Consider the following 101921-nt stretch of genomic DNA (forward strand, 5'->3'; position numbering starts at 1 on the left):
GGTTGTGTAAACAATTCTTTATTCTTCCTTTTGAGTCGCTGTGAAGTATATCTTCAGAAGATTTGGACTGATCTAGGCTTTATGGACTGTTAGAGCCTTAATTATTCCCATGACCCCCCAGTCATTTTCCTCTTTTTCTGTCCTTTGCTGGAATCCATGCTTCATCCAGGAGTGTTTGGGTACCTTTCCAGAGGGGAGACATCTAAAGGAAACACAAACCTTTGTGTTGACTTATAGCATCATTATATGTTTTAAAAATCTCTGTAGCCATAAAACTAGTCAAAGGGCAAGAAAGTGAAAAGTAAGAAGGAGCTAAGAAGGAAAAAAAAAACTGTTTTCTCCTACAGGTATTATCATGCTCTCATGTTGAGATACTGGAAATAATATCTGTCAAATAATATCTGGACTACTAAAAATAGTATAAATGAGCCAGGGATAAGGAACTTAATATTCGCAGATTCTCCTCTCTTTCTTGTGCAGAAAGAAAAGCCTGTCTTTGGTCAGAGCCTTCAGCTTACTTCTGCTCAGGGGGGACTTGGAGAAATAAAAGACTGTAGGCCTGATCTGTGCTAGGAAGCAAAGTGGCTAATTGGAATGGAATGGGGAGGAAAACTGTGAAAGACTGCATTTGAGAGAGTTTGGGGTAGTTTTAAGAAAGAAATTGAGAGGTGGGAACAACTGTTGTACAATGCAATATGAGAAAGGGAGAGGAGAAAGCCAGAGTGGAAAAGATCATTTGAAAACCTTTTAGGGAATGTAACGAAAATACGTGCCGTTTGGCCATTTTCCAGAAAAGATCCTAATTGATTTGCAGTTACTTCCTAGTAATCCTTGCTGACATGAACCCTGAGGAGCCACTTTAACCAAGTCTATAAATACTTACAATGAAGTACTCTCCTCTGGAGTCCGGATCGTCTCCCTTGAAGCTGCAATACTGTACTGACAATGTTATGGCAAACCACGCAGTAAGTTGGTCCTGCGTGTGTTTATCTCACCTGCCAGCTTATAAACACGCCGCCTGAAAGCGAAGATTGTGTCTTAACCTTCTTTGTGTTTGGTCCCAGGTCCAGCTTAGGTCACCTAGGTAGTGAAAATTGTACAAAGTAGATGATTGAAAATTATTGTGAAATGAATGTATGGGTGTCAGATGAATGAAATTGAATTTATAGGTCGATTTCGTTAGCAACATCTATGACAGCGCTGTCTTTCTCCCCCAGCAGCTGATGGACTCTGTGAGCGACCAACCTGTCCTCACTTTATCCCCAACACTTGCACAATGTCAACCACACAATAAGAGCTGGACTAATTTTTACATCTCCTAGAATGAGTATTTCAACTCATCAAGAATGGAAGAAAGCAAAACAATCCAAGTCCAAACAGAAACGAGCTGCCTGGGGAAGGCGGCCATACAGAAGCACAGTGTCCGTCCCACCCCGGCTGGGTGATAAGAACTGGAGTCCCCCCAGCGGACCCCTGGGAAATCGCCTGCGCCTGCGTATCCTCCGCGACCGTAGGGGGCGCTGTGGCCAGCGGCAGCTGTGGGTCCGCGCGGCGCCGCTCTTCGGACAGGGAGGGAAGCCGTCCGAAGGACCCGTGGAGGGCCTGCTTCGGCAGCTTCGCTGGCCGGGTCTTTCACGGCGTCTTCACTGTGCGCTCGGTTCGGCACAATGGGGAAGCGGGATAATCGAGTGGTGAGTACTCGGCGGGGAAAACAATGAGGTGACGGGGAGCCTGACGGCAGGAAAGCGGGACCTCTTGCCCTTCCCGGCTCGGCGGCAGGGCTAGCGGCCGCGCTCGGAGCTGAGGCCGCGAGACCCAGCACCCTCCGCCATCCCAGACGCGCGTGCGCCAGGCACACAGTTGGCGCCTTCGGGTCCCCAATTCTCTCCCCGGCCCTCCCCTTTGTCCCCCCCCCCGCCGCTCCCTCTGACACTGCTCCCTAGCTCCCTTCGCTCCCTCTTCCGCAGTCCCCACTTTTTACAGACCCAGGGGAAAATCTGCCCTTTCCTGTATGTAATTCCGAACTCAGAGGCTCGTGGAGGCTCCGGGACTCGCCCGCTCCTCTGGGTCGCGCAGCCCAGCACGGCACCTAGGCCTGGGAGGTGACCCTGCACCGGGGGCCAGCAGCGCGCCAGGCTTTAGCTACCGGGAAGCTAGGCATTTGAGAACTGGGATCGCAGTACTGTCTGGCGCCTGCAAAAGGGATGAGTGGCGCGGAAGTAGTTGTCTGTGGAGTTCCGAACAGAGTTGAATGCCTTTTGGCCCTTCGGAAATTAGGTGATCTAAGACAGGTTATTTCTCTTCCCTGAGCCTGTTTTGTTTTTTATAAAAGGGGATCATTGTTACCCACAACCTTGCAGAATAATTAGGACCACAAAAGGCAAGATGCTCAAGAGAGTGTTTGGCATGGAGATAACTACTCTACTAAATGAGAAAACAAATAAGTAATTCATAGCAGGAAGAGTAACAAATGGTACCTGATAGATGTTTGAGGTTCTGAGAGCATTCCAAAGCGAAGGTACTTTAGACAAAGTCGGAAGGAAGGCATTCGAATCTCTGGGGGTGCAGGGAGGACTGGGGATTGGTTTCAAAAGCCCAGGTTATGAATCAGGTTGGATGAGCAGTAAACCTGAGGGAATAGTGACTAAGAATGGGTTGTATCCTGGTAGTTCTTGGGCTTGTCTATGGCAGAATTTTAATTACTGAGTAGCAAAATGAGGAGAATACACTTAAAGCTCATGTACTACATTCTAGCTTTTTTTTTTTTTTTTTTTGTCTGTTTGTTAACGGTTATTTGCGGGAGTGTTTGTGTATGTGCTAAAAGTTATGAAGTGATGGCATTTCCTGTCTTAGAAGCGTTTGTTTTAGTGTTATATGGTCTTTGTAATTGAAAATGCCTGGAAACCACTGTGATAGTGAGCCTTGATTATAAAGTTGAATTTGTTGTTGTATCTTGACGACCAGAGTTGAAATGGTGTTTTGCCAGGGAAACAAAACTTAGGTTTGAGGTGTTGGAATATTTGGTCTTTCTTAATGTTCTTGGTCCTTGAATACCTAGAAATCACCTGACTTTGGGTGCAGTTTCTTATGGAGACTTAAAAGTGTTTCATTCCACTGGGAAGAAAATTTTGGTTTACACCTCCTTTTAAGGCATTTGAAAAACTTCACCAAATTAGCTTCATTTACTAGAGCATTTGATAACAACCATACTTTTTTGTATGCTATCATGGCACAGAGCGTTCTGGTAACATTTTGTTTATACTTCAAAGATTATGAGAACAAAAACATGAAATTAAGAGATAGAAGACACAGATGGTCTAATTCAGTCAACTTATTGCATAGAGGAAGGAGGGGACTGGTTAAACTTGGGTCATGTGACCTGTTTTTGTTTTAAGACTTTTATCTTTTTTTTTAACATTTTTAAATTCACAGCAAAATTGCAGGGAAGGTACAGAGACATCCCATATACTCCCTGCTTACACACTTATATAAGTCTCCATTATCAAACCCCATCCATTCCATCCATTTGTTCTGATTGATGAATCTTCACTGATAAATCATTGTCACCCAAAGTCAGTAGTTTGCATTAGGGTTCACTGTTGGTGTTGTACATTCAGTTATCTCAAAACCTATTCAGATTAATTCTTTCTTTGATGATAATATCATAGTTTTATAGACAACAGGGTTATTTTCCACAAAAAACCATTAAATTTCAGGTTGGAACAGTTTTTTTAAAAAAATAGACTATATTTTAGAGCAATTATAGGTTCATGCAAAATTGAACAGAAAGTACAAAGAGTTCCCTTATACTCCTACACATGCACAATCTCCCCCATTATCAACATCTGACACCAGAGTACATTTGTTAAAATTGATGAACCTATGTTAACATATCATAATCACTCAAGAGTCCAGAGTTTACATTAGGGTTCTCTTGGTATACATTCTTGAACAGTGTTTTAAAAGTGAACATTTTAGTTCTTGGGATCTTTAAAGGGCTCTTAAGTTCATGCTGGCCACCCACCTTTTATGCCTTTTGTTTTCTGAAAGTTTCCTTCTTTTTTTTTTTTTCTGTTAGTTTGTGCCCTCAAAAATAGATGTATCTTATATTGTGTCTTTAGTGGTTATACCAGATTGGTCTTTTCAAGTACCTGCCCAAGTAAAATATCCCTTGAGCCCAATTTGCCCTCCTGGGTTTCAATAACAAATTGTTTTGTTTCTCAAACTCATGCAGCACTTTGAAGCCAGATACAATTGTAATCATATGAATAAGAATGTTTAATTTACAGGGTTACAGTATTAAAAATGATTACATTATGAGGTGTTTAAAGAAACTGCACAATTTCTATATTTTAACTAAAAACTTAATTACTCCACTCCTTCAGTGGAAGCATTAGTTTTTACACCTTTGTGAAATAGTTACTTTTTTGTTTTAAAAACTTTCTGGGGTGCATAGTAAAAAGAAGGATTGTTGCTTGGTGATTTAAAGAACAAAGTATTAAGGTGTTTTGCATGGAACTACCACATAAGATGTACTTAATAAATATTTCTATTATAATCGAAATAAATAATTGAGGTATTTGGAGTATACTTAAGCAGACTGAGGATAATATTTATGGTCAAAAGCTTAAATGTAAGCCTAACTACTTCAGTAGTAGCTCACGTAATTGCACTTTTTAATTGCCTATAATAAGTAGCATATGAGTATACTACTTTATTATTTTCCTCTGAACTAAAAAATAGGTTGGTATAGATTTTAGGAAAGCATCTTGACAGTTGACGTTAAGACATAAAAATGTCAATGTGCTTTTAAGATATGTTAAAATTTTGAAGATTATGATACATGGTGGGTATTGTATTATGTTTATAATGAAAATGAGAAATTGCCACTGTACCATTTGTGAATTTTTACAGTTCATCTCTCTCAGTTGGAGTGACAGTATTGTGGTTGAATTTTTCTCATTTTGACTACCTTTATCATTAGTATAAGAATGTTTGGATATATAGTTTTCTCTTTTATAAGGTAATGAGTTACATGAAGTGGCGAAAGGGGAAGTCTCCCTTCACATTTTGGTGCATCCAGATTTTTAAGTATTTGTAGTTATTTATTAAAGTGGTATCTATTTTGGGGCAACTTGCTTTTGCTGCTGAGAAATCTTGGAGACATCTTGCCATATCAGGAACTATAGACCTACCTAATTTTTTTTTAGTAGCTATGTAGTATTTCATCTGGGGATATACTTCAGTATATTTAATGAATCCCGGTTGAATGGTGGTTTGGGTGTTCTTAGTTTTTGCTGTTGTAGTAATTTAGTGAATATCCTTCTGTATATTTATCCTCTTGAGAAATAAACAAGTTTTGCAGTTTTAAACTTAAAATATTTTGTCATTAGGTACTACTAAAATTGTGACATGAAAGAAATAAGGTGATGGATGTAAATAATATTCCTGTTTTATTAACAATGAATTTAACTTTCATGTTGTACTGCTTTTTGGGATTCAGTGTTGTAATTTGGGCTGATAATTCCTCTCTTTCAGCCTCCATTGTTTGTCAGTTTCACATCAACTAAAATGCTCAGCAAAGGTTGAATGAAATATTTGAGGATTATATTTTTTAAAAAACTTATATGTCTCTAACATTGCATTTGATATTTTTGATATTCACATCCTTCCCTGATTCTCTAAATATCTCTGACATTGGGAGCGCCTAGCATTCCTTCCTACTTGTACGAAAATCATGTCAAGGTTTGTTTTTTCATCCCAAGTAATTAGGCTCTGTCAATTGAATGGAAGTAGTTCTGAATGGTGGTTTTATATTGTTCACTGTGCCAAAGAAATCTGAAAGTGTATTTATATTTGTTATAAAGGTGGAAATATTTGTCATTTTTATAGATTTTGATAATTGAAATGCTACAGATTCAATGTTTCCTTTTTTAATTTCTCTTAGAATGTTAGGTATTAGTAGTAAGATCTGAAAATCAACCTTAATAGTAGTCACTCTGAACCAAAATTCTTTTTATTTAAAAAGTAGAATTTTATAAATGTTTGACTTTGAATAAATTTGGACAAACTATATGATGATCAAGAAGAGTTTGAAGGGGCTGGGGAGATAGCTCAGTCAGTAGAGTGCTTGCCTTGCAAGCACAAGGCTCTGGGTTCGATCCCCAGCACCGCCAAAAAACAAAAAAAAGAAGAGTTTGAGACTGAACTTAAATTCGATTTTATGTGTGCAGCAAATTGAATTTTAATAAAACAACATCTGATAGACGCCCTCATTCACAAAGAAACCTTTTGCTTTACTTTGTCTTGATTTTTTTTTATTAAAATATTTTTTTTTATTTTTACAGACACATTTTGATTCATTGCACACAAAATGGGGTACAACTTTTCTATGGTTGTATACAATGTAGACTCACATCATTCATGCAATCATATATATATATATATAGGGTAATACTGTCTGTTTCATTTTATTCTCTATCCCCACCCCCTCCCACCCCTTTTTCCTCTACACCATCCAAAGTTCCTTCATTCTTCTCTTCCCTCCATCATACCCCATCGTTAATATATTGTCATGCACTTATCAGAGAAAACATTCGGCCTTTGGTTTTTTGGGCTTGGCCTATTTTACTTAGCATGATGTTTTTGAAAAAAATAGTGTTATTCTGCTACAGTAAGTATAATACACAAAGCGCAATTGAATTTTTGTGGTTTTTTTAAAATATATTTTTAGCTGTAGATGGATACAATATTTTTCTTTATTTTTTTATGTGATGTTGAGAATCGAACCCAGTGCCTCACACATGCTAGGCAAGTGCTCTACCACTGAGCCACAACCCCAGTCCTTTTGTAGGGTTTTTACTGAGCCAAAATATACATGAAATTTACCATTTAACCATTTTTAAGTGTATAGTTCCGTGGCATTAAGTACATTCACACTGCTGTACAACCATCAGTCACCACTATCCATTTCCAGAACTTTGATCATCCCAGACAGGAAGCTAAGTATCAAATAATCACTCTACTGGGCATGGTGATGCTCACCTGTAATCCCAGCCACTTGGGAGGCAGGAGGATGACAGATTTGAGGCCAGTTTGGGCAATTTAGTGAGACCCTGTCTCAGAATTTAAAAAGTGCTAGTGGTGTAGTTCATTGATAGGGCACCCCTGGCTTCAATCCCTAGTACTTCAAGAAAACAACAAAACAAAAACTCCCAAGCTTGTCTCAACCCAGCCCCTGATAACCTCTATTCTACTTTGTCTTTATAAATTTATTTTATAACCTCATATAAATGAAGTCATGTATGTAACCTTTTGCATTTGTCTGATTTCACTTAGCTTAAGTTTTCAAGTCTCATCCAGGTTATAGTATGTATCAGAACTCATCCCTTTTTAAAGCTAAATGGTATATATGTACACCACATTTTGTTTGTCCCCTCATCTCTAGATAGCCATTTGCATGGTTTCACCTTTTGACTATTATAAATAATGCTGTTATGAACAGTTGTGTTACACTTGTCTGTTTTGAGTCCTTACTTTCAATTCTTTGGGAGTAAGTATAATACCTAGAAGTGGAATTGATGAATCAGACAGTAGTTCTAGGTTTAACTTTTTGAGGAGCCACCAAATTGTTTTCCACAGCATTGACACCACTTCCTGTTCCATCAGCATGCACAACAGTGCCAGTTCCTCCACATTTTCTTCCCTTATGACTTTGTTTGAAACAGAAATTCTAATGCATGTGAGATAGCATGTTTTAGTGATTTTTATTTGTATTTTGCTAAAGACTAATGATGTTAAACATTTTGTCATGTGTTTACTATTGACTCTATGCCTGAAGAGGATAATCAAGTCCTATTCAAATCCTTTGCTCATTTTTGAATTGCATTAAGTTTTTATTGTTAACTTATAGCAGCTCTTTATACATTTTGGATATTCATATCATTATATTTGCAAGTGTGTTCTCCCATTCTGTGAATTGTCTTTTTTCCTCTTTTGAAATATTCTTTGATGCATGAACACTTTTTTATTTCTTTGCAGTTCTGGGGATTTGAACCCAAGTGCACACTACCACTGAGCTAAATCCCCAGACCTTTTTTTATTTTGAAAAAGGGTCTCACTAAATTGTCTGGTCTGACCTGGAATCTGCAATCCTCCTACCTCAGCCTCCAGAGTTGCTGGGATTACAGGCATGCACCACCACACCCAATGCACATTTTTAATTTTCATGAGGTCCTATTTTTTTGTTGTTGTTATCTGGGTACAAGTTAATTTTTAATATTAGCATTTTGCAAATAAAATTTCCATCAGTATAACACAGTATTTCCTGTAATAGTAGAATGGACAGTAAATTTAGACTTAGACTTAGATCTTCTTTTAGCTTTTTATTTTTTTAAACTGAGGATTAAACCTGGGGGCCTTCACCACTGTGCTTTAAACCCCAGCCCCCCCCCCCTTTTTTTAATTGAGATAGGGTCTTGCCAAGTGACTGGGCTGGCCTTAACTTTGGAATCCTGCCTCAGCCTACCACATAGTTAGGACTACAGGCATGTGCCACTACACCTAACTTGGAATTGAGTTTCTTAGTTTATTAGTGAGCATAGTTTTATCACCTTCACTGGGTTATTGGGCCTTAGAAGGAAATAATATAAAGCCTACAGTAGGTAAGAGGTATCATTATTTCATCAACTCCCTGGTAAAACAACACATTTTCCATGAAATATTACCTACTTTATAAACTTTCAAAGCTTAATGGAAGATTGATTTTTATAGTTAGAAGTTGGTTAGATTGCTTAGTTGGATAGTATGCGTTTATAATAAAGGTTACTTGATGTAAGTGAGCTTTTACATTTTGAGTGGTTATTTTAAGGAAACTAATTTGTGTTCTTTCCTTAAGGCTTACATGAATCCAATAGCAATGGCCAGATCAAGGGGTCCAATCCAGTCTTCAGGGCCAACAATCCAGGATTATCTGAATCGACCAAGGCCTACCTGGTATTGTGCAACAGTTTACCTTTTTATAAGCTTTTGATAAATTTCAAAATTTTATTCTTACAGCTTTACTTGATTGCCAAGTGATTGCCAGAAAAGTGTTTTTTAAAGTAATATTTGACATGTGCCTTCTTTTGAATGTTTGAAACACATGCACAACTGTAAAACAGTGTTTGAGATTCCACCACCCATTATAACTAAAGCACTGCCATACCACCTTTTCATATCATTCTTTTCTCTGTCCCTTAAAAGACTGTTTAACCTTGTAGTGCTCTAAGTTAAAAATAGTGGATTTGAATAATCATGCCAGGTTATACGAAGAATAATGTTCAGCCTTATTTCTAGTTTCATATGCTGGCTTTTTGGTAGGTTAAAAAACACTCATTGAAAAAATAACAGAATGAATTAAACAACATTACTCTATGTAAATTTATGATTACACAAATGGTATGCCTTTATGCCATGTACAGAGAAACAACATGTATCCCATTTGTTTACAATTAAAAAAATGAAAAAAAAAACTCATTGAGAAGCTCTGATTTTTTTTCTTTAATAATTAAAGCATCATACCACAGACTTTACTATTTTTTAGTTATGTCTTCCGTTATTATTAATACCATACTCTTGAAGTAACACGTGACAAGTTTCAGAGCCATTAGCTTCAGAATCTTTCAGAATTTAGAGTGCCCTGAAAGCTAGGCAGCTGTGGTTGAAAGGTATGCTTTAGGTAGTAGGGAATACTTTTGAGTTACATAGAAAATAAGGCTTATTTACCTCCTACTATGTACATGAATATAAACAGAATACATTTTACCTTTAAAATGAAAGGAAATGAATTTCAAGGGGGAAATGCTCAAGCTAGTGTATTACCTGTGGTCTGAGGTCTTTAAGACAACCTTTAAGTTGAGTCATTGGTAGGAGGACTCGCAGCAGAATGGTCATCTTAGGATAAGATTTATTACACTGAAAGGAAACAAGACAAAGTCCAAGAAAAATCAGATACAAACTTCCAAGGGTCCTTGCCTAATGGAACCATATAAGATGCACTTAATTTTTTTTACAAGGAGCGTGAGAACACGTGTGAGATGTTGCTAACCAGGGAGACTCATTAGTGTCCTGGGTTTTTATTGTGGGCTGGTCAGGCTTTGCCTGTCATGTTCCAAAATTCCAGCCTGACTCTGCCTGTCATTTTCCAAAATTCCAGATTCCCAAAAGGAAAGCAGATACTCTGTCTAAACTATGTTGCTTATATAAACAGTTTAGGCAGAGTAAGCTACTTGTAATCAGGGAATGGTAAAAACCCTCCAGAATCCAAGTTCTTATGTGTTCACTTCTGGTCAACCCTATAAGCTGGCCTTTCTTAGAGTAAGCAATCAGTCATACTGTATTAACTCTTCTCTGTAAATAAGTCAGGCACATTATAAGTTGGGAGATGTATTAATAGGATATAATAGTTTAGTCATAAAGACCTAAACCTCCCTCTGACACTGAAGCTATCAGCTTTCTGACCTTAGGTAAGTTTTTTACCTTCTCCAAGCTTTAGTTTCTTTTTCTGTAAGTGGGAGTACATACTATTTTCTCTCATGGAGTTGTGAGGATTGAATGAAAACAATTCTTATTGTATGTGAGTGCTTAGCGGTTTGGTGTATTGGTTCTTATAATCCATGTTTAGAAGAGGAATGATTAGTATTAACTGATAGGTTTTATTATGATTCTTTACATGGATATGAACAAAGAAGTCTGACATTTAACAGTATTGGAATAGAGGTCTATTAAAATTTTATTTGAATTTTTATTGTCTTTTTTATAAGCCTCCATCTAACTTGAAGTGCTTGAAATTTTATTTGTGCTTTTTAAAATTTTTTTAAGGGAAGAAGTGAAAGAGCAACTAGAAAAGAAAAAGAAAGGCTCCAAGGCTTTGGCTGAATTTGAGGAAAAAATGAATGAGGTTTGTAAATGGTACCTTTTAAAGAAATAGACTAATTTTTTTTTTCTTATAACAAAAATGAAATCACTGGGGCTGAGGATGTAGCTCAGTTGGTAAAGCGCATGCCCCGCATGCACAAGGCCCTGGGTTCAATCCCCAGCACCACAAAAAAAAAAAAAAGAAGAAGAAGAAGAAAAAGAAATGATTTTTGCTTCTTTTTTTAATCAAGGGTTTGAGAAGTTATCTGAATGTTAGGTTCTTCCCTCCCTCTGTGCTCTTCCCATCTTAACCTAGAGTTTTTATAATGATGTTTGCTTGCTTTGATTACAAACATATATGTAGTATTTCAACCATAGTATAGATTAATTCAGCTTTTACAGTAGCCATCCTTGTTGAAACCAAGCCTCAGTATCAGTAACAGTATCTGTTCTTCCTTTCAGTATTCTGTGGAAACTCCCACCCCTTAATATTCTCTTCAAAATGAGCTAAGGAGCTCTCTTGGTAATAGGGTCAAGGATTGGCATGTGAACTTTTTCTTTTTTTTTTTTTTTGGAAGGGGTGGGGTCCTGCTATGTTTCCCTACTGCCCTTAAACTCCTGGTATCAAGTGATCCTCCTGCATCAGTCTCCCAAGTAGGTGGAACTACAGACATTCATCACCAGACCTACCTTGTATAATTAGAAGTTGAGGTGGGTGAGAGGTATTAGGGAGGATGGAGGGAAGGTAGTAATGGTTGTCTCTCTATATTAAGTACATTGGAAGGGGATTGATAGCCTCATGTGGTGTTTATAACCTTCTTGCAGAATTGGAAGAAAGAACTAGAAAAACACAGGGAGAAATTATTAAGTGGAAATGAGAGCTCATCAAAAAAAAGACAGGTAGTACCATTTTTAGTTTATCGCTATTCTTAATCTTGGTTCAATTTTCACGGTAATGCTGTATACTGCTTTTAATAGATGCATTTGAAAACTCAAGCAACTTATTTAGACCTCTATCTGTTTCCATTTAGAGAAAGAAAAAAGAAAAGAAGAAATCTGGTAGGGTGAGCAAAACTTTTCCATTTTTCTAAATGTTATAAATAAAGAATCTGCAAAAAAGTAAGAATAATATATTTAAACCTGTATACTAAAGGTAACTTAGACTCCAGATGAGTCAAGCAACCTAGAGGTCATTTGGTTGCCTTGATTGGAAGTGTTCTGTCAGTACCATGAAAGAATGATGCCAGTCTCCTTATAACCTACTTAACGCTTAATGCCTTTGTTGCTATTTAAAGAGGACAGTTGAAGACATAGTGTCACTTTTTGAAGGTTTTTTTTTTGGGGGGGTGACTTTTTTACATTTTAATATTTAAATCTTATGAATATGGCATCTGTTTCTCAGACACTAGATTGATTTCACTAAGTACTACTTAGTAAAGGAAAAACAATTCCTGCATCTCACAAGCTTTAATTGTTTTGTGCTTGGTCAAGTATTCATCTTCTTCTTCATCAAGCTCTGATTCTTCCAGCAGTTCTTCAGATTCTGAAGATGAGGTAAGGATTGCTTGTAATAGTTCATCAAATAATATCTCTAATTTTTTTACTTCAAGAGGAAATCTATTGAAATATCTGTTAGAAATGTTTATTAATACATTTTGATTCATGATAAGGTAGAGCATAACAATAAATTAAATAAGATATTTAAATATTAGTATTTTTTAAATTTTTAAAAATGTTTTGTTTATATAAAAATATCAGTAGAAGAAAAAGATTTGAAAAATCCAAAATCCTGTTTGACTAAATGTTAGGGATTACATGTGTGACTCAAATCACTTGACTTTGAAAAACAGGAAAGGGATGTTACATTATGAATATTAATTAAACAAAAATATATTTACAAGCCAGTCTTCTCATTTAAGTTTTGTTCATTAAGAAAATTTTGGTATTAGTAAAATGCATACATTATATTTCTAAAACAAAGCAAATGTTTTCTATAGGATAAGAAACAAACAAAACGGAGAAAGAAAAAGAAGAACCGTTCTCATAAATCTTCTGAAAGCTCCTTGTCAGAAACTGAATCAGACAGTAAGGTAAACATATTTAAATTATTAACATTTTTGTAGTAGAGATAGTTTTTCTTTTAGTTCTTCCTGTCTTAAATTGCTCTTAAGAAATGGGATACCGTTTGACCCTATGCCATTTAACTGATGTACTTAATATCACATGTAGCATTTAATAATTCTCCAAGTACTTTTATGTGTTTCCATGTTTTTACAGCTCTATAAGGTTATTTCCCTATATTCATAAATTAATTGTAGTTCAGTGTGGGGAAAGGTCTTGCTTAAATCACATAGCTAGTGTTGGAATTAGAAGTTGAATCAGTATCTTCTAATAATTGTTCCAGTGTCCTTTCTACTCTATTATACCTAAGTTTGTTCTGTATTAACCAGAATTGTCAGGCACAGTTGGCTCTCAGACTTTGGAGATCATTTTTTAAAAGGCATGAGGTTTTCTAAAAAAAAATTGATTCTAGGGACTGGGGGCATAGGTTTGGTGTAAAGCTTTTCCTCAGTATGCATGAGTCTCTGTTCAATTCTCAGCACCAAAAGAAAATTGATTCCTAGGTTCTATCTCCAGAGATTGATTTAGTAAATTAATATTTGTAACAGATGCCTTATGTGATTTTGATGTCCATGAACCACAGTTTGACAAACAGTATACTAGGATCTCAGGAAACTGAAGCAACAGTTTGAATTTTATAGACAGTAGCTCTTTACCCCAGTGAGTTTTCTTCTGGCAAAAAAATCTAATGTCTAGAAAATACTCAGTGGTGGTTTTATATTTGTCTTTTAAAGCAACAGTCTCTTATTAGTGATTACATGCTCACTATGTTAAACACTCTTATAAGCATTTGACTTTTACTGCCTTTAGTCTCAATCGTAGAGAGTAGTTATTTGTTAATCAACTTCATAATTAAGGAAACTGAGGCTTAGGGAGGCTAATAAATAGAACTAAGGGATTAAAAATAGAAATTCTTATCTCCACTCCTGATGAAGAAAGTGGGCAAATCAGGTTGATGGATGTGTGAGCACAGGGTGAATTAGAACTACAACAAATGTGACCACTGTAGACAAAGATTATTTCAGACAATTTTAAGTGTACATATATTTGATATATAGCCAGATAAATGAAGCATCCTGTTCTACTTACAAGCAAATATCTATATAATGGAGATTTTTCTTTTATTTTCAGGATAATATGCTGATTTTGGAGTAAACATTTTTCACTTATAGAGCAAACCTTTTTTTTTTTTGGTCCTTATTCTATAATGTTGTATAAATTGAGTATATTTACACATGTATATTTATTTGTTTAGGATAGTTTGAAAAAGAAAAAGAAGTCAAAGGATGCAACTGAAAAAGAAAAGGTAACTTAATTTTTACATTACCTTCAGACACACTGTTGTGCCAGACCCTTACCTTCAAGAAATCAACAATAGCTGGGTGTGGTGGCACACGCCTATAATCCCAGCAGCTTGGGAGGATGAAGCAGGAGGATCACAAGTTCAAAGCCAGCCTCAGCAGCTTATTGAGACCCTAAGCAACTTAGTGGAGACCCTGTCTCAAAATAAAAAATAAGAAGGGCTGAGGATGTGGCTCAGTGATTAAGCACCAAAAGAAAATAAAAGGAAATGAACGATAATGTTAAAAATAGTGTTAGTTAACAACAGGAAATTTAGTTAATAAATCAGGATATTTATTTTGCTTTTATGGTATTTCATGTTGATATAAAGAAATATTTTAATTTGGATCCATTATTATAGGACCAACAGAAGAATATTCCTAAAGAGTTTGAATTTGAATAGATTAATGGATTATCTCTCAGATTTAAAATATAAATTAATGGAAAGTTAACATTTTCTTTGTTTCCTCAGGACATTTTAAAGGCCATTTAAATTTTACAAAAAGGACTTTTCTTTCAGATTGAATATACTGTGGGTAAATACTGAAAAACTTTTATTAGAAGATATTTTCTCTTCATATGTGACTTACCTACAATGTTACCTATGTTGACTCTAAACTCCTATACTCAAGTGATCCTCCTGCCTCAGCCTCCTGATTAGTGGGTCATAGGGGACATACACCCAGCATGACTTATCTGTAATTAATGGTAATTTAGCATATTAACTGGTCAAAGGAAAGAAAACAGATAACATACTATGTAGTTTTTCAAAATGATGTCATTGTTTCCTTTTGAAACTTGCTCTTTAAATAAGCATTACTGTTGATATTTGTCCTTGTTGATACTTTCAAGTTTATTTCTTTTGTTTCTATTCCATTATTCACCACAATTTATTTCTCCATTCTCCTGTGTGTGAACATCTAGCTTGTTTTCATTTTTCAGTAATACAAATAGTGCTGCTGTTTATATTATTCAGTTCTCCTTTTCCACAATTTATTAATTCTCTAAGGTACACCTGGGAACTATAATTTCTAGGTTCCAGGATGTACATACATTTAACATGTCTACATTTTGCTCAGTAACAGTGCTTGTTATTAACTTGCATTCCTACTAGTAGTGTATGAAAATACTCTTATTAATACTGTGATTAATACTTAATACTTGTTAATATTGTGAGACTTCATTTTTGCCACTGTAAGGTATACAGATGGTCAAGCCTCTTCATTTGTTTAAATGATATTTAAATGTCATTTTCTCTGCATTGCCTGTTCAGTCTTTTTTTTTTTTTTTTTTTTTTTTTTAAATAGTGCTGGGTTTTAAATCCAGGACTTCATATATGCTAGGCAAGTATTCTACCACTGAGTTATAACTGTAGTCTCCTTTCTTTCCTGAGTTGAAAGACATATATTTTAGGTACCAACCTTTCATATGTGTAGTTGACAGTTTGCTTTAAAATTCTTTTTTGTGTAATTTAAGGAAATAAGGAAGATACTTCATCTAAATGGATATGTAATTCTTTTCAAGTTATTTAATAAAAGCATTTCTCTGTTGGAATTAAAGATTTACATCCTGGTATCATCATTTTTAGACATTTCTAAATTGAAAAGTGGATGATTTTCTGATAAATGGAAGAATTTCTAATTAGAACTTAGAAACCATAAAATTTGTTTGGCATAGTATTTTTTTTTTTTTAAATTAAGATGCTTGTTATTTACTTTTCATAGGATATTAAAGGACTCAGTAAAAAAAGAAAGATGTATCCTGACGACAAACCTTTATCATCTGAGTCCTTGTCAGAATCAGATTATATTGAGGAGGTGAGTAAGAGAAATGAAAGTTATTCCATTTCAGAATACATTTTGCATGGGCTGGGATTTCGACTCAGTGGTATAGTGCTTGCCTAGCATGTGTGAGGCACTGGGTTCAATTCTCAGCACCACATCAAAAAATAAATAAAAGATATCATATGCATCTACAACTAAAAATATTTTAAAAAGGAATACATTTTACATTTTTCCAGAGGATAATTATATATGACTGGTATTTTGATAATTAATCATATTTCCACACATCTTTTCAATCTGAGAGATTTCATTTTTATTCTTCTAATATTATCTTCTTAATGTGCTACATTCTGATTACATGAAAGAGACTATATAATGTACAGCAGAAACCCAGCATTTGCTTACGTATTTAAAATAGGATATTACACATACTAACTTCTTTTTGTTTTGAGTTACTATTTGGGGAGTAGGAAGGTGCAGAAAAAATGTTGGCATGACCTCAGTTTTCTCGTCTTTGAAGTGAGAGAGGAGAATTGGGTGATCTACAGTCCCTTTCAGCTCTAACAATTCCTATCTGAGATTTTGTACTCTCTTAGGATTAGAATACCATTTTTAGTTCCTTTCAGGTCAACCAGTTATTGTCTTTAAAATGTTTCTCTCTTGACCTTGGTTTCCTCATCTATGAATTAGAGGCCTATTACTTAAATTGTGACAACTAAATGAAACAATAAATTATGAAAGGCCTTACATAATACTTGGGACAGAGTAAAGGTGGCTAAAGTTTACATAACTCTTGGTAGAACTGTAAAATCTCACACAGGGTTTTACAAGCTGCAACTTTCCATAGAGACCAACTTATTGACCTCTCAACAGTATAACAAAAAGTTGAGGGTCTTGCCCCTGGTTCAAGCACACTCACACAGGGGCTGATTTTCTTGATTCCTTCTTTACTATATTGGCTTCCTGCATCTGCCCTGGCCAGCTCTGTCGCTCTCTACCCTGTTTCTCATTGATCCTCTCCTTGAGTCTTGCCTTTTTGTTTATGTCTTGTCTCTTTTCTGATTTCATTGTCTTTGATTTGTAATAGGGACCCTCAGTCCTGTTAGACCTATTGTCCCTGTGTTGTAGCAATATTTCATAATGCTCCCCGAAATAAAATTCATAGCCTAAATTATCTACACTGTTTTTTTTACATTACTATCTCCTAACAAATACAAAGAAGTGAAAGTAACTATGTATAGTTTTTTGAAATTATCTTTTAATATGTAAAGATTGAGTGTGACAAACCAGAGATATAAATCCTAAGACAAAACAAAATGAAGGCTGTAGCTGGGGTATGCATTATATCTTAAAATCCAGAACAAAATACTCTGTGTTCATATTTACAGCCAGTTTTTCTGTATCATAAACAGATTCATTACATGAATTATTAGTAGACTATTCAGTATCACATAGCATGTACAAAGCTGTCCTGGACATTGTAAGAGAGTATCCCTTGCCTCTATCTGGCTATATCAGATGTAATACAACTATTACCAGCCCCAGTCATTTTAAGAACAAGAGTAATAACAAAAAACAGTAATTTCCTAATTGTTCTCTAGAGAGAGCTGCCACTTTCTTGCAAGCTAAAGGCCTCTAATGCTTGTGGCCTCTACCTTTAGTTCTTATGCTTGCTTATGTTGTTAATTACATTTTTATGTATTTGTGTTATATATTAATATATGTTTATCTTGCAGGTATACCAGACAATTTCAAAATTTAGGCATTTTTATACTCTGATATTACATTAATCACTTCTGTTTGCCTACATGATAATAAGTAAAGCTTAATATTAAATATCTTACATTTGGACTTAACATTTAATACACATAAGTTATAGCAATTTTTAATTTAATTTAAATCCAGTGTACCACTTTTTAAAAGATGTAAATAAGGGTTGGGGTTGTGGCTCAGTGGTAGAACATTTGCCTAGCATGTGTGAGGCACTGGGTTTGATCCTCAGCACCACATAAAAAAAAATAAAGGTCCATCAATAACTGAAATATATATATATATATATATAATATATATGATGTAAATAAAATATAAATGAGATAGTAAATGTTTGTTACTTCAAAGAATTTTAATCATTTCATTTATACAGAGTATGTATAGTTAGTTACCTTTTGTTGATACCATAGAGTGAGACAAATACCTGCTATATTCCAGATATTGCCCCTTGAAAGTAAATATTTCCTCCCTTTTATAGATGATGAAACTGAGGGATTCAGATCCTGGTCTGTGTTGTTTGAGAGCTGATTTTTTCCCACAGTACCACATTGTTTTAGGTGCTGAAAATATGTAAGAGAAGCCTCCCCAGAGATTTAAAAATCTTAATTTTTGGCCAGGTGCAGTGGTGCACAGCTGTAATCCCAGCCACTCAGGAGGGTGAGGCAGGAGGATCAAGAGTTTAAAACCAGCCTCAGCAAATGTGAGGCACTAAGCAACTCGATGAGACCTGTCTCTAAGTAAAATACAAAATAGGGCTAGATGTGGCTCAGTGGTCAAGTGCCCCTGAGTTCAATCCCTGGCACCAGAAAAAAAGAAATCTTAATTTTCTTTTATATATTTTTCATTGAACCTCATTGATATATAACAGGGGTTATTTAAAATGTGATTTAATTGTTAAAATGTTTTTATATGTAACTTGAAGATGTATTAGGGAACAAAAGAAAAATGCATTGAGTACAAATTACAGTTTGTCTTCACAAAAATTTTGACTTTCTAGGTACGCGCAAAAAAGAAGAAAAGCAGCGAGGAACGAGATAAAGCAACAGCAAGTATCTCTTATGTTTTTACATGATAACAGAAGAGCTCTGTTGGGTTTAATATAAAATGAGTTGTGCTAAAACAAGACTGGATTTACTGGAACCAAATAAATTATCGGGAAAGAAGTGGTATTCAGCAGCTTCACTTAATGGGGAGGAGAAAATTATACTGACTTAGTAAAAAAAGGGAGAACACTCTGGTGGCAAATATCTCCTGTTTTCATTCCAGTATCTTACTGTCAGAAATATAAGCTCAAACTCTTGTTTGACTTTCTTAAGCTTTAGTAGATATGGTGATTTTTGTCTTCCAGAGTAATACTTCAGATCTGACAAACCTGAAATAAAAGAAAAAGCCTCTCTAAGCACTAACTGCAATGAAAAATAAACAGGAAAGTGACAACAGAGATGACTCAGTAATACCAAAGATGTTTTTGATGGTTTTCAAAACAAGCTCTGCCATTATAGAATTTGAGAAATAGGAAAGGAGAAAGAGGGCCAAATGAGAAGCAGATCAACAAAGAGAAAATAGCGAATAGAGACTTTTTCAAAGAGTAATACAGACCATATAGCAAAGTAATATGGGAAAGGTGAAAAAAATGAGGACAGTTTCATTTGTAGGTCTGCAACAAGTTCTTCCCAGAATTTCTCTAGGTTTTAAAATGAGGGAGCTTCCTTGGTATGAAGGTTCACCTGGTAATGTATAATTCAAAAATAACATTTGACATGCTTCAAAGACAAAGTGAAAAGAGAGACTCCCCCCCCCCCCGTGGGAAAATAATTTGGGTACACATTGCTTTGGTCTGTGGTTCAGATGGGTTAAACATAGTGCCAAGTGGGTACATGCCTGTGAGTATGTACTTAATTATGTATGTACTAAAAAGAAAATCATCAAAGTTAATGTTAGTCATAGAGGTCTTAGAAAATTGCTTTTCCTGTCCCTAATATGTCTCTTCTTTTTTGCTTTTGTTTTCTTGAACATCAGTACTAGCAATAGTCTTTTTGTTTTTTTTGGTACCTGGGGCATTTTATAGCACTTTTTATTTATTATATTGAAACAGGGTCTCACTAAGTTGCTTAGAGCCTCAGCCTCCCAAGCTGCTGGGATTAGCCCAGCAAGTCTTTTCTTTTGGTGTCACCTTCCCAAGTATCTTTTTTTCCAGAAGTTCTGCCTTCACTTCTTCAGCAAAGGTTGTGCAGAGGAGCTGAAAATCAGCAGAACTCCAGCTCGCTTTTATCTACTCAGAATTTGACTACTTTTCCTAGCTTCAATGGCATTTCATTCTAAAGATTAAGCATCTGTTTTAGAAGCACAATAGCCAGACATGGTGACACTTGCTATTTTAAACCTAGCAACTCAGGAGACTGAGGCAGAAGGACCACAAGTTTGAGACCTGTCTCAGCAACTTAGCAAGACCACATCTCAAATTTAAAAAAAAAAAAAATTTGTTAAAGAACTGGGGATGTAGCTCAGTGATACAGTGCTGCTGGATTCACTCCCCAGTACCTTAAAACAAAACCAAAAAAACACAACATAATAGTTTTCAACTGTACATCAGTATTTTGTATTAATGAGTTGGTGTTAATTTAATAAAGTAGTGCTTCCAGTCCGAGCTGTGCATAGTATGTGTCCCTATTTAAAAATAACAGATTTTAAATTACTATACTCTCTGAAAACTGTCATTTTATCAAAACAAATGTTTTACCTCTTTGCAGTAGCTGCAATTACTTTTCCTTTAGAAGTTATAAAACATGAAATATAACAATTGATCATGTGATTTGATTGAATTTATTATCTACAGGAAATTTCGTTAGAAGCTTTGGTAACGTGCTAATGACTTAAAAGAGTTTCTTACTATCTTTTTGAAAATCAACAACTCCTAGTCCTCAAATGATACTGGTAGTTGGGACTTTTGGAGAAATGTTTCAAGTAGTTTACCTTGTGTGGATTGCTTATAGTAGCTTAGGAGTACAATCATAAAGATGTTCTTATTTGCATATTTTCATGTCTAACATAGAATTGTCTTTACAGGAAAAAAACAAAAAGAAAAAGAAGCATAAGAAACACAGTAAAAAGAAGAAAAAGAAGACTGCTAGTTCAAGTCCTGACTCGCCGTAACATTAAGAAAAACCAGGAATCCCTTATAAAGAAAGTGCAATGTCAAAGGAAATTTCAACTGTGAAAATTATGACATATTTACTAAAATGCATGAATTTTCTTGTTTTTAGAATTATTCCTGGACTATTATAGCCACTCAGAGGCCGTTGTGTGGAAGGGACGTGATTGCTGCCTGCTGCTTGAACATCTGTTTTTTTCTCTTCCAGTGCTTGATAACTGGAAGATAATACACTGCAGTCATACTAGTGGTTAAGATATTTGGGAATAAAGCTAATATTTTTAACTAGAAGTACCTAGTGATAAATCAAAAGAAATTGAATCTGGATACATCTTTAAGATGTAATCAGAAATGACCAGATGATTCTAGTTAAAATTTTTAAAGTAGGGATCACATTAATATTTCAAAATCCTTACTCTGTAGATAAAGTGTATTTTAATTTCCCCCCCTTATATGCTTTAATTTACCTGGGGAAGGAGCTTTTAGAATGGAGGGGGTTGATTTGCTATCTCTTTAGCTAGCAGAATAGTGTGCCTTTGATCCTCACACATCTTACTTTTGTGGACACAGTAGCCATGTTTCCTGGGGAGGTCAGAGCTGGGTACCAACAGTCTTACTCTTTACTGAGCTTAATGACATCTGTGGACTTTGTCACATGCTGCTTTGAGTGAACCAGAAAAACAACCCTTTGCAGCATGAGAAAGTCCCCAAAGCTCTGGGATTTATCTCCATGACAATAATAATTGAATGTTTTTTAGCTTTAGAATGTGTTATGTCATTTGAATTAATTTTGACTACACTTTGACTTTGGAGATAAAATATTTCAAATAGACACTGGTACTTTTTGGATTTGATAGCTGAAGATTCTAAAATGCATGTTTTATACTGTTAAGTTTTAAATGGTCAGGAAAATTTTATGTAACCAGCAATAGTTACTTTATTTTTTGTATGAATTTTGTTTAGGCTGCAATGTTTAGCTTTTGTTAACTCCTTACTCTTGCTGTCTTAAGTTCCTTGCTATGTTTAGTGGCTTACTTGCCAAGATATTTAGCATGTATAAAGCAGGGTTTTGATTTTTTTTTTTTTTTTTTTTAAACAGCTTCATATTGAAGCTGAGACTTATATAACCAAGTTGAATGGCAGGCCTGGTATGCTGTATCTTGTTACATAAAGCTGTTGCCAGAATCTTAGTAAATATAATGTTTTAAAAGCTTGTTGTCTTTGTATGTTAATAACAAATTATAACAAGTTAAATTTAAGTGAGAGTTTTATCACTGCTCTTTCTGTGTCATATTTTACTAAGATTTTGTGCCTCTATCTCCTGCTGAATTATTAGGAATGTTAAAAGGAATTGATAAATCACTTTCATTTTACATTTTTATATAATCAAGTAATATGAAATATAAGTTGATGTACAATTTTGCCTGTTACAGAGGGTATGCTGATTACAGTGGCATATGCACAGAACATTTTGGCATGACGAGAGGCTGAATAAATAGCTATTTTACTTAAAAAATAGCTGTCTTCTTATCTCCCTTTGGGCCCCAGGTAGTTATAATAAAGATAAATACCACTTAGTAGATAGATAAAATATATCTACAAGTTTTTGTTTGTTTGTTTGTTTGCGGTACTGGGGATTGAACCCAGGGCTTTGTGCTTACGAGGCAAGCACTCTACCAACTGAGCAATATCCCCAGCCCCTACAAGTTTTTAACTATGAAAGTAACACATTTCTTGGAAAGTTTCTTTAGATTTTATGCTTAAGACTGTATGCTGTTTCCTAATAGAATACACCTGTGATCAAGTACACAGAGATTTCGAGGGACATTTTATATTCCAAAAGAAAATTGTTTATGAAAATGCCAAAAAAGTTTATTAGGTCATTTTTTGGTTAGTTTTGCTATGAATGTAGAAGCATAGCTTTATAGACTGGTCCAGAATACGATAGTCCTATCTCACTAGAAGCAACTGTTTATTAGGCTGGGGAAAAGAGAACAGTGTGATTTGACAAAAACCTATACTTTTCAGATTGTTGACTATCTAGAATATACCTGTTTTCATTGTTTCTCTGGTAATCTTAACAGTCTTCCAATAAGGTATAGAAAGTATTTAACAGAGTAATGCTGTCATTTATGTTTATTCCGTTGTTAACTACACTGTACAGGATAATATCTCTTCCTCCTTCCACCAAACCACCCTTTGTCTTTCTTGAGCAACTGAACACCAATTTTAAAAATACAAGGCATGTTGTTTGGATAATGGTACTGGGATAACTGCCAGAAATTGATGAGTGTCTGTAGAAAAATTGACTCTATACTAGTGCTACTTATTTCGGTCACTTTGAATTTCCTTGGTTGTCCTCAGTATATTTAGGTATTTGAAGTACCATAAAAGTATCTTTATTTTTACTCAGAATACAGGTTCATATTTTTTTCATTTAAGATGTGCTAAAAATTAATTTTCTGTCTTTTCATTATGAACAATAGACTAACCTCAGGGAAACCAAGTGAGAAATGCCATCAGAACTTTTTAAATTTAAAACCTATGCGCATGTATCTAGTATTTTTGCAAGGAAGGTTTTGAGAGAACATCTTACCCCACTCCCTACCCCCCACCCCCATTATTTGCCTTGTTTTAAACTTTTGTTTTTATGCCAGGGATTGAACCTAGGGGTGTTTAACCACTGAAACATGTCCCCAGCCCTCTTTTATTTTTATTTTGAGGTAGGACCTCACTAAGATGCTGAGACTGGCTTTGAACTTGTAATCCTCCCAGGTAGCTGGGATCACAGGCATCACACCTGGCTTAAAACTAATTGTTATGTTAAAAATTTAGTCAGGGGGTGAGGGTATAGCTTAGTGGTAACACATGAGATCCTGGGTTTAATCCCCAAGACCCATCCCATCCAAATTGGTAAGAATATTGAATCTTAGGGCTGGGGATGTAGCTCAGTGGTAAGAATGTTTGTCTAAGCATTCATTGAGGCCCTGGGTTCAATCCCTAGTACCAAAGACTATTCCATCCAAAATTCTAGATATCATTTTAGTATATTTTCTTGCCTTACCACAGTGAAGGCCAGCAGACTAGAAGATGCTTGACTAGAGATCCTTGTTCTCTCTGCTGGGATTTTACAATAGACATGAGTTAGTTCAGCTTTGGCATGGTCCTACCATGTTTTCCTGCTAGTCAGGTCTAAATTGGAGCTATGAAAGTGGGTTTGTACATCCTAGAAGCTCCCAGGTTGAAGCCTCTTGTTTGGGTCTCATAAGGGTGCTTGGTTAGAGTTTAGAGAAGGTTATAGTTACAACCTTTAAAGGAAATGTTAATACCCTGAAAAATAAAAGAGGAAAAATATTTTCAAGTTGTGCTGAGAGTATAAATGGCAATAATATGAAATATTTTGCCCAAAAGAAAAGATGTTAGAATTACTATAATGTTTCAGATCAAAATAACCTTAGTGAAATTCCTGCATATATCCCAAGTGGTAACAACCATTGTTGCATATTTTTTTCAACTGCTTGAAAAGCTTTTGTTTGGTTGCTGGGTAGTTGCCGTGGTCACATTCTATGCTGGGATTGGAGTAGTGGACTGTGTTATTAGTGTAGCTCAAGACACCTAGACTTGGAGCTTGACTATCTAGGGAGCGTTGTCGTGTGCTGCAGCCACGATCAACATGAACCAGAGGGGTGTGAAGAAACTGGTGGAACCCATCAGTAAAACAGTCAAGGGCTGTAAGTACTGACCAGACTTCCAATACTGCCTGAATATTGGTTCAATCGAATTGAAAAATTGGTAGACATATTAGTTGGACATTAACAAGGGCTTTATAAACCTAAAATAGATTCTCTCTACTTCTGTCTATTTTGGCTATTTTAAAAATAAATGTTTAATTATGCTATACTTAACACAAAATATTTTAACCATTGGGTGTCCTAAAATGTATTTGGCTATATGAGAGTAATAACTTGAGGATTTACATGACATCATATAAGGGTTATCTGACAACTAAGGACTGATTATATTTTAGTCATACTGAAATTTAGTAAAAAAATTTAAAGTATAAAGATTTTCTTTGTACAGTCCCCTGTATTTTCTGGCAGAAAACTCAATGGATTGCTCTACTTCAGAATTAATAGAGATACATAGCTACTTGAAATACTTAAAAAACAGCAGGGTGCTTTGCACACACAAAATATTTGCTTATTAAAGCTAGTTCAATGTGACACTTTTTAATCCTTGCCATGAATCAATCATAACAAGGAATCTTATGAGTTTTGTTTCTCAGACATGACTCAAAGTCCTGACTGACAATTCTCAATCTGTTAGACATTCATGAAGTTACTTTCATTGTGGAAATCTTATATGTCACTTTGTGTGACCTCAGAATAATACCACCTAAGACTTCCACTGAAGCCTTAACTCGGTTTTCTTTTATTCCATTTGGGTTTTAAATGATCAAAGTTCCTCAGGCACTTCTAAGGATCTGTTTACCAATCCTGCTTATATATAACCCTTAAAATCTGTCCTGTAGATTTAGCCAGTGCTGAATCTAATAAACACTATCATTTTCCTGCTTTTTTAAAAAAAAATTTTAGTTGTTAAAGGACATTTATTTAATTTATATGTGGTGCTGAGAATTGAACCCAGTGCCTCACATATGCTAGGCAAGTGCTCCACCACTGAGCCACAGCCACAGCCCTCCTGCTTTCTTAATGGAGCCTGTTTTATAACATCCAAAAGAAAATTTTTCATACTTTTAAAATCCAACTCACCCATCCTAATCAAGTTATTTTTAGCAGTGTCTGCTAGCCATGTGTTTAATACTATATATTATTTGAAAGCAACTCCCTGAGATCTATTGATAGGAATATGTAATACTTGATCAGAACCATGTCTCATACAGTCTACAAAAAAGATTCTGTGAAAAAAGGAATATGTTGCATCCATTTTCTCAAAGTTTTGACACTAATTCCTGTGCAAAAACTCAAGCCCTGAATGAATGGTTAATAAAGGACAACTGTTTAACACTCTGATCACAAATAGCTTATGTTTACTGAGCTCTTCCTTAATGAGACACTACTAAATGGTTTATATTCATCTTTAAACTCTAAGGACAAACCCAGTGAAGTAGATGATATTTTTCCCAGTTTTCAGATATAGAAACCAAGTCTAAGATCTTTTTATCAAAAGTCACACAACTAGTGGACTTTTCTGGTTTAGGCAAAGTTGATGTTCAGTCTAATACTATAGACTGCACTCAAATATTATCTTTAGTTCTCAAATTATTCCTACTGATAAGCATTACAGAAAGTCCTTGTGCTCTTTCCATGTAGCTCTCTCACATAGTACACGATAAAAACTTCCTAAATTTAGCTCAGTTCTTGAGTCATTGCAGTTGAGACCAGGATAGATGCTGATCTGGCCACACTGAACCATCCACGGCTCTCAGAATATGCCCCTAAGCCTTTAAGCTGCCTCTAGTAAATGCCTGCTTCTTTGAGAGAACTCCACCCAAGACATGTCTCTTTCTTAGGACCCTTCTAAATCTCTCACAGAGATTAATCCCCCCAGTTGACTACCCCTTCCTTTGGGTCATAATCACAGGGGCTAGATTACTTTATCATAATTAAATCTTGACCAGATTGTAACAGCCTTGAAGACAGGAACACCTCCTTCCCTGGTTCACAGGAAGTCCTTAATGCTTATTGGATAACTAAAAATAACCTTTACATCCTATTTCAGGGCTTCACTGTCATAGTGTGAAATTACATTAAGAAGCCAGAGAATCTAATTCGGTTCATAAAATAGTACTGAGGCATCTACATAATCGCTTATTCTTTCAGTTATCAATCAGTGCCTGGAGAACCAAGTCATTTTTTCTGACTATATAGAAACCCTCTTGTAAACTGAATATTTGCTATATATTGTCACTGATGGCACTTGGGTAGCCTAAAATCATCTCAAAGTCTGCAACTAAAATTATTCTTTCTCCTCACTTTCCCCTGATAAAAAGGAAGGAGGGGCCAGGAAGGAAGGGATGAAAAGGAGGGAAGAAGGAAAAGGAGAAAAGCAAAAAACAGTAACTAGCTTTCAATCCTAATTCTTCTAGTTCTCTCAAGTCATCTTTGATTCATAGAATTTGTCTTTTAGAGACTGAGGAATCTCAGAGATTACCAGGATTATACCCAGTTTTTACAGATGAGGACACTAAAATATAAAGTAACTATATGATATGTCAGAGTCTCTTAGCAACTTAGGATCAGGAACACAGTGGAAATCAGATACTTAACAACTCAAGTCCCCAACCCATGAAATCTAATCCCTGGATTCTCAATTCTGACAGTACAACAGAATTACCTGTGGACTTCTTCAAAACAGCATTTTACTAAATCTGGAGCAAGATCCATGTATGTGATTATAGTAAAACTTCAGTTTGAAAAGGACTAATCTGGTATTCGCAAAGCCCTGCTGGTTTTCAGCAGCATCTCAGGCTCCCTCCCAGGTTTTCTGTCCTTATTTCCAATTCCTTAGCCAAAGCCCTGTCACTCCACACTTGGCTTCCAGGCTTCCTGCTTTTCTCCTTTGATACAATGTTGCCAGATGAATTTTCCTAAACCATTTTGACTACCCCTGATCTCTTGTTCCAAAGTCTTTACTGGTTTACTCCCCAAATTCTCAATCCCTGGGATATAAAAGGGTCAACTGAGTTCTTGGTTAAAAGTTGATTCCTGGGGCGGGGGAGGAGGGAGGCAAGAATGGAGGAAGGAGGGACAGTATAGAGGGGAAAGAGGAGTGGGAGAGGTGGGGGGGGGTAGGAAAAAATAACAATGAATCAAACACCATTACCCTAGGTAAATGTATGATCACACAAATGGTACGCCTCTACTTCATGTACAACCAGAGAAACAAGTTGTATCCCATTTGTTTACAATTTAAAAAAAAAAAAAAAAGTTGATTCCTGGGCTTACTGTTACCAATTCTGACTTTGATCTGGAGCAAGTCCTAAGAACCTGCATAGTTAGCAAGCATACGGAAGAGGAGAAGGGGTGGATTCTCACATGCAGTCCAAAAAGGAACACTATGAGAAACGATGCTCCTGTACAACAAACATTATTCCTTGGACCAGGCATCAAGACCCTTCTCCCATCAGCCCATCCTCTGCCACCCTTTCACTTCTTCCCAACTCCCATTAAGGCATGTTCAATCTCAACCCCAATTCCACTTCTTTTCATTAATGCTGGTGAATTTCCATAAAATTCACTTCTTTACTGCCTCCAACACATTCCTTCCTAAATAAACACTATACACATCTTTCAAGGTCCAGTTCAAAGTCTACTTCTCTCATGAAAATGACCCTACTCCTCCCTACCATACCAATTTTGCTTTCTTTACATGTCTATATTAGTGAGCATTATATAACATAATTTAGCAGTTATATACTGTCTTATGAATTTGAGTTAGCTAAGTCAGAATTCTGTATCCTACTTTTTTGTGGGGGCTGAGGGAGGTACCAGTGATTGAACTCGGGTGCACTTGACCACTGAGCCACATTCCCAGCTCTATTTTGTATTTTATTTAGAGACAGGGTCTCACTGAGTTGCTTAGCACCTCACTTTTGCTAAGTTTGGCTTTGAACTCCAGATCCTCCTGCCTCAGCCTCGCTAGCTGCTGGGATTCAAGGGTGTGCCACTATACACGGCTGTACTATACTTTTTTCCCCCTATCTTCAGACAACTTTGCATCATAGGAACAAAGTAGCTGATTAGTAAAATATATTTAATTGGGTTGAATAATTCAATGATTAAATCTAAGTTGCATATGTTTGTATTTTCATTTTACAGTCAAAAGAAATGAAGTAGAATGTCTCATAAGACTCTTTCACAGCTTGATGGGAAGAACTGGTGGGAAATCTGGAAATACTGGGCTAGATAGATCACAATAAATTTCGAGGGATCCTGCACAGCATATTTGGAATGACTGATGTTATGTTGATGAATAGGGGTAAGAAGTCATTAACAGACTAAAACATGCCAATATTAGATGAAAACTACATATGTATTCAGTTTTCATCAGAGAATGAATTTTTTTCAATGCCAAATAGGTAATGGTTTGTGAGGGTGTTTTTTTTTTAAAACTACCTACCATATTGTGCTTTGATCATGTCCACCCCCCTTCTACAGTCTCTCTTGCTCGCCTTCCTTCACCCTTCCTTCTAATATCATTCCCTTTCCTAAGCACCTCTTCTACTTTGAATTTTTTTTTTTTTAGTTTCCACATGTGAGAGAAAATGTATGATACTACTTGTCTTTCTGTGTCAGATTTATTTCACTTAACATGATGTCCTCCAATTCCATCCATTTGAAAGGAGGCTTTTTAATACAAATTCACTCAGAATTTCACATCTCATAGCTGTACAACTTTGTACAACTTTTTTTATTTCAGCAGTAAATTAATAAGCTAACAATACTATTCAAAAGAGAAGCAGCTTGTGGCTTTTAACCATGATGTCTTTGGAATTACATGTTATAGACAAATTATTCACTGACCTTTTTCCTCATAAAATGGAGAATATATCAGTCAGTATAAAAGTAATGACTATTTACATTGGGAATCAAAGAAAAAAATACTATTTGAAATAAGAAATAATGTAATTCCATTAGTTTCAGTAATAAATCTTCAAAGTGAATAATTTGGTAAGTTTTGACATATATATATATATATATCTGTGAAACCATCACCATAATCAAAATAACATATTCATCATCTCCAAAAGAGTAAATAACATTTTATCTTCTACAGTATAATACCAAGATTTCACTGGCAATTTTTGAAATAGTGTATTATTTTAGTAATTTACCTGTAAGTAGTTTTGGAAACTTTTTAGAGCAAAATTTTCACCACTTCATATCACCAGACTACCTAGCATCATAGGAACAAATTTTCTCCATTTTTTAAGAATAAAAATTATGTCACTGATTAGCTACATTGTCTTTTTGGCCCAGAGTGACTGAATAACATCACAAATGAAGAACATTCTTGCTCATGGAACAGAATGACTTTTTGTTTTAAATATATGGGGGGAACAGATTTCCAGTAATTTTGACCCTTTCTGGTTGATGGGACCAAAGCTTTTTTTTTTCCTCCTCAATCTGGGAGAATTTTTTCTATTTATTCACACACACACACACACACACACAGAGTTAAATTATAAAACATCTTAATTACAATATACTAACATTCATTTTCTTTTAGTTTTTTCTGCATTTGACAGAGACAATGATAACTACATAAATGCAAAAGAGTGGGTTAAAGGACTATCAGTGTTTCTTCGAGGGACATTTGAAGAAAAGTTGAAGTGTAAGATGGAATTACTGCCTTAATAATACATATCATCAATTTTGTAGTGAATGCGTATACATTTAGAAATATGAAATCAGTGTTTTCTAGAATAAACTTACAAAAATTAATTCATGACAGCTTGAAAAAACAAAACAAAACAGAACAGATGAAATGGGCAGCATAATTGTAAGGTCATGGAAGAGTCCCCAGTCATTTCCTTCCCTGGATCTGTAATGCTCAAATGTCCCTAGAATGAGTCTTCAGCTTACGGCCCTGGGTAAAAACAGCAGCTAAGGGTCAGGCTTGTGTCAACTCTGATCAGCTGGCAGGGCTGAGGTTTCAGAGGATGCTTCTGGGCAAGGCAGGAAATAGGCCCTGATGTGGGGAAGCTCATGTGTTATTCTAAGGCCATTTCCCATCTTTTCATCAAAGAAAACATGAGAGTTGACACAGGATGAACTTAAAATGCATACTAACCACTGGACACTAATATCTGCTGTTAAGAGTCGGTTAACTGAGCAGAGGGAACACAGGAAAATGTTTGAAGACAGTTCAAGCCCAAAGGTAGGAGTGTTATAAATGGAGCCATTCACTTATTAAAAACAACATTAGAGTTGCAAAGAGGACAGTCTCCTGATTCTCTTCCTAACAGCAGCTCCCGTCTGTCTTGTTAGGGTGATGTTTATTTCCTATGTTTTACTACTCTGGTATCAGGATTTTGGGAGATGAACCCTGGAAAGAGAATAGGAATAATTTTAAATAGCAATATTCAAGGAAACAAATTGCTTGAAATATCTAAAGACAAAGATTCTTTACTCTAAAATCTCCCTACCATATTACTATCAGTAATAGAATGGTAGATAAATTGTTTTTCCCCTTTGGTATCTTATGTAGAAATAATTAAGAAGACGAATGGTATTTATCTGTTCTTATCCAAGTCTTTAAACTTCTTATGTTTTAAAAAGTCTGTTTTGAAGTTTATTATTTGAATGGAGATGGTTACATTTCTCGAGAGGAAATATTTGACATGTTGAAGAACAGTCTATATCAATCATCTGAAGAAGAGAATGATGAAGGAGTAAAAGAATTGGTAGATATAACAATCAAGAAAATGGTAAGAATGAAAAACTGTAATGCATCATATTCAATCAAGAAGATGTTACATGAAGCTTAAGAAATTTAATTTCCTTAAATTACATTAATGAATATTACTTTTATGAGAGCAGGTCTTTTGGTTTAGTCTGCTCTATTCATTTCATGATTCCATCTTGGCTCATCTGTAAGTGTCTGGCTGATAGTGGATGCTCAATAAATATTCATGGGGGATTAACTTATTATACAAAATAAACATTATTATTTAAAATATTTTACTATTAGTAAAACATCATTAATTTAGGGGGAGGCCAGATTCAGTTCATATGAAATTGGGTGCTACTTTGTCTTTATGATCTTTCTGCTACAATCCATCTAAGTATTCATTACAACAAAGTAAAAATAATAAAAAATATCTGACCCTTACAGAATACCTACTATGTGCCAGGCCCTCCAGAGAGCTTTTTTTTTTTTTTTAATATTTTTTAGTTGTCAATGGATCTTTTTATTTTATTTATTCATATGTGGTGCTGAGTATCAAACCCAGGGCCTCACATGCCAGGCAAGTGTTCTACCACGGAGACACAACTCCAGCCCCAGAGAGCTTTAATTTATTGAATCATTTTATCCTCAAAAAATCCTATTATCTCTATTTTGCAGATGACAAAAACTGAAGTATAGGAAGGTTTACCTAAGATCATGTCAGAAAACCTGGTACAATTTTCATCTTTCAATAAGACCAATAAGAGCTCTTTTCTGACACACTGACTTCTACCCTTTTCTTACTGTCACCGTAAACTGGACGCAGTGTTTTGTGAAGCCAAGGCAGCCCTGGCCCAGGTCACTGACATTACTCCGAAACTCAGGAAAGCAACCAAGGATGGAAACTTTGGAACCTCAGATTCCATTAAGGCAGACTTCAGAGTACCCTCCTTTTTCAGAAATATTCTGAATCTGCTGCAAGAGCTGAGTGTAGATCGCTTCTTTAGAGACAGTAGGTTCCCTAGCACCACCCACCCCCTTCTTTTATGCAAGGAAATGTTTATGTAATTAGCTTTTTTCTGACAATGTATTCAAATTTTTCTCTAGATTAAGACTATGGACTGGAATTGTAGCTCAGTGGTAGAGCACTTGCCTAATGTGTGAAATACTGGGTTTGATCCTCGGCACCCACATAAAAATAAATAAATGAAATTTATGTATTGTGTCCATCTACAGTTTAATAAAAAAAGACTCTCAGCAACCCTGATGAAGTCATGCCCAGAAGTGAATTAAAGACTCATCTCATCTGACCCAACTCAATTAAGCAGTTAAAGGCATCCATAATCTACACACAGTTCCCCTGACTCCCTATGCTGAATAATATGTGTAATCTCTCCTAAGCCCTGTCATGAAAGCTTTACTGACTTACACCCTGCTGTCAATTCAGGTGGCCCCTCTACCTATCCAGATTTCAACCATCCTTAAGCCCAGCAGTGATCTGCAGGCTCAATTTTATGACTCCAATCTATCCTGAGCAGTTACTGCTGTAACTCCTGGTGACTTGCTCCTTAACAAAGCAAATTACTTCTGTTTACCTAATAGGCTCCCAAATAAGAGATCCTTTGAGGAACAAGTTCTACAAAAAAAATTAAGCTTGAAAATCATTGCTCTGATTCAACTATTTCATCGCAAAAGGAGCACAATAGACTTCATCTGATTTTTTTTTTTAATTTCCGCAATTCAACTGTATTTTAAGGATAAGGCTAAATTTTATATCTCTAAGTTGATTTGGAGATGCCTATTAGAATAACAGGAATAAAATTAAGTGGTCTCCATAAACAAGAAGGGCCTTCTGATTTATGTAAACACTGTTTTCAAAAGTGTGAATTTATAGTTTTACTTGGTAAACGTTTTATTCTAGACAGCTATTTTCCATGGCAACAATTAAAATAGCTCTATAATACTTAGCAAGAAATCATCTTCCTGTCTAGGATTATGACAACGATGGCAAGATATCTTTTGCAGACTTTGAAAAAGCAGTGAGAGAAGACAGACTTCTGTTGGAGGTGTTTGGACCATGTTTGCCAGAAGCACAGGTATATACAAGTACCAAAAGCTCATATTTGATGAGGGAACTTGTACGTGTGTGTGTGTGTGTGTGTGTGTGTGTGTGAGAGAGAGAGAGAGAGAGAGAGAGAGAGAGAGAGAGAGAGAGAGAGAGAGACAGAGAGAGAGAGAGAGAGAGAGACAGAGAGATAGAGATAGATGTATATACCAGTGATCAAACCCAAGGTTCACACATGCTAGGCAAACACTGAGCTATATCCCCAATCTTATTTATCTGTTCATTTATTTATGGTACTAGAGATTAACCCATGCAAATGCTCTATCTCTGAGCTACATCCCCAGACCTTTTTATTTTATTTTGAGACAGGGTCTAAGGTATTTATAATCCCCCTGCCTCACAAGCAGCTGGGATTACAGGTGTGTGCCACTATGTCCAGCTTCAGGGAACATTTTTAAAGGGTCAGAAAGTACTACTTGCTAGACTCTGATCTCCGTAGCTGCAACCCATTGCTGAAGTTCAGCCAATCATACGTAAAGTGGCCTCATTCCAGTTTCCAACCCTAAGAAAATCCTAGGTACTATTTCAGTAACTATATTCAACAGACTTTTATTGGAACTTATAACCTTGACCACACACAGTTCCTGTTTCACATAAGTGTGGTATTTTCCTATACCAAAACATGAATATGTTAGCGATCTTAAACAATAACACCGAATAAAGTGGATTCAGCAAGTACCCATCATAAACTGCTAGAACACATGGTGTCTTTCAAATCAATTATTGTCAATAAGTTTTTAAAATTTTGGACGCATGTATAGTACTTAAGCATTTTATTTGCGCTCAAGAGAGATTTTCATGTATGAGTCTTACAAATTTTCTGAGCTGAATGGATCAGCCTAGAATTGATCTGGCTCATAAAATTTCCTTATTCTTCCTTTGATCAACTGTACTTTTCAAATCTGAAGTAGGAAGTAACTCTTTTATTTTCTGTAGTAACTTATAGGGTAATTTTTGCAAATTAACTTGCATGTTGCTAATTATCCTTAGCCATCTCAGCTCATTTCTCTTATTTGTCCCACTGCAGTTTATTTCCCAGACCCCACATTTTAGTTATGTCTGGAAATGTGTAGAAAAAAGCAATGTGTGAAAGGTAAGTTTCCAATTTTAAGAGACTGATGGGTAAAAAGAGCAACAGTATAAATGGGATGGACTGGAGTAACAACTTAGGATATAGAATACCCAATATTCTTCAGCCGCTCCCAGACAGTTCATCTTTCACACAGCTACCTACAGCCTTGCCATTCAAAGTGTGGTCTGCTTTAGCAGCAGTATTTCCCAAGAACTTGTGAAAAATGCAGAATTTCAGCCCCTATCCAAGACCAACTGAATCAGCATCTATTCCCCCTCTGCCCCCCACCTGACACAAGAAAGGTTTCTTTCTTTCTCATCATGATCAAATATTGTGTACATTGGTGGAATGGGGAAGCAGCTAGCCTCCTTACAGTTGGCCTCCTCACAGTCACAAAAAACTCACTCAGGAACAGAGAATCTATCTTAATGGCTCCTCCCTTTAAGAAATTTTTCAGATTGTCATAAAATACAGTCAACAGGAAATTTATCCTCTCAACCATTTTTAAGTGTACAGTTCAGTAGTGTCAAGTATGTGCACGAAGTCATACAATCTCCATAATTCCATCTTGCAAAACTGAAATTCTATACCCATTAAACAACCCCCCATTTCCCTTCCCCACCACCATCAGAATCTGCATTTTGGCAAGATCCTGAAGTGGAGATTCAGAGCACCTAATAGTCTGAAAAGACTGATCTAGACAGCATTTGTTCTTTATGATTTTATGCTTTTATCTGAGATTCAGGCAAAAACCAGATCTAATTACCTTACAAGGAAGTAGTCTAACTACTTGCCTGCAGCTTCTTTCAGAACTGTCCACTGCTTAAAAGCATCATGGTAAATTTGGATCCACAGGTCATAACTGAGGTAAACCTTATTAACTGATATATTCAAATTCAATTCACTAGGCAAGAGGCTTCTAAGGACAGTGAAAAGTGAAAAACAGACACCATATGGTATAGGCCTTCTCAAGTTTTATCAGTAAAGAAAATGGAAACAGCATGGACAAACTTGGATTTCCAATTATGTGATCCACTAACAAGAGAAAAAAGCATGAATATGCCAAAAGTATATTGTAAGAAGTGTAGAATATTCAAAACTGAATTGCTTTTTGATTGCCACAGATCAAGTAAATTTTTAAAAACTAACAAAAGTGTAAACTTTTAATTTCAACTTTTGTTCTAATTTCTGTTAACTTTTTTGCTTTACAGAATTGTCTTCATTTTGAAACCCTAGCATTCAAAACTACCATGACTTCCAGTTTTTCAATGTGAATAACTCAATACTTGTATTAAAAATCAGAAACAGATCCTGGTTGCCTAACTTTATTTGTATTATAAAGTTTTCATATTTGCTTCAATTAATTTACATACAGTTATGGTAACATGAAGGGTAATGTTATACAAAAGAAAAGTTTCTGCAATATTAAGTATATGTTAAAGATGATACTGTACTAGACAATAGTTTGAATAACAAGAAGGTGTACATTAAAAAATACACCTGCAAAACCTCTTAAAGAATTAAAAGACGAAAAATAAATATTCTCGTTAGAAAATACTAACTTGCTCCTGGCAATTTATATTCTTCTTCTTTGTTTTAATGGACGACTTGTAGGCACATCTTCCAACTTATCCTCTGGAGGGTTTGGCACAGATGAAATTACCTAGTTTAAAAAGAAAAAAAGAACCACTAAAACTTAGTTTTTGTAGTATTAAGTATAAATAACTTGCTAGGAGAGGTTGGATATACAACAACCCTTACCACCACTTTTGAGGTAGAGTTAGCTCAAGTTCAAGGTACAAGGTACAACCTACAACCTAGACACTTAAGTTTTCACTCCAAACATTAATGGGAATCAAATTTTCTAAGCCATTTATCAAGAAAAGATTTGGAGGGAGGGCCGGGGGTGCAGAGCATTTCCATAGCATGTGTGAGGTCCTGTGTTCAATACCAAGGGCTGGGGGGAAAAAAAGGATAAAGAAAAATGAACATATACTCTCCTTTAACATTCTTTTATAGATCTAAAGTCACTTGTTATTTTACAGATACAGATAGATATCCTAATTTTCCCTTCTGATAATGTCTCAAAGATTTAGAGACATGGATGCTTGGAGGGATGAAAATTTTGGAAAAGTAAGAAAATGGTAACATTCTCAATATCCTAAAGGAAAAATGAACACCAAACACATCAGAAAAAGTGGGGATAAGTCAAAACGGAGTAAAGCAGTTTTTGCTCAAAACAGAAAATTAATAGAAATTGTGGTAAATTGTCCTGAATATTTCTCACTTTTGTTGTTGTTCTAATATTTCTGTATCTAGAATTCAGACTTTAAGTCGGCTTTCTATATATCCATATCTATATCTATGCCTCAGTTCAGCTGTACCTAAAGTAAGGTGGCAGCACAAACTGGAAAACATAAGAAGGCTTAAGCATAAAAACTGCCTGTGGATTTTTAAAACAATTTTTGGGGGGTTGTAAATGGACACAGTATCTTTATTTTTATTTACTTATTTTTATGTGGTGCTGAAGACTGAACCCAGTGCCTCACATGTGCCAGGAGAATGCTCTACCACTGAGCCACAATCCCAGTCCCTGGATTTTTATTATTATTAAACAATCCCTCATCCTTAATCAGATAATAATTTCATGTAAGCTGTAGTAACTCTGAATTTAAGAGAAGTTATTTCTAATAATTTTCTTGCTCAACTTTGGTTCATATTAAGACTATCTGGGGAGCTTTAAAAGGTGGGATGGAAGGCTGGGGTTGTGGCTTAGTGGTAGAACTATTGCCTAGCACGTGTGAGGCACTGGGTTTGATTCTCAGCACTGTATATAAATAAGTACATAAATAAAGGTCCATTGACAACTAAAAAAAAAAAAAAAATATATATATATACATACATAAAAAAGGTGGGGCAGGGGCTTAAATCAACTATCAGAGACTGTAATATTTTGTATTTACAGTAATGTAAAATATATCTGTTCACTGTTTAAAGCAAGAATTACTATCAAAGCAAACACATATGCTAGTCAAATTCAGTTAATTTAACAGAGAACTGTACAAAAACATATCAAACACATCAAAAACGATTTCAATTCTACAGTTCCCACAAATAATTTTCCATTTAGTTCTTAGTCCTATAACCAAATTCTTTTTTTTTTTTTTTTTTTTTTAGTTGTAAATGGACTCAATACTTTTTTTTGTGGTGCTGAGGATTGAACCCAGTGCCTCACCCATGCTAGGCAAAGCACTTCACCACTGAGCTACAACCCCAGTCCACCAAATTCTTAAAACAGTTTTTTAAAACATTTCCCACCTCTTTAAGTTTATTCCGAATTAAGTTTGCTGTTGTATTCAAAGAGTCATCCTGAAGGTCCACTTTAGGTATGTCTGGTAACTTGGGTCCAATTATAACCTCATTATTGCTCATGTTTGTTTCAAGAAAAGTTCCAAGTTTCCGATCATCTTCTCTTCTTCTTTTCCGCTCCTGCAGTTGTGTTGTCCTAGGCATAAACCTGTCAACTGACCCTGAAGGAGGAATTACACCCTTCTGTGTACCAGAGCAGGGTACTGAATTTTTGAAAGTATTCATATGTATATTTTGCAAAGAGTCACTGTGGTTACAATGCTTCACTGTTTCATTATGGTTTCTACCATCCTTATAGGAGTTTGATGCTCTGTTCAGATGCTCCTCAGATGAACAAGTACAGTTTGAAGCAAAATAACATAAAGGCAATTCACAAGAATAAGGAAGACAAGGATCTGAGTTCCCAGTAGACGCATTCAAGGCAGCTGCACAAAATCCAGACACATCCGAGTTTAAGTCTTGTCTAAAATTTTGTGTGTTTTTACGCTCTGGAACCAGTTTCTTCTTTGTCATGTAATACTCTTTATAAATTTAAAAGTTGAGGGAAAGGAAAACAGAAATGGTTCATTTATTGTTTTTATCACACAGAATCACATAATTTTTAAAACAAACTTTAAAATGTTAATAAATTACTCTCCAAAATATATATCTAATATTCGAATCATTAAAAAGGCTTTTTTTTAAAAGACAAAAAGGCATGAAATATCAAGTTTCAACTTTTCCTTGCTTCCCAATATGCCTAGTTTTCTAGTTCCCATATGTAATCACTATTCTTTCTTATTTATTTGTCCAGAATGTTTTACTTTTCCTCCTCCCGTCTACCCTTCTTTCTTTTCACTGAAAAGGTAACTTCTAATGCTCATTTTTTTCACCTTTGCATTTTTTTCTTAGCTGTAGATCTTAGAGTTCTTCCATGTTACCATATAGAAAGTTTCTTTTTTTATAGCTTCAGAATATTCTACGGCAAAGACATTATTGGGTTGCTTAGTTTTTGTTTGTTAGTATTAAAGCAAACGATATGCTAGGCCCACTTTTAGAGCCTATACAAGTCTCCTGCCTGTTCTACCCTCCACACCTCCAAAGTGGGATATGAGAAGTCTGGTAAAGATGAAATTGACAATTGTTGACATTAATACTTGTGAGGTACATTATCTCATGTCCCTCTACCTTTGTATATTTTAAAATTTCCATAATAAGACTTTTTAAAAAGAGAGACCAAGTATGCAAATGTACCATGTAGATGCTAGAATCCTGCAAATGAAAGAGCTTAATGAAGTGTTTAGGGCCAAACAAGTCATAAAAACACTACATCACTCTGCCACTCAGAGTGCAAATGCAATCTAATTCTGAAGTCAGGGGCAGGGTTACAAAGATTGAAGAGGAAGGTGAGCAAAGAATGAAGATAAAAGTTAGGCTATTAACACCAATACTGTAATGAATAAAGCAATTTTAAAGTGAGCTCTAGATAATCCAAAGATGGGTTTTAATCCCTATTTTGTCCCTATTTTATCCTAGAGATATAAACCAGTCATAAACTTTCTGAGATTTAGTTTCCTTACTTACAAAAACTAGAACAAAGGTCTTTTTCTTTACACTAATATTTTATAAAATCCTTTTCCATACACGTAAGTTTTCCTGCATTACAATCCACAAGTTAAAGGTCATTTTGATATCTAAAATTGACCAAGAATTCTCAACAGTTCCCCAGCCACCCACCCCCCACCTTTTTTTGTTTTTGATCTTGAGACAGGGTCTCACTACATGCTTAGTTGCTGAGGCTGGTCTCACACCTGGTGATCCTCCTGCTTCAGTCTTTTGAGTCACTGGGATTACAGGCATGTACCACCATACCCAGCTCCTCTAGGTTTTTAAACATGGTGCCTGGCTAACTTTTCTGTATCTTCCTCTTCCTTATGGGTAATGTTTACTTATCCTTCAAAACTCAACCACTACTCACATCTTGTAGGAAATCTTCTATGAACAAATATCTCTCCCTGCACAGAACATTGAGGTTTATAGTTAATAAATACTGTGATCATTTACTTGTCTCCCTACACATAGGAGATGTTTAATAACAGGCTTTTCATACCTTTATTCTTAGTAGTTCTTGCTATGTAAGCCTTTCTTTCTTCTAATTTTTTTCTAGTTTCTTCAACCGTCTCAAATTCTGGAGCATAGCACACATGAAGCAATCCACCAAAGAAACTCTGTTCATCCATTTTTCTCTTGGCTATCCTAAACAGAAATACATAACATGGCTTATTAAACTAGATTCACATAGGATGAAAGTTTAACTAATATACAATCTAAGGAGCAAAGTCTAGCTTTTGCTAAGTGCACGTGTATATATATCCTATGGGTTGGGAATTTAAATGCTCTGTTTATAGATGGTATTGACCCTACTGATCTAGGATGTACTCTTAAAAGTGTTCCCTTCCCTCTTTCAGTGGTGTTAAAAGGTTTTGAGCTAAGTCATCCACACACATCCAGACTCCTTTCAACCAACTTGGGACCCAGCTGGTTATTCTAAGGTATAGAAACTGTGGTCATGAAATAGAGTTTTTCTCTCCATTAAGTTAAATGGCCCTCGAGAATTAATTTAGGTTTTTTTAGTGCAGCAATATGTTCCTATAAGATTCACACATAGGGCTGGGGTTGTAGCTTAGCGGTATAGTGCTTGTCTAGTATGTGTGAGGCACTGGGTTCTATCCTCAGCACTATATAAAAATAAAGATACTGTGTTCATCTACAACTAAAAATATTTTAAAAAGATTCACACATAAAAAATTAAGTTAAAATACTGTAATTGTAAAACTTTCAATAAGTAAGAAAGCACTGAATATTTAACAACTAATCAATGTGAAAATAAAGGAGAAAGGTATTCATTCAATAAATATTTATTGAACAGCTATGACTAATCAAGCATTATAATAATTATTTAAGTACTTCTCTATGTAGAAATAATGATGCATTTATTGAGATTTAACTCATACCAGGCAATGTCATAGGTGCCTCACTTAAATTAACATCTCACAGCAACCATATAATGAAAGTGAAGAATTGGGATGTTATATGATTTGGCCATGTTCATACACTAATTTCTGAAACTCTAGAAAACATGCTTCCCTAACACTATGGAACTGGCAAATTAATTAGGGAAGTGAGATTACATATAAAAGCAGCTTAAGAATGACATGTAACACCACAAAATCAAGTGCTTTAGTGGATGACTGTGAGGGTAACTGGTAGCACAGAAAAGAAATGTAAGTGGCAACAGCTAAGGAAGAATGGATCTTAGATCAGATTAGTGATAAGGAATTAACATAAAAATAGATAAGGTACAGCATAATTCAGCATAAAGGAACAGGTTTTTCTTATATAGAAATCTGCAAAAAATGGGATTAATTCACAAAGAGCCATAACAATAACTCTAACAGGTAAGGTTCACTGCATTCTGAACAGAAAGGCACTATTATAAGCCCTTTACATGAATTATATTATCCTCAAGCAACCTCAACTAGTGGTCTTTTTACTATATTGATTTTAAGAAGAAAAAAAAATAGGATTACCACGATTAAATAACTTGTCCAGGGAAACAAAGGAAGTGAGCAATAGGACTGGAAAACTTATTCCAAATTCAATTTTTAATCTATCATACTACAGGATAGAAAGTTGTTTAGCATGGGAATGAGGGGATGGAAATAGTGTTTTGGTAAGGTTAGCCTTCTGGCAGGAAAGGATGGGGATGTGGCTCAGTGGTTGAACACCTGCTGAGTACAGCCCTGGATTAGATCCCAGCACTGGGGGCAGGGAGTTGGGGAGAGGGAGAGTGCAGAAAGATGAGAAAAGCATGATGCCATGTTAAATTTCTGGGTAATTTAGGTATACTAGAGAAAGCTGGAGCCAAAATGATAGTAATATGGTCAGAGGAAATAAGATGCTGCTTAATTTGCACATTACCTTGCACTTTGTAAATTCATAAATTTAATAAGGTAAACTTCTGTAAAATCTTCTGCTGGGTATTCATCTAGAGCATTATATTCTTCAATTGCACCATATAGAGCAAATCGCTCAACTAATTCCTTCATAGCTCCCACTGCAGGAACTCCTTGTATTAGTAAGTACCGAGATTCCAAATTGATTGTATATACCTAAAAGAAATAGAGTCATGAAGTGTATTTCACAAATAAGCTTAGGACAAATCTGCCCTTGTTCTTTTTTTAAACAAAATTTGAAAATAAGTAACACTTTGGTCAATCCTTGTCTGCAAGAAACACACAAAACTAATTTTAAAAATTTGCCATTCTCTCTACATAAAGAACAACACACTTGGGAGCTGGGGTTGTAGCTCTGTGGTAGAGCGCTTGCCTAGCTCTGGATTCGATTCTCAGCACCACATAAAAAATAAAATAAAGGTATTGTGCCCACTTACATCTAAAACAAAATATCTAAAAACAAACAAAAACACTCCACATGTGAAGATATCTAACTAAACAGAATGCCCTGAGTCTGCATTTTTATAATATTTTTATCTATGCATAATTATAAATAACAGTAGGAGACACATTCGTAGATGCACAAAATTTATGTCATCAATTCTAAAAGTTCTCGGTAGAAGTTACTGGGAATAGTCACTAAACGAATAGTCAGTCACTGAGTGTTTAACAAGCATTACTGTAAACACGGAAGATACAAGAACGAAAAGCCCTCTTCTGGAGACTGACGTTTTAATGTTCACCAAAGGCGTGGTGATAATCTTCGGTCCCTACGCCAGGGTTCCTCATTCCCCGCTTCAATTAGAGGGATGGATCTGACCGCAAACTTTTATGCCTTTATTTTTGTAGGCTGGACGCGTGAAGCGAGCGCTTATATAAAGCTCCCGAAGATAGCGAATGAAAGCGAAATAATTTTACCTTGACAGCGCGAGGCCGTCTACCCTCTCGATATTTGGCCCGCGTGTCGCAAACCGCCCGCTGGACGTGGTGGTCAAATAAACTCCCAAGTTTCCCGTCACTCGACGCCATCTTGCCTGCTTTGGTCATTGCAGGGAGCACAACATCCGTGTTAGGGCGCTCCCAGTTATCCAATAAGAGAGCGGGATGAGTCGAGGCATAGCCAGGATTGGCTGGAGAATCGACAGCGTCGGCCATCATGTTCTGAAAATTAGAATTAGGTGAGCGAGGTGCCGCCCCCAAGCGGCTCGGCGGACAGGTTCAAAGAGTGACAGAAGCTTGCTGGTCCCGCCCACTTCAGACGTGCGGTGAGAGGCACCGCGGGAGAGGAGGCGAAGCCGCAGGGGGTGGGGCCGATCGATCTTCTCGGGCTCCAACGCCCTCGGCCTGCGCGTGTAGGGGTCACATGCCGTGCCAGGGTGGGCGGTCCCAGGGAGTAGTGGCTCGGAAAGATGTGGGGCAGCGATCGTCTAGCGGGAGCTGGGGATGGCGGGGCGGCTGTCACCGTGGCCTTCACCAACGCTCGCGACTGCTTCCTCCATCTGCCGCGGCGTCTCGTGGCCCAGCTGCACCTGCTGCAGGTAACGCGCCGGCCCCGGGACACCTGGACAGTGACCTGGGGTCGGACGTGGCCGAGGCCTTCCCGGAATGCGGCGGCCGCTGAGTTCTTTCCCCTCAGCTGGGTACCGGCTGTCTCCTGAACCTTGCCGAACTGCGCCAAGGCCGGAGTGACGGCGCCTCAAGAGCAGGCGCGTCAGGGCAGGGTCTGCACCGCTCCAAGTCTAGTGCTGCCCCGAGGTTAACTTAATCCACGTATTTTACTTTGGTAAAAGTAGGCTTTGAAACATCCTAGTATTCTCTCTCTGCATCCAGAAATATTCCTTACTCCAAATTGGAAAAGTTCTTGAGAAATTGTATATTTTTATTATTTTAAAGTGTATTCCCGCCCCCCACCCCCCGCCCCTCCGGCGATTGCAGAGTCCCCGCACTGCTGCCGTTCGGACCTCTAGGGGCAGGCTTGATTTGTAGGTTATCTAGGACTGAGCGCCGCGTCTCCCACGAGCGGGAAAGGGTCATCATAAAATAATAACTTCCCAAACAGAGCCGAGGTGTGCCCGGAATATGCAGTGGAATTATGCACATACCGCATGCACATAGGATTTCTTGGATTTATGTGGTTAGTCATCCTTTTGGACGTTGTGGTTGTGGTATTTCACATTTCTAACCACTGGTGGAGATACAGCATCCTCCCCCGCCCCCCCCGCCCCAGCACCGAGAATTACCTCATACATGCTAGGCAAGCGCTCTGCCACTGAGCTACATTTCCAGCCCAGCATCCATATTTTCATAATTAAAATTGGTACACATGGTCTCAATGCATTTGAGTTTGCTCAGGAGCAAAAGGATGGAATATTTGAAATCTTAAAAGCTCTTGTATGCCTGGTACCCACTACTGGCCAATCCGCGCACAAAATGTTAAAACAGTTTGCAGTATTTAAGAGTTTGCAATAAAGATCCCACCTTACATCTTAAGCCACTTCCCTATAACCGTTCTTCTAGATTTTTGTCCGTCTTGCCAAACATAAATAAGCACAACCCTTCCATTCTTGTTATTATTTATTTTTACACTAAGTAGACTGTCTTTTGACCCTAACAGGCTTTCTACCTGGCTCCAAGGAGTCACTCGTTCACCACTTTCCAGTAGAACTTGGGTCAGTGCTCTGTCAGCTCTGAAGGAAATTTTCCATGTGTTTTCAAATTCAAACCTAATTATTTTATAGAAATAAACTTTCCACCTAATGAGTTTATAAGAAACCTTCTTATAAACTTGCTTCTTAGATGTAGTTGTTACATTACATTCATCACTGTTTAAGAATTTAGTGATCTTGGTCTTTGTTTTAAATTTCGAGTCAAGAAATATTCATAAATATTAATATTAATTAATCTTTTTTAATTGAGTGATTAAAGTGTCTTCAGCCCTGGAACAAATTGCTGTTTCTTGTAAGCCTATATCAAGTAGAATAGGCCAGCCCCCGCCCAATTATTGAAGTAGTACATATATTTTATGGAACATTTTTTAAAATTTCTGATCATTTTTATTTATTTTTATTTTTAGATGTTGATATACCTTTATTTATTCATTTATTTGTATATATATATATTTATTTGTCATCCATTGCCTCACACATGTTAGGCAAGCGGTCTATCACTGAGCCACAACCCCAACCCCTATGGAACATTATTAACAACAAAATTAAGTTACTCATAATCCCAGAACCTTGAGATAACTAATACCAAGAGTTTGAATCCAGATTTCTTTTCTAATCTTTATTGTTAATAAAAATGAGGTCCTAGAGTCTGAGACAGGAGGATCGCAAGTTCAAAGCCAGCCTCAGCTAAGCAACTCAGTTAGATCCTGTCTCTAAATAAAATACAAAAAAAGACTGGGGATGTAGCTCAGTGGTTGAGTGCTCCCAGTTCAATCCCCAGTACCAAAAAAAAAAAAAAAAAAGGAGAGATCCTATGTACATACATACATTTTGTGCCCTGTATAACACCTATTCTCATATAGTGTTAATATCGGTATTTCATTTAAAAAGTTATGATTTTTTTTGTAGCAGGATTTGAATCCAGGGGCATTTAACCACTGAGTTACATCCCCAACCTTTTAAATTTTTTATTTTGAGATGGGCTCACTACGTTGCTTAGGGCCTCATCAAGTAGTTAAGGCTGGCCTTGAATTTGAGATCCTCTTCCGCTGAGATTACAGGGGCATGCACCACCACACCCTGGAAGTATTTGTAATTTTAAAAAATATCTCAGGTCATTTGGATGCACAGAAGAGTTGAGACCCACTGATGTAGAACCATAGGATGTTAATAGTGAAAGGGACTATTAAGTATCTAAGTCATTTCCCTACTTTTACACATAAACTGGTACTGTTAGGCCAGTACCATTTTCATGCAGTTAGTTTGCCCTCTTATCTATAACTCTGTCATCCAGACCAGCCTTCTCACTGTTTTTCTCTAATGGATCTCATTCACACTTATGTTCTTTTATTTGTGCCATTCTTCCCCAAGACAATGTTCCTCCTTCCATACAAGTTCCATGCTATCAAAAACAATGTAGTCCTGTTCTCTTCAGGAAGCTTTCTGATTCTCTGTTGCATGCCCTTTGTCTTCTTTACAAAACTTCAGGATTGTTTATGTGACACATCTAATTTGTTACACTCTATTCTGCTTCAGTATTGTCTTGTTTGCCAAATCAATGAGGACTGCATACTCAGTAGATATTTAACTTAAGATTTCTCACTCTTGGCCCTTTTGACATTTTGGGCTGAATAATTTTTTGTTGTGGGGGTTTATCCTGTACACTGTAAGATGTTGGTTTTCTTTTTTTGTGTGTTTGGTTGTTTGGGTTTTTTTTTTTTTGTTTTTTGTTTTTTGTTGTTGTTGTTGTTGTTGTTTTGTTTTGTTTTTTTGTTTTTAGTACCAGGTATTGAACCCCAAGGTGCTTAACCACTGAGCCACATCCAAACCTTTTTTATTTTGAGACAGGTCTCGCCAAATTGCTTAGGGCCTCACTCAGTCACCAAGGCTGGCTTTGAACATTGCTGGGGTTACAGGAGTGTACCACTGCACCCAGCGATTTTTCCCATCTAATAAAGCTGATTTTTCCTTTTCCTAGTGAGCTGATAGTTTATTTATTTATTTATTTTTTTTTGACATTTCAGGGCACACTTCATATTTCTTTACTTAATGTCTTTGGTTTTTAAAGTTTCTTCACATTGAACAGAATTGATCTGGACTCATGTCTCTGGCATAAAACCACATAGAGGCATCTGGGGCCTTTTCATCTTCACTCTTGTAAGCTCAGCTCACACAGTTAAGCTGAAACATAACATAGGACTTTTGTCCCCAAATTTAGTGCTATTTCTACTTTATCAAATTGTAATCAGGTGAAAGGTTTTGTCAGCTGAAATTGCTGTTCTGTGAAAATTGGAGAATAATCACATAACTAAGTGGTACGTAATGACCTCCATATATACAAATTTTTAATAATGTAGCTGAGGTACATTGTATCACCTCAAAAGTGACTCCAAGGTCCTTTGAAATTTGTCCTGTTTAAAGAAACATAAGGTAATAAAGTTTGGTGTATGTGAATGAATTTGGTATTTAATTTTTTAAAAATATTTTTTAGTTGTTGATAGACCTTTATTTTATTCATTTATTTGTATGTGGTACTGAGAATTGAACTCAGTGCCTCACACATGCTAGCAAGCACTCTACCACTGAGCCACAACCCCAGCCCCTGATACTTAATATTTAACTTTAAGGAATTTGTTTTGATATAAATAATTTTATTAATACTGAAGTTTCCTAAGATGATAAGTCTTGATGACTGTTAACCAGGTCTTTTTATTAAAAATTATACATGTGGGCTGAGAAGATAGCTCAGTTGTTAGAGTGCTTGCCTTGCAAGCACAAGGCCCTGGATTCAGTCCCCAGCACTGCAAAATAAATAAATAAATAAATAAAAAATAAAAATAAAAAAATATGCATGTATGAAAATGCTCATGTAATGCAATGTTAGGTGGGAGGAAAAGGATATTAAGTTTTGCTTTTAATGAAAAACTGCAAAAAATTAACTTGTACATAGAAAAATATTAGAAATAGCCATTGTTTTACATGGTAGTCTTTCTGGAGGAAATAGCAATAATTCCTTTTTTCTTTCCATGTTCATATATTTTCCTATAATGAGCATAAATCTTTAATCATAGAAAACATTGTTTTTAGTTCTTGGCCTCAAACTTATATTTAGTTGCTTTTGTTTTTGTAATGATTTTTTTTTTAATTTAAAAAAAATTTTTTTTAATTTATTTTATTTTATTTCATTGTAAACAAATGGGATACATGTTGTTTCTCTGTACATGGCATAAAGGCATAACATTTGTGTAATCATAAATTTACATAGAATAATGTTGTTTGATTCATTCTGTTATTTTTTCCCTTCCCCCCACCCCTCCCACTCCTCTTTTCCCTCTATACAGTGCTTCCTTCCTCCATACTTGCCCCCCTCCCTAACCCTAACTCTAATCCTAACACTAACCCTTCCCTCCCCCCATTATGTGTCATCATCCACTTATTAGCGATATCATTTCTCCTTTGGCTTTTTGAGATTGGCTTATCTCACTTAGCATGATATTCTCCGATTTCATCCATTTGCCTGCAAATGCCATAATTTTATCATTCTTTATGGCTGAGTAATATTCTATTGTATATATATACCACAGTTTCTTTATCCACTCATCAATTGAGGACATCTAGGTTGGTTCCACAGTCTGGCTATTGTGAATTGAGCAGCTATGAACATTGATGTGGCTGTATCTCTGTAGTATGCTGATTTTAAGTCCTTTGGGTATAGGCCAAGGAGTGGGATAGCTGGGTCAAATGGTGGTTCCATTCCAAGTTTTCTAAGGAATCTCCACACTGCTTTCCAGAGTGGCTGCACTAATTTGCAGCTCCACCAGCAACGTATGAGTGTACCTTTTTCCCCACAACCTCGCCAACACCTGTTGTTGCTCGTATTCTTGATAATCACCATTCTAATTGGGGAGAGATGGAATCTTAGGGTGGTTTTGATTTGCATTTCTCTTATTACTAGAGATGTTGGACATTTTTCCATATGTTTGTTGATTGCTTGTAGATGATCTTCTGTGAAGTGTCTATTCATTTCCTTAGCCCATTTGTCGACTGGATTATTTGAATTCTTGGAGTAGAGTTTTTTGAGTTCTTTATAGATTCTGGAGATTAGTGCTCTATCTGAAGTATGATTGGCAAAGATGTTCTCCCACTCTGTAGGCTCTTTCTTCGCATTGCTGATAGTTTCCTTTGCTGGAGAAAGCTTTTTAGTTTGAATCTATCCCAGTTATTAATTCTTGCTTTTATTTCTTGTGCTATGGGAGTCCTGTTAAGGAAGTCTGGTCCTAAGCTGACATGTTGAAGATCTGGACCTACTTTTTCTTCTATAATCTGCAGGGTCTCTGGTCTGATTCCGAGGTCCTTAATCCATTTTGAGTTTAGTTTCGTGCGTGGTGAGAGATATGGGTTTAGTTTCATTCTGTTGCATATGGATTTCCAATTCTCCCAGCACCATTTGTTGAAGAGGCTATCTTTTCTCCATTGCATATTTTTGGCCCCTTTGTCTAGTATGAGAAAATTGTATTTATTTGGGTTTGTGTCCGTGTCCTCTATTCTGTACACTGATCTACCTGTCTATTTTGGTACCAATACCATGCCGTTTTTGTTACTATTGCTTTGTAGTAGAGTTGAAGATCTGGTATTGCAATACCCCCTGTTTCACTCTTCCTGCTAAGGATTGCTTTAGCTATTCTGGGTTTCTTATTCTTCCAGATGAATTTCATAATTGCTTGCTCTATTTCTGTAAGGTACGTCATTGGGATTTTAATTGGAATTGCATTGAATTTGTATAGCACTTTAGGTAGTATTGCCATTTTGACAATATTAATTCTTCCTATCCAAGAACATGGAAGATCTTTCCATCTTCTAAGGTGTTCTTTAATTTCTTTCTTTAGTGTTGTATAGTTCTCATTGTAGAGGTCTTTCACCTCTTTTGTGAGATTGATTCCCAAGTATTTTATTTCTTTCGAGGCTATTGTGAATGGGGTAGTTTTCCTAATTTCTCTTTCTGAAGATTCATCACTTATGTATAAAAATGCATTGGATTTATGAGCATTGATCTTGTAACCTGCTACTTTACTGAATTCACTTATGAGTTCTAAGAGTTTTCTGGTGGAATTTCCAGGTTCCTCTAAATATATAATCATGTCATCAGTGAACAGGGATAGTTTGAGTTCTTCTTTTCCAATTCGTATCCCTTTAATCTCTTTGGTTTGTCTAATTGCTCTGGCTAGAGTCTCAAGAACGATGTTGAATAGAAGTGGTGAAAGAGGGCATCCCTGCCTTGTTCCAGTTTTTAGGGGGAATGCTTTCAGTTTTTCACCATTTAGAATGATATTAGCCATGGGCTTAGCATAAATGGCCTTTACAATGTTAAGGAATGTTCCCACTATCCCTATTTTTTCTAGTGTTTTGAGCATGAAGGGGTGCTGTATTTTATCAAATGCTTTTTCTGCATCTATTGAAATAATCATGTGATTCTTGACTTTAAGTCTATTGATATGGTGAATTACATTTATTGATTTCCTGATGTTGAACCAACCTTGCATCTCTGGGATGAAACCCACTTGATCATGATGCACTATCTTTTTAATATGTTTTTGTATGCGATTTGCTAAAATTTTGTTGAGAATTTTTGCCTCGATGTTCATTAAGGATATTGGGCTGAAATTTTCTTTCCTTGATGAGTCTCTGTCTGGTTTAGGTATCAGTGTGATATTGGCTTCATAGAATGAGTTTGGGAGGGTTCCCTCCTCTTCTATTTTATGGAATACTTTGAGAAGTATTGGAATGAGCTCTTCTTTAAACGTTTTGTAGAACTCGGCTGAGAACCCATCTGGTCCTGGACTTTTCTTTGTTGGTAGGCTTTTGATGACTTCTTCTATTTCAGTACTTGAAATTGGTCTATTTAAATTGTGTATGTCCTCCTCGTTCAGTTTAGGCAATTCATATGTCTCTAGAAACCTGTTGATGTCTTCGAAATTTTCTATTTTGTTGGAGTATAGATTTTCAAAATAGCTTCTAATTATGTTTTGTATTTCAATCCTGTCTGTTGTGATATTTCCTTGTTCATTCCGAACTTTAGTGATTTGGGTTTGCTCTCCTCTTCTCTTTGTTAGTGTGGCTAAAGGTTTATCAATTTTGTTTATTTTTTCAAAGAACCAACTATTTATTTTGTCAATTTTTTGTATTGTTTCTTTTGTTTCAATTTCATTGATTTCAGCTCTGAGTTTAACTATTTCCTGTCTTCTGCTGCTTTTGGTGCTGGTCTGTTCTTCTTTTTCTAGGGCTTTGAGCTGTAGTGTTAGGTCGTTTATTTGTTGAGTTTTACTTCTTTTATTAAATGCGCTCCATGAAATAAATTTCCCTGTAAGTACTGCTTTCATAGTGTCCCAGAGATTTTGATATGATGTTTCTTTTTTCTCATTTACCTCTAAGAATTTTTTAATTTCCTTCCTAATATCTTCTGTTATCCATTCATCATATAATAGCATATTGTTTAATCTCCAGATGTTGGAATAGCTTCTTTGTTTTACTCTTTCATTTATTTCTAACTTCAATCCATTATGATCTGATAGAATACATGGTAGTGTCTCTATCTTCTTGTATTTGCTAACATTAGCTTTGTGGCATAATATATGGTCTATTTTAGAGAAGGATCCATGTGCTGCTGAGAAGAAAGTGTATTCGCTCTTGGTTGGATGGTATATTCTATAAATGTCCTTTAAGTCTAAATTATTGATTGTGTTATTGAGATCTATGGTTTCTTTGTTCAATTTTTGTCTGGAAGATCTGTCCAGTGGTGAGAGAGGCGTGTTAAAATCACCTAGTATTATTGTGTTATGGTCTATTTGGTTTCTGAAATTGAGAAGGATTTGTTTGACATACATGGATGAGCCACTGTTTGGGGCATAGATGTTTATGATTGTTATATCTTGCTGATTTATGCTTCCCTTAAGCAGTATGAAATGACCTTCTTTATCCCTTCTGACTAACTTTGGCTTGAAGTACACATTATCGGAAATGAGGATGGATACTCCAGCTTTTTTGCTGAGTCCATGTGCATGGTATGTTTTTCCCCATCCTTTCACCTTTAGTCTATGGGTATCTTTTTCTATGAGGTGAGTCTCTTGTAGGCAACATATTGTTGGATCTTTCTTTTTAATCCAATCTGCCAGTCTATGTCTTTTGATTGATGAATTCAGGCCATTAACATTCAGGGTTATTATTGAGATATGATTTGGTTTCCTGGTCATTTGGTTCATTAAAAAATGAAAAATTTTATTTATTTATTTGTTTGACACCACTTGGTTCCTCCTTTATTTGACAATTCCTTTAGGATAATTCCTCCCTTTGCTGATTTGCTTCTTTGTTTTTCATCTCTTCCTCATGGAATATTTTGCTGAGAATGTTCTGTAATGCTGGCTTTCTTTTTGTAAATTCTTTTAGCTTTTGTTTATCATGGAAGGATTTTATTTCATCGTCAAATTTGAAGGTAAGTTTTGCTGGGTATAAGATTCTTGGTTGGCATCCATTTTCTTTCAGGGCTTGAAAAATGTTGTTCCAGGCCCTTCTAGCTTTTAGGGTCTGGATTGAAAAATCTGCTGATATCCGTATTGGTTTCCCCCTGAATGTAATTTGGTTCTTTTCTCTCACAGCCTTTAAAATTCTATCTTTATTTTGTATGTTAGGTATTTTCATTATAATGTGCCTTGGTGTGGGTCTGTTGTAATTTTGTGTATTTGGAGTCCTATAAGCCTCTTGAACTTGATTTTCCATTTCATTCTTCAGATTTGGGAAATTTTCTGATATTATTTCATTGAATAGATTGTTCATTCCTTTGGTTTGTTTCTCTAGGCCTTCCTCAATCCCAATAATTCTTAAATTTGGCCTTTTCATGATATCCCATAGTTCTTGTAGATTCTGTTCATGATTTCTTACCATCTTCTCTGTTTGTTCAACTTTGTTTTCAAGGTTAAATATTTTGTCTTCAATGTCTGAGGTTCTGTCTTCCAGGTGTTCTATCCTACTGAATATGCTTTCTGTGGAGTTCTTAATTTGGTTTATTGTTTCCTTCATGTCAAGGATTTCTGTTTGGTTTTTTTCAATATCTCTAACTCTATTGAAATGATATTTTGCTTCCTGTATTTGCTCTTTTAACTGTTGATTGATGCGATCATTCAATGCCTGCATTTGCTCTTTCATCTCATCATTCAGTGCGTGCATTTGCTCTTTCATCTCATTGTTTGCTTCCCTGATCATTTTAATTATGTACATTCTGAACTCCTTTTCTGTCATTTCTTCTGCCATGCTGTCATTGGGTTTTATTGATGTAACATCTAGATTTGTTTGCAGCATTTTCTTTCCTTGTTTTCTCATATCGTTCAGGTATCAGTGGACCGCTGAGATATTGCAGATTTCCTCTATTGACTTACAATGTCCCTGAAGATTTCTATATATATCCCCTCTTAGCCTTCAGTAGGCTGAAGTCTTGGAGTAAGTTGATAATGCGGTGCTCCACAAGGAAGCTGCCTCTCTAGGACTGGTGGCCTTCAGGTGGGGTATATTCCCTGCTAGTGGGCAGAGGTGCCTCCACTTGTTGACCAATGGTCATCCAAAGGGGAACTAGGCTGAGGGCTGAGGCAAGGCCTGTGTCTCTGGTTTTATCATCCTTGTGGGGAAACCTCACGCGGCAGGGAAGTCTCACATGGTGGGGAGGTCTCGCTGGTCAGTTCCCCTCCTAGAGGTTCCCCTCAATTTACAGCTACCACCTGGGCTGGGCTGCCTTCCTCTGCAATGTTCCCAGGGGCCCGGCCCTACCTCCTGGGCCTGGGAGCCTCACCCTTCGCAGATGAATCTCCTTAGGCTGCCCCTCCTCAGAGAATCTGCCTGCAGGCCTGGAACCTTCGCTCCGCCCCTAAGCGTGTCTCTGTGCGGCTCTTCCACCAAGAAGCCTCCTAGATCCTGGGACCCTGCTCTGCACCTAATCGCCTGGCTATGCGGCCCCTCCTCTGAGCAGCCACCTGGGGCCCTGTACAATCGCTCTGAGTCCCAGAGACCCACCGCACGCGTCTTCCTCCAGACAGCTGCCCTGTGTTCTGGTGCGGTCACTAGGAGTTCAAGCAACTCACTGCGTGCCTCCTCCCACTAACCACCCGTAGCCCTGGGCAATCACTCGGAGTTGAAGTGACCCACTCCGTTCCTCCTCCTCCTCCAAGTACCCCCGCCCCCTGGTGTTCAGGAGCGGTCGCTCTGAGTGGCTCTGAATCCACGTGACCCGCTGCACGCGTCCTCTGGGCAACCACCCGGAGCTCTGGTGCGGCCACTTGAGACCAAGTGACCCACCACACTTCTCCTCCAGGCACCCCCCCTTTGTAATGGTTTTGAGGTAGAACCAAAGGCCTCACCTGTGCTAGGCAAGTGTTCTACCTCTAAGCTACAGTCCCCATCCCTTTTTTTAAAATTAATTAATCATTTATTTATTTGTTCTTTTTAGATATACATGACAATAGAGTGTATTAGACACATTATACACACATTCTAATTAGGATTCCATTTTACAGTTGTACATGATATAGAGTTTCACTGGTGGTGTATTCATATATGACATAGGACCCATCCCTTTTTATTTTATTTTGAGACGATGTTGCCCAACCTGGTCTTGAACTTGTCATTCTCCTGCCTTGGCCTCCTGAGTAGTTGGAATTACAGCCATGTACCACTATACCCAGCTTAATTTCTCTTTTAATGAGAATAGATTTTGTATTTTGCTCTTTTAACTTATAAATATGTTTCCATAGTTCAACGAAATTTAAAAATTTTTTGAGAAGCTGCATAATATAACATTTCTGGAAAGGCACACAAGAAGTTATAAATGGATTACCTCTGGGAAGAGCGGCCTTCCCTCATAAGTATCCTTTTGTATTTTACCTTCTGTATTTATTACTGATTAGTCAGTCTCTAAGGGATTGTATATTCCATCTGATGGTGTTTCATAATTCTGAATTATATTGTTAGCATTTTAAAAAATTATCTTTTTAGAGTAATCACCCTCATCTGTAGTTGATGCATTCCAAGACTTCCATTCTATGCCTGAAGCCAAGGATAGTACCAAACCTTGTACATACTATTTTTTTCTATAAGTATATGTACAAATTTAATGCCTTTTCCATCACAAATAAGTATTTACCATGCACTGTAGTGTGATTTGAGTGTGATAGCACCCAATCACAAGTGATTGGGTGTGATAGCGAAATAGTAAGTTTTCTGTTTCCTTCTTCACAATTTCATAGGTAGGTTTGATGTTCTTACTCTAGATCTTAGCAATTTCTGCACATGGATTTTTTTTCTTTCCTTATTGAGTTGTGAACTTTCACCTTTTCACTTGAAGGAAATTCTTTATGAGTTCTCTTTGGCATGCATATCTGAATTGCCAGCATCATTCCTCCTATGCTTTGGGACCATTGTTAATAAGTATAAGTTACTTGTGATACTGAGACATTCATTGTGACAGCTGTTCAGTGAATAACAGGCAAGTAGCATACACAGCATGAATATACTGGGCAAAGAAATGATTCACTACCCAGACAAAACAGAACAAGACAGTGAGACTTCATTGTACTACCTCAGAACTTCTGAATCGTGTATTTCTGGAATTTTCCATTTAATATTTTTGGACCACAGATGACGCTGTGTAACAAAAACTGGAAATCAGAATTGCAGTTACCTGGGGCCTGGTGTACTTGTTGCCTCATATTTAACTGAAGTAGTAAACTTACTTAATAATTTTTCTCGATACACATTTAAGACAGTGCCAAGTTTTCACTATTGTAGAAAACACTGCAGATATCCTCTGATGTAGTTTGTTTTTTCTTCTTAGTATCTTGAATACTCAAGTAGTTCTATATGGCTCAAAGGCTATATAAGTTTCCCCATTGCCATTTTGAATTCTGAAATGGTTGAATCAATTTATAATGCTGTCATAGGAATATAGGGATATTGGTTTCACGTTTAGCATACTGATGTTGGGTGTTAGAAATGGTTATAGCTTTTCAAATGCTATGACAAATGTGAATAACCAAAGTATCAACTATCTATAGAAATTTTGTGTTTGTGTGTGTGATTTGGAGTAATAGTTTATGTTAATTCAGAAAAATATGTTAAACTTTTAAAATTGTTTCCCCTCCCATTCCTTTTACGAATAGAATCAAGCAATAGAATTAACCTGGGGTCATCAGCCTGCATTCTTGAGCTGGATAGAAGGCAGGCATTTTAATGATCAAGGTGAAAATGTAGCTGAAATAAACAGAGAAGTTGGCCAAAAGCTTGGACTCTCAAACGGGGGACAGGTAAGCACAAAATGATGACAGTGACTTTCTTCTAATGTCACATAATATAGCAATGGAAATAGAATTAAAAATTCAGATTTTTTTTTTAAGGGAAGTGAGATAACACCTAACTTACATGCTAATTTGTAACTCTCTAGGATAATCAAATACACTGTACTTTGTTGTTGTTATCTTGCGGTTTAATGTGCTTCCTGCTCAGTTTAATTTTACTAATTTTCCAGGTTCCCAAATTTTGTTTTTATGAAACAATTTTTCCTTTATGAATGACTAGGTTTTACTATTATCAAACTTCATTTCCTTTGTTTTGCATATATTTTGTAACCTTTTATGATCTTACTATTTTTGTTTTGCCTATGAGTTTAATGTGCTTAAGTTGTAAGCCCCAAAGCTTAAGCTCTCAGGTCTATTGTTAAAATTATGTTCACCAATTTATTCTTTTGAAATCTTTTTAAACTGTACGAGTAATACTTGTACATAATAAATATTTTACAATTGAAAGTAGAAATTGATTTTTCTTTTTATCTAACCCCAGCCTCAGAACAAACGTTTATTATTTATTGGGATCTCACTACAATTTTAGGATTTAAAGAACAAAATCATTCTTATTTTCTGTAATTTTTACCCTATAAAACATATCACATAACTTTCCATGCAGTTATCCCTCAGTATCTGTAGCAGATTGAATGCAGGACCTCCGTGGATGCCACAGTCTGCAGACACTTAAGTATCTTATATAAAATGGTATCATATCTACATGTATCCTATGCATATCTTCATGTATGCTTAAAATCATGTCTAGATTACTGATTATACCTAATACAATGTAAATGCTATATAAATAGATGTATTGTTTAGAGAATAATGACAGGAAAAGGCTATACATGTTCAGGTAACACATAGTTTTTTTTTTCCCCTAAATACTATCCATAATTGGTTAAATCTGTAGTTGTGGAACCTACAAATACAGAGGGCCAACTGTATTACAAATGATATTGATTGAATCTTCCTATGTATATATGATTCTTTATTGTACCACTAAGACCATTTCCCAAAGATTCATTGATAGGAACAGAAAGTGGACTGGCTAACCCAGGAGTCCTTGGCTTCTAGATGGTCAGGAACTGCTTTGTGCTTTTTCAGAATCCTAAACATACAGGTTGGATGTCCCTTATTCTTGGGCCATATGTATTTCATATTTTGCAGATTTTCAGATTTTGGAATATTTCCATAGACTTTTTACCACTTTGAATATCGCCATTCCAAAAATCTGAAATCTGAAATGCTCCAAAATTTGAAGCTTCTCAGAAAGTTTTAAGATTTTTGGACTGGAATACTCAACCTGTTAACATGGAATGAAAGATTTAAGATGTGAATTAGAAAGTCTAATGGGCTATACATTTAAAATTGTGATAGACGGGACTAAATTGCTTTCTATTACCAGTTTCCCACAATAGTACATGAGGGTTCCACATCTTTTTAACATGTTCTGAACACAAACCAATTTTATTCATGTATGATTTCATGATTAGAATAGATCACTAGACTTCAGCTTACCCTAAATTTTTGTGAGAATCTTAATATTTTGGCATCTAAAAGGTCACGAGAAATCACAAACTTTAGTGCCTTGTTCTCCAAACTTAGGAAAATGGATTGCCATAGCAAGCTACAGTTTAGCTTGATTTGAGTGCATGGCACTTTTCCTGTGGGAAATACCAGCTTCCTACTGCTAATTTAGATGTCTTAATTAGTACTTCAAACAGTGCTGCTTGCTTTTAATTCCCACTTGCTTTTAAGTGACATTTGTCTGATTTTCTGCAGATCCTCTCTATAAGACACTGTCTTCCAATGCATGGACATAACAAAGTGTACTTCCTAGACAAGAAGTCCTTAGCTTTTTGGTAGGCAGAAGTTGCTTTGTGCTTCTTCCAGAATCACCCTTCTAAATGGAATGTAAGGGAAGTACTGAAGCTAAATTGACTGAAGAGTATGAGATATGATACTTGGGGAAATTCTGCTGCAGTTCACAAAAGCAGAAAGAATGTTTAACACTCAAGGACTTTGGATTTTATTCTCTTAATCCCCAGAATGCCTATAGAACGGGCGGGGGAGTAAGAAGGTGAATTCTAGCTTATTGGGACATATTAGCATTTCATATATCCATAGACTTGAATGAAGAGGTATTTATTTTATTTTACTTTTAGCTGTGAAAGGAATATGCTTCTTAATAATTGTCTCTGATCTCTATTTCAGTGTTTTTTCTCTTTTCTAGAAGCAGCATGGCTTAAAGTGAGTTATAAAACTCACAATAGCAAAACTTCTAGAAACAGAGTATTATATATTAGCTTAAGACATGATTTGACACTCGTTTTTTTCTTGCATTTTTAAACTTATGTTTCTCTTTTTAATGATTACTCTTACTTTTTTAAAAATATTTTTTAAATTGTCAATGGACCTTTTTAAAATTTATTTATATGCAGTGCTGAGGATCAAACCCAGTGCCTCACACGTGCTAGGCAAGTGCTCTACCACTGAGCCACAACCCTAGCCCTGTTCTTACTTATTTTTAAAAAGTGTATTATGCTTGTATGTATTTTCTATAATTAGTTGGGAAACAACTTTTTCTAAAATGCTGAGTACATCAAGACCTAACTAAAAATAAGTAATTAATAAATATTTGTCACATGAACAATTATAAGTAAACTTAGACACACACCCCCATACACACACATACACACATTCACACACAAAACTTACCTAAAGAGAGAACTTATTTTCTAGGAACACAGGAAAGTTTTTTAAAGTAGTTTTAAACTTTTTATTTTTTCCAGGTGTTTCTCAAGCCATGTTCTCATGTGGTGTCTTGTCAACAAGTGGAGGTGGAACCCCTTTCAGCAGATGATTGGGAGATACTGGTAAAGAAAAATTAAGGGATTGGAGATATAGCTCAGTGGTAGAGAGCTTGCCTAGTATGGGTGAGGCCCTGAGTTCAATCCTTATTACCAGGGGAAAAAAGGTATTTATAACTGGGCACAGTGGCGCACACTTGGAATCCCAGTGACTTGGGAAGCTGAGGCAGGAGGATCACAAGTTGGAGGCCAGCCTCAGCAACCTAGTGAGACCATGTCTTAAAAAATAAAAAGGACGGGGTTGTGGTTCAGTAGTAGATCACCCCTGGTTCAGTCTGTCACAAGAAAGGGAGAGCATGAAACTATCTCCTTTTAAGGTTAAATTACTCAAAATATCAGTGTCCTTAAGATTTCTCAGGACCTCATTCTGAGTTGATTTCGATTATAAGAATGAATTGATAGAGATTTAATATTTAACAGTAGGACCATAGATTAAAAATTATACTGTATTCATTATTTATGCTCAATGAATAGATTTTTAATTGCTCTTGCCACAAAAAAAATAAAGAAAAATGGATAACTGTGTGAGATGGTGGTTATGTTTATTTGTTTCACTATACTACATTCTTGCTATCTGTATGTATAATAACATGTTGTGTACTTTACGTATACTTAAGGTTTATTAAAACAAAAAGAATGAATTGAGATTTCCTTACTAGACATGGAATGCACAAAATGTAAAGTGAATAATCTTTTGTCTGTTGATTCCAGGAGCTGCATGCTGCTTCCCTGGAACAGCATCTACTAGATCAAATTCGGATAGTTTTCCCAAAAGCTATTTTTCCTTTTTGGGTTGATCAACAAACTTACATATTTATCCAGATTGGTAGGTGCTGTTATAGTATTTTCCATTATACTTTACACATAGTACTGAGTCCAAAGCAGAGATGTATGTACACTAATGAGCTCTGTTTTCTTTGTAGTTGCACTAATGCCACCTGCCACTTATGGAAGACTGGAAACTAACACCAAACTCCTTATTCAACCCAAAACACGCCAAACCAAAGAGAATACATTTTCAAAATCAGATGACATATGTGGAAAATTTCATTTTTATGGAGGAGACCAAAAAAGAACGACAAAAGAATCTCAAACCAAGCAGCTTCAGTCAAATACTTTGGGAGTCATTGAGACTAATGAGACAGAGGTTCCGGTGGACTCATCATTAATACCAAGCTTATGGACTATGATAGGAAGCATCTTTTCTTTTGGATCTGAGAAGAAACAAGAAACATCCTGGGGTGCAACTGAAATTAATGCTTTCAAAAATATGCAGTCAGAGATTGTTCCTCTAGACAATATTTTCAGAGTATGCAAAACTCAGCCTCCCAGTATACACAGCACATCAGCAACTTCCATGTTTCACAAACACTGCGCAGTTCATGTATTTCCATGGGACCAAGAATATTTTGATATGGAGCCCAGCTTTACTGTGACCTATGGAAAGGTAGTTAAACTACTTTCTCCAAAGCAACAACAAAGTAAAACAAAACAGAGTGTCCTGTCACCTGAAAAAGAGAAACAGATATCAGAGCTACTAGATCAAAAACAAATTAGCACAGATCATGGTCAAGAAGCTGATAAGGCTTGTGTGCTAAAGGTAGTCTGGAATGGACTTGAGGAATTGAAGAATACCATAAAATACACCAAAAATGTAGAATTTCTCCATCTTGGGAAAGTCTGGGTTAGTATGAATTTTATAGTTTGGGGGATGACTTAAGTTGCTTATCCTTCCTCTAATTTTGAATTAGAATAATGTTTTATATATAAATTTAAAACTAATAAGGAATACAATGTCTAAAATTCCTGGTGTGACACATTTCTGCTTGCATTAAAAGTTCTTACTTGGGTAAAGATTGTTCTTACTTGGGTAAAGATTTCCCAGCCATGTACATTTGGAGTGGTATAGTCCCAGAAAGGTAAAAATTATTTACCTGGGGTTGCATAGCTTATAAGTGGAAGAATTAGGATTCAAGTCCAGGCCGATTGACACTCAGGTTCATATTCAACATGGAGTGCCCTACAAAGCCTCACATCTTTAATACATGCAGAGAATTTCTTCCCAAGTTTTTGAAAATAAAAAAAGGACTTTTTATATATATTGAGGAAAATGCCTAGTGTTGGGAGGGAACCAGGGCATGAGTCAGCCTTGTTGCCCAGGATGGTACCTGGCTGGGGACACCCCAAAACTGCTTACCTGCTGGTGTCTGCTCTTTGACTTGTGTAAAGCAGGGAGAGAAAAATTTATATGACATGAGTCACCAGTCTCATTTTTTTGAATCACTGAGAAGGGAGGCTTCATAGTGATTAGAAGGAGGAAACTGTTAACAATGGGAAGCAAAAAGGAGAGGGAAAGTTGTCTTTGTAGATTTCTTTTATTATCATAGTTTTACCTGTGATCTTTATGCAAGTAACTTACAAAATTTTAATCTGTTGGTTTTGATCTCTTTGACCCCAAAGTGTTATTTCTGTTAGCTTTAAACCATTGGTTTACAAGATCCTACTGCAACTTCAAACTCAAATTGTCTGACACTGAAGTTGTAATTTAGCTATTTTTGTCATTAGACAGGAATCTCCTTTAACTTCCTTGAAATCATGGTGAAGACAAGGGTGAAGAAGTGCCAATGGCAGATACCAGGGGACCATATAAGAAAGCAATAAGGAGTCTGTGCTTCCTGCTCATCATAAAGATTGAAGAGTAATAGGCAGTGAATGAGAAGTGATAGTAATTGCCACTAGGTATTCAAACAGGCTTTACTTGGGAGGTCAGAATTGATAACTTGGGGATACAAATAACACATTAGTGTTGATGTGAGCCTTTATTACCCTGTGGAGTGATTGGTTTTGTTTTAAAAATGGGAAACTTGATGGTTAAATTTGTCTTTCTAAAATTAATTAAATTTTAACTGACACATAAAACTGTACACATTAGTGAGGAACCATGTGATTTTTTTATATATGTATACATTGTATGTTTAGAATGTATTAGTCGTTAAGTAACAGTTTGTACCTTGAGTTTTTATGCTTTCATCTACCATTAATAATGTCTGTACTTGCTATTTTAGAAATTTACACATTTAGTAAAGTGAGATTAAAGTCTTCTTTATGTCTTTCGGTGCTTTGATATTTAATATCTTTATTGAGATAAAATTTAAAAGGTACAGTTCATTTGTTTTTAGTATAATAGTTGTGCAACCATCACCTCAATCTAATTTTAGAATATTTTCATCAATGGGAATGAGAAATTTTTCTCTTTGCCTTTTAGATTAAGTTTCTCTCTGAATTTAATTTTATCTATGGCAGATTGTCTATGATTACCTTTGTACACTTCATCTTTTTTAATGGTTCTCAACTTCCACAGATAAAGACTGCTCAAAGATTGCCAGTAGGGCTGGGGAGATAGCTCAGCTGGTCGAGTGCTTGCCTTGCAAGCACAAGGCCCTGATTTCGATCCCCAGTACTGGAAAAAAAAAAAAAAAAAAAAAAAAAGATTGCCAGTAACATTTAATTTGAATGTAGTTGTATCATGGTTTAAAATATTTTTATTGTGGATAAAGTCAGGTACATTCATTTAGACTCTTAACTCTGAAGATTATGTCAACAACAACAAAAAAGAAATACAGGGTTAAAATTAAAATGTATTTGTTATAACAATACCTGTACTTCATTTGGTTGTATTATTGCTAGAGTTGAAATGTTTGTGTTTCCTTGAAATACATAGAAATTCTTTGCCTAGGTGATGGCTTTAGGAGGTGAGGTCTTTGGGCAGTGATTAGGCCATGAAGATGAGGCCCTTGTGAATAGGATTAGTGCCCTTACAGAAGAGACCCATGGGAGCTTATTCACTCCTTCCACCATGTGGAGCATAGCAAGAATGGTATTCTCACAGGAAGGACTAGGAAGAGAACCCTCACCAGACACCAGATCGGTCTGTAGCTTGATCTTAGACTTTCCAATCTCCGGAATTGTGAGAAATGAATTTGTGTTGTTTATAAGCCAAACAGTTTATGGTATTTGTTACAGACACCCAAATTAAGATGGCTATTAGTCATTATGATAGTTTCTATAATTCACCTGAATTCTATGCATTTGTGAATTCATAGAAGCTAATACCAATATTTATGCTATGAAATTTGTTTTCATCAATCTTTGAACATAATTATTATTTTTTTGTTTATTTTTAAATTTCAGATTCCGGATGACCTGAGAAAGAGATTAAATATAGAAATGCATGCAGTAGTCAGAATAACTCCAGTGGAAATTACCCCTAAAATTCCAAGATCTCTAAAATTACAACCTAGAGAGAACTTAGTGAGTTCAAATATATGTTATATCAAAATATTTATTTATATGTGTTTTAAAGTTTCTAGTTGCTAAATTATAACAATGTTGTGCTTCTTTTTCCTAGGACAAAGAAGTCTTTTATTGTGTTAAAAAAATGTAACATAAAACATGCCATTTTAACCATTTTTAAGTGCATAGTTCAGTGGCATTAACTACATTCATAATGTTGTGCTACCAATACCACAAACAGAAACTTCATATCCATTAAACAAAGCCTCTTCAACTCCTGTCCCATTCACCCTCTGGTGACCTCTCACCTGTTCTGTATCTCTGTGAATTTGCTTATTCTAGATATTGCATATGAGTGGAATCATATTTGTTGTGTATATCTGACTTACTTTACTTATCATAGTCTTTTTCAAAGTCTGTCCATATTATGGCAGGTATACATATATGTATATGTTTATATACGTATTTATATACATACATATACAGACACATATATATACACACATAATACAACCCAAGTGTCTATTGACAGATGAATGAATAAGAAGTTTTATTTATTTATATATATATACACACATACATATATTCGTGTGTGTGTATGTGTGTGTGTGTGTGTGTATATATATATATGTATGTATGTATATATAAAACCTTTTATCCATTCATCTGTTGATAGACACTTGGGTTATTTCTACCTTCTACAGGTAATTTTGTCTTTTTTTGATATTTTTGCCAGGCATGGTGGCTCATGCCTATAATACCAGCTACTCAGGGGGCTGACCAACCTAGTGAGACCCTGTCTCAAAAAAAAAAAAAAAAAAAAAAGTCTGGAATGTAGCTCAGTGGTAAAACTTGTTTGCCTAGCAAATATGAGGCCCTGGGGTCAGTCTGCAGTATTACCAAAAAAAAAAAAAAAAAAAAAAGGTTTTTGCCATATCCATGTAAGTTTTTAAAACATCTCTCATGTCATTTTAATATGTCTCATGACATTTGTGTTGCAGCCTAAAAGAGGGCTTGGGTGTTTTACTTGTCATTCTTTGAAATGGACAGGAAATGAAATATTGAACTTAACTTTAAAATCTTTTTGTAATGTCATATGTACCAGTTTGGGTTACTGGTCCTCAAATTACTATATTATAGGAAAATTATTATTGTATGTTTAAGAAATTCCAAACACAATTTAAACTTTTTCTGATAATTCAGATAGCACTTTGATTTCTCAGGATCGTGATAGTTGTTATGATGGAAGAACCAGTTTAATAACTTTCTAGGGGCTGGGGAGATAACTAGTCGGTAGAGTGCTTGCCTTGTAAGCACAAGGCCCTGGGTTCGATCCCCAGCCCCCAAAAAAAAAAAAAAAAAAAAGAAAACTTTCTAGTTGATGAAACATCAGATAAGCTAATTTATGTTATCTGACTAAAGAAAAGGAAAACACATAGAATAAATGCTAATTTCTTAGTCTTATATAACTTAGCATTTATCCCATCAACTATTCCATGTACAGGGTTTTATTTTAACTATTGGGTTAATTTTAGTATTTTTCAATACTAAGTTCCATATGCAAAAAAAAAAAAAAATAGCTATTGGTCATTTGTTTTTGTTTTTGTCTTAGTAATGGCATATTACTGCAAAATTCATTCCCAATTCTTAATTGCATATTTTAGTGGAAACTTTATGACCTTTGGCAGGGTCTCTCTGGGTTATGATGATATCATTTGGAATATGAAGATATTCTGAAGGAACTATGGGTTGCTTTCTAGTCCCAAAATTTTAAATTTCAAATAGTTCTCAGTTTAATTTTATGACTGTTTTGGTCTTTAGTTATATTGCCCAATAATATCCAAAGAAGTAACTATTTCTATGATTGATTTTTGCAGTACTGGGGATTGAACGCAGAGGTGCTCTACCATTATGCATCCCCAGCCTTTTTTGATTTTTTATTTTGAGATAGGGTCTCACTAAATTGCCCAGGTTGGCCTCAAACATTTGATCCTCCTGTCTTAACCTCCTGAGTTGCTGGGATTATAGGTGTGTGCCACTGTGTCCAGCTATTACTATCATTTTAAAAAATATATACTTTTTTTAGTTGTAGATGGACACAATACCTTTATTTTATTTTTATGTGGTGTTGAGGATCAAGTCCAGTACTTTATACACACTAGGCCAGCACTCTACCACTGAGCTATAACCTCAGGCCTGTGATCTTTTTCTTAACTGAACTTCATCGGCAGATCTAAACTTGACTGTGTGAAATAGATCAGAAATAGTTTGAGAAATGGTAGAATAGAGGTCTGTTTTCCTAGGCAAATATTAATATCTTTTCTAGATGAATTTTTATTAATTCTAATTTTTAATTTGAAATAGATTCAAAAGCTTAATTTAGAAACTTTTTAAAATGAGCCATGTTTTTCTTAGAATTTCTTTATACCTTTGAATGATTTTTTAACACTCTAGTTTTATCTGGGCTGTGGGCAGCTTAAAAAAGAAACAGTGACTTAAACATGGAAGGGATTTCTCTTTCATATACCAGGGAGTTTGAAGGACTTTCTTGGTGATTAAACCATGCCATCAACAGTCTAGACTCCATTGGTCTTTCTCTTCTTCAGCCTTAGCTGTGACTTTCCTCCTCTTAGATGTAAAAGTTTGTTGTGCTATTGTCTGCACAGTGTTGGCATAAGGTTTACATTCCACTAAGCAGAAGGAAAGACATAAGGCAAAAACCTCTTTGTACAATTTCTTTACTTTGATTAGGTTAAAAAGCCCTTTCTGGTAGCTAATTGTACACCATTGGCCAGAGTGAAGTCACTCTATGAACATCCTGTATTGGTTTGTTTAGTTAAGGTTTACATTTTATGAGGAAGATGTTTAAAATAAGGGTGTTAATCTTAGGATGATTAATTGCTATTTTTCTCTTTTCTCTGGCAGCCTAAAGACATAAGTGAAGAAGATATAAAAACTGTGTTCTATTCATGGCTACAGCAGTCTGCTACCACCTTGCTTCCTTTGCTAATATCAGAAGAAGAATTTATTAAGCTGGAAATGAAAGATGGTGGGTAAATTTGTCTTTTGGACATTGTTTTTCTACTGAGCTAGTTATAGCATTTTTAATTGTTTTTCTAACTTGAGTCACATGTGACCTGTGAAACAATAATGATATTAAACAGATTTTTCCTTATCAAAGATTTAATTTAAATATTGTTGATATTTAAAATCTTAAATTATTTCATCTCAATTTCAGTACTAACTCTCAATTTATTACTTCTTTTATCAATAGGGTTGAAAGAGTTTTCTCTGAGTATAATTCATTCTTGGGGAAAAGAAAAAGAACAAGAAAAAGAAAAAAATATTTTTCTGTTGAGTACTAATCTGCTTCAGAAGACCACAATACAAGTAATTATATGCTATTGAATATTTAATAAAATAATATTTGTTACATGTGATTTATTGGTAATAAAGTATGAATTTCCTTGCAACCTAAATTGTATTAGAAACTCAAATGATAAGATTAAGGAATAACTTGATTTAAAATATTTTATACTATAATCACTAAAAGTTATTGATATAAATTATTGATTTATCCTAAATTTTAAAATCAGTGTGTCAGCACAGTTAAGTTTCAAAAATAGAGTTGATTGTGTTAACTGGCAAGTGAATCATGATTTAAAATTGTCCTATTCATATTTTTATATGAAATTTTGTTATATTATTTTGACAGTTCTAATTTGCAACTTTTCACAATTAAGAAAAGATAACTTTTCTTCCAGAAGTATTTTAAGAGCAGTCTCTTTAGAATGTTATAGTTTAGGCGACTGGGGATATAGCTCATTTGGTAGAGTGCATGCCTCACATGCACAAGGCCCTGGGCTCAATCACCAGCACTACCAAAAAAAAAGAAAAAAAAAAAAAGAATGTTATGATTTAGTTAAAATATTAGCTCTTCTTATAGAATTGAAGATACGCTAGTTTAGAATTTCAGTGGTTTGTAACTTCTTTCTTTTGAAATACAATTGAAAGAATACCATTCAGAGAAGATACAAATGTAAAAAATTATAAAAAGAATAAATTTGACACCAATCAAAATTGCAGGTAAAGACATATTTGTAAAATGTTAAGGAGATAACATTCTTTCTGCTCATTGACCATAAATGTTTATCTTCCCTGGATGAGAAAATTGTTATTGTAAGCATGTTTTAGGTAATGATATTGCATGCACAATTTATCTATTCTCTCTGGTGTAACAGAATCAGCAATTCATTTCTCTGGGACCCAAGAAAACAGGCAAAAGATATAACTTTGAAATGTAAAACTAATTTTTCCTTGCTACTATAGGTCCTTCTAGATCCTATGGTAAAAGAAGAAAACAGTGAGGAAATTGACTTTATTCTTCCTTTTTTAAAGCTGAACTCTTTGGGGTAAGAAGTTATGGCCAAACTAGCATGTTTGGAGACATGTTTTGACATTATCTCTGGCAGGGTTTCTTTGTGTAAACATTAATGCCAGCAAATGATCTTACTAATGTGTTCATAGATATTTTTTCCAGGATTGTCTCTGTCTTCACAGATAGAGTAGAAATTTGCCATGTCTTCTTAGATAGAAGTTTGAAGTTTTTAAAAAATTTTACTTCAAGTATTGATTTGTGAGAAAAAAAAAAGAATTGATTTGTGAGAAGCATCTAGATATAACATAGATCATATGTGCTTAAACAGAACAATAATTCTTACAGCAAAGAAATGCATTTTGAAAGTTAAATCCAAAAACATTAGTTGAATGTTTTAAAATATTTCAAATTAAGTTATTCCTTCACTATCTTCTTGTAATAATTGGGATTATTTGTGTTTCCTCAACTTTTCAGACAAAAAAGAACCTCCTCTTATTTATTTCTTATAGAATATATGAGAATCTCATATAAATATTACCCCTTAGAATTCTTCAGAAGTTCTTAGTTGATATATTAGTGATGTAGTTTCCAGTGGTCTGTAAATGTTTTAGTTAATTAAAGCATAAAGTAAAAATATTGAAATACAATACAGTGTGCATTAATAGAAAGAAAAATCTCTTCAGATTTCAATTGTTTATATTTCTATTATCATAGAAGTCAAGAAAGTTAAAGTTTATGTTTGTATAATCTACAGATTGAAACAGAATTTCAAAGGTGTTGTTTAAGAGGAAATAAGTCTTCAGTTATCCTAAACACTTCAAAAGCACCCACTATATCGATTACCGAATTACAAATATTTTGAGGGTTAAGGAGTGTTTATGTATGCTAAGACAGATCCTTTAATCCTATTAGGGCAAAACTGTTAGTCACTGCACATGTTTTAAAGTAATAAAATTGATTTTAAAAGCTGTGAATCAGATATAGCATTATAATCAGTATACCTTCTCTTAACTAAATGAGAATTTCTAAGATTTTATTTCCTCATTTAAAATTCATTATTTACACCAGGAAGGGAAGTTTTAACATTGTTTTATTGCTAGATTTTATCTTGCTTCAGTCTTTTATCACCTAACAATATTTTGCAGAGGAGTGAATTCCTTAGGCGTATCCTTCATGGAGCACATCACTCATAGTCTCTTGGGACGCCCATTTTCTCGGCAGCTGAAGTCCCTTGTTGCAGGACTTAGGAATGGAGCCCTTTTACTAACTGGAGGAAAGGTATATGGTTAAAATGTGCTTTTTCACTAATAACTTCTAATTACTCTCTCTTTGTGTTTTAACCATCTGTTATACAGGATTGTTAATACAAGATAAAAAATTCATTAACATTTTTGTATACCTGTATTAGGTATTGAGGGCGTGATGATGAATAAGACTGATGGTCTCCTTACCCTTTTTCTATCAATTAATATGATTATATGACTTTTTTTTTTTTAGACTGTTGATAGAGTTGATTGAGTTTTGAATGTTGAACCAGTCTTGCATACCTGTAATAAGTCCCATTTGGTGTTGTGGTATATCATTATGCGTTGCTGAGTTCTACTTAGTAGTGTTCTGTTAGTTTTTTGGGAGGGTTGTTTTTGTTTTTGTTTTTATTTGGTTTGGTTTGGTTTGGTTTGGTTTGGTTTGGTGCTAGGGATTGAACCCAGGGGTACTTTATCACTGAACTACCTCCCCACCCCTTTTTATTTTTTAGTAGAAGACAGCATCTCTCTACATTGCTGAGGCTGGCCTCTAACTTGTGATTCTCCTACCTCAGCCTCCCAGGAGTTCCCTTACCTTCTTTTTCGGAGAAGATATAATTGGTGTCATTCTTCTTTAAATGTTTGTTAAAATCTTAAGTGAAACCATCTCGGCCTAGACATTCTTTATCATTACCTTTTTGATTACAAATTTATTTTCCATAATGTTTTTAGGACTATTCAGTTAATCTCTTTTACCTTGGCTTAATAAATACGGTGATTTCAAGAATTTGATCCAATTCCTGTACAGTGTCAAATCTGTGAGCATAAAGTTGTCTTCTGTTATTATGTTTTAATCCCTGCAGGATCTGTTGTGATTTGCTATTTCCTGATATTGGTGTGTCTTTATGATTTGTGTCTTTATGTTTCTTGTGGTGCTGGGGATCGAATCCAGGGCCTCAAAGGCACATGGATGTGGCTCAGTGGTAGAGCACTTGCCTTGCCTGTGTAAGGAACTGGGTTCAATTCTCAGCACTACATATAAATAAATGAATAAAATAAAGGTCAACAACGAAAAAAATTTAAAAAAAAGAATTGGAATCAGCATAAATGTGTACTAGAAGGAACTTATTAAACATAGTATGGTTCTGTGTATGCCCAGGGTTGTGTATCAAGGAGCCAGTGCAGCTCTATATTTGTTGACATGGAAAGAGAACAATTATTTATTGTTAAGGAAAAAAATTGACAAATTTCACCATTATGTATAACTATAATGTGTCAGTACAAAATAGTGAAAAACATCAAAACCTAACTTTAAAAAATCAGATTATTAAAAAACTTCATGAATATTTTAGTCCCATTTTTATAAATTTACATAAAATATAGATTATCTGGAAGTATGATAAATATCAAAAGAATTGACAGCATTTGACTCTGTAGACCAAGATGATTACAGAAGGTTTTTTACCTTTCTTTAATAATCCTAGTATAATTATTTTACATTTTTATATATTATTTTACAATGAGAAAAAACTAAATATTTTACCTGGAATAAAAAACACACATTGGATTAAAACCAGTGTAGAGTCATTGCATGTAAAAGTAAACAGTTTTATCTGCCTCTATGTCTGAAGGTTGCACTGTGTGCTAACAGTAGTCACAGGTAATCATCGTGAATCACTAAGAATGTGTTAATTAAAATTAGTTACTGTAAGATAACAGAGAAATGAATAATAATTTTTTTCCATTAAAAATCATTTGAAACTTAAGTGGGAATGTTTCATTTACCTTAATGAATTAATGTAGGGCTGGGATTGTGGCTCAGTGGTAGAGTGCTTGCCTCGCATGTGTGAGACACTGGGTTTGGTTCTCAGCACTGCATATAAATAAATAAATTAAAAGTTCACTAGTGGCTAATAAAAATATTTTTAAAAAGAATTAATGTGTATATTATTCCCTTCTATTAATAATAAAGGATTACCTGTTTTTAAATGTTTTGATTTAAATATTAGTGGTTATTTTAACTAACAAGTTATAAAAAATCAGGTGTTCATTCTCTATTAGTGCACTGTAATGAACATAGTTTACAGCAAACTCCTAGCACGTTAGCAGCTTAAAGAAAAATCTAGAAACACCAGAGTCCCACACTGCACCTAGGCTAATATCCACTTACTGATTGATTGATAAGACTGGATTTTGGTGGTTGCTACAATGACAGATACCTGTTTCTGTGATTAAATATATTGAGAGTTCTGATGAAGCAATTATTTTCTAGGGAAGTGGAAAATCAACTTTAGCCAAAGCAATCTGTAAAGAAGCATTTGATATATTGGATGCCCATGTGGAGCTGGTTGATTGTAAAACTTTACGAGGTATGAATGTGGTAACACTCTATGTAAGTCCTATATTTTATAGACAGGAATGTTGTTATTAATCTAATAAATACAAATATCACCAGATCTTTTAACTCTTCTGCTTCTCCTTAGTCACTGAAAATCCTTACTTTTAATATTTTTTGATAAATTTCTAAAATTGTATTTGATGGAGGCCTAATTTTTTCTTTTCTAGCCAAAACCCTTTTAGACTGTATTCCTGGAAATGCCAGCTTACATCACTTTTGTATACTTTGGGTATACATGATCTCTGAATTATTATGGGGGTCGATAAGCGGGTGCCTGTGGACAGCAATGAAGAGAATTACAATTTACCATATGATACTTTTATTCTTTTTAAAGTCAATATTTTTAAATCTATGATGTCATAAGAAACTAAAAAAATAGCCTTTAAAATCCCTTTACTTCATTTGCTATAAAGGAGATTTTAGAAGCACTGTCCCTGAGAGTCCTGCTTGAAGCCTCATGAGAAAATTTTAATTTAGTGCTAACAGGATTTAACTCAGGGGCACTCGACCACAAAGCCACATCTACCTCAGCCTCCCGAGCTGCTGGGATTACAGACATGGGTATATCAGTTTATGAATTTGTGTAGTATACTGCCTGTTCTTTGAAAATTGAAACTTTGTTCCTCACCAGCAAATTCGAAGCCAGTTTTGCAGTTTAAATATAAAAATTTTAGTATCTCCAGTTCAGTGTTCACTTTTACCTGAATCTTTTTTTTTTTTTTTTAAGTGATACTGAGAATTCACTCAGAGGCATTTTACCACTGAGTTACATCCCCACTTCTTTTTATATTTTAGACAGGGTCTCAATAAGTTGCTGAGGCTTACCTCAAATTTTCAATCTTCCTACCTTAGTTTCCTGAGTAGCTGGGATTACACACATGCACCACCATGCCTGGCTATCTGAATCTTGAACCTTTATGTTTTCCCATGTCCTATTTTTATTTAATTATTTTATCATAACCATCTGAAATTCTCTATGGAGTAAAACTGTATATAATAAATACATAAAGAAATAGCTTATTCCTTTGCTCTAAAATTTGGCACTTTACTGAACCCTTTGAGACTTTAACTGTACCATGCCAGTAATTAAGAAGTTTATTTACTTAACACATTTTGTGATTGTTACATTAACAAAACATGGATTAAAAAGTTAAATTAATATTGAACTCTTCTAATGCTTTTGGAAAGATAACCTGAAAATTTTAGCCCTGAAATAACATTAAATCATATCTTCTGTACTAAGGAAAAAGGCTTGAAACCATACAAAAAACCCTAGAGGCAGCTTTCTCAGAGGCAGTATGGAGGCAGCCATCTGTTGTTCTGCTGGATGACTTGGATCTCATTGCTGGACTGCCCACTGTCCCGGAACACGAGCATAGTCCTGATGCGGTGCAGAGCCAGCGGCTTGCACATGGTAATACATACTCTGCTGACTTCAGGCCTCCTCCTTTTGTCAGTCATCAGTTTTAGTCTTCATGGTAAATCTACTGTTTATGGAGAATAGTATATATGGTATGTTACATATTGTTTTTAAGGCCTCTGGTAGCATTCTGCAGCGTTTTGTAGTTTTTAAAAATGGTAGAGAAAAACACTGAAAATACTACCATTTCATGGTTAGTGTTTGGGGCCTTTTCATTCTCCTTTACTTACTAGAAACTGCTTAATTTATAGATTTATTCTTGCTTTTGTTCATTTGGCAAATATTTTTTGAATGCATTTGTGAAGTCTGTATTCTCAAAGTCAAGAAGAAAGAAGAATGAACAGATAATTTTAGTGCAGAATGATAATAAGGATGACTACCATGAGTGCCCTTTGTGGGAGAGGGCTTGCTTTGTACTCTATATATAGATAATCTGGTTTTAGTGGTCAGTAAGTGGAAATTAAGAGAGAGTAAGTAATTGGACCAAGGAGATCAATGAGGAGGTGGTAGCATATACCAAGCTAGAAATAGGGTACTATAGGATCATATAACCTAAATTGGGAGTGAGGTAGTGTAAGGAGTTATCATGGAAGGCTTTTTGGAGGAGTTCATAACTGAGCAGAATTTTTTTTTTGAGGAGTAGAAATTAGCATGAAGCAATTTCATGCTAATGAAGAAGCAAAGGAAGTATAGTCCACAGGGAAAGGTACAGAGGTATAAGAAATCATGGTATGTTGGGGAATATGCCACTAGTCAGAATTCAGAGTGCAAGAAAAGAATTGGTGGGGAGGTGTGACTGACCTTGAGCTGTCTCAAGGTTCTTGAGAGCTGAAATAGGTACAAAGTGTAACTAGCGTGACTTAATAACTAATTTTAATCTCAAATTTTGAGTTTTATAGTACCTGTAAAACTAGTATTCTAGTCTTAAACTGAATACTAAATACTGGATCTGTTAATCTATCATTTAATGAAGTACTTCAGATTTCTGAATCAGGACTCAGATATACATTACTAATGTCTGTTTTCATTCTGACCACCTCATACCAAACCTTGCAAGACATTGGTTGGAAAGAGATTTTTCAGGAAATCACAGAAATGTGAGCGATATTTTGGTTAATAAACAATTTTTTGTTTGTTGGTTGGTTAGTTGGGTTTTTTTGTTGTTTAGGAAACAGCTTTTTATTCCCCTGAGCTGTTACAATATATTGCTTAATTCTAGCTTTGAATGAGATGATCAAAGAATTTATTTCCATGGGAAGTTTGGTTGCACTGATTGCCACAAGCCAGTTTCAACATTCTCTGCATCCTTTACTTGTTTCTGCTCAAGGAATTCACATATTTCAGTGTGTCCAGCACATTCAACCTCCTAATCAGGTAATACATTAATAAGATTATTGAAATATTCCCCTCTTTATATAAATTATTTTTTATGTATTAGGTACTTATAGTTTTAAACTTAATGTTTCTAAGTGATCATAAGGATATTTAAAAGCCACATTTAGTATATGTTGTGCTAGGTGCACAAATTATAATTTATAACCATCTGCAATGTTACCATGTTCTTTCTGAGAAAGAGGCTTGTCTAAAAATAATATTTCTTCTGAATGAGATAGAATGGTGAGAAATGTGGACAGATGTATTTCAAAAAATTGATTAAGCATTTTTCGTACTAGCACTTATAGTCTGTAGTCCTCTTTGGTAATTTATGCTCAGAAGGGTTTTAGTGACATTGAAGCGAAAGAAATATGTTTTGGAACTGACGAGTATGTTTTAAACTTTTGTTTACAATGCTTACCTGGTGTCTACCCTAAGTATTCATGCCCTGTGCTATTTACCTGTTGTCGACAAACAAAAGTATTTTATCTGTTATTAAATGCAACACAATGGTAGTAATGTTGGTCACTAGATGTTTTTAGAAATAAGTTTTATAGGAACAATCAAAAAAGGCAGTCTTAAGGAACCATGTATTACTAAAACTGCTTCTTATTTGGAAAAGAAATGGCAATCATTTATCAATGTGACTTTTTTTAAACACCTTTATTGAGGTATAATTGAAATATAAACAACTTATATATTTGAAGTGAACAGTTTAATCAGTTTTAACGTGTGTGTATCTGTATACCTATACATATGTATGTATGTTTGTGTGAGTATATGTATGTGCATGCACATATACATACATCATGCAACCATCACCACAATTAAGCTTAGAAACATTTCCATCACTCCCACAAGTTTCATGGTACCTTTTGTAGTCTCTCCCTCTTCTACTTCATTCCTAGGCAACCACTAATCTGCTTTCTGTCACTTTAAATTATGTGAACCTGATTTTTCTCCAAATATGTGTAATCATGCTCCACATAAAGACATTTGAGTCACTTATGGACCACATATATGATGGTGGTCCAATAAGATTATAATGAAAGAGAAAAATCCCTATACCTAATTTATAGCTCTAGCCATTGTAACATCCTAGTACAACACATTATTCATGTTTGTGGAGATGCTGGTGCAAATAAGCCTGCTGCCACTCATATAAAAGTATAGCACAATTATATGCGGTATATAATACCTAAAAGTGATAATCAATAATGGTTACTGGTTTATGTATTTATTGGCTATTTTTTTATCATTTTAGAATTTACCTCTTCTTATTGAAAAAAATTGACTGTAAAATAGTAATGCCTCATACATCTCATGTTTACCACAGCTCTTGATTGTACCATTTTCTCTTTTTCATCATTCTTGTTTTGTTTATCATGGCCCTTAAGCATACAAAATTCACTGCTAATATTACCAGAAGAAGGCCAGCTCAAGGGACTGACGGAATCAAAAGTGATTAAGGACTGCAAAGGTAGAAAATCAGTGATGATTATCACTTACCAGTAAGGCATGTTCTTTTCCACCATAGACAATCATAAAGAATCAGAACAAAGTGACAGAAGTTGTTAAAGGATCTGCTTTATTAAAGGGATGAGCAAAAATTTGAGAAGAGCCTTTATTAGATAAGGATAAATTTCTAATGACCTGAATTAAAGACCAGACACCAAAGTTTATGCCTCTCAGCACCATGATCATGGCCAAAGAGTTTATTGATGATGTTAAAAGAAAAGGTTAGGGGCTGGGGTTGTGGCTCAGTGGTAGTGCACTTGCCTAGCACATGCGAAGCACTGGATTCAATCCTCAGCACCACATAAAAATAAATAAATAAGATAAAGCTACTGTGTCCATCTATAACTAAAAATATTTTTTAAAAAAGAAAAGCTTAGGCTGGGAATATAGCTCAGTTTATAGAGTGCTTGTGCCCTGGGTTCAATCCCCAGCACTGCCCAAAAAAAAAAAAGAAAGAAAGAAAAAGAAAAATTTGGCCTAACCATGTTACATTTACTATTAGCTTTGTTTTAAAACAATTTGAGAGTCATTATTCATTATATACATGAAACTAAAGGGGCAAGTCTGAGTGCTGATGTGAACCAACTGAAGAATTCATGGAAACTACTAGATAGTAGTAGCTGATTTTGGAGAAAAATTACTTGCCAGAGCAAATCCGTCAAGAGCAGTTTGACAGAACAAATCTGACAGAGCAATAGGCTATACTATATAGCCTAGGTATGTAGTAGTATGTACCACATATATTTGTGTAAGGCCAGTCCGTGATGTTCAAATAATGATAAAACTGTGTTTTTGGAACATATCCCCATTGTAAAGTGATGCATAACTACTAAAATGTGCAGGTGAATATAATCAGTAATTTGAATTTTGTGTTTTTTCTTTAGGAGCAAAGATGTGAAATTTTACATAATATAATAAAAAATAAACTTGACTGTGATATAAACAAGTTCACTGATCTTGACTTACAACACATAGCTAAAGAAACTGAAGGGTTTGTGGCTAGAGATTGTACAGTGCTTGTGGACCGAGCCATACATTCTCATCTCTGTCATCAGCCTGCATCCACCAGGGAAGGTACGTTTTATTATTAAAAACTGAATTTGGAGTTTTCTTTCTATTATAGAGAAACATAATTGTAGTAAGGCAAGAAATAGAAATATTCCATTTTAGCCTTTGGGTAAGTTGTTATTTGAGTAGAAAATTAGCATTTCCAACTAAAATAAAATGGCATATTTAAAAAATTCATAAATTGCAATATAACACCAAAAGAAACTTTGTTTATTTTTAAACAGAATTAGTTTTAACAACAACAGACTTTCAGAAGGCTCTCAAAGGATTTATTCCTGCATCTCTACGAAATGTCAACTTACATAAGCCTAGAGACCTGGGCTGGGATAAGATTGGTGGATTACATGAAGTTCGGCAGATACTCATGGATACTATCCAGTTACCAGCCAAGGTACTTTTATAAAAGGAAAACAGGGCTGGGGAGATAACTCAGTTTGTAGAGTGCTTGCCTGTCAAGCACAAGGTCCTGGGTTCAATCCCCAGCACTACCAAAAAAAAAGGAAAACAGATAATTTTCCCAGAACAAACCTGAATCATTGGAATCATTGGTTTTGGCTCTTTATATGTTGGCTTATGCAATCTTAATTTAATTGAACATTGTTTTACTGAGTTAACAGATAAATGCCCAGCACTATTTTGGGTACTTTAAAAGATTTTTTTTTTTTTTTGTATTTGATACACTTTTTGCCCATCAGAAATTTTTAAGAAAAGCTTAGGCGATATTCCCAATAAATGCATTTTGAAGTGAATTTCATAATTCTGTTTGAATCATTCAGATTATACTAAAGCAAAATGAACTGTCTGCTGGGATTTGAACAGGAACGGAAAGGTTTAATCTAGGAGGTGAAAGAATCATTTATATCTACAGGGCTGGTGGAGTAAGTCAGATTTCTAGATTCTGGGGATCAGTCCTAGAAAGGTAGAGTTGGCAGACAGCATAAGTTATGTAGATGGCAGAATAAAGGGAACAAAGGTAGATTATTCTTCAAGAGATCAAATAGTAGCTGGGCACTGTAGTTCATACCTGTAATCCCAGCAGCTTGGAGGGCTGAGGCAGGAGGATCATGAGTCCAAACCAGACTCAGCAACTTAGCAAGGCCTTAAGCAACTCAGTGAGACTCTGTCTCTAAGTGAAATACAAAATAGGGCTGAAGATGTGGCTCAGTGGTCGAGTACCCAGAGTTCAATCCCCTGTACACACACACACACAAAGATCAGGCAGTATAATCTAAGAGGGAGTGTGTTTGAGTCAGGGACCTGTGCAAAGAAATGAAGAAATGGGATTTTGGGTTACATGTAGTTGGATGGCAGCTCCTGGGATTTGGTCACTGTTGGGCCTGGAACATATTGAGTTCAGCACAAGACTGGGTTAAAGCCTGTGTGAGAGAAGATGGGCATAGAAGGACTAGCCAGAGCTTCATGATTCTATGTACTGGGTCTGGGCACCAGGCCAGCAACATGGAGACCACATATGTAACTGCTGATTGAGGCCTCTCTTGGATTAGAATGCAGATGGAGGTAAGGTTGGAATTTTGTCAGTAGGTAGAAATAATGAGGAGACGGTGATATTGTAGACAGTAACCTAATGTTTTGCTTACGTCAAAGATTTTTGCTTTCTGAGATGGAGTCATGGGCTGGGGATATGGCTCAGTTGGTAGAGTGCTTGCCTCTTATGCACAAAGCCCTGGGTTCAATCCCTAACACCACAAAAAAAAAAAAAAAAAAAAGCAATCACTTGTTCAGCCTGGACATACTCAGGAGATTTTACTGTATAAGGTCATTACATGTGCTTCTCTGTCACGTCTTTTCTTTCTTTGAGTGTATTTGAGTGCACACAGCTGTCAAAAATTGCACCATAAACCACATAAGTGGAAGACAGTATACTTGTTAAAAGATTTGCCTTTATTTTCTTAGTATAATACTTTTATAATGCTTGAGAAAAAAAAAAAGAATAGCAGAAGTAAGTTCTGACACAGTTATGTGCATTTTATATAGGGTGTATATCCCCCCTGTCCAACTAGGAAAATCTAATAGCTCCTTTGAGTTCATTATTTTTAATAGGAATATTTATTTTCTAATGTTGTGCTGTTAATAAAGACAGCCGTTATCACCATCTGAATACTTTTTCCTGTATGTTGATTGTTAACTGCTGCTTTGTGTTTCTGTTCAGACTTGTACTCTTTGTCATATTTTTATATTTTTCAGTACCCAGAATTATTTTCAAACTTGCCCATAAGACAGAGAACAGGAATATTGCTGTATGGTCCTCCTGGCACAGGAAAAACCTTACTAGCTGGGGTAGTTGCACGAGAGAGTGGAATGAATTTTATTAGTGTCAAGGTATGTGTGCATTTTTCTTTCTTCTTTTTTTCCTCCTTGCAATTAAACTTACATAACACACAATTGACCATTTTAAAGTGTACAGTTTATCAGTGCTTTCACAGAGCTGTGCAGTCACCACCTCTGTAGTTTCAATTTTTTTTCATCCATTCCTTCTTCTGCCAATTCCCTAGCAACCAGAAGTCTGCTTTCTGTCTCTATGGGTTTGCCTGTTCTGTATAATTAATATGAAAGGAGTCAGGAAATATGTGACCTTCTCTGCCTAGCTTCTTTCACTTAGTATAATGCTTTTATGTTTCATCCAAGTTGTAGCATGTATTACTACTTTATTCATTTTCATGACTGAATACTAACACCATGCATTCCTGTACCACACTTTATTTATCCATTCTTCATCATTGGTAAATATTTGGCTGCTGTGAATAATGTTGCTATACATATACTTGTACAAATATCTGTTCATGTAAAATTTCTTTGTGAATATATGTTTTCATTTCTCTTGAGTACAAAATGAATAGTGGAATTGTTGGGTAATTCCATGTTTAACTTCTTGAGGAACCACCAAACTATTTTTCACAGCAGCAGCACCATTTTACATCCCTACCAACAGTGTGTGGGGTCTCCTAATTCTCTATGTTCTTGACAATACCATTTTTAGTTTTTTTTTTAATATATATATATATATATATTTTATTTGTCAGTGAATCTCTTGTTCATTTTTATTTATTTACATGTGATTCTGAGTATTAAACCCAGGGTCTCACACTTGCCAGGCAAGTGCTGTACCACTGAGTCACAACTCCAACCCCACCATTTATGTTTCTTGACTGTGGGTTAGTCTCATATTTGGAAAGCTAGTGGGGAACAGTGATCCCTTTATTAGTTAAAGCTGTAAGAAATTGAGTAATGAGCCACATTTCTTGTATGATTTCTCACATCCTGTTTAAGGCAAATTTTTGTGCCTTATGAATACAATTCTACATAAATATTCAGATAAAAGCAAAATATACCTAAAGGAAGAAAACCTTTAAGACTAGAGGCTGAGCCGGGCGTTGTGGCACATGCTTGTATTTCTAGCAACTTAGGAGGCTGATGCAGGAGGATCCCAAGTTCAAAACCAACCTCAACAACTTTGCAAGGCCCTAAGCAACTTGGTGAGATGCTGTCTCTAAATAAAAAATTTTAAAAAAGAAAAAGGCTGGACTTTATTTGAGATGGATTTATAATCCAAAAGCCAGGTGCAATTGGGTTTTGCCTCTCCTTTTTTTATTTTATTTTATTTTAATTTAATTTATTTTAGTGCTGGGGATTGAACCCAGGGCCTTGTGCATGCAAGGCAAGCACTGTACCAACTGAGCTACATCCCCAACCCCATTATTATGATTTTTTATGAATTGAGTACACGGGCACCCTGGCATGATGGAGAAACACTAAAACTTTAATTTTCCTATCTTTCTCTGGATTCTGACATAACCATGACTGTACTCTTCTATTTATAATTGTCAATAGAATGTGCTTTCATTGGTTTTTTTTAAATACATAATTTTCTAGATTAATATTGGTGAATACTGAGTTTTTCCATTAGGAACGACACCTTATCCCCTTAACAAAATCATAATTTGGGCTGAATTCCCAGTGGAAAGTTTTCAGGAAGAAGCTTATCCTCTTTGGGTGGGTCAGTGTGGATCCTTCACTGACACAAGCATGTTGCCTTGTTTCTAATATTTTGCCTTAAGTTATTTCTTGTTCCATCCTTTAATCCTATAGTTCTCTGACTGTATTAAAGAAGTATGATTAAATACTGGTATATTAACAGATGTCTATATGGCTGAGTATTATAAACGCTTTAATTTGGCCACTTCCTGATCAGTATTTGGTCTTTTGGAGGTAGTGATTTTTCACTAGAGATCAATTTAATATCTATTCAGGTTTGAGAGATCCTAATTTAAGGAAAGACTGTACTCACCATTGATTTTGCTTTACATAGTGAAATTTGTTTTAAAAGTTTTTCAGTTGAGTGAGCAAATAGCTCAACTTGCAGAGTGCTTGCCTTGTGTGCTCACAGACCTGGGTTCGAATCCCCAGCACCTCGGAAAACAATGTGGTGGCTTAAAACAGTTTTTCAGTTGACTTTTAGGAAAGATGTTATTATCACTATCTTATTATTATTTGGGGGCGGGGGGCGTGCTGGGGATTGAATCCAGGGCCTTGTGCATACCAGGCAAGCACTCTTCCAACTGAGCTATATCAGCCCCTGATGATATATTCTTGAACTACTATACAGATAATTTGGTTTCAGTAATTGAATTGCTAACTAAAGTGAGTTATGTCTATATATTTTTTGGAGTCTCCAAAGATTTAAGATAGATGAGACTTTTAAAAACCATTCATTACTTCACTAAACAAATCATTATACAGTACTTCTGTAGCAGCCACTATTTTGGGACCAGAGATTCAGCCATGAACAGAACTTTCTTTTTGGATTTTACATTCTACTAGTGAAAAGAGACAATGAGCAGATATACACATCAAATACAAAATTTTCTGCCAGGTGAAGATAAGTACTAATTAGGAAGAAAAACAGTAAGGAGACGAAGTAACTGGATTGGGTCACAGATGGTATTGTCAGGCAGGATTTTTCAGGAGAGGTGCCACTTTGACAGAGCTTTAAGTAATGTAAAGCTATAGGTTGCCAGGCATGGTGGTGCACACCTGTAATCCCAGGGACTCAGGAGACTGAGGCAAGAGGATCACAGATTCAAAGCCAGCGTCAGCATATTAGCAAGGCCCTAAGCAACTTAATGAGACCCTGTCTCAATAAATAAAAAGGATTGGAGATGTGGCTTGGTGGTTAAGTGTCCCAGGTTCAATCCCCAGTGTCAAAAAAAAAAAAAAAGAAAAAAAAAGAAGCTATCGGTCATGAGAATATCTGGGAAACAATGTTTTCTAAGCAGAGGAAAGAGGAAACCCATGTGTAGAACTTGCAATATGATAATTATTCCAGCAAACATCAAGTTTTAAAATGTATTTAAGACACATCTGTTTTATCATATTAAAATTTTTCTGTGATTCACTTAGATTTAGTCTAAAACCAAAGTTATGCTTTGTTATTAAGTAATTTTATCTTACCTCTAATTTTATTTTATCTAAATAGGGCCCAGAGTTACTCAGCAAATATATTGGAGCAAGTGAACAAGCTGTTCGTGATATTTTTATTAGGTCAGTTCCCTGTGAATGTTTTAAGATAACTGAGTGCATTATTATTTATTAGTCAATGCTTTTTGGTCTCACTTTTTGCTTTGGTTTTGTTGTTATTGTTTTTGCAGTACTGAAGATCAAATCCAGGGCTCTCATACACTAGATAAGCACTGCATCACTGAGCTATTCCCTTGTTTTTTGAGAACTAGAGTTTGAAACCTATGATTTATGTAAACCATTAATAAACCAAAGGACAAATATTCTATATTTCACGAAATGCTACTAAAATATGAAATGTTTTCAATATTAAATGTTATAGATTATTTGGTTTTATATTTACAATAGAAATATTGTGGGCTGGAGTTGTGACCCAGTGGTAGAGAACTTGCCTAGCACATGTGAGACACTAGATTCAATCCTTAGTACCACATAATAAATAAAATACAAAGTTATTATGTCCACCTACAACTAAAAATATTTAAAAGAAATATTCCTAAACATGGAATTATAAGTAGGAATATATATAAAGAAATTTCAGAGTAGATTCTTACATGAAATAAATAATTATCCCTGATTTATTTCTTATTCTTTAAGCTCCAAATTCTTTTTCTTTTTCTTTTTTTTTCTTGTAACAGGGATTGAACCCAGGAACGCTTAACCACTGAGCCATATCTCTAGCCCCTTTTGTATTTTATTTAGAGACAGGGTCTCACTGAGTGCTGAGGCTGGTTTTGAACTCATGATTTTCCTACCTCAGCCTTCTGAGCCACTGGGATTACAGGCCTGTGCCACCATGCCCAACCAAATTATTTTTCCAGTTCTAATTTGTCTCTTATAAATCAAGATTCCGGGCTGGGGAGAAAGCTCAGTTGGTAGAGTGCTTACACAAGGCCCTGGGTTCGATCCCCCCAAAAAATAAATAAATAAATCAAGATTCCATATGGCCAATTTAATTAAAATAAAGTATAACTGTTAGTGAATATGCATAAGATGCATATGAATACAGAACATAATATTTAAGGATAAAAATAATTATTCATACAAGAAGAGTTATGAAGTTTTTTTTAAATCTTTTGTTTAGATGTTGATGGACCTTTATTTTATTCATTTATTTATATATGGTACTGAGAATCGAACCCAGTGCCTCACACATGCTAGGCAAGTGCTCTACCACTGAGCCACAACCCCAGCCCCATGAAGTTTTTAAATTAATAAGTTTGTTCCATTCTTTTAAAAATTTTATTTTAAAGTATGCAATTAAGAGACTATATACGGGCCTGGGATTATAGCTCAGTGGTAGAGCACCTGCCTGGCATATGTGTGGCACTGGGTTTGATCCTCAGCACCACATACAAATAAATAAATAAAATAAAGGTATTAAAAAATTTTAAAAAGAGGTTATATATAACACAAACTCTATAACTCTACAGTATGTACAACCAGAAGAATGAGAGGTTATACTTCATTTATGTATGATGTGTCAAAATGCATTCTACTGTCATGTATAACTAATTAAAACAAATTTTAAAAAACAAAAAGGATATATATAGCATACATATGTAGTTTACAAAATAATAATAAAATGGACATTTACATATCCATCCCCCCAATTTAAGAAATAAAACATTACCAGGAAAAAGCATTATTAGAGACATCTTTATAAAAATTCAGTTCACCAAGAAGACATTATAATTCTAAATTTGTATCCAATAATATTTAAGGTAAAAATTGAGAAGGAGAAATTGATAAATTCACCTTCACAGTAGATTTTAACACAGTTCTCAGTAATTATTGGATTGAAGCAAATAGAGCAGTAAAAGTGAAGAGATTTGAACAACATTGTCAACAAAATTGATCTGATAGGCGTATTTAGAATATACACCCAACAAGTAGAAAATATGTCTTCTTTTCAAGCCCAAATTAAACATTTTTGAAAATTGGTCATATTTGAAATCATACACATAGCAGTTGCAGTAGGTTTCAGATAAATAGTATCATGTAGACTCTATTTTCTGAAAATACAGTTGAGTTAAAGTAAATAATAAAAGATTGATCACTCATACTTTTTTTTTTTTTTTAGTTGTCCATGGATCTTTTATTTATTTATATGTGGTGCTGAGTATCGATCCCAGGGCTTCACACATGCCAGGCAAGCACTCTACTACTGAGCCTCAACTCTAGCCCCCTCATACATTTATTTAAAAAAAAAAAAAATCTATTCTGAATAATTCATGGGTTAAGGAAAAGACCACAATTGTGAATACTTGATATCTAGTGATAATGAAAATAATGCCAATTAAAATTGTGAGATGTTATAAAACTAATTTCAAGGCAAATACATAGCATTAAGTATTTAGAAAAGAAAAAAGGTTGTAAGTTAATCACATATCTATCTCTAGGAATTAGGAAAATTATAGATAAATAAAAAAAGAGTATAAATTTTAATTTTAAAAAGCAGATAAAAGGGAAACAATAAAGATAGAACAAAATTTAATGAAATAAACAGTTCAGTTGACAAGTTCATGAAGCCAAGTTATTTTTTGAAAGCTTATACACTTAATGGATCTCAAGCAAGTTTAATCAAGAGGAAGGAAAAGAGCCATGAATAAACAATATTAAGACTAAAAGGAGAGATGTGACTAAAGACATACCAGAAATGGAAAAGATTATAAAGGAATATATTGAAAAACTCTATGCTGATATATTTGAAAATTTAGGTAACATAGATGAAAATGCAGTTGACCAAAATTAAACAGAAGAAACAAAATCACAGTAGTCCTTTAACTAGGAAAAATGAGTCGCTAGTATAAAACTCACTAATATAAAGTCGCTAGTATAAAAGTGTTAGAGTTCTAGGAGAATTTTGCCAAACATTTTAGGAGCAGATAATTCCAGGGTGTTTTTAACCCAGAAGATATTACTTGTCATTTATTTAATAAGGTATCTTGTTTTTTTTAGTCATCATGACACGTATTTTGTGTTAGGGACTAATCTCTAAACTTTCTAGTCCACCTATCATTAGAGAATGGAATTAATGTTTTCTTCTTTTGAATTAAAGCAAAATTAGTTAATAAAATTAAAAATCAGTGATTGGAGGACAGCTCAGTGGTAGAGCTCTGCTTAGCATGTAAGAGGCCCTGGGTTCAATCTCCAGCACACACCCACAAAATTAAAGTTCAAATTAGAAAAAAATGTAAAATAAGTAATGAAAATACATTTTTCAGAGATCCCTTACAAAATAATATTCTGAAAATAATGAACTTGCCAACTTCTGAATGGGCAAAAGAAATGAATAGAACTTCACAAAAGAAGGAAAGTAAGCAGATTGAAAATTGCTACTTGTAAGGAAAATCAAAGAAGTATTTATTGACTAAGACTTGGGGTTTTAGTCCCTTATTTGTCTAGAAGGCATGGTCTTAGACAAAGACCTTGACCTCTTTTACTACCCAGTTTATTGGAAATGAGGGTGATTACATATGACTGCCTTCCTTAAGAGTTTATTGTGAAATTAAAATAAATATATGCATGCATATATAAACATATGCATTCATCTCTAGACATAATTAGTTTGGCAACTCTGAAGCCCTTTTCACATATTCAGTGTTTCTTCTTCCTAGAGCACAGGCTGCGAAGCCCTGCATTCTTTTCTTTGATGAATTTGAATCCATTGCTCCTCGAAGAGGTCATGACAATACCGGAGTTACAGACCGAGTAGTTAACCAGTTGCTGACTCAGTTGGATGGAGTAGAAGGCTTACAGGGTAACCATTGTAAATACAAAAATAAGCTGTTGTAACAAAATTTTACCAGGTGTTAGTAAAAAAAAAACAAAAACAAACCTTGTTGTTTTCTCCTCAGGTGTTTATGTATTGGCTGCTACTAGTCGCCCTGACTTGATTGACCCTGCCCTGCTTAGGCCTGGTCGACTAGATAAATGTGTATACTGTCCTCCTCCTGATCAGGTGACAATTTCATATTTAGAGTCCCAAACCCAACAAATGCTACACTCTTTCCTTGTGAACTTTACTTCTGCCAGGTAATAGCAGTTGTCCTCAGAAGACCAGCTCTCTTAGGCAAAGGTTTAGTCACTGTTTGCTGAAAGCATAAAAAGATTCTGAGTTAGATGCAAAGTCTCTGACCCAGCCATTTGCATGCAAGTCTGAAAACTTTTTATAATTCTTCAGTGTTAGCCAGTTGGGAAAAAAGGCAAGAAGCCTGAAGTCTTACACGTCCACATTCTCTGTGTTCAACAGTCACACACCCCATTTTCCTGTCTAAAGAAACTGATAACAGAATCAAGCATATGAACAGTAAGCATGTAATTCATGTGAGAGGTGATTTTTCAGCTGTTCCTAGTCATGTTTTATGCCAACTATAGTTATCAGATTTAGAAATTAATGACTGAAGGAACAAATAGATAAAAGAATAGTCAGAGGTATAAAATATCTGAATATATATCACATGTAGCTAATTATTTAAATTATTCCAAATTTCTATTATTGGCACATTTGCCCAAATTTAGAAAATAACCACAGTCTTAATAAGAAATTATTTATACAGAATATTTGAGAACGTTGATTTCATTCATTTTCCTATAAAGTCCCTTCTATTAAGGAGAAGTTCCAAGGAAGATGGGAGGTAGTAGACTTGTAATACATTTCTCAACTTAATTATAAAGCTTGTTAGATGTGCAAGGTTAATTCATTAAACAGTCATAAAATACAACAAGATAATATTTAATTTTCTTTTGTATTTGTTAATTCGTTTTTCTTCCCTCAGGTATCACGTCTTGAAATTTTAAATGTTCTCAGTGACTCTCTGCTTCTGGCAGATGATGTGGACCTTCAGCATGTGGCATCACTGACTGACTCCTTTACTGGAGCTGATCTCAAGGCTTTACTTTATAATGCTCAATTGGAGGCCTTACATGGAAGGCTGCTCTCAAGTGGACCCCAGGTAAATTTGAATAGATTGTCATGACATTTTATGAGAGAAACACCAATTCAATGTTAAATTTTCAATCTTCAAAAAAAACCATTTTTAGTAACTTTGGTAAAACCGTGTAGAAATGTTTTACCTTTAAGTTGAATGTTCCATATTTGGAATATAGGTTTTGCAAATATTTGTAATTATGAAGAATTCAGTATCTATTTAACATCACTTTAATATTGGCAGAAATATGCTGGTGTTTAGAAGGATATTGTTTAAATTGGGATATGAATTAATATAAACAAAAATGATTCAGGTTTTTAGTTTGTTTTTTACTTTAATTTTTTAAAAAACAATCATTTAAAGTTGTTATTTTAGTTCGAAGCTAATTGTGGCAGTCCAGCCAATAGGAGCTTCTTTGGATGACATTTGTGTCCTTATGATATGTCCTCATCATTCTTTGATCAAGTCCTTACTTTCAGACACAAGATATTCTTTGTTTATCTTATACTTTCTGTATCCCAGTCCTAGAAACAGCCTTTACTCTAAGAGTAGTATTTTGATCTCAATTATTGCAGTAGATAATTTGCTACATCATGGACTTCATATATTTTCTAGGAAGAATTTTTGTGTATATTCCTTCCCTCCCTGCCCCCATTTTGTTGGAGTTTTTTCAGGCCTTAAAGTTCCTAAATCAAGTTTTGCTGTTTATTTTGACAAGCTTTTGAAGTTTTATTGTGTTTTTTATCCTCTCTCACTAACAACAGCCAAAAAAAAGGTGTGCATTTGGAAAGCACTCTGTAACATGGTTTTTTTCATCATTTTGGAGTAGAAAAATATGAATGGAAAGGCAGAGGCATAAAAATAAAGCCCAGAGGTCTGACTCCTAGTTTTGTTATATACTTCTTTTGCAGGGATGGTTAGCAAGTTACCCATACATTCTATCTTGTCTTTCCTTATTTTAATATTTAAAATTTTACTTTGTGCTTCACAACCCTTAGAGAACTGAGCTGGATGAAAAATGCCTGAAGTCTCCTTGGATTGCAGTTCATGTTATTTGTTTCTGAGTTATGGTTTATTTGAATCTTACAACTGGTTCTCCTTTTGTGTATTTTAGGATGGAAGTTCTAGCTCTGATAGTGACTTAAGTCTGTCTTCAATGGTCTTTCTTAACCACAGTAGTGGCTCTGATGACTCCGCTGGAGATGGAGAATGTGGCTTAGATCAGTCCCTTGTTTCTCTAGAAATGTCTGAGATCCTTCCAGATGAATCGAAATTCAACGTGTACCGGCTCTATTTTGGAAGCTCTTATGAATCGGAACTTGGCAGTGGAGCCTCCTCTGAGTTGGTATGCTGTGCAGCTGTCCTTACACAGTTCTAAGATGTGAAGTTGTATATTGGTGTAAAGTTGAGTGATTTATCTCCTAACCAGCCCCATATATTCTTTCTGGTTGATGAGTTCTTCAGTTAAAAAGTCTTATTTTTCTTAATTAAACTAGTTGGCAATTTTCATTTCTTGTTAAGAACTTTAAAACAGGCCTAAAAGCAAGGGGAACAAAAGAAGTGAGTGGTTGTGATTATCTTTTCATTTCTTTCAGCCATATCACTCTTTCCTACTGGTTTTATAACCTTTCTACTTAGTTAAATCATGTTATAGTAAACCTAAATTTTATTGTCATAGAACAGTTGAGGATAATGAAAAATTTGATGCAATAGTGTCAAATTCTTGACAACAATAGATTTGCTTTCATGGAAAATATAAACAATAAAATAATAATCTATCAAAACAGTAGAATGAAACAGTATTACCCTATTATATATATGTATGATTACATGAATGGTATGGTGTGAATCTACATTGTGTACAACCATAGAAATGAAAAGTTGCACCCCATTTGCGTACAATGAATCAAAATGTGCCTGTAAAAATAAAAAATATTTTAATGAAAAAAGGATGATGTTGAATAAAAGTAGTGAAAGAGGGAAAAAATAATCTATCAACAAGCAAATATTTAAATTAAATGTGGACAATATCATTGTTTTTCTACTTAATTAAAATGGGGCTCAATGTATATCCCCCCAAAATTAATAGTGATTCACTGATACCATTTTTGCTACACAACCTTTTTACATGTATTTAGTTATATTTTTTGTACAGTTTTTTTATTAGTTCAAATTTCTAAAAAAAAGTTACCTATTTTTATTTCCAAGAATAGTAAGGTATTGTTTTAATTCTAGTCTTTAATTCTGTATTTTCTTAACTTCTGTCTAGAAATGTCCCAGAACCTTTGTATAATTCTGTTTGCCAAAGTAAGAGAAAGCCTCATTTGAAATCTGTCTTTGGTCATTAGTGGTGGATTTAAATAACAAAGCATTAAAAAAAAACTAAACCCTTGGGCTGGGGTCATAGCTCAGTGGTAGAGCACTTGCCTAGCATGTGTGAGACACTGGGTTTAATCCTCAGTACCACATAAAAATAAATAAAATAAAGGTGTTGTTTCCATTTAAAACAAAAACAAAACCCCTATGTTATGGCAGTTTTCAGTCTGTGGTGTATAACATAGATATTAGAATACCAATATCTTTTATACTTGCTTAATTTCAGTGAATTATAAGGTAAACTTATATGCATATAATCCCTGCAACTCAGGAGACTAAGGCAGGAGGATCACAAGTTTGAAGCTAGCTTTAGCAACTTGGGGAGACCCTCAGCAACTGAGTAACACCTTGTCTCAAATTGAAAAATAAAAAGGACTGGGGATACAGCTCAGTGGTAGAGTGCCCTTGGGTTTAATCCTAGTATCAAAATAAAAACAAGGTAAACTTATCTCTGTTAAAGTTTATTGCTTAAAATTTTTAATTTTTTCTTTGATAAACACAGTTGTTTTCCCACCCTCTCCTTTCATTACTCTTCCTAACATACAGAGCTCACAGTGTCTCTCTGCACCAAGCTCCATAACTCAGGATTTGCCTGGACTTCCTGGGAAAGATCAGTTGTTTTCACAACCTCCAGTGATCAGAACAGCTTCACAAGAAGGTTACCCTGAACTCACGCAAGAACAAAGAGATCAGTTGAGGGCAGATATCAGTGTCATCAAAGGCAGATACCGGAGCCAAAGTGGAGTATGGCTTTTTTTCCCTCCTCATTAAAACTTGTTAAATTTTTAAAAATTATTTTTCTTTTCCAATATACATTTCTTTGTCTTATAAATGAGCTATATTTATAAACAAGGTACTGAAACACATTGACTGTTAAATGGTTATGCTCTTCCTTACTTTCAAATAATTTTTAGTTAGGGAAGAGAAGTTTGGTCTCCTGAAAAATTCGACAAAAAGAAATGACAGAACTGTTACTTTTTTCATTATATCCCTAAGTTAACTCTTTGTTAATTTGTTCTTTATTGAAGGAGGATGAATCTCTTAACCAGCCAGGACCAATCAAAACCAGTCTGGCTATTAGTCAGTCGCATTTAATGACTGCACTTGGTCACACAAGACCATCCATTAGTGAAGATGACTGGAAGAATTTTGCTGAGCTGTAAGTAACAGATTCTGGTTTGGAAGTATAGATATTATTATATGTGACATCATTATTCAATTAAACTTTTACTTAAAGTTCTTGTTTAAAAACAAAAATAATATTTTTGAATGTTTAAAGGCTAATTCAGCCTTTAATCCCTGCTACTCAGAAGGCTGAAGCAAGAGGAGATTGCAAGTTTGAGACCAGCCTGGGCAACTTATCAAAACCCTGTCTTAAAAATAAAAAAGGGGGGGCTGGGGAGATAGCTCAGCTGGTAGAGTGCTTGCCTCGTAAGCACAAGGCCCTGAGTTCAATCCCCAGTACCTCAAAAATAAATAAATAAATAAAAATTAAAATTAAAAAAAAATTTAAAAGGCTGGAGATATAGCTCAGTGGTAAAGTACTTGCCTAGCCTTCCTGAGTCCCTGGTTTGATGCCCAGCACTGAAGAAGAAGGAGGAGGAGGAGGAGGAGGAGGAGGAGGAGGAGGGAAAAGGAGGTGGGGGGTGTTATTTATAATAAACCCTTTCAATTTTAGAAAGTTTGAAGAAATGAGAAAAATTAAAAGCTCTAAATGATTCTAATTATATAGTTTGGAAGATTTATCTATTTTGGAAGATAGGTATGAAAAAAATATACCTATCCTACTTTCAAAACAATTTTTATATTTTTTTAATCTCAAAAGCATTTGCCAGGCACAGTGGCACACAACTGTAAACCCACACACTCAGGAGGCTAAGGCAAGAGGATTGCAAGTTTGAAACCAGCCTCAGCAGCTTAGGCTCTAAGCATCTTAGCAAGACCCTGTCTCAAAATAAAAAATAAAAAGGGCTGGGGATGTAGCTCCATGGTTAAGTGACCCTGGGTTCACTCTCTAGTACCAAAAAACCCTAAACAAACATTATATTCACATTTGTTCATTTGTTGATCATGTTTAGTACATGAGATTTATAGGCATCTTTTGATTGATTCTTTGACCACTTATGAGGCTGAGACTGGGAATCATTCTACGCCAATGATTCAACATAATTTGGTTCAGAAATATTTATTTCTGGCCTCTCAAGAAAAAATACTTCAACTCTTAATTTTGCAGTGCTTTGAGTAGGTATATGTGTACATATACATCAGTAACGTACTTATTGTAGAAAAACATAAAATCAGAGATGGAACAGAAGTTTCCCTTAATCCCATACCTCGTGTGCTTATGTATTTTTTCTTAACACGAGAACACTTCACACATATTGCTGTGTAACGGTCGGTTCCCCTTTTAGCCATCCACACATCTTGAATAGTCTTTTACATTTTAAGGAGGTTACTACTTTGTTGTTTTTAAATGTCATTTTATAGTATAGCTATGTCATGATATCCAATTTTTTGGACATTTAAATTACTTTCAAATTGTGCCATTATAAGCAGTGTGGTAATTAATGAATATTCTTTAAACTGATTAAATGTTTGCACATACCCTTAATTATTTCACTGGGATAGAGGTTGAATTGTTGCATCACAAGGTGCTCACATTTTTTAAGGCTTTCAAAATATATTGCCAAATTGCCTTCTAGAATTACTGTTACAATGTGTATTTCAACAGCAGAAAGTAAGTGTGCCAGCTTATTAACCCAGAGTGTTGCAGTGTTTTTCTAACCTTATCCAATATCATTGCAAAAAATATATATCTTGCTTAATAATTTACATTTCTTTGATCAAAACTATAAAAGTTACAATTTTTTATATTATTCCTTGCTATTTGATTTTTTGTTTGTTTTGAGGCAGGGTCTCACTAAATTGCCCACACTCACCTCAAACTTGGAATCCTCCTGCTTCAGCCTCTGGATTACAGGTGTGTGCCACTGTACCTGGCACCATTTGTATTTTACCTTTTCTAACTTGAATCTTCATTCCCTTTGTTCTTTTTTTTTTTTTTTTTTTTTTTTCTATTAGAGTGCAGCTTTGGAAATTTATTTGTAAGAATTCTAATTTTTTTCTAGTTCATTATTTCTCTTGCACAGAATACAATTCTATACCTTACAGTGGCGTGCACCTATAGTCCCTGCTATTTGGGAGTCTGAGGCAGAGGGATCACCTGAGCCTACATGTATGAGGCCAGCCTGGCAACATAGCAAGACCTCTTCTCAAAGAATACACACACACTTCTGTTTACAAACAGTTCATTATCTTTTTTTGTAGTTATATTGTTTACATTTACTAAATATTATTTCTTACTTTTTTAAGGTATGAAAGCTTTCAAAATCCAAAGAAGAGAAAAAGTCAAAGTGGAACAGTGTTTCGACCAGGACAGAAAGTAACTTTAGCATAAATTATACTTCTGATTTGTGTGTGTGTGGGTGTGTCTGTCTGTGTGCGTGTATGTGGCTTGTCCATACTTTGTAACAGTAAAAAATTGTGTCTGTAAATTTCTTTTTAATTTCACAAATTTGGTTAATCTGTAAAATCACAGATTGGTAAATGCTGTGATTATGTAATAATCAGGATTACTTGAGATTAACACTGTACAATAAATTGAGATATTTGTAAGATCTGTATTTTATTTCCTATTATTAAATCTTTAATGAAATAAGATTGGACAGGTGTTACTAATTTATTTCTTCTTTGAAGATAGGATAATAGAGATGGTAATTAAATTTCCTGGAACTTACAGTTGCACATTCAGCATCTTTCTAACATTTGACATGTTTTATGCTGAGCAACTTTTTGACTATTTTGGAGAAAAAATAATATGTGCTTATTTCAGAAAGTATGGAATTTATACACAGTTCAAATAAATTTAATTAGCCCTTCAGCCAGAAATAATTTCACATCTCACTGACAAACCACATCCAGCTCCTAGTCTTGGGTCTTTGAATGATAATCTGTTCCTCTTCCAGTTGCAGCATGATTTTATCTTTTTGTTTTTTTTTTTTTTTTTAATTTTTTTTTAGTTTTCAATGGACCTTTATTTTACTTTTTTATATGTGGTGCTGAGAATCGAACCCAGTACTTCACCCAGGCTAGTCAAGTGCGCTAGTCAAGTGCTATACCACTGAGCTACAACCCAGCCCATGATTTTATCTTGATATTAATCTGTGAACTAAATTGTTAAGTCAGTCACCATCAATACAAACTATGTATCTGACATCAAACTGTGGTAATTGGGTAAGGGAAAAGGAAAAAAGAAGAAAATTTAAAACATACAAATAAATACAGGAGACATTAATGAAGGATGTACAGGCAGTAACTATTGCCCTTTGTGTAGCTAATCATGAGGCCATGACTGCTATTTTTTTACTTCTCTGCTTCATTGCTCATCCCGTGTTCCTCTGAGTTTAGCCAGTGCTTTAGTGAGTTAGAGATCTTTCCTAGGTAGATGGCACAAAACCTTTCCCATCTGAGCCATTGATAGGCCTTCCTGTCTAAAGCTGCAGAAGTTTCCATTAAATATTATCATAGTTCATAAGGTTCTATCCATACTTTTCCTGTCCCCCATTGTGTATCAGCAACTTTATATATTCCTACACTAGAATCAGTTCACTAAACCAATATCGTAACCCTTTCCTGTAGAAGTGTTCCTCTCAGTTACTTCTAAACCAGCAAAGCCTAGAGTCACAGGGAATGGAAGCAACAATTTTGTGGGTCACTGGGTATAAAACTAAGCTATGCCATTCTCTCCTACACTTTGGTTCTCAGATCCTTGTGTTAGGGCTGTGGTCCCTGGTTCACAGCATGTGCTAAATACACTGCATCTTGTAGGACAGTACTCCAGCCTCATAAAGAGTTGTCTCCACAGAATGTCTGCTGTTTCAGGATAGTAGATGTTTATGTTAAATCCAGAGAATTCCATAGGTGGCCTACTGCCTTACTCTTTTCACTATAGAGTGAGTGATGTGATCAGAAGCCATTGTCATATAGGGTAATATTAACAATGTAAAAGCGTTAGTCTTTGAAAGGTGGTGTTGACAAAAGTTTGGAGGACAAATTTTAGACAAAGCTAATCCAATTCCAGGATGGCTCTCTCCAGTGTGATAGAGTCAGATACAATCAACCAGCAGCAGGTGTGGGCTGGTGTCTCTTGGTTGTGAACATATAGGGTGGTCACTGCTGCTTTCAGGATCAAGGGGTAGTCCACTTGTGGAGTCCTTGCAGGGACTCCTCATCCCTGCCACCTTAGCCACTTTGTACATGAGTCTGGGGTGGCTGGAGAAGAAGGCAGATTGACATTCATAGAGACCACCTGATGATTAAAGTCATCAAAGGTTTTTAGCTGAACATTCCTCTAGGACACAAATATTCTCTGGCCCTATTCCAAGAACTCTGACCATACCTTTCCTCCAGCCAGTCATTCTCTTTCCAAGTTAATGACAATCTGGTTATAAGCTACCATCTAGGAACCAGCATACATTTTTATAGCACACATTTCTCCTCTTAATTCTAATAATGTAAGTTGCTCAAAAATTTTGCTCCCCAGCTCAATTCACAGTAGCTAGATTGTGGAACCAACCTAGATGCCCTTCAGTTGGTGAATGGATAAAGAAACTGTGGTATATATATATATAATGGAATATTACTTGGCCATAAAGAAGAATAAAATTATGGCATTTGCTGATAAATGGATGAAGTTGGAAAATATGCTAAGTGAAATAGGCCAAGCCCAAAAAACCAAAGGCAGAATGTTTTCTCTGATAAGTGCATGATGACACATAAGAGAGGTGGTGGGAAGGGAAGAGAAGAATGAAGGAACTTTGGATGGTGTAGAGGAAAATGAGGTGGGAGTGGGTGGGGGATGGAAAGATAGTAGAATGAAACGGACAGTATTACCCTATGTACATGTATGATTACATGAATGGTGTGAATCTGCATCGTGTACAACCATAGAAATGAAAAGTTGTACCCCATTTGTGTACAAGGAATCAAAATGCAGTCTGTAAAAATAAAAAAGATTTTAATAAAAAAAAAATACCTGAGGAAAATAAAAAGAAAATTCTGCTCCCATCTGCACTAGAAGTTCTAGTGTGCACAGCAGCATCCTTGCATCCTTCAATACTCCCCCCTCGGTATTCATGATTTTGAGACTGGAGTTTTGAGATGAGACTAGATTCCCCTTCACCAATTTCCTTCTGGGTTCTTGTCTCACAAATTTGAAGAATAAAATCCACAGACAGTAAAGGAAGGGAAGAATGAGTGGAGTAGGATTTATTTAAGTGAGTGATGGATATGGAGAAAGAAATCCCCAGGATAAGGAGGCCTGAGAAAAGGGAGTGCAAATGGAGGCCACGCACCGACAGCCTTCATCTCCCAAGACAGATGCTTTCCAGGCGCCAGCTGAAGACAGGAGGCGTGTTATCATCCTCGAGAGAGTCTCTGGGGGGCCTTCATGCCTCAAAGTGAATCCTCTCAGACACCGCCCACAGACCTTGACCGGGAAGCTCAAATTCCCGAGTTCACTAGACCACCCCTCAAAATAACCTATATAAGCCCAGTCCCTTTCTTTGTTCAGTGACTCATCTTCCACTAGGAAAGTGGGTTCATGGGTGCCATTTCATCCCTGCACCCCCGCCCCCGAATAAACAGCTGAGCTGACTCTGGGGTTTGCATCCTGCCTGGTCTTTTTGTGCTACCAGAGAAGAGATGGCACTCCTACCATGCGGGACTGGGCCTGGGAGCCGGAAAGCCCATTGGCAGGTGCTAGCTCAGGGCTGAAATGGTGTGGGCATATGAGCACAGGTCAAAATCTGTGTTGGCCAGGCACTGAAGAAGTTCAGGACTATTCGTTGTGTTCTTTAGTCTGAGTTTTAATCCTTCCTGTAACTCCCGTTCGGTTCATCTTCCATCTTCCCTCCTCTCTGGGACAGAGGACTTGGCTGGAGTGTTCCCACAGGTGAGCCTCATGGTCTTTTACATTTGAAACAGGCCTTGATGGTGCCCAGTAATGTTTCTGTGGGTTAGCCTCCTGGTATGGTCTCTGCCTTTGACTAAGACCTTAATTGGAGCCCATTACCCATTAGCCTGACCATTATTTTATTCTTTTTCAATACTGATTTGCTGATTTAAAAAAAAAATTTTTTTAATTTACCATATCCTGTTGTCTGTATGCTACGTGCAGTCCTTGTCTTTTTCTCACTGTGGTAACCTAGAATGTTACCTCTTACTGGGAGTCACTCAGAATATAGATATGTGTTAGTCATTCTTATTTCCCAAATAAAACTGGGGAAAAAAAAAAAAAAACCCTCGGAATAATGGAGTATTGGGGGGGGGTGCATTTAAAGACCACAGTTAAATACAGTTAAATATACCCCAAGGCCACCAAAAAGCAAAATTTAAGTCATCCATACTTCCCAGAATTACTCACACTAGTCATCAAAGAAACACAGACATACTGTGAAGTTAAACCAACTGGCTGTAGACAAAGCAGCTTGACAGCTCTACATGCCTTAAATATTAATGTATTAATCATGTAAAAGGTAAAAATCTTTCCATCTTCCTCATTTACAAAAATGTTGTAACTGCTGTAACCAGGTTTCTTGCCACTTGGTTTGTGGTCTCACAGCTCTCAAACTGTTCTTTTATAAGCACTACAAACCAAAATATTTTTCAATTTGATTTTTTTTTTTTGGTAGTAATGCTAGAAATCAAACCCTGTACTATGCACATGCTCTACCACGGAGCTATACCCCTAGCCCTGGTTTTATTTTTGATAGGGAGAAAAGAAAAAAATAATAATTTAACCCTTAACTTTGTTTTAGATTAGAGCAGATATAATTGATTCAAAATCAGTTTTAATTATAAAAGCAATGGAGATGTTCAACTACAGTACTTTCAGGAGATACTAGAAGTACAGATTTTTAAATGGGCATTTACATGCTTCTAGTAAAATGCTCATGAATATAAATAAAAATTAAAATCTAAAACACAACCAAGTCATTATGCATTGGAGTTTATTTCCTAGACAGTCATGACTCACTTTTCTAAAATGGTCTAGGACTCAGCCTCCCAAGGAGTTCCCATGGATCTAACAAATGTTCCATTAAAAGTCAGAGGACAGGGGCTGGGGATGTAGCTCAGTTGGTAGCATGCTTACCTTGCAAGTAGAAGGCCCTGGGTTCAATCCCCAACACCACCCTAAAGAAGAAAAAACAAAAAAGCAGAGGAGTAGTCCAGGACAATGAACACCAATGTATGAACCACCCTACGTTGACATAGTTTTACCCAGAATTTTAGACAGAAAATTTGAAGTGAAGCAATTTGACCTAGACATTTGTTCTGGTCTGTTCCTCAGATATTTTTACAAGAGTTAAAATGCTGAGTCTAAACCATTGATTTTTCAAAATATTTTAATCACAACCCAGAGTAATACATTTTTCCATCACCATCTGTTCCAGAATACATTGCTGCTGAAACAAAAAACTCAAAATGGTACCTGCCCTTATGACACTTATGGTACTTCCTTATGATACTATTTTCTTTTATCCTATTTTATACAAATAATGCTAGTTTTGACCCGCTCATGGGTTGAATATTTGCAAATAAACACTTGTCTAAAGAGAAATAAAGGACAGGACTGCAGAAGTGCTTTATGTCTTCTCTTCACCTATATATCTTAGGCATAAAATAAAACCACTTTAAACCTACTGCTTTCTCAGTAAACTACCTAACCCACCTACCACCCAACTAGAAGCATGTCCTAGTGTTAACAAAGGTGTTTTACAATTCTACAGTTGCCTGAATCTGTTTATTCCTTTATTTTTGATGCAGTTGGATTTAGTCAGCAGCATTTGGAAATCGATCATTTTTTCTATAAACGCAAATTCATCATTACATACATCCAACCCCAAAATCATTTGAATTAATTATCTAATTATTCAGCTCTCCTCATTTTGTACTATCCCAGTTTGAAATTACCCTATGTGTAAATTAAGCAAATACTATAGTCCTTATCTTTTTTTTACTTGATTCATTTTGCACTCCAGGGAAACGGATAAACTACAAATACAGTCAGGTGACAGTATTGAAGATGGGTCAGTAAATTCAACTGATGAGTAGAACATTAAATAGGTTTTACTCTGATAAGAGTGTAGGGAAAATTTTAACCACATTTCTAGAGTGGTAGGTCAGGGCTTCTGTTGGTTGATGTAGATCCCATCTCTTGACCTCTGATCACAGCCTCCTCCAGAGAACTTGGAAAAGGGAATAAACTCAGAAGTGGCTCGGCCAGCTCCACAGAGGTGGAGACCCCAACCTGGATGCCCCTTAAAATTGATATCAGGAGAGGGATTCCCAGACTGCAGTGGCGCACTCTTGTCTCTTCCTATGTGACCAATCACATTGCTCCTAAGGGAATGGGTGGAGAGTGTGGGCTGGGCATGAGTCTGGATCCAGATGCCACTTGCTGCCACTACCAGGGAAAAAATTCTCAACCCAGGGAGAATATCAAGGTTTCCCATTTTACTTGTCTTTGTGACTCAGGACCAGCCTAACAGGAATGGTTACCAACTGATTTGAATGATATCACCTGATAGTCTGTTCTGTATTTAAAATCCATTCTCTGTGGCACACTTAGATGGACTTACATTCTAAAAAGTGTCATGAAAAATAGTGATATTATTAAAAACTTATTCTGTGTCATGCATCGTGCCTGAGCATCTAACATGTATTATTATACTTAATCCCTCAACTACCTTAGAAGGTCTGTAATTGTATGTTGATGACCTTGTATTTTATCCAGGATGTCGGAATCCACGTTGTGTGTCTTTACTGATGTCCCATCCTGTCCAGTTAGTTCTATTTCTGTGTTGGTCCAAAGCCTACTTCAGTGCAAAATATTTTTTTCTTTTCATTTTCATCAAGCTGAGTGTATTTAATTAAGTTCTATACAATTTGTCTAAAAAGTAGTTTCAGTGTGTTTTACACATTAATAGTGTCAGAAGTATAAAGAGCATGACCTTAGCAAAGAACTGCATCTAAATACATAATTATTTTCATTTATTTTACTTTTAGTTAGTTTTGTAAGTTTGGGAAAAATTTTTAAACTTTATATTTTGTTTTAGTCTCCCGATTGAAGATAGCAAGCATCAACTGAAAGAAAAAAGTGCAAGGTTTCTGAAACTCTCCAGTGTGTTCAACTCAGTTATGATAGTTCCTAATGCCTGGTGTCACCAGTAAGTTTATCTTACCAATATTTAATGATAATATCTATTTGGTCCTGATTTTCTTGGCACACTGTATATTTCTTACAGTAGATATGTACTTTTACTACTGATTTCCAGGTAGACATCCCTTATTGCAAAAATCAAGCAGCCTAAATTCAAATTTAAGTTCTACCTCTTCCAGTTGTGTTATGTGACCTTGGAAAATTTGTGCAACTTGCTTCAAAGAGCCAACATTAAAGGCTTAAATGCTGCAAGGATTAAATGAGTTCATATATGCAAAATACTTAGGTCCATGCCAGGCAAATATATCATACTATGCAAAGTATTGCTATCATTTTAATTACTGTGTCATCACAGAATTAACTGTAGGTATATTAATTATATGTTTGTCTCTTGTCTACTTCCCCTACCCAAACAATAATAAAAATTATGGCTGGTGGCACACACCTATAATCTCAGTATCTCAGGAGTCTGAAGCAGGAGGATCAAAAGTTCAAAGCCAGCCTCAGCAACTAAGCAAGGCCCTAAGCAACTCAGCAAGACTGTCTCTACATAAAATATAAAAATGGGCTGGTGATGTGACTCAGTGGTTATATGCCCTGGGTTTAATCCCCCATACTAAAAAAAAATTATGCTAGTTAAAGATTAACATAAAAAAAAAGCTTTAAGTGAGGTGTTATACACATTTGAAAAAAAATGCAAGACTTAACCTTTTCAAATTTAAGGCACAGAGTATGTGACATTTACCACTCTGATATAAAACAAAAAAGGGGTTCAGCTGGCATCTTTCTTCTTACCATTGCTCTTGGAATCCTCTTGAACAGTTGTGCTCAGAGAGAGTAGCCCTACCAGCAGAAAGATCATTATTCAATTAAAAAAATAAATAAAGGCAATGAGAGCCACGTATGGTGGTGTACCCCGGTGATCCCAGCTTCTAGGGAGTCTGAGGCAGAAGGATCGGAAGTTCAAGGCCAGACTCAGCAACTCAGTGAGACCCTGACTCCAAATTTAAAAAAACAAATTAAAAAAAATTTTTTAGAAACCAAAAAGCAAAGGTTGGGGATATAGCTCGGTGGTGGAGTGCTTGCCAGGCATGTGAAAGGCCCTGTGTTCAATCCCCAGCACTGAAAAAAAAACAAAAACAAAAACAAAAAAAACCACATTCTATACATTGCCTATAATCAAAGCAGAGAAGCATAACAGTTAAGTGACTGAACACTGTAAATCTAATAGATGTTTATATTGTAAGGAGATGACATCCTATATGCAATTTGTCCAAGGAAAACCAGGGTGGGAACAAATGAGAATAAACTTAATTTTGAAAAGGTTAGTAAACAGTACACTGGGTAGCATTTCTCTCAGGAAGCATTGATAATATTGGATTACTTTTCTTTCGTATTATATCGTATCGTAGTTTTAAATTTCACAAATAATACATAAGTGCATTTCCACTCTAAGCAATTGAAAACAATTCAGTTGACAAAAAATCTCATTTGGCATCACTCTCCTAGTGCATTTATTGCTAAAAGTGTTGCTGTGAGCAGTTTGACCTATGCTTTTAAAACCTTAATGGACAATTTCATATACTTATATACATAGAGGAATGAATCATAGTGTTATTTTTTGTTTACACGAATGGACCCAATGCAGTGTACTGTTCTACAAATTGTGTGGTTATTTTTTGTTTCCTCTTTTGTATTCCATATCCAATACAGTCTATCTTCCTTTTAAAAGAACTCCTGCAGGCATCCACATCCTGGATGTTCCAAATTTTATTTACCGTGTTCTCCCATTAATGGTCTCTAGATTTTCACAGTGCCAAACTCTGCTGCCATCGCTGTCCTTGTTCCAAGCCTTTTTGTTCTCTGTCAGATGCCTGGAAACAAAATTGTTGAAAGAAATGCACATTAAAAATTGTAATAGGGGCTGGGGTTGTGGCTCAGTGATGGAGCACTTGCCCAGCATGTGTGAGGCTCTGGGTTTGATTCTCAGCACCACATATAAATAAATGAATAAAATAAAGTTCTATCAACATCTAAAAAATATTTGTAAAAATTTGTAATAATTCTGTCAGAGTCTCTCAAAAAAAGAAAAAAAAAGGCTGTTCCAACATATATTTCTGCTAACACTATATTTCATGAAAACTATATTTAGG

The 101921-nt window shown here is 35.5% G+C and overlaps 4 protein-coding genes and 1 long non-coding RNA gene across 13 annotated transcripts; 3 read left to right on the forward strand and 2 right to left on the reverse strand.

Annotated features, from left to right (window-relative positions):
- Positions 1–1544: 1544 nt before the first annotated feature.
- FAM133B (family with sequence similarity 133 member B) lies at positions 1545–22276 on the forward strand. Of its 4 annotated transcripts, none has more exons than XM_079152110.1 (11): positions 1545–1691; positions 8897–8994; positions 10861–10939; positions 11722–11796; positions 11928–11960; positions 12388–12450; positions 12894–12986; positions 14273–14323; positions 16083–16175; positions 18910–18961; positions 20979–22276. In XM_079152110.1, exons 1-11 carry the CDS (start codon positions 1668–1670, stop codon positions 21005–21007), a joined length of 690 nt encoding a protein of 229 aa, XP_079008236.1. In that variant the 5' UTR covers positions 1545–1667; the 3' UTR covers positions 21008–22276. The 4 variants fall into 4 exon arrangements, with proteins under 4 accessions (XP_079008236.1, XP_079008235.1, XP_079008238.1 ...); XM_079152109.1 differs by having other exon boundaries at positions 18910–18957; XM_079152112.1 differs by lacking the exon at positions 16083–16175.
- LOC306668595 lies at positions 9076–10854 on the reverse strand. Its single transcript, XR_013765910.1, has 2 exons — positions 9514–10854; positions 9076–9371 (listed from the first exon to the last, which is right to left on the reverse strand). It is a non-coding gene; the product is annotated as an uncharacterized lncRNA (long non-coding RNA).
- A 2128-nt stretch (positions 22277–24404) lies between the features above and the next one.
- Positions 24405–38384, forward strand: LOC306668590 (calaxin-like). Of its 3 annotated transcripts, none has more exons than XM_079152115.1 (6): positions 24405–24794; positions 28905–29064; positions 30316–30420; positions 31368–31516; positions 33468–33572; positions 38169–38384. In XM_079152115.1, exons 2-6 carry the CDS (start codon positions 29037–29039, stop codon positions 38199–38201), a joined length of 420 nt encoding a protein of 139 aa, XP_079008241.1. In that variant the 5' UTR covers positions 24405–24794; positions 28905–29036; the 3' UTR covers positions 38202–38384. The 3 variants fall into 3 exon arrangements, with proteins under 3 accessions (XP_079008241.1, XP_079008240.1, XP_079008239.1); XM_079152114.1 differs by lacking the exon at positions 28905–29064 and having other exon boundaries at positions 38169–38242; positions 38341–38384; XM_079152113.1 differs by lacking the exon at positions 28905–29064.
- RBM48 (RNA binding motif protein 48) lies at positions 35983–43207 on the reverse strand. The gene is made up of 5 exons (XM_079152102.1): positions 42956–43207; positions 42003–42193; positions 40132–40277; positions 37992–38563; positions 35983–36336 (listed from the first exon to the last, which is right to left on the reverse strand). Exons 1-5 carry the CDS (start codon positions 43193–43195, stop codon positions 36250–36252), a joined length of 1236 nt encoding a protein of 411 aa, XP_079008228.1. The 5' UTR covers positions 43196–43207; the 3' UTR covers positions 35983–36249.
- A 194-nt stretch (positions 43208–43401) lies between these two features.
- Positions 43402–93208, forward strand: PEX1 (peroxisomal biogenesis factor 1). 4 transcript variants are annotated; one of them, XM_079152077.1, is made up of 24 exons: positions 43404–43575; positions 55899–56042; positions 58871–58954; positions 59660–59774; positions 59872–60632; positions 63140–63259; positions 66167–66290; positions 66516–66631; positions 67571–67653; positions 68765–68897; positions 71136–71232; positions 72505–72675; positions 73901–74055; positions 76458–76647; positions 76866–77032; positions 78847–78981; positions 82136–82200; positions 85797–85939; positions 86037–86140; positions 86958–87134; positions 88225–88455; positions 90033–90230; positions 90515–90645; positions 92859–93208. In XM_079152077.1, the coding sequence occupies exons 1-24, from the start codon at positions 43447–43449 to the stop codon at positions 92941–92943; spliced, it is 3858 nt and encodes a 1285-aa protein (XP_079008203.1). In that variant the 5' UTR covers positions 43404–43446; the 3' UTR covers positions 92944–93208. The 4 variants fall into 4 exon arrangements, with proteins under 4 accessions (XP_079008206.1, XP_079008204.1, XP_079008205.1 ...); XM_079152078.1 differs by lacking the exon at positions 78847–78981 and having other exon boundaries at positions 43403–43575; XM_079152079.1 differs by lacking the exon at positions 92859–93208 and having other exon boundaries at positions 43403–43575; positions 90033–90225.
- Positions 93209–101921: the final 8713 nt, after the last annotated feature.

This window comes from Sciurus vulgaris (genome assembly GCF_902686455.1).
Source record: "Sciurus vulgaris genome assembly, chromosome: 8".
NCBI classification, from domain to species: Eukaryota; Metazoa; Chordata; class Mammalia; order Rodentia; family Sciuridae; genus Sciurus; species Sciurus vulgaris.

Coding starts and splice junctions, on each gene's coding strand:
- FAM133B (XM_079152109.1), top strand. CDS start 1,668: ATGGGGAAGCGGGATAATCGAGTG. Junction 14,324..16,082: donor ATGCAACTGAAAAAGAAAAG/GTAACTTAATTT, acceptor TACTTTTCATAG/GATATTAAAGGACTCAGTAA. Junction 18,958..20,978: donor AGGAACGAGATAAAGCAACA/GCAAGTATCTCT, acceptor TTGTCTTTACAG/GAAAAAAACAAAAAGAAAAA.
- LOC306668590 (XM_079152113.1), top strand. CDS start 24,737: ATGAACCAGAGGGGTGTGAAGAAACTGGTGGAACCCATCAGTAAAACA. Junction 30,421..31,367: donor ATTTGAAGAAAAGTTGAAGT/GTAAGATGGAAT, acceptor TGTTTTAAAAAG/TCTGTTTTGAAGTTTATTAT. Junction 33,573..38,168: donor CATGTTTGCCAGAAGCACAG/GTATATACAAGT, acceptor CCGCTCCTGCAG/TTGTGTTGTCCTAGGCATAA.
- PEX1 (XM_079152077.1), top strand. CDS start 43,447: ATGTGGGGCAGCGATCGTCTAGCGGGAGCTGGGGATGGCGGGGCGGCT. Junction 67,654..68,764: donor TTAAAGCTGAACTCTTTGGG/GTAAGAAGTTAT, acceptor AATATTTTGCAG/AGGAGTGAATTCCTTAGGCG. Junction 74,056..76,457: donor ACATTCAACCTCCTAATCAG/GTAATACATTAA, acceptor TTTTTTCTTTAG/GAGCAAAGATGTGAAATTTT.
- RBM48 (XM_079152102.1), bottom strand. CDS start 43,195: ATGATGGCCGACGCTGTCGATTCTCCAGCCAATCCTGGCTATGCCTCG. Junction 38,564..40,131: donor AAGAACTACTAAGAATAAAG/GTATGAAAAGCC, acceptor AAATTTATAAAG/AGTATTACATGACAAAGAAG. Junction 36,337..37,991: donor TTCGGAATAAACTTAAAGAG/GTGGGAAATGTT, acceptor TTTTTAAACTAG/GTAATTTCATCTGTGCCAAA.